A 144179-nucleotide genomic window follows, 5' to 3' on the forward strand; every position below is an offset into this window, starting at 1 on the left:
TTCTGTCACATTAAATTAGAAAATTGGAAAAAAAATAATATTGATTATTTTTTAACACACATATTTTGCTTACCTTCAACATCATGTTTTAAGTTGTCATCTTCATGAAAGGACACCCCTGAAATCAGTCCAAGCAAATGTCTCTTATCTGAAAACAAATACATGTATTTGAAATCATAAAAGAATTTGAACCTGCATGAATGTATGACTGACCATCACTCTGACCACTAGGCTACAAATTCTACTATTACTGCTTGTTACTTTAAGCTTATATATTACACCTTTCAACAATGTGTCACTTGGCGTCTGCTTGCTTTTCATCATCTGCTAGACCTTGATACAATGTTCTTATTTTAACATTATATTTAATGTAGCCTAATATATCCTAGAAAGGTACATTATTTTTGTTAAAATGTGTATGTTTATACACAGTTACAGCCTGTGGAATGCCAGTGTTATTTGACAGTGACAGGTGACACAGAGGGGTTTGCTAAACAGATGATAGAACAAATATGATAAACTTCTAGCATAATTACAAAGATTCTCACCTTTAGAATGCTGCCTGATCATATTTTGAAAAATCTTCTGATGTCTTCTTACTTTTCCAGCAGTGATCAACAGGGTCTCCAAAAACTACCCTTGTTTACCTCAAAGTAATCAGCCTTGAGAGTCTCTTACGATACTGAAATTTTTTAATAAATATGTTTGATAAGTTCATTTTAGTGCTCTAAAACATTCAAAATAAAATATGAATCTGGTATAGTTGTATAAATGTGACGGATAGTTTTCAGAGGTATTACTTTACGCCAATATTTGTTTTTGAGATGTTGTAAGGGCAATTTCATATAACAGAAATAAATGTACTTTTTAAAACATTTTGATATGAGCAAAAGCGTGACCCACCACAATTATTTAGAAGTGCATTCTAATTTACTCTCCTCATGTGTGGTGAAAAAATTGGGATGGGTTAGCTCTTGCTCACACTTTTTTATCTCTCTGAAAATATGAAAATGTAGATTTTTCGGAGATGTTGTAAAATAGGTTAACTTTGAGGTCTTCAAAGAGGAAAAACAGCACTAAACCATAAAAAGCATGTGGAGGTAATTTCAACAATTTATTTAGCATTTTATATGCTAAAATTATCATGTTGTAGAACTTTGAATATCATGAAATTTTGTTGGCCAATAAGGGCCTTTATCATACCTTGTCCTTTAGAAACAGTGTGTGCTAGTTAATGAAGTAAGAAGCGAATTTGAAGAAACTAGCGGAGAGTCAGAAGCTGACTCGAAAAGTGATATAGCTCGATTATGATATGTCGGTATGACGATGAACCCTGATCAAGGCTTGTGTATATGAGGGGTTCTAACAAATAAAGGAATGCATGAAATTGAAAGTGATTGTAAAGGGGCAACACAATGTCACGGTGGTACCAAACACATGTAGAGCTACACATATATGATGTACACACATATACATATATACACTGGATGATACATGTAGTAATGAGAAACATAATGCTTAATATTCAACATGGATTCCCAAGGGTGTAGTGTTCAGATGCAATGCAATGGTAACAAAACACATATTTGCTACATGAAAATATAAAAACAGAAATATGACAACTCTTAGAACAAAAGGTGAGCCTAGACCGACTAAAGGTTTTGCATAAGCTATACTTAAAAACTTAAGTACTACCATAACTCTACAGATATTTGGCTTAAAGAGACCGAATGCGAGAGCCCGAGACTGGTGCAATGTACACGATCTGGTGTTCTGGTATTCTCACGGTTTTAAGATATTTCCACATAGCCATTAAAGATATTTACGGAAACGCACGAGAAGGCGACATTGGTTAAGTGCCCTTATTACATCACATTTGTTTACAGGAAATAAATAAAGTTAATAATAAATAAAGTTAATATTTGTATGGCGCCTGTTTTCAGTTGTCGTTTAAACTGGTCTGATAGATAATGTAGGCCATGTCACATTTGTTTACAGGAAATGTAGGCTATGTGACATCTGTTTACAGGAAATGTAGGTCATGTCACATCTGTTTGCAGGAAATGTAGGTCATGTCACATCTGTTTGCAGGAAATGTAGGTCATGTCACATCTGTTTACAGGAAATGAAGGTCATGTCACATCTGTTTATAGGAAATGTAGGTTATGTCACATCTGTTACAGGAAATGTAGGTCATTTCACATCTGTTTACAGGAAATGTAGGCCATGTAACATCTGTTTACAGGGAATGTAGGCCATGTCACATGATCTGTCTGTCTGTCTATCCTTTAGTAATTGTTCCATGAGTGCAGCCAGAATGTACGGCCCCCGACGGAAGCATGACCCTCTCTGTCTGTTCTGTTGATGTTGATTTCCTTATGCACTGACAAATGCTGTAAGCTGCTTGTGTTCCATTGTAGATCGTGATGAGATCGATTTGAGAGCGTACATGTAGACGTAAGTACGAGAATAACGTCCTTACCGAGAAAGTCAAATTCAAAATATACCGGGCATCACAACCGACCACTTTATCAATGTGTGAGCTGTGTTGTTATATATGATAAGCTCCGGTATAGTTTATTTTGTCCGTCAGTGCTTCAAACGTGTCACATATAACTTTGACCGAGTCTCAAGAATCCAATCAGTTGATATTCAGTGTACGGTTAGAGTGTCCATGTCCTGTTGAGTGTGACGTCAAAACAGACACTTTGAAACACTTGAACTTAGTTTACACTGAGCAGAAGACAAGATGGCGTCAGCATGGCTGATCGCTGTTTCAATGTTGTGCACTGCAAATTTGCAACGGTTCCTTGTCCAAGGTAAGACCAGTATAGTGTTAGTTCGCGATCTGTTTGAAGGATCCAACATGTCATTAAATGCAGTAACTACTGTTTACATGGCCCTTGCATATTTGTGATGCTCTACTGTGGTGTGGTGAGTCTGGGTTTAATGTTGATCCGCAGGAGTAAGTGGAATAACATTACATGACTGGGAATATATACAATAATACCACATACAAGAACAGACAGGTGGGATTCTTGTACAGGGATCAATCACATAATGACTTTATATAACAGGACCTAGATTTTTCGAAGCTCTCTTAGAGCTAAGGTAGTCGTAAGTTAACACTAGGAGAGCTTCGAATATCTAGGTCCTGGGGCCCTGTCCACAAAGCGTTCGAAGCACTACGTCTATGATGAACTATACCTACGATCGCTCGTAACGCTACGCATGTTTTATAATCGGGACCCTGATTAGGAAAAAGGGAAAGATAATCCTTCATTTTGATCGGTCATGTTGGGAATCGCGATGGACTGATAAAAGTACGCTTTCTATCGCAATGATTTAACACGGACGAAAGGTTGTTAGTTATTTAGTTATATCGTAAAGTTCACATATAGGTATGTTAAAATGCGCTTTTCTGCAGATCATCTGAAGTTTGATGCATGTATAAATTGTAATATGTGTTATATTTTGGGATTACAGATGATATTACTTTACTGCCATAGTGTAATCCCACACACAACGTCTTACATTTGTCCACTGTCCACGTGTCATCGTGTATTCATGTGTTGGGTGTGTTATATGGGTATGTGTGACACGGGATACACGGACTGGACATTGACAGGTCACGAAGATCACATTTAAATGGGAACTACACTTACTGTCATAAACACATTCTGGAACTCATATATTATGTTTGATCCGTGAAGGTCCGGGTTAGAATGAACCTTCAGTAACCCATGCTTGTCGTATGAGGCGACTAACCGGATCGGGTGGTCAGGCTCGCTGACTTGGTTTACACATGTCATTGGTTCCCAATTGCGCAGATCGATGCTCATGCCGTTGATCACTGGATCGTCTGGTCCAGACTCGATTATTTACAGACCGCCGCCATATAGCTGGAATATTGCTGAGTGTGGCGTAAAACTAAAACTCACTCACTCACTCACTCACTATATCATATTTGGTGTACATGCTTGATGGAAATGATCGTGAAATACTTACAACATATATGGACCCTACTGCCAATTTGTCAAAGGTCGAACTGTATTACGTACACGCATCAGGAAAGACACGGTTACAAAGGTGGGTGAAATATCTCACATATCATCCTCAGGGACCGTAATTTCAAAGGGTGAAAATCTGAAAACGTTTGTGCTGTTTTTCTGGAGCAAATCTTCATTCATAATCAGTACCTAATGCTAACAGAACTGGCCATAGATAGCCAGACACTGTCTTGCCTGTGAGCAGGATAGTAATTCAGACAGCAGTACAAGGTTAATCACAGGATATCTTTTTACAAGTACACGAATACTATCATATTTATGGCCGCTGTGTCAACAATTAACAGAGAGAAATAATATTCCTTCTGTTGTAGGCGAGACCCCGACGCCAAAGTTCCTGACGACAGCCACAAATGTGACTGTCAACAAAGGTTCAGTAGCCGTGCTGCCCTGCGCTGTTCAAAACATCGGCACTCAACAGGTTAGAATCACATCCTAGGAAGGATCACTACTAAACTGCTCAGAGAGGTCAAGTTGCAATCTCACTAAGTATCGCATTTGAACAGAAGCATTCTACATGGAAGTCAATAATACTTAGTTTCCTCGTGTTTTCCGGACCTGTGAAGGTCCGGGTTAGAATTGGTCTTCAGCAACCTATGCTTGTCGTAAGAGGCGACTACCGGGATCGGGACTTGTTAATTACATTCGATCAATGTAAAACCAATAACACCAGTATTGTGCACTTGTGACAGACTCTTTTGGTCCCTTTGTCTATTGTGGTCAAAGAAAAGGGAGGAAATGCGGTTAAGTTTAATCATAACTGTTCACATGTACATGGATATACCAGAGGTGACTGAAATTTCGGAACAAAGTTACGAAGGATTTTTAGTGCATCTTTAACGGGGTTAAGTGCAATGCCTCCCATGCTAGTATATTTGGGCTATTATGAACGTCAGGTAGTTCTTTCGCTAGCCCCAGAGAATAGGTTAGCAGCAGAGTTCGAGGGGGAAAGACGTTTTGTTAAGATGTTTCAATACCAGGAAGACCTTCAACTGACAATAGCATGGAGGATGTTGATAGACACGTGATATGAATATCTGTAGTCGACTATTCAACACATGTCATAGCTACTGGCATCAGGAACATGTCATCATGCAGGGTTTCAAGGCTTCTGATTACAACACTCCAGGTTTACCGCATTTATGCGAACATATGTCATTTCGAATCAGCGACTTCTGATTTTGTTGAGCGATTTGTAAACATGGACGGGTCTTGGGTTCTCAATTACATTGAGAAAATATACAGCAGTCGAAGCTGCGGACACATAAAGATAAGATAAGATATTTACTGCGCAAACGTTCCATGCAGAAACAGTGACAACATTCTATAAACGGCATAAACAAGATATATAATGAATCAGAGTAACAAAACTTATGCTAATACCAAGATGTTCTATATTTGTTTAAAGTTGTTCATGTGGTAGCAAATTATCTCTATACTATTTGGTTCATTACTTCTAAACAGGAGGTTAAAGTTTTCTGTGGTAGTGAGGCTTAGGAAGTTATTAATTTGAGAGGAAAGGGAATTAAATAAGGAGTTCCTTGCATCTGAATATTTAGTACAACACATGAAATAGTGTTCTTCATCTTCAAGGACAGAGCATTGATCACAGAGACGGTCCTCCAAAGATGTAGGTGGTCTTGTTCGTCTACCCAGTTCAATTTATAGCCTGTGGTCACTCAGTCTTAGCTTTGTGGATACGGGGTTTTATTATATTGCAGTGTTCTAGGTATGGCTCAAATTTAATTTCTGATTTAGATTTTCTAAATGTTCTCAGTTTGTTCCTTGAATTTAATGTGTTTGGATTATCTTGAACAGATGAGTGGAACATGTCTGTAAATTTCAATTGGAGGACCTTCAGTACAGAGGAGGAAGGTAGTTTACTTTCCTTGGTGTTAAACTTATCTAAGAGGCAACTAGAGTATATAAAACCATCCAATTTTGTATTTGGCAATCTTTATTGATTCATTTAAAGCGTGTTTTAAAATGGTATTTGGAGATTGTAAAATATGACTGTAGAATTGAACAACGGATTTAATTACTCTGAATAATAGGGGAAACAAACCATGTCCAGTTATACTCCCCACAGTTTGTATCACCTATTTCAGCACGGCTCCCTTGGGAGCTGCATAAATCACCTTACACGCGCATGCAGAGTTCGTTTGCAGAATTTCGTTTGTAATTATTCCGGAGGGAAAGAATCTATATGTCGCAGCAGAACAAAGTCAATTCCCCATACTTCACTGTTATACAGACAGAAGGTTTATTTATGCCATGGGCCAAAACCAACAGTTACAAACTTCATAATGGCACAGTCGTGGGTGTTTGTGGATATACATAGTTTGATATACAATAATTTAACAGAGCAATGAGGGATGGTACCCCAAGAGTAAATAATTACAACGTGTCCATTGTACTTTCCAGTTTAAAGATATGATAAACACATTTAGCAATACTAATAGGTAGCTGTTCATTAGTAGTTTGTAACATGTCCACAAACTTTATCATACCTGGTCTGGCAATGACATGCTTTGGTAGATAACGATTTCTTATACTTAAATAGTTTGGACAAATGAGCAAGATTCATCTTCAACATCGTTCACACAAAAGGGACACAGTCGCTCGTGTAATGGTGTTTTAGGTGTGGTTCATCTGTCCTTTTCAACCACCAGTGTATGTAAACTCAATCTGAACCGTGTAAGAGCAATTTTATATTTCCTTATATCAATATGTACTAGATACTTTTCTAAATTTAAACTATCTTTAATTTGCAAATATAATCTAGTTTCACTCAAGGAATTTAAATCATATACAGAACAACAGGTTCAACAATTGCTGTTAAAAAAATGCAGCAGACCGTTGGATCTAAATCATCTCCAAACAAGTTAAAAGAGAGAACATTGTATGCTCTTTGACCCTTTTTCACAAGGGATTCCACACAGTGTTTAAATTTAGAATTTGAATGAAACGTAATGCGGAAATAATTGTATTTGTCTAAGACATAAATATTCAGCCCTGCCCCTGACCATTTGAATATTGGATAGTTGTTTTTTGTGCCAAATATAACTACATTAGTTTTTTCAATGTTGTTTATATAACGTCTTCACTGAAGGAGGCAAAATGTGTATCATTTATTGACGAGGCAGTGGACTCGTTTTCAGAGATTTCGAAAGAAAGACTCCATCTGTTAGTCTACCTCCTGAACGACCTGACCATTACGTGCCAACTATATTACAGCTGTTTAGGCAGCTGCGTGAGAAGAGCAAGGCTAATTGTTTAGGAAATTCACAAGGACAGGCCTACTGTTGACAAGTCAGTTTTCGCCATTCCTGTTTTAAATGAATGTGAATGGATGGATTTCAGCTCTTGGGAAAAACAAAATATATAGGATAATAACATAAATACAGGAATTAAATACTTGACATTCTGCCGTTTGCTGGAGGCCGCCTATGTCAAATACTGTAACACGTTAGACATTTGTTCTTGACATTCGAGAAGCAAGATGTTTTTAAAGAAAAATGGTTAGACTCGCAGTTTTAATTAAAGATCACATATACTCTAGGGGGTACAAATACATAAATCACTAACTGGCATCGCTATAAATGAAACCCCGTCATTAAAACTACTCATTTCGATCTTTAATCAACTTAAATCGACCTTTTTGACAACAGTGCACAATTCTCACCCGCGAACGAAATTTCAACCAATCAGAGCGGGGCGTCTCTGTGACGTCATATGAGGACTAGATATGAGGGCCGATGCAGAATTCATCTACATTCCAGGGGGTAAATTATCTTGTTTACAGGCTTGTATAAACCTGAAATCATGACAACTAATGTGGAAAATGAAAGCTATATGTTCTCACAATCTACTGTCATATAATTTTGTCTCCTGCTTTGCCTTGTTTCCGACTTACAACTTGTTTTCATAGACGATTCTGTCAAAATCGCTTGGTGTCGTTAGGTCTTATTTGTATAATGACTGATCCGAATTGATCCCATTTCTGTGTTTTTTTACCTCGATATTTAATCATGTCATGTAAAAATATGATGTCTATTACGTATGATATTAAAAATTGACATTTGATTTATTTGAATCAGTAAACTAAACAACCCTATTTTGCCATTGGTAGAAGAATCTGAAATTTTACTTAGGTAAATAGGTACATACAGTTTTAGCACACAGCAAATGCTTATATGTATTTCTTATGCACCAATGAAGTTCTGTTTGTATTCTCAAAACAGTGTCGGCCCATACGTTTTCACATGCAATACAGCAATTAATACTCCCTCGTTGTAACCCGTGTTAGGTGGTATAAACCTACACATGTTATTTGTCATCATTCACTTGATGGTCAGTTAATGAATTTATAACAGGTATATTTAGTTGTAACACCACTTAGATTACCCGACAAAGGTTCATATTTGGCATTTCTTGTGTCTGGGGTAAATATTCAACATTATAAACATCGATCAAAGGATTAACCGATAACACGCTGATTGCTTAATTACTTACACAAGGTAGTGTTTTTTGTATGTAGATTTACCATCTACTACTATCTCTAGTACTAGTATACTGTATACACTCTGTCGTGTCTGTGTCTGCGTAAAAACATCGTCCTTCCTTCAAAGGATTAGCCGCCAATACAGTGATTGATTGCTCATTATTGGCTAACTAAATTACCGTTTTTAAAGAATGGCGGACATTATGCAATCAGTTGCCAGGTGTGCTATCTTGGGTGACCAATGAGACTATACACCAATGTGACATACCTGAAACGGTATATCATTTTTTTCGTATATTAAACTGTTAAAAGACACATTACTTGGAACAGCTGCAGATGAATGGCATATCACGTGTTTTTGTGGATATTGATGGATACATTCGTCGAACAAGGTAATAGCCTGACATTGTTCCTATAACTTTAATCTGTTTTCATTTTAATATTTGCATTTTGTCTTTATTCAATTGTCGTAGCATTCAACAGAATCATTGTTTTCGCCGTGAAGTGTAATGAGACAGACAACATACACTGGGGCGTGTGTGCGAATTATGATTCACATTGGCAAACTATAAAATGTCTAGATATTACAGTCCTGTTATAAATGCACTATAAGTATCAGCAGATCGTCTGCTTTTTATTTAGTTTCAGAATGCATACAAGTATGATAATAAACTAATTAGGATTATAAGACCAAATATAAAGACGTACATTGACTAGTATCTACATACTGGTGAGTGCACGTTAACCACGTGAATGTAGCAAGAAATTTGTCGCGCAGTATTGTCACTTCGACCCCCCACCTCGCTTCCGTGGAAGAAATCGTTATGTTATAAGTTGTATCATGCAAACAGCTTTTGGTTATGATTCAAATACATATTTAACTACGAGTAGAAAGTAGTTTTGATTTTCTAACTTGATGAAAACAAACCATCATCTCATTAATTCTAACAAACTTTAGCCCATGACTTCACGATTTTGGCGGCGCCCTATCGCGAACATCCGCCAGACTGAGTATAAATGCTATTTAGGTTTGTTTTCACCGAGTTACAAAATCAAAACTACTTTCTACTTGTAGTAAAATATGTATTTGATTGGTGGCCTATAGGATTTTGCATGACATAGCTTATAACATAACAATTTCTCCCGTGGAAGCGAGGTGGGTGTCAATATAATACTACTTACAGAATTATTGTTACTTCGACCACAACCTCGCTTCTGAGGCCGAAATCGTTATGTTACAAGTTGTGTCATGGAAAATCTTTATGGTCATCAATCATATACATATTTCACTACGACTAGTAAGTAGTTTTGATTCCTTAACTTCCGTGAAGCGATCTAAACACAAGTAAGATATCATTTCAGGCTTCCACAACGCTCGCTTCGCACTCACAAACATAACCCATTTAGCACGAACTGCGGGGTCCTGTGGAAATCTGTGCATGGTGACACCATCGCCCATCCTCTAGGAGCAATTGACGACAACGCAACGATTTGGCATGTCGTCGTTGATGTCGAGAAATCATCAAAATGATGAGCTTGCTACACACTTTCTATACAACTAACTGAAAATCCTTCCTCATATGACGTCACTGCAGTGCGCTGGCGACAGAGTTACGTAACCTGTCTGTGGTTTCGTTGGCGGGCGAGAGTGAAGCAGGCGACTTTTTGGCAACTTTTAATCGCTCGGTACTAATTAACCACAAGTTTTTAAGAATAAATTTGGTGTTCCGCATAAGACTGACCACAAATCTTTCATATGTAATAGTTAAAAGAGTACAAAAAAAAAAAGTTTATTTGTTCTTGAAAAGTTTCTGTCATTGCTGCTGTAGCTGACAAAACATCCACCACAAGAGAAGCGACAAAACACGTTCCACATTCATAAGCAGGGCCGATTGTACAATTGTGACTCTATCATGAGCAGATATTTGTTTCAGGAGTATTACAATAGCTGTATGGTGTTGTTGGTAAACAAATCAGACAATCCAGTGAGTTTTACCATGCGACACGATGACAGAATATGTTTATGAATGACTAGGAAACAGTAATACCAGGTATTCGCGTAAAGGTGAGCGTATCCTGCCCAGCTGTCATAGATACAGGCTAACTTAGTCATCTGTTCATCGGAGATATATCGGTAACGTATGGTATAAGTCAAAATAGTGAATTGCATCCGACATCATGTCACTGATGCATCAAATTTGGCAATGTCCTCCACCTGTCTACCATAAAACTTGTTGAAAGCTTTACTGAGGCCTTGAATGTTATAATCCCCATTCCCTACCCCCACACTATCAAAAGGTCGGACCCTTCTATGATGTTCTTCAATGTATCATTGCTTTTTCGTATTTCCCGCATTACAGGTAGTGTGGCGTCGCGACTCGTCCCCCAATCCCTTGACTATTGGTTCACTGACGTTCACCAGCGACAGCCGTATAAGTGTACATCATCGGCCGCAGTCCTCGGGCTGGAACCTCCACATCAAGCAAGTGTCGCCCGAGGACGCCGATGTTTATATGTGTACTTTGCCCGGAAGAGAACGTGTCTTGAGTCGCGCAGTGTCACTGACGGTGCAAGACACTGCCGCTGGGGGAAATGCCGCCTCAAAATCAGGTAATATGATATCCCAAGCCTTATCCCCCATATTTCATATCTTGACCATGTTAAACACCAGTGCTTGTCACCGTACATTAGACCATGTTGAACACCAGTGCTTGTCACCGTCAATTAGACCATGTTGAACACCAGTGCTTGTCACCGTCCATTTGACCATGTTGAACACCCGTGCTTGTCACCGTCCATTAGACCATGTTGAACACCAGTGCTTGTCACCGTCCATTAGACCATGTTGAACACCAGTGCTTGTCACCGTCCATTAGATTGGAGTTTGGTTAATTCTCATACAGTTGGTCTATGAACATGGGGACACTCTTTCAACAGTGGGGTAAACCTTGCTTGTTTTAAGTAACCTGATATATTCTGTGGTTAGTTCCATATTTCTGTAGGGTTGGATGAGTCATACTAATTCCTGGACACAACTTGTACTACTGCGGGGAGATCCTAAAAGATAGGGACATTTCTAGCATTTGGCCTAGAACTAGTAGGCTTTATTTCTAGCAACAGTAGACAGAACTGACATTCAAAGAAAGTATACCTTTCAAAATTACATTTGACCCAAACATTACAAACATCACCTAAATGTTACTCTGATAAAATTGCTCGTCGTAACTCAGAAAACTTAAGGTCAAACCATAACTATAATCCCTATCTTCATCTACTAACCATTTTATGTTTGTTTCATGTCAGCTTATATCAAACATAGGCGTATAGTTTATTTTCAACCCATGAGTACTTCCTGGGTCTTCTCGTCGCACGTTCGAACCACTGATTCACAGTGATCCTGAACCATGGTGTGTCGTTATGTGGAACATTGTCAAATTGTGCTGCTCCATCAATTTGAATTTTTCCCCTCCTTACGCTGAACTGAACTCATTCAGAAGAACCTCCAACAGTCTTATATACTGTTTATTCAATTCATACACTGGAACTTTTATGGTATAAAAAAGCTATTTACATATATTTCTGTGATACATCATATGACAGATGTACGTTTTATTAAATCCAGGGGCGGTAGGGTAGCCTCAGGATTAAAGCGTCCGTTCATCACGCTAAAGACCCAGGTTCGATTCCCCACATGGGTACAACGTGTCTTGTGTCCCCTGCCGTGATATTGCTGGAATATTGTTAAAAGCAAAGTAAAATCTTACCTTAAAGACCTTACACGTGAGAGTAAAACAGTAATAGAATAGATATGATGTATTCAAGATTACGGTATATTTAAGGGAACTATGTATTTTACGAAATGGGTCCGAGAAATACCGGATTTGCGCATCTTCAAGAAAATAAAGGTTCTGCAAACTGTTCCATGAAACCGTATCTTCTAAAAAAGTGTATATTGAATTCTCTGATCGTGTTTGGAGAACAGTTTAAGAAGCAAGCTATATCCCAGGAGACGTGCTACTCTAAAAGAGTTTGGTAATCAATTCCAGGAGATTGTGATCCCGATCGTGCTGGAACATGTTTGGTAATCAGTTCCAGGAGATTGTGATCCCGATCTTGCTGGAACGTGTTTGGTAATGAGTTCTAGGAGATTGTGATCCCGATCGTGCTGTAACGTGTTTGGTAATGAGTTCCAAGAGATTGTGATCCCGATCGTGCTGGAACGTGTTTGGTAATGAGTTCCAGGAGATTGTGATCCCTATCGTGCTGGAACGTGTTTGGTAATCAGTTGCAGGAGATTGTGATCCCGATCGTGCTGGAACGTGTTTGGTAAGCAGTCCCAGGAGATTGTGATCCCGATCGTGCTGGAACGTGTTTGGTAAGCAGTCCCAGGAGATTGTGATCCCGATCGTGCTGGAACGTGTTTGGTAAGCAGTTCCAGGAGATTGTGATCCCGATCGTGCTGGAACGTGTTTGGTAAGCAGTCCCAGGAGATTGTGATCCCGATCGTGCTGGAACGTGTTTGGTAAGCAGTTCCAGGAGATTGTGATCCCGATCGTGCTGGAACGTGTTTGGTAGGCAGTCCCAGGAGATTGTGAACCCGATCGTGCTGGAACGTGTTTGGTAGTGAGTTCCAGGAGATTGTGATCCCGATCGTGCTGGAACATGTTTGCTAATCAGTTCCAGGAGACTGTGATCCCGATCGTGCTGGAACGTGTTGGGTAATCCCTTCCAAGAGATTGTGATCCTGATCCAGAACACAATGGTATTTAGTTCCAGGTATAAGAATATCCGGCCCCCAATTCGTGGAAGAGGGACATGCATTGCGCCTTGTTTGTAACGCCACCGGAGCTGTTTCTCCCCCAAATGACATTGACTGGTTCAAGGATGGCGTAAAAGTCACACGGGAAGTCCGACTTCTGATCGCAAAAACAGTGTCTATGGCAAGGAGAACCTTAAACAGTGTCCTGTACATCGACACAGCCGAGATGACCGATGCTGGGACGTACGTTTGCAGAACATCGGATCTCCAGATTACAAGCACCAAAGTATTTATCATCAAAGGAAGTAAGGAAGAAGGTGATGCTGTTAAATGTTTTCCTCTTCCGTTTTGGATAGCTGTATTCTGATGGCTAGTGTACGATCACCTGCCTTTCAAAGTCATGATTTTGTACATTTTAATGAACAATGATGACCTGGTGTTGAGTTCGCAAATATTTAATTTCATTGCATTGTTTTTACTTACTTTCATTGAATCCACATTTTCATTGTTTCACTTCATTTCAACATCTTCATCTCATTCTAAATTTATTACACGTGTGACGTTTTCATTGCACTTTCTCTAACATGTGAATAACCCGGTATGACATGATACGCGATGTCCGATTTTACTCCAGTCCTGCTGGAGACTGAGCCATGCATACACCACTGAACGTATTCCAGAGGGACAGACCTTAGTAAACACAACACGGAGTTGTGAGGTGATAGCTTGATAAAGAAACATCAGGCTGTCATCTTGGTGTGTATTACTACAAATAAGATCAGAGTTATGTTACAAGATGGCATAGTCTCAATATAACCGGGTTTTGATGGTATAACAGAAAACATATATGCACAGTTATCCTCGTTCACAACATTTACATCACCCCCTTCACCCGCCACCGTCCATCCTTGACTCTTCTACCACATCCTTACCACCACCCTCTGTCCTCACCACGCCACTCGTCCACCTCAACACCACCCCACAACCACTTCGCTGTCCTCACACATCCCTCTGACACGCCACCATCCTTTTCACATCCTCCACACCCACCTTCGCTGTCCATCCTCCACACCACCGCCACACGCCTTCTGTGTCCATCCCCTCATCATCCTCCACACCACCGCCACTGTCCAACTTCTGTGTCCTCACACATCCCCTCTGACACGCCACCATCCTCGATCACATCCTCCACACCACCGCCACTGTCCAACTTCTGTGTCCTCACACATCCCCTCTGACACGCCACCATCCTCGATCACATCCTCCACACCACCGCCACAACCACCTTCTCTGTCCTCACACAACCGTTCTGACCGGCCACCGTCCACGATCACATCTCCCGCACCAACAACTTTAGCTCACCGTTCTAGATCACATCTTCTGTGATTCACCTTCTCTGTTCTCCTCACTGACACCCACTACCCACAACATTCTCCCCCTTGCCCTACCTCTTCCCTCGATCACATCGTCCATTCCACGCCCTTGACCCACGACCGTCCTCGATCACATCCCCCACACCACCCTCTTGACCTGTCACCGTCCTTGATCACATCCTCCTCTCCACGCCCTTGATCCGTCATCGTCCTCGATCACATCCTCCACTCCATGCCCTTGAACCGTCACCGTCCTCGATCACATCCTCCCCTCCATGCCCTTGAACCGTCACAGTCCTCGATCACATCCTCCACTCCACGCCCTTGACCCACGACCGTCCTCGATCACATCCTCCGCTCCATGCCCTTGAACCGTCATCGTCCTCGATCACATCCTCCACTCCATGCCCTTAACCCACGACCGTCCTCGATAACATCCTCCACTCCATGCCCTTGAACCGTCACCGTCCTCGATCACATCCTCCACTCCACGCCCTTGATCCGTCATCGTCCTCGATCACATCCTCCACTCCATGCCCTTGAACTGTCACCGTCTTCGATCACATCCTCCACTCCATGCCCTTGAACCGTCATCGTCCTCGATCACATCCTCTACTCCACGTCCTTGACCCACGACCGTCCTCGATCACATCCTCCACTCCATGCCCTTGAACCGTCACCGTCCTCGATCACATCCTCCACTCCATGCCCTTAACCCACGACCGTCCTCGATCACATCCTCCACTCCACGCCCTTGATCCGTCACCGTCCTCGATCACATCCTCCACTCCACGCCCTTGCCCCACGACCGTCCTCGATCACATCCTCCACTCCACGCCCTTGATCCGTCATCGTCCTCGATCACATCCTCCACACCAGTCCTTGACCCACGACCGTCCTCGATTACATCCTCCACACCAGCCTTGACCCACGACCGTGCTCGATCACATCCTCCTTTCCACGCCCTTGATCCGTCACCGTCCTCGATCACATCCTCCACACTAGCCCTTGCCCCACGACCGTCTTCGATCACATCCTCCACTCCACGCCCTTGATCCGTCACCGTCCTCGATCACATCCCCTTGACCTGTCACCGTCCTTGATCACATCCTCCACTCCATCCCCTTGACCAACAACTACAACAATCTTCATCTCCCTCGATATCATTCCTTGATGCGCCACCGCCCACCGCCTTCTTACAATATCCGAAATTCGCTACGCCTTTTTAATACTTGGCATGTAAAATGCATCTTTGTTCGATCCAATTTCCTGCCCACAAGTCCTATTTCAGACCCTGGGGACTACTGGACATGGACGAAGCCGGGGGTAGCCAACAGGAGTGAAACAGTCCTATACACACTATCCCCACTGATCACCGGTTTCATGTTCCTGCTACCAGAAGACCGGTTCTCATTCTTCCCATATACATACAGGTATGATTTTGCAAAGTTCAGTCTGAATTACCAGACCACAAGATGGACCGTGAGAGCAGGGATGTTAATGGCATGATACTGTTACTTAGCAAATACCAGCAATGTTCCCCTTCTGGAATCCATGCTTTGAGGACGTTTCACGGGCAAAAGTCGTCGAATCTAGACACTATCAAAGTAAGTGCCAACCAGAATTATAAGATAACAAGGCTGGTTCCGGTTTAGTCGTTTTGTCTTCGAAGTTCCTTTATAAGAAGATCCTATGACTTTACCTTCGACCTGTAGGAAGAACGTTATGTGTACCTGTGTGTTTATGTATGTGAATAAACAGAATCATATATCAGCCAGAAGGTAAAGTCAAATAGAATACTGTAACGCTATTCTTAAACATTGAAAACATCTCTTTTTGTACCAATGTCCCTAATTCAGATTCTTGTTTCTTTTTTTTCAAGTCAGGGATGTGAAATTACAAGTAAATAGGGACCATCGTACGACATACATGCACTATTACTCTTAATGGTGCGGTCCCAGTGGCGACCTCAGGAGCTCGACCGACTCGACCTCGCAAACTACTCGACCGGTCTAGACCTGGGGGGTATCTCGACCTCACAACGACCTCAAAACGACCTCATAACGACCTCGTAAGGACCTTAACGACCTTAGTTCGATGTTAGTTCGACTTCAGTCGACCTATTTCGCCTTAGGTCGGCTAAGTTGAGAAGACCTATACTCGACCAGCTAGACCTGTATATCGACCTAATTTCGAATTAATTTCGTCCTAAGTCGACCGGCCCGACCTCACCGCGACCTGTGTTCAACCGGAGCGACTGATTATCGACGGAAATTCCATTCTCCTGCCGAGTAGAACCTTGGTTTCCAAATTGTATAAATTACAGGGTGCATTTTCACCAGGTAACCATGCAATTAGAGGCCTGCAAAGTAGTCACATCACCATCAGGAACCTTGACGTAAACCTGGTGAGCCCCGAGACGCGAAGACTGCTTACCATTTGGGTGCAGATAGCCTGGCACCTGCTTGAACTGGTGGATGACCTGGTGAATGTCAACCGTCCTCCAAAGCCAAAGCCAAAAAGCTCAGCCGTAAGCACATCAATCCCATCCTTGACGCCTTCAAAGCTGAATATCGGTCAGATGAGTGGGATCAGAGTAGATGGAATACTGTAGCCCGTGCTTTCAAGAAAAGGTGGCAATTTCCATATTGCACCGGTGCGTTTGATGGCGAGCACATGCGCATCAAGGAGTCTCCCAAAAGCGGGTCCCTCTTCTACCACAAGAACTTCTTCTCTATCGTCTTGCTGGCACTCGCGGATGCCGACTACAAGTTCCCGTGGGTCAACGTCGGGGCCAAGGGATCAGCATCAGACGCTGATGGTCTTCAACCATTCACGAGATCGGATGGAGGGCGATGACCTTGTATTCCCCGTATGGTGTGCCATACTTCATGATCGGAGACGATGCCTTTCCACTCCGCCCCTGGATGATGAAGTCCTTTTCCATGCGTCAGATGAACCCCGATCAGCAATTCTTCAACTGCAGGTAATTATTCTTTTCCATAAATACCTAAATCAAATTATAACTTAGTATATTTGGGTGTATGCAATATTATATCAAAGGTTTTGACTGTCTCGGGCCAGACGAGTGGTGGAGAATACCTTCGGGATACTGGCTATGAGGTTCCAGATCTTCCTCGGCTCCCTAAATAGCACTGCAGAGCTGAGCTGAGACAGAGCTGAACAGATAACCCAGGCCTGCGTCACTGTACACAACATGCTGAGAACGAGGAACCGGAACAGTCAGATGAACCTCATAGACCGGGGAATGGGGACTATTCACTCACCCCAGGCGAGTGGCGCTCCTGCACACAGCTGCTTGATGAGGATAACCGGGGTGCGAGGAACGTTACCCCACTAGATGGCGCCAACCAAAGAAATTATTTGAAGGACTATTTCATGGGCCCAGGAGCTGTTCATTGGCAAGACACTACTTACTTTTGGTAAATGCGAAAAAAAAAACCCATGAAAACTAACTATATACATGATGAAAAACTTTATTACAATCGTATAAGATGTATTTACATTTACACTTAGCAAAGGATGGAAAGTACAAAAAAAATATTCAAATCAGTATAAAGTGCCCATGACATATATGAGTATCAAGTTCTACTTCTCAGTTTCACTGTCGTTGCTGAGAGTCCTGAACATGTGACTGATCCTCTGAGGTGTGAGTAGGGTCCAAGAGACCGCTTGGCAGGTGCAGAGATATATATAAATGTATGCGTGTTTTCCAACACGGTCAAATTTCGTTGGTCAGTTTGTACATTATAAGTTGTTCACTGGTCCCTCGGGGCCCATGGGTTGATGTACCCTCGCTGTTTGTTGAACATAAACAAACATCGAGCGTACATCAACCCATGGGACCCGACGGACCAGTGAACAACGTATTTATCTTACCGAACACCTTAATCTTAATTTTGAAATGTTTGAAGCACGGGTACAAATCTTCTTGTAGCCATCACTTGATTTTGCTGACAAGAAAAACAGATTTAGAGTTATTCCCCTTCAATCGATTTGCATTCGCAAAACATCGGTAATTTCCGTACATCATGCGTGATTCAATGTAATTCGAGATAAAGAATTACTACCACGAAGTACCAAATGAGTTGACATTGACAGCGGGGTACATTGAAATGTTACTCGTTTGTAAGCGGGTAGATTGAACATAATAGAAGAGCGCTCAGCCAATCAGAAAGCGATATTTATGTGTGAGGTAAGATAAAAGCTGTTATATAGGCTCATAGCTATATATATAGTCATGTAAGGTGCAAATGTAATTAGACGAACACTTCTCCAGGTCATATGTATGTATGTATGTATGTATGTATGTATGTATGTATGTATGTATGTATGTATGTATGTGTATGTATGTATGTATGTATGTATGTATGTATGTATGTATGAGGCTGTAACCACGTTTGGTGCAACATCAGGCTGTAACCACCAGGGGGCAACATCAAGCTGTAGAAACTAGTGGTGCAACATCAGGATGTAACCACGTTTAGTGCAACATATCTACCAGGGGGCAACATCAGAGAGTAACTACAGGGGTGCAACATCAGGGTGTGACCATGTTGGGGGCAACATCAGGGTGTAACTACAGGGGGGAAACATCAGGATGTAACTACAGGGGTGCAACATTAGGAAGTAATCATGTTGGGGGTCAACATCATGATGTAACTGCATGGGGGCAAAATCAGGGTGTAACTACAGAGGTGCAACGTTAGGAAATAACCATGTTGGGGCCAACATCAGAATGTAACTATGTTGAGGGCAACATCAGGAAGTAACCATGTTGGGGGCAACATCAGGATATAACTACAGGGGACCAACATCTGGATGTAACTACAGGGGGCAACAACAGGGTAACATTAGGAAGTAACCATGTTGGGTGCAACATCAGGATGTAACCATGTTGGGTGCAGCATCAGGGTGTAACCATGTTGGGTGCAACATCAGGGTGAACCATGTTGGGGGCAACATCAGGGTGTAACCATGTTGGGGGCAACATCAGGGTGTAACCATGTTGGGGGCAACATCAGGGTGTAACCATGTTGGGGGCAACATCAGGATGTGACCATGTTGGGGGCAACATCAGGATGTGACCATGTTGGGGCAAGATCAGGGTGTAACCATTTTCGGGGCAACGTCAGGGTGTAACCATTTTCGGGGCAACGTCAGGGTGTAACCATGTTGAGGGCAACATCAGGATGTGACCATGTTGGGAGGCAACATCAGGATGTGTCCATGTTGGGGGCAACATCAGGATGTGACTATGTTGGGGGCAACGTCAGGGTGTAACCATGTTGAGGGCAACATCAGGATGTAGAGACGGCTGTGTGTGCAACATCTTGATGTCTTGATGTAACGATGGCGGTGCAATATTTGCATGTAACTACAGGTGTTCAACATCGGGATGTAATCATACTGGGGCAACATCAGTATGTTCATCAGGAGTCATTTATAACCATTTCATGTATTGAAAGTGAGGGATTGTATCAATAAATGTCCTCTTCTCCAAATTTCATCAGAAATATGTTTTGTACATCTATATAAATAACACCATTTAACGCATGTTTGTAATTATGATATATCACGAGAAATTGCAACAATCCTTTATTACATCAGATATCCATTCCTGTGTCATCGATGGGCTCACAGCAATGTTGAATTAACACACAGTAATTGTTTACGCAGGGGATGAACATCAAATTGGTCATCTATCAGTTTATCTGTACAACACTACTGTTGGTGAACACAGTCAATTAGTGGCATTTACATAAACCCAACATGCTCACCAACATCTGACTCTGGAGATACCTTGAAGCATGTTGGAGAACGATTAGCAGCGCGTGCATGCGTGCGTGTGTGTTATTTTATTGCACTAGTCTGAAAATGCAATCCTCCATGCACAATGTGGCTAATGTAAAATGATCATCAATACAATGATAAACATAATTCAAAAGTTACAAGTTGATACGAGGCACTAGCAACTATTACAAGATAATGAAGGATATTTGCATGCTAATAAGAATGCATCAAGTTTAGTGTTTGCACACTTTCCAGTATCAGGTTTGCCATGGCGCCATCTGGAATTGGAAGAGTCTCAGAGAAAGCCCAGGCATTCCTCGCGCCGCTGTCGCAGTAGTGCGTCCTTCTGGTACAGAAGATGTGTCTCCTGCTGCATCAGAGACAGCTGAAATATAGCGATAAACACAAGTACTCAATAAGACGTCATATCTAAACAAGATGTATATATTGAAGCATGAAGCAAGAAATAGGACTGATGCCTAAGTAGATAACAGATAGCTACAACCGGATGCAGTAAACATTGATTAGTAATTGATATACAAACATGTGTTGTAGCCATACGCACCTGCTGTGGATGGAGGCGGTTTCTTGGAATGTGTTTCAGCCGCTGGATCTGCTTCAATTTCTCGTTGATAGCTATGAGATGACCCACGTCCGTATGAAGGGCTGGTGGTACACATCTGACGGTCGGCATCAGGTGCTGTAGGGGAGCCAGGCTATGTGCAGGAGTGACAGCTCCAAGATTGGTTGACTCAGTTTGTATGTCGCATGCCATTGGACCTGACCAACCAAACCCAATCACGAAACTAACCGGCTTGTTTCGTAGAGACGGGCGTGATTCTCTTGTGTGGAGAGGTATGGTGAAAGCTGGTAGTTTGTTGCCGCTTTGCGTTTCCCATCGTATGTTGACCTCCCATCCGTTTCCTGCCAGCAGGCCTTTAAACCTGTGGAACAGATTCTGGTTTTCTCTGATACTTAAAAGACTCTGAAGTTTGTAATTCCCAAATGCTTTGTTGTAATTCCTCAACTGATGATAATGTACAACACTTTCAATACCTTCTCGTTTCGTGAGAAAGAAAAATGGCCTCTCAGTTCCATGTGGATTTCTTTGTTGTCTGGGATATTTTCTTCTATATGCATCCTTCCATTTGGTCAGTGCTTCAGCAAGTTTAACTGTCTTGGCAAGTTGATGGTGTTTCCTGTTTGGTGTTGGCCAATGAAGCAGCAGCAGGTAAAGGTAGGGTTCAAGGTCAATGTACTTGTCTTCATGGTTCATGTCATACAGACAAGAGCTAGCCTCCAACAAAACAGCAAATGAAGGCAGATCTGAGGCTGATGGAGCGACCTGAAGCAGGGCCAGTGCTGATCCAATTGCAATGCGACAATCAAATGGCAAAGGTTTTGACGCAAGGTTCATTTGACTCAAGCCATAAATGGTCAACAATATGTCTCTTGAATTTTTTTCTTTCAGCAGCTGAAGTACGTTTTGCAAAGAGTAAACCCCAAAATTTCGAACTTGGCGGCGGCGTTTATCTGGTGTTAATTTTGCAGCTCCAGACAAAGTGGGAGCATCCTCATCACCAAAGTACCTGCTGATTGTTTGCCTCAACTTGTCAATATTTCTTCTCTGAAAGAAGTGATAATTCCGTGATTGAGGACCAGTACATTCCACTCTGTACTTGTCAGCCTCGTCGTCCAGTTTTCTCAGTGTCATGAAGACATGTTTTTGAAGGGATTGTAACCATAAACGTTGTTCATCTGTCACTAGATCTAGTTCTGTTGGCTTTGATGATGATTCCCCTTGTAGAAACATCCTGAGATTGGCTTTGTTCTTGAAATCCGGAATGAGGGACAATGTGTCCAGGAGAGAACTGCAAATGTCAACTTGTCCAAAATACCCGGCTGTGTTTCGATCGATGATGTCTTCCAAGCTGCTGAGCTGTTGAACCTTGATGAATCTTTCAGTGCCTTCATAAGCACATTCTACTGCTTCTTTCATTAGCTTCTTAGTGTCTTCAGGATCTGTTGCTAACCCTGTCTCGAACAATTTCGAAAGTCTGACTTTGAAGATCTGTCCATGTGTGTCCCACAAATACGAGTTGTTTGGCTGTTTATCTGTCGCTTCAGATGCATATCTGATTGCCTGATCCCAGTTCTCACATACGATGAACAGACGTGCCAACTGCTGAGCAATGTAGATATCTGAAGTTTTGTCAAAAGTTGTTTCTAGGATCTCTGCAGCTGCATCAACATCCTTTGAGTCATAAAGCTCCTGAATCAGACGTGAAAAGGTTGATGGTTTTCCAGATGCAGTAGGTTCTCTCAGTTTCATAATTTCCTTCAAGATTTTGAAAAGGTCTCTGCTTGCCACATCTACCCGCCATTTGCAAAATTCTGAATTTAGGAATTCTAGCATTACATCGCTGAGTGTCTGGCCATCCACTTTCATGAGAATTGTCAGAATCCACTTACAAAGTAATGGATTTATGACACGTATAGATTTTGTTTGATCTTTTGTAGTGGTTATAAGCATCTTCAATGGGGTGCTTAAACATTTCTCCCATCGCTGTCCTGTTATGCGCTTTCTCTCTGACATGAGAAGGTCAAAGCAAGGAACTGGCACACCACGGAAACGGAGGTCATAGGCATTTAGGAGTGATACATATTTCAGCAGAGATTTCTCCTGGTGAGATTTTATACTCAGTATGATCTCGTTTACGGTATTTTCAATGTAAATTTCGCTGAAATTTTCCTTCATAATGTTCAGTGACAAAAGATTTTTTGGATTGGGTCCTTTTTGTCTTTTGAAGCTTTGCGTTAGTTCAAAGTATTTTGATTGAAACCAGTTCTTTTCTTCAGGGTTTAATTCTTGAGTCAACATAAACATCATTCCTTCTCTGTTTGTAGGAAGACATGTTTGTCGATGACATATGAGTAAAACACACAAAACACCAGGAAATCCTTGGAAGTGAGTGCTTGCTTCAACTTTTAACAATTCCATCAGAGTTTGGAGTTTATCTTCTTCAAGATTATCTACCATCACAAGTACTGGACTGCGTTTCTCTTCCTTGTACTGCCACAGGGATACAATTTGTTTGTGAGATTCCTTGGAATATTTGTGAAGAATGCAACACCTGTACCTTTCCTTCAGGTCCCACAGAAGCCCCTTTGCTGTTGTTGTGCCACCCGATCCTGGTTGGTGGTATAATGTTACTCGGCCGATATTGTGGTTATCTGAAACATTTCCTTTGAGCGTATCTTTCACATTCTCCAGAATACTGCCATGAATCTTTCGTGTTTGAACATGAGCAGAATAAAAATTCACCCATGATGGAGAATGACCTTCGTAGAAGTGTTTTTCTGCCTCCGTTTGGATTTTGAATTTTTCTTCTTCCCCCATTGTTTCCAGCTCACTACAAGCTGTGGCACTTAATATCTCAAGATCACACATTTCATTCTGCGTGTTCTTTGGAAGTACCGTATATACACCCGTTGTTGTAGTCAAATGACATTCAGCTTTTGTCAGTGGGTCATCTGGACCTGTTATCTCCTTCAAGCATGCGTTGATTTCTTCCCACTTACACTGAGTTAGACATCGGGTATTCAGAGAAGTTTGGTCATCAACTTGTCTGTTAAATAGCTGTTCCTTCCATTGTGCAGCTACAGCGTTCGATTCTGCCAACATCATCCACTGATTCTGGAATCTTTGGATTAGCTCCTCTGCTGCTTCGAGCATAACATCATATTCTTTGGAAACCAGAAGGTAAACTAGCATGGCCCTGTCATTTGGTACCAGATGAGAAAAGTACCTTACTGCTTCTTTAAATCCTTCACTTCTCTTTTTCTTCCATTCCAAAACTCCCAAACCTGGTTTTCCAAAGGTTCAAAGCCATTGCAGAAAATCCACGGTTTAAGATGTGATGATTCCATGTCTTCATTTAGTTTGTCATCTCTGGATTTTGCTTCATGGTGTTCACATCCTCTCTGGTCAAAATCGTCTGTAAGCATCAGTTTGAAAGCCATCTTCTGTTCTTCTGTAAGGTATTCATAGATACCCGTTTTGTGCCCTTCAGGATCAAAGTCAAAGATACACACCCACTCGAAGTCCGCAATGAAAGAAAAGCGAGCATGGATTTCCTGTGATGACATGCTTTTGTCAAGTGGGCTGATTACAAGAATTGGATATATATCTCCCATTTGTGTATCCCCGTCACAAAGGAACATGCGGAGTTGTTGAAGCATATTCATGCCTTGTGCTGTTTTTGCCACATATATTTTCTCAGCGTCTTTCCTTTTTTCATCAAGTGTTGACTTTGTACTCATGTACTGATAAACCCCATCTGCACTCTCATCATCAGGGGCACCCGATTTCAACCTGAACAGTTTTTGACCTGATCCTTTCTGACGTGGTTTCATATACTGATCTTTTATAAAAAATGCTTGATCCTTAACAAGGCGTTCTTGGGGTTCAACATCTATCTCTAGAATATAGCCACAGACCTCCTTGTTGTCAATAACGTCTACATATTTGGCAGGATGAATGCATTCAGAGGCAACGTCTTGTTGATCAGAAGGAAAACAGTTCTGAATTGATTTGACAATAGTGTCTTCACAATCCTTCCGTTCCAGTGTTATACCCAATACTTCGCCATGTGAGTGATCGGTATCCGAGCCATCATAGACGCCAAAGTGTACCGTCCCATTAGTGCGGTCATTCATACAGGCTGAGGCAAATTTCATAGTTTCCCATCCAATTGCCTCAAGAGCAGAGTCTTTATCTAAACCATCAAACGTGATACAGTAGTGGGTTGGGTCGATCATGTTGCCAGGACGTGTCTGGAGGTTTTCAAGAATCTTCCCTTTCTTGTACTTTTCTGTGCAGCCTGTTTTGGTGTCAAACTTTCTTGCATATTCCCTTTCTTGCAGACGACGCTCTACAGACATGACATCCCCCTGTAATCCAGTTTGTAGCTTACCACTCTCGATGAATTCATCCCTTTCCATTAAGATCTTAGTTCTTTCTCCAAATTTCAAATCAGGGAATACCTCTTTCATTGAGCTTCTGTCCATGGTCAGAAATACACTGCCATCAATTTTCTCCTGTTTCATTGTTTTCAGAACATCCTCATCAATATTGTTCTTCTTGAGCAATGGGGCTAGAAACTCACAAAGTTGATCTGTGTCCAGGTTCCTGATATTATATGACTCTGTTGCTGGTGGAAAGAGAACAACATGTAAAATAGATTACCAGCAGTTTAGTTACAAAACAAAACAGAAAATGATGAATCATTTCATCTCAGTTGGACTTAAAATATTACTAAGGGCTGAGTAATGATGATAAACATTTCAGTTTTTAGTATGTTCGGGTTGCACAGGAATAATAGGTGTCGGACATGGCCAAAAGTCGGGACACCTCTGTTAAGCCCTGCTACTAGCTTATCATCCACATTTCATCACATATGTTGCGCAAATGACGGAGTAAAGGCCATAACAATGTTTTTCAATGTAGCCAGACTCCCTTCAGGATGGGTCAGAGCCATTTCGGTAAGCAAAACTTCATGTAAAGTGCTAAACGTATAACACATTATCATTCTGATCACTGCTTAATGACGACAACACTATACGACGAACCAGCGTACATAATTACTGGCTACCAAACACACAATAATAATCATCTTTATTTGCACTGAGAAGGCCACAGGCCTATAGTACATAAAGTTATGTTACATTTGAGAGGAATTTAGATCGGGTAATCATAGCATAGTAAATGAACATTGAAATATTTTGTAGAAGAACTGGATTTTTACTACTTAACAATGAGGAGAATTTTATCACATTGGGATGGACATAGTAATATCTTTTGATATATTTTGTTCGCAACCGGTTATAAAATGGACATATTAGGAGAAAATGTAATTCAACTTCTAGTTCGTTAAAATCACAAAGTGTACATATTCTATTTTCTCTTTTTACATTCATATATCTGCCTCTTTCAATCAACAAATCATGAGAAGAGCATCTGAATCGTGCCAGCGCTATTCTAAACTTTTTAACATTAACACAGGATAGATATGACTCAAGAACTATGGCACTTTTAAACAATGGTGTACATGCATTTATTTGATAAGGATATCCTTTCACTCCATGTTTGAATATACAGATCTTTTAGTCTTGTCGTTAAGGATTGTATGAATAACGTAGGTGATTCGACATATTGTCTATTCCATGTAATTCCAACACCAATAGAATATAAAAAGGTTTTTACATTGGTTGACCAATTTTTTTGTCCGCCTTTATCATATAACAACATCATATTATAACACTTCTTGGGTAAGCGATTTGAAGGCATAATCAACAGTTTTAGCCAGTACTTAATAACTTTAATGCTTGTAAGAATGTGCATTGGGTACCTACCGCATTCATCATAAATCACTGCGTTAATAGTGTTAATTTTAACTCCCAGGAACTTTTTGCATGCGTATAAATGGATTTTTCAATTTCGTCAAATTTTGTTATTCCCCACATTTCGGCCCCATATGATAAAATTGGACTGACTTTGGCATCAAATATTTTAAAGAATGAAGAGTAGTAAATATTACTAAGTACACTCAACTGTTTCATAATTCCAATTAATGCTTTTTGTCCCTGTAACGCTGCATATTTCACATGCCTCGTCCATGACAGGCCACTGGTGAAATATAGTCCCAAATATTTATAAAAGCCAATACACTCCAGCTGCATACCTTTATATAACCAGTTTTCCTTTTTTTGACAATTTGCCTCCATTTTGAATACAACAATTTTCGTTTTTTCTCTATTTACAGTTAATTTCCATTTATCGCAGTAACTTTCAAGTTCATTAATTTGATTCTGTAAGCCATTAATCGTGCTTGAGAACAAAACAATGTCATCTGCAAATAGCAATAGGAAAATATGAACTATATCAGGGTGGAGTTGAATCCAGTGTACACAATTAGTTTCGATTTGTCGTGCTAACTCATTTATAAAAAAGGAAAATAGAAATGGGCTTAGTATACAGCCTTGTCTCACACCAAGTTGCGAGTCGAATGTTTCTGAATAATTATGATTACTTTTAATGCAAGACTTGACATTTTCATACATATTGGATAAAGGTTTACTCATTTTACCACTGAGACCGTGGGTATTAAATAGAAGCCAAAGTTTTTTTCGTTGTATTGAATCGAAAGCTTTTGCAGTATAAACATATTATCTACTGTCCTATATCCCTGTCTGAAGCCAGCTTGCGCTTCGCTGATCTTATCCATTGAGTCTCCCCAGTTTACAAGTCTTTTATTTATTATAGAGGTGAAAGTTTTACTAAATATGCTCAGTAGTGTTATGCCTCTGTAATTATTTGGATTATATATATTACCTTGTTTATGGATAGGAACTATTATGCCAATTGCCCAACATCTGGGGAACGTACCAGTTTCTAATATCAAATTAAAGAGCAATTCTAAGTACGGGACGATAAGATCTGCTGAGTATTTAAAAAATTCAGATATTGTTTTATCAATTCCTGGTGATTTATTACATTTCAATTGGTTAATGCTATCTAAGATTTCATCTCTAGTAATTGGGGAATCAAGTATTACCTTGGTAAGCTCTGAATTCGGATCTGATGGGTTTTCATTCTCGGAATTATCACATGTTACATCGTCATTTTCATTATGTAAAGAGTTAAACAGTGTCCGAAAGTGTTCTAGCCAGTCGTCCATTTCGATGTTGTTTTTGAGCTTCATGTCTAGTATTCAGGTGTTTGAGTTCATACCAAAATATTTTTGAATCAGATATACTGTTTTCTATTACTCTCTGCTTCTCTTTATAATAATTAAGGCGTTTTTCCTTACAAATTGAGTTATATTTATTTCTTTTTGCGCAATATTGATCGTATGATTCTTTATCTTTAGATTTCCTAAACTTATTCAGAGCTCTACATCGGTCTGATTTTAATCTTTCACATTCAGAGTCAAACCATTTATTAGTTGTTGTTGGGGGAGGGCTAACTGTTTTCTTCATGCAAGAGGCGGCCAGACAGAGTGCCTCGGTCATATAGCTTATACTATCATCAATATTAACGAAAGCACAGTCAATCGATTTATCTAGTAATTCTTGTACGTTATCTGACAAAATATTTTCTCTAAACTGTTCTAATTTATCGTTATCCCAAATGAACTTAAACGACTTATTCCTACATTTGGTAGAAGTGTTGGATTGCTCAAGTTGTACTGTTTTTAGTTTTAATGTATTTATTATCCAAATGAATGTTACACAGTGAGGAATCTACATCTCAGAGGCTTCGCAATACCACATGTGCGTCTGTTGAAGGCATTCGACCTTCAGAAGTCCACATCACAAATAACGTAAACACATATCATGTTAACACTGCACCTCAGCAACAAGGTGAAACATACACGGCTAATTGAATAATGTGAGCAGCAGCTAAACATTACTACCATAAACCACCGAAAAATAGCATAGTGTTATCTTAAATGTTCTCTACCTCTAGCACAACGACCTTCCTCTATACCCTACTCAAGACATTCGTCACCACTCCCCATTTCCATAACCTTCATGAAGACTCTCCCCCTATGTTATGTGCGAAGAGACGACAAACCAAACAGAATCCGCGTAAGGATTTTGGTACTTAGATAAAAATAATTCCGAGTACTTAAATCAGTTAGGGCGATATGCTATTGTTTTAAATGACGTGAAAAATATGTATCGTCAGTTTAACATTAGCTAACAGAGTTGTGTTGCCTGATTTGAAGGGTTTTTTTAGGGCAACGAACTGTTAGAGATTCAAATCAACACACGTGCGTTCGTTCACACAACGGCACCCTTGTTTCACATTGATTGTTTGCATTGATGATCGTGCGTGTTTACTTTTATTTGACGTGCGCTTTCCGACGTGATGTGCACATATCGTACCCCATCTGAAGATTCATTGGTTTTCCAAGTTTGTTTCATTTTAATACCCATTTTGATTTCTATTAAGAGGTGACAAATAGTTTTGAGCAATGCAATTATGAAATGTTACGAGTTTTAAAACAATATGTGTATGTATATGTAATCTGCTGTGCTTACATTTCACAACACTGGGGATATTTTAGTATGATGTAATACATTTTTCAGTGGATTTCATTAACCTAAGGATATGGTGGAAGGTCACGCGAATTTTTCATTTTGAAATCTATTTGAAGTCATTTTTGTGTATCTGTAGTGGGACTTACAGGAATATCTACTAACCTATTCAATGGAAAAATGAACCATATTAAGAAATATGCATTTGGAAATATAAAGTGAACAGCTGGTAATACCTAAACGTTAGGATATGTTTCCAGCAAATATCTTATTTTGTTTTAGTTGCAACAAAGATGTTTACTTCTTCTGAATACAACAATATTCGAGTGATTCGGTTTATTAGAAACAGGAACTGAGTTATCGTTCTTGTTTGAAGTAGTTCTCATGTCCATGCGCCAATATACGCCTATCAGAGGGGCACGAGTCACTGTTTGGCTTGTAATGAAATAGCACGAGTTGCTCACGACTAGGCTGGAGACAGATAAGGTCACATGTTATATGGAAAATCGACATTGCAGGGAATTCCCTCAACTCGAAAGTGGTAAGAAGGAGTCGACCCTATACACGTATACGAACGGGATCAGTCTCATTTCCCTCACAAGGGATCAGCACATTATCGACTGTCGGAGGAGCACATACAAACCCGTTATGCATTTCTCTTACATAAAACTAGACTTACTCGAGTCCCGAATATGACATCATGGTCTGATATTGTTCAGTATGGTTAAATAACTGATACCCTACCCTTACACTGATTTCTTCACTTGGCTTAGAGAAAAGGAGACCTGTGGGACCACCTCCTATATGTCATATTTTGATCAGTGTATACAGATTCATAGTGACAAAAACTCTCTACAAGATTGTTTGACCGCAAGGTCCCATGGTCAGCCGTTTGAACACACGGTCCCAGGGTCAGCTGGATGTTTGACCAAAGGGGCAAGGTCAGCTGGCTGTTTGACCACAAGGTCCAATGGTCAGCTGGCTGTTTGACCACAAGGTCCCATGGTCAGCTGTTTGACCACAAGGTCCCATGGTCATGGTCACAAGGTCCCTGGTCAGCTGTTTTTGACCACAAGGTCCCATGGTCAAGCTGCTTTGACCACAAGGTCCCATGGTCAGCTGGCTGTTTGACCACAAGGTCCCATGGTCAGCTGGCTGTTTGACCACAAGGTCCCATGGTCAGCTGGCTGTTTGACCACAAGGTCCCATGGTCAGCTGCTGTTTGACCACAAGGTCCAATGGTCAGCTGGCTGTTTGACCACAAGGTCCCATGGTCAGCTGGCTGTTTGACCACAAGGTCCCATGGTCAGCTGGCTGTTTGACCACAAGGTCCCATGGTCAGCTGGCTGTTTGACCACAAGGTCCCATGGTCAGCTGGCTGTTTGACCAGGTCCCATGGTCAGGTTTGACCACAAGGTGGTCAGCTGGCTGTTTGACCACAAGGTCCCATGGTCAGCTGGCTGTTTGACCGCAAGGTCCCATGGTCAGCTGGACTGTTTGACCACAAGGTCCCATGGTCAGCTGTTTGACCACAAGGTCCCATGGTCAGCTGTTTGACCACAAGGTCCCAGGGTCAGCTGGCTGTTTGACCACAAGGTCCCATGGTCAGCTGGCTGTTTGACCACAAGGTCCAATGGTCAGCTGGCTGTTTGACCACAAGGTCCAATGGTCAGCTGGCTGTTTGACCACAAGGTCCCATGGTCAGCTGGCTGTTTGACCGCAAGGTCCCATGGTCAGCTGGCTGTTTGACCACAAGGTCCCATGGTCAGCTGGCTGTTTGACCGCAAGGTCCAATGGTCAGCTGGCTGTTTGACCACAAGGTCCCATGGTCAGCTGTTTGACCACAAGGTCCCATGGTCAGCTGGCTGTTTGACCACAAGGTCCCATGGTCAGCTGCTTGTTTGACCACAACATGGTCAGCTCAGGCTGTTTGACCACAAGGTCCATGGTCAGCTGTTTGACCACAAGGTCCCATGGTCAGCTGGCTGTTTGACCACAAGGTCCCATGGTCAGCTGGCTGTTTGACCACAAAGGTCCCATGGTCAGCTGGCTGTTTGACCACAAGGTCTGGTCAGCGGTCAGCTGTTTGACCCAAGGTCCCAGGGTCAGCTGTTTGACCACACGGTCCCAGGGTCAGCTGTTTGACCACAAGGTCCCATGGTCAGCTGGCTGTTTGACCACAAGGTCCCATGGTCAGCTGGCTGTTTGACCACAAGGTCCCATGGTCAGCTGGCTGTTTGACCACAAGGTCCCATGGTCAGCTGTTTGACCACAAGGTCCCATGGTCAGCTGGCTGTTTGACCACAAGGTCCAATGGTCAGCTGGCTGTTTGACCACAAGGTCCCAATGGTCAGCTGGCTGTTTGACCACAAGGTCCAATGGTCAGCTGTTTGACCACAAGGTCCCATGGTCAGCTGGCTGTTTGACCACAAGGTCCCATGGTCAGCTGGCTGTTTGACCACAAGGTCCCATGGCATGCTGGCTGTTTGACCACAAGGTCCCATGGTCAGCTGTTTGCAAGGTCCATGGTCAGCTGTTTGACCACAAGGTCCAATGGTCAGCTGTTTGACCACAAGGTCCCATGGTCAGCTGGCTGTTTGACCACAAGGTCCCATGGTCAGCTGGCTGTTTGACCACAAGGTCCGATGGTCAGCTGGGTGTTTGACCGCAAGGTCCAATGGTCAGCTGTTTGACCACAAGGTCCCATGGTCAGCTGGCTGTTTGACCGCAAGGTCCCATGGTCAGCTGTCTGACCACAAGGTCCCATGGTCAGCTGTTTGTCCACAAGGTCCCATGGTAAGCTGTTTGACCACAAGGTTCCCAAGGTCAGCTGGCTGTTTGACCACAAGGTCCCATGGTCAGCTGGCTTTTTGACCACAAGGTCCCATGGTCAGCCTGTGCTGTTTTGTTTGGTCAAGGTCCAATGGTCAGCTGGCTGTTTGACCACAAGGTCCCATGGTCAGCTGGCTGTTTGACCACAAGGTCCCATGGTCAGCTGGCTGTTTGACCACAAGGTCCCATGGTCAGCTGGCTGTTTGACCACAAGGTCCCATGGTCAGCTGTTTGACCACAAGGTCCCATGGTCAGCTGTTTGACCACAAGATCCCATGGTCATCTGACTGTTTGATCACAAGGTCCCATGGTCAGCTGTCTGACCGCAAGATCCCACGGTCAGCTGACTATTTGACCACAAGGTTCCATGGTCATCTTTTTGACCACAAGGTCCCATGGTCAGCTGTTTGATCACAGGGTCCTATGGTCAGCTGGTTGTTTGACAACAAGGTCCCATGGTCAGCTGTTTGATCACAAGGTCCCATGGTCAGCTGACTGTTTGACCACAAGGTCCCATGGTCAGCTGACTGTTTGCCCAGAAGGTCCCGTGGTCAGCTGTTTGACCACAAGGTCCCAGGGTCAGCTGTTTGACCACAAGATCCCATGGTCATCTGACTGTTTGAGCACGAGGTCCCATGGTCAGCTGTTTGACCACAAGGTCCCATGGTCAGCTGTTTGACCACAAGGTCCCATGGTCAGCTGTTTGACCACAAGGTCCCATGGTCAGCTGTTTGACTACAGGTCCTATGGTGAGCTTTCCCTTTTGTGTCCAACGATATTCCATCATCCACAGCCTTTGTTGTCTACATTTCAGTTTGTGAGCATCTGTTTCCAAATTTAAACAGCGTCATGCCACTCTTGCTCAAAACGTTATTTCAGGCCATAGTAATTAAAACTTTCAAAAGGTTTTAATGGTAGACATGTGGAGGCCATTTAATTACTAGCTAAATTGATCTGTTGGTTTTATCTATGTTTTTGCGAATGTGGGAAAATATACCAATCGCTATCCACTTACCCGCTGCTCTTTGTCTTCTAGCTCTCCCAGGTGGTTTCAGCATATCCGCCAAGTGAGGCTGTGTGCGTCTCAGCTGGACCAGAAAGACTTCATAAACATCGCCATCTTGCAGCTCCTTGGTCCGGAGTATGTCCAGGAGTCTCTTTGCTTTATCTTTGCGAGTTGTCTCGAGCAGGATTCTTTCCTTGTCATCGTCACTGAAAACATCCTTCTCGTACAGGTGCTCGACCAGGTCTTTCGCCTCCAGCTCATCGTGAAGCTCACTCAGTTTTTCCTTGATCTTATTCCAGTCGGACCTCCGCATTGTCCTGTATAGAAACGTGTACCCAATAAGTCCCTGCTAAACATTAGGCTCCCCGCTCCCGCAGGTTGGTTAAACCTATTTTAGAAATACTACTGTGATATTGGAATCTAGTTCTGTTTGAGTTTATACACCGAGAAAAGGGGACATCAATGGTCAAGTAATGTAAGGCTCTGTCTGTGGTACAACAGAATCCCCTAGACAGAATCTGCTGGTCGAATCGCAGATTATTCTCCAAGGCTTTTTATGTGTTTCACCTAGGTTTTCTTCACTTTCCGCATACATTAAAATATTATCTAAATGAAAGACTGGACACCTGTGATGACAAAAGAAATAATCGAACAGAACCGGGGATTCCTTCTTCTGCCCTTGCGAAGAGAAGTTTTTTCTTTGTCCAAGTAATAAGAATATAACAATATATAAGCATTTCCATGCTTTACAAAACTGCTATTTCAACTTTAATTATAATCAAGAAATGTCCTGCAATCCTGTAAATTTGTAAATCTGTTGTAAGTATAATCAGTATGGTGTGGCACCTGTCTAATTAAAATTGTATTTACTTCACGATTACAACTGAGAGACATGCATTGCGTTAATGCTGAAAATAGGGTCATTGATATACATTTCCTCGTTTTACGTTTCAACTTCCTTGTTGGTAGGACCGGAGGTTTTTCCTGTCTCAAACAAATATAGAAATATAATACCATTTGTGTCATATTTCTTCATGTTTCACAACTGGTGTATTAAAAACACCATCTTTTCCTTAGAAAAGATATTTTTCTCAGAAAGATATTTGATTCTATAAATTTGATTCTATCTAATGGTGATCGATCACCACAAATGTGAGTGAGAGGGTGAGGTTTGTAGCCGCCTTCTGGTTGCTTACTCGGGGAACCAGCTCATATACACAACAAACAATAGCGTCACTGTCTGCTATAATCCGACGCGCTCGTTACCAACAACATGTTTACTGGACCAGCAAAATATTTCCTTCACCGAACCTGTCAAACCAGCTACGACTATTGTGCGTGGATTCAAGTCACACCCACCTACCTCCAGAAAATAACATTCTGGACCTGATAGACTTCGACATTCTGGACCTGATTTAGACTTCGACATTCTAGACTGATGTCTGTGTATATATTTAACATGTCAAGTTCTCTAGAAATGTTCTGACGGGAGTATGTCCTCGAACGCGGAAGTCGAAATTGGGATTGAGACTCACTCAATACAGGTTATCAGAGAGAACAGTCCTGACACACCCAAAACACCAGTCTACACTATTATTGTTCTGAATACATGATTACGCAGGGCACAATAACTGTTTCTTGCATATTATAACAGCCTACAGTCGGTGCCCCGGACCTGTCGGGGTGGTATCTGATCAGTGACACCCCTTGTGATCAGCGCCACCATGTACAGCTAGTTGAGCAAATTGTAAATGTAATAGTTTTAAGACATTTTCATAAATGTTTGCATACTTACGATTCCCAACGGTCTATCCTGTAAGAGATATTATCTAGTTACGTAACTGTCTTGCGCAATTGTGATCCGGCACCCGCCATCTTGTCTGCGGAGTTCAATCGAACATTCGACACGGGATAAATATAGCGACAGTTCACTTCTTAGAAATGAACAGGGGAATTCCCGGAATTATAACTTAACTAACCAACCGCTGATTACTAACTGACTTAAAGGGACATCGATCCAGAGCAATTCCCGAGACGAGCCCGACTTTACAGTTCGGGTGTTTGTTTTTTCCACATATAGAGTGCACTGCATATCCTGTGAACATCATGCAGTGGGGTTATCTCAGCCTCATGTCTAAAGGGTCATTCAGTTGTTGTTAATTGTTATGACGAACAGAGTGGGGCTCAGCTTTGACTAGTTCTCATTAGGGTAAAATTACACTAGTAAAACGTTAATCTCTACATTAAGGGCAGCGTGGAGCGACGAGATAGAAGCCTTGTTCAGTTTAATATGCCTTTTCTCCTTTGTATTCCCCATAATATATTTGTAATGGCTCGGTAAACAAATCCATGGTAGTTGATGGTTACCTGTATATGATATTCATGCACATGTCTACAATTGTCTGTGACAACTGAGTTTTGTTATGAATGTTTAACATATTACTATTCTGTTGTTTTCTTTTGTATATTTGTTATTATATCACTTATTTCTTTTTGATGGGTACATAATTGTTGCATTTGTGGTACATATAAATATACAAAGTAGGGACACAAGTGGTAGATAATCCGTAGGCTAGAAGAATACATTGTGATTATAACTTATGTGAAGAGGTTATGACCAAAAGGTGAAGAATTTACCATAGTTGTATACAGTGAAAAAAGGCAGTACATTTGTCAATTTCGTACAGGGTGTGTAGGTAATTTCTTAATCCAACAAACTGAGGATGCGAATTAGAACATCTCTTTGCATATTCAAAGTACATATATATAGTATTTTGTTGCGATGATAATCAAGTATAATACATCATTTCGTTTTTCTTTATATCCACAGATGATATGTTTTGCATCCAGAATTAATCTTGTGCCTGTATCTTGTTCAATCCAGGCTTTCAGTTGTTGCTACAGCGTTTTCACATGTACACACTCACAAAATATGTGGATCATTGATTCGATTGTAGCATTACAAAATGTACAAGAAGAAGATTGTGTCAATTTATAGTTAAATAAATCTTTGTTTGTTGTAATGATTCTTTGGACAATTATATATTGAAGCCATCTGAATTGTGTATTACAAGTTGTTCTGAAAGGTACATAGTTAAAAACTTTCCAGAGTTGTTCTGATATATCTACGTTGATATCCCTTTCCCATTTATGTTGGCTATTTAGCTTTTCTTTTAATGTATGTTTCCTTAGCAAGACAGAGTAGGAAATCTTGCATCCTTTACGTTCTTTGTTGAGAATATCTATATTATGAGGAATAAATGGCTCCTCTACTTTACACAGAGTTAGGTTTTTTTTAAAGTAAGTATGATTTTACGGAGTTGATGATACCTTAATATCGTATAGGGAAATAAACACCTCATAGGTAAGAAAATTACAATCTTTTTTCATTAGATCATTAATGAATTTAACATTTCCCTTCAAGTAATGTTTATAAAGTATAGGTTTTTAACCTACGGTGAAGGTCGTTGGCCCATGTATATTGTTTTGAAGTTTCAGTATCAATGTCATCATTTACTTGTAAAGATTGCATATTTGCCCACGCTTCGTAAACATCTCTCCCAAAAACGTTTCTAATATTTGGGATAATAGTGTGTTTTAAATAGTTTACTCCCATCTCTGTTGGATGAAGATTTCTTTGTTGGAATAGCAAGATCTGTAAGATTTGATATGTTAGAATGTTTAACAAATGTTCTTCGCAGCCATGAGAGTTTTTGAGCCTGTATTGTTTCAAGAATTAAAGGTACATTTAAAACCCATCTTTGTACGATTGAATAATCGTACTTCGCTTGATCGTATCAGGTTTTCCTTTCCAAACAAATTTAAACCATATTTTCTGTAGATTTTGAATGGTATCACCTCTTGGATTTGCAACATGGTAAAAAGGTGGTTAAGGGAAGGTAATATAGGGCTTTTTAGGACATTAATTCGACCAAAAGGAGTAAGGTCTCTTCTAAACCACATCATCATTTTCTTGTCAACTTGTTTTAGTTTGTCTTTATAATGTCTTTCGACAATTTCAGCCTGGTTGTGTTGAAAGTGAATACCGAGTAGAGTAAAGGGTCTTTGGGACCAATTTGGTTTGAATGTCTTACAGTATTGAATGCTTGATTATTGCATAGAACTAATACATATTATTTTAGTTTTTTTCTATGTTTATTTTAAGGCCAGAAAATTCGGCATATTTATTAAGTATACCATAGGTTGCTTGAAAGCAATTTTCCGTTCCATCAAGAATAAGTGTTGTGTCGTCTGCAAATTGCGTTAATAAATATTCAGTCTCAAGAAGTTTAATACCCTTTACATATTTATTTCCCTCAACATGTGTGCCAAAGTTTCTGTACAGATAAGGAAAAGATATCGTGACTGTGGATCGCCTTGTCTACATCCTTTCGAAATATTAAAACATTCACTGGAAAAAAAACATTTTCTAGAACACTTGACTTTTTATCATTGTAAAAAGTCTTAATCCAATGTGTAATAGAGGGTCCAAAATAAAAAAGTCTAGACAATTTTCAATAAATTTCCATTCAACAGAGTCAAAAGCTTTTTCAAAGTCGATTAGTAAACCTGGTTTATGCATTTGTTCGGTGTATTCCATTACGTCTGCTACCAGTCTAGTGCAATCACCAATATATCTTCCTTTCATAAATCCTTTTTTGATCCTCACTAATTATAGTTGGCAGTATTATTTTTATACGAGCTGCAATCTTTGCTGATGCTATTTTGTAGGGATATGGGTCTATAGTTTTTTATATATTCTTTAGGCTTTTCCTTTTTTGGTAAACATGTAATAAGGCCTTGTGTTGGCTGACCGATAGATCCCCATTTAGATACGCATAATTTAACGAGTTTTTCAAAAATGTATGAAGATCCTTCCAAAACAATTTAAAGAATTCGGATATGTAACCAGAAGGTCCGGGAAATGTGTTATTTTTCATATTTGTCAGGGCGTTAAGAGCTTCATCATATTGGAGTTCTCCTTCAAGTGATAGAGAATGTTCATTTGTATTCTTAGCGAAGCCATAAAACGCCACAACAGTGAAAGGGAGAACCCAGATAATCTACTGCTCTTACTCCTCGGGATTCAGACAGTATAAATTAACACTGTAGGGGAGGTAACCGCATATGAGGCAAATTAAGAGGTCTGCCTCAAAATTGAGACGTGCAACAGTCTGTTCGCACACAATGCTGCCTGTACCTCTTAGACCGCTGACCTCAGCCAGCTAAACGGCTTTTCTGTTGTATGTGTCGGTATTGATGGGATATTCTGAATAACATTCATTGTCACGTTTTTAAATTTCTATTTGCAAAATAACGATGGAATTTTCTTGTCAGTTTGTAATAGTGTTCTGTAAAAGGCAGTGTGACTTGAGTAACAGAATAAAAAGTTTATTATCCATATGACACGCTTGTGCAATAATCTCTGTATATGCATTTATGTTGTTTGTTAGTTTGCATCAAGTCATATTGGGTCTACTTTATCCTAAGATTACGGACAACATGTTCTCGGGTTTAGCCTCTTATAATACTGAAATGCGTGTTTCTTGTTTGAAAGTTGACTGTAAGTGTTTACGTGCGAGTGCGTTACAAGAGTTATCGTTCGACCACAAGGGCGGAATAGGTTAGTACGCTCATTTACTGTGGAGAGAGCTCCTTTATCAAAGTCGAGGTAACCGCGTTGTAGTCAGAAACAGTGTGTAGTAGGAAATTAACTGAAACCAGTATTGTTCCAGTTTATGAATACACAATGTCACTGAGAAAGTGGTCAAATGTAACATATGTTATATTTGAGGTTACATTTTCTCAGTAAAGTATAGATTCTAGTACATTATTAGCTTGTGTCCAATCCGGGACTCATATCCATGCTCTCAGTCAGACAGTTAATCGCCAGCACACAAAGTCAGCGATCTGACCCACACAGCCAGCGCTTTTATCATACAAAATGTCAGTCAGACAACTAGTAGTCAAGACAACATACCTTGAGGACCCTCTGACAAGTGTAATTGTCTCCTACTGCCGACCGCGTCATACCAAAAGAGGTTAAAATATGGTACTTGTTGGTCCCTGTCTGGCGCTCGGCATTAATGGGTACAAGGACTGGTCGGCTCGGAGTCAGTATAATGTGTCTCAGTGGGTTATTCATGCTTCATTGCGGCATGGTATCTCAGTGGGCTAGCACTATAAAAAAACAGCTTCAGTCTGGGCTAGTACAAGCAGCCGCACATACACATTCACACGCATGCACGTTGTCATATGAGCGAAATATTCTCAAGCACGACGTTAAACCCAATTTCACCTCACCTCACCTCCTACGTCCGAGCTATATCATTACACAATTTTGTTTCGAAAGTGGTCAGATGTAACATATGCTATATTTGGAATGTCCTTCCTCAGTTCAGACTGTAGTACTTTTTTAGCTTGAGTCCCATCCGGGATTAGAACACACACTTTACTGAGGAAATGTAATCCTAAATGCAAGTGATGTCACATTGTTCATACTGTTGTAAATTGCTGAAATGGAAACAAAACCGGCCAAAGTACATTTCCTTAGTAGGCGTATGTTAATGGTTTTAAGAGTGATCATCTCACATTACAGGGGTTGTGTTACAATCAAACATTCGCCATAGGTATCCGTGCTAGGCCAATATTTCAAGCTTGTCCATTGTTGCTAAAATACTTTCGCAAAACGTCTTGGATTTGTACACTTCTTTATTCTGATACACCATGTTAACAGTAGGACATTTATTTGTCGTTGGCTGGTTGCACACCAATTTCTTTTGCGCATCAATTTCTTGGTTAACGTATTGTTTTAATTTGGCAATCGACATGTAACACAAATAGGTGTCAAACAGGAGAACATGTGCATGGGGTTGAATGTGATGGGTGAAATTGTCTGCCAAACGTGTGAATGTGTGTCATTGGTGTTGAATGTGATGGGTAACGGTGCAGCGTATGTGAAGGGTGAATCTCATCCCACGAGCTTAGCCCCGGAGTAACACTTCTCAATATGTGCACACTGGAACTCATATGAGAACAGATCTAAGTCCATGCCCTGTCGTCTGCACGACCCGTAGATCTGGTGTGTCCCGGCTTGCGTCAGAACCTGGACCTCCCGCCATCGCCCCAGCCAACTGAGAGAACAAGAACAAATCAGCTTGTTTTCTTGGAGGTTGAGTGCTGTCAGACGTCCAAGGTGGCAGACGACGGAGAAGTTCAGGCTCTTGAGGGAGTTGAAGCCGAGGTCAATAAATCCAATATTACTTGAGTTTACGAATGTTTGGGTTTCGATTTGAGTTAAATTGTTATCACGCAGGAAAAGTAAATCCAGTTTCGGGAGATTGACAAACGTTCCATTCCGGAGAGTGGACATCTGGTTGTGGGAGAGACTCAACATTGTCAGAGATTGGAGATCGGAGAATGCCCCTGGCGCCATGGCATCGATGTTGTTGTAGTCAAGACGGAGCTCGTGAAGGTGCAGCAGGCCCCGGAATGCAAACTGGTGGACGTACGTGAGAGACGGGTTGTGTTGGATCTCTATTGTTATAGCATTGACCTTGGAAAAAGCATCAGCAGGAACGTCAGTAATGTTGTTGTACGACAGCGTGAGCTCCCGATACAGTTTAGGAGAAGAAGCGAAGGAGGGTATCTGAAATAGTTGCATTTCGAGATGTGACTTCAAGCTGGATATTTTACCAACACAACAGATAGGTTAGTAACATTTCACTAAGGTTGCCAACTAAGAAAGTTAAAATGTGTATCAATCACTTGCCCACCATGGACGTGTATTCACTGATAATAAGGTAAGGGACTACTGGAGCTGATTACACCCGCCAAACAGGATACACTGGTGACAAGACGGTCCTTAGTTTTATAACGTCAACGCAAGAGAATAACCCGACTCGACTGTCCGACAAAACAGGTTCGCAAGGCAAAATAGCGGTGAAAGGTATAGAAATGGATCACTGTCAATCAGTGATGGTTTCAGGTGTACGCATGTCTTGCTGATACTGGTACCACCCGCCGCTCACACAGTTGGAACGAGTGCTCGTCACAACAGGACAATCAAGTGATTGGATCAATCCAATGACACGACAGCGCACTGATCAGATCATAGCCAAAGGGTTATGTCATAGTCCTAGCTGTCCGCATTCTTATGATAAAGGTTTATTTAATATTTTAAATAATATGTCTATAAGCATACCCATTTAAAATACTGGCTATGTTGAAACGCTTAATACGACGTGCGTGTTAAATAAATGATATATCTTTAATTCGTATACGTTAACACAATTGGGAAAATGATTTACATAACGTCTAATCATAAACACATATAACGTAAAAGTTTAAAACGTGAAACTGCACAGCCGGCACACTGACAACACCCGATAACGGTATTACCAGATAATTAACCGTCACAGCTTGACCTGTCCACCATGTCATTGGTGATTGCAATCCCAGCTTCATTATAGATGGGGTTGACATAAATGTCCATCAAGTCAAAGGGAATATGTTCATGTCCATTCAAATGAAACTGTCGTGTATTCATTGCATGTACTGCCTCTACGTCAACCACTACCTCTGCAAGGATACATTATCATCAAATATTAAACAGTATGTTGTGCTTGCATTAAAGGGACGGCTGAGTGGTCTTGGTCGATGCCAACCATTGTCCGTGAATTAAAGGCAGTACCTACATTACTTTTTAAGACGTATGTCTTGTGTTGGATCCCGTATGGTCAGTCTGTGATCGTGTTAAGTCAGTACGGACTGAACAATACGTCGTCTAAGTAACGTTGTGGTCAGTCTGTGACCGTGTTATTGCAGTACGGACTGAACCAAACGTCGGCTAAGTAACGTTGTGGTCAGTCTGTGACCGTGTTATTGCAGTACGGACTGAACCATACGTCCCCTAAGTAACGTCGTGGTCAGTCTGTGACCGTGTTATTGCAGTACGGACTGAAACATACGTCCCCTTACTAATGTTGTGGTCAGTCTGTGACCGTGTTATTGCAGTACGGACTGAACCATACGTCCCCTTAAGTAACGTTTTGGTCAGTCTGTGACCGTGGTACGGCAGTACGGACTGAACCATACGTCCCCCAAGTAACGTTGTGGTCAGTCTGTGACCGTGTTATGGCAGTGCGGACTGAACCATACGTCGTCTAAGTAACGTTGTGGTCAGTCTGTGACCGTGTTATGCCAGTACGGACTGAACCATACGTCGGCTAAGTAACATTGTGCTCTGCCCGGACCGTGTTATGACAGTACGGACTGAACCATACGTCCCCTAAGTAACATTGTGGTCAGCCAGTGACCGTGGTATGGCAGTACGGACTGAACCATACGTCGCCTAAGTAACATTGTGGTCAGTCTGTGACCGTGTTATGGCAGTACGGACTGAACCATACGTCCCCTAAGTAACATTGTGGTCAGTCTGTGACCGTCTTATGCCAGTACGGACCGAACCATACGTCGCCTAAGTAACATTGTGGTCAGTCTGTGACCGTGTTATGCCAGTACGGACTGAACCATGCGTCCCCTATGTAACATTGTGGTCAGTCTGTAACCGTGTTATGGCAGTAGGGACTGAAACATACGTCGCGTAAGTAACGTTGTGGTCGGTCTGTGACCGTGTTATGGCATTATGGACTGAACCATACGTCGCCTAAGTAACGTTGTGGTCAGTCTGTGACCGTGTTGTGCCAGTACTGACTGAACCATACGTCGCCTTACTAACGTTGTGGTCAGCATGTGACCGTTTTATGGCAATACTGACTGAACCATATGTCGTCTAAGTAACGTTGTGGTCAGTCTGTGACCGTGTTATTGCAGTACGGACTGAACCACCCGTCCCCTAAGTAACGTCGTGGTCAGTCTGTGACCGTGTTATTGCAGTACGGACTGAAACATACGTCCCCTTAAGTAACGTTGTGGTCAGTCTGTGACCGTGGTACGGCAGTACGGACTGAACCATACGTCCCCCAAGTAACGTTGTGGTCAGTCTGTGACCGTGTTATGCCAGTGCGGACTGAAACATACGTCCCCTAAGTAACGTTGTGGTCAGTCTGTGACCGTGTTATTGCAGTACGGACTGAACCATACGTCCCCTTACTAATGTTGTGGTCAGTCTGTGACCGTGTTATTGCAGTACGGACTGAACCATCCGTCCCCTAAGTAACGTCGTGGTCAGTCTGTGACCGTGTTATTGCAGTACGGACTGAAACATACGTCCCCTTAAGTAACGTTGTGGTCAGTCTGTGACCGTGGTACGGCAGTACGGACTGAACCAGTTATTGCAGTACGGACTGAAACATACGTCCCCTTAAGTAACGTTGTGGTCAGTCTGTGACCGTGGTACGGCAGTACGGACTGAACCATACGTCCCCCAAGTAACATTGTGGTCAGTCTGTAACCGTGTTATGGCAGTACGGACTGAACCATACGTCGGCTAAGTAACATTGTGCTCAGCCCGGACCGTGTGATATGGCAGTACGGACTGAACCATACGTTCCCTAAGTAACATTGTGGTCAGCCAGTGACCGTGGTATGGCAGTACGGACTGAACCATACGTCGCGTAAGTAACGTTGTGGTCAGTCTGTGACCGTGTTATGCCAGTACGGACTGAACCATACGTCCCCTAAGTAACATTGTGGTCAGTCTGTGACCGTGTTATGGCAGTAGGGACTGAACCATACGTCCCCTAAGTAACGTTGTGGTCAGTCTGTGACCGTGTTATGCCAGTACGGACTGAAACATACGTCGCGTAAGTAACGTTGTGGTCGGTCTGTGACCGTGTTATGGCATTATGGACTGAACCATACGTCGCCTAAGTAACGTTGTGGTCAGTCTGTGACCGTGTTGTGCCAGTACTGACTGAACCATACGTCGCCTAACTAACGTTGTGGTCAGCATGTGACCGTTTTATGGAAATACTGACTGAACCATATGTCGTCCGAGTAACGTTGTGATTAGTCTGTGACCGTGTTATTCAGTACTGGCTGAACCATACGTCGCCTAAGTAACGTTGTGGTCAGTCTGTGACCGTGTTATGTCAGTACTGACTGAAACATACGTCGCCTAACTAACGTTGTGATCGGTCTGTGACCGTGTTATGTCGTTACTGACTGAAACATACGTCGCCTAAGTAACGTTGTGGTCAGTCTGTGACCGTGTTATGCCAGTACGGACTGAACCATACGTCGGCTAAGTAACATTGTGCTCAGCCCGGACCGTGTTATTGCAGTACGGACTGAACCATACGTCGGCTAAGTAACGTTGTGGTCAGTCTGTGACCGTGTTATGCCAGTACGGACTGAACCATACGTCGCCTAAGTAACGTTGTGGTCAGTCTGTGACCGTGTTATGCCAGTACGGACTGAAACATACGTCGCCTTAGTAACGTTGTGGTCAGTCGTCATTTATTTATACCAGGGATACTGAACCTGGAATCCTTAATCTCACGTGTGTGCTAGACTAGTGAGGAAATCCTGTCGTGTTCAGCTTACATTTCATGCAGTTATCCAACTGTGAGTACGTGAGTGAGTTTATTTTTACGCCGCACTCAGCAGTATTCCAGCCATATGGCGGCGGTCTGTAAATAATCGAGTCTGGACCAGACAATCCAGTGATGAACAGCATAAGCATTGATCTACGAAATTGGGATACGATGGCATGCGTCAACGGACTGCCCGGTCCGTTAGTCGCCTGTTACAAGCATGGATTACTGAATATCAATTCTAATCCGGATCTTCACGAGTATATCCAACAGACTTACCTTGGTGAGGTTTTTCCTGTCACACCTGATTACCGCGTCGTCACACGTGCATGGTGGTGGTGCTGGGCACAGGGCAGATGCAGATACCAGAAACCATGGAAACAAAACAAAGCCCCAAACATTCATGACTGTTCGCTACTCCAGGTTCCAGAAGTATGTTCTCGTGCAGGTTATCGGTTGTGTCGACCTTCGTATGAAAGAGACAGCTGACAGTGCAATCTTGATTGGAAACGTCACATGACCGACCATGTGATATCATGGCGTGTCTGCAGTTGGTTGCCTGGAGTTCTATAATGCCAAAGCGTCAGGCAGCTCACACTACCAGGTATATCAGCAGCTTACTAGCACAAACCTTCAAAAACTGTTATGAAGTTAGATCTACAGTGTGAAAATGATGTAGACTGGTTGCTGGGCACATGAGAGTGAGAGATCCTGCGCTAACAACTGGTCATTTGACGAGAGATGGAACGAGTTCCAAAACGAAGCCTCGACAACAAATAATTCAACCGTGTTTATAAAACTAGAATGGAGACAAACGCCACTGCGGGAAGCGGATAGAGCAGCTCACTTACGATAGGATAGTTAAACGATGATGATGATGATGTGCCAAACAAGTTATTTTGAATAAAACTGATAATTCCCCAATAATTGAACAACTCCATTTATTGTTGCTTAACGTCCACAAAATTATATACCCTTTAGTGTAAGAAGCACTTAGTTTAAAACACCAAACCGGTGTTGGGTAGTAACATGGCAATTACAAATCTGTGGAAAACATTGACTTGCTGACGACTGTGAGGTAAAGATGGCGAACAGAGTAAGAGCAATATTCGCTTTAAAAGGTTGCTTCAACATCGACATTGGCGTCTGGATTAGCAACCCCTTGATCAACCTCAGGTGACACCATCCCCTTTCACTGATCCAGTGGTTTCTCATTTGTTGAATATGATGACTTAAACTCTTTAGAGAAAACAAAATATATAACGTTAAAACCCCACTATGTTTAAGGACACATTACCAACTAATATACATAACAAAATTAAATTCATTTTTGACTTAAAATGACTCTGTAAACTCTGTCACTGAACTCATCAGTTGGTCCGTTATGCTTCGATAGAGAACAGTCACACTGCCGGTGGCTGTCTCCAGTTGGCTGGTTTGTTGTTTATTGCCCTACTCAACAATATTCCGGCTACATGACGGTGGACCAGACAATCCAGTGATCAGCATCATGAATATCGATCTACGCAATTGGCATGTTTTAACCAAGCCAGCGAGCATTACCACCCGATCCCGTTAGTCGCCTCTTACAAGCATGGGTTACTGGAGAGCAATGTCGACCCCGATCTTCAAGGGTCGGCTCGGCTCTCTCTGACGGTGCGAAATGTGTGTGTGTGTGTGTGTGTGTGTGTGTGTGTGTGTGCGTGCGTGCGAGACAAGCAGACCATGACATTGTACTGATCACCCGCCAAGGCCCGCTTCAGAAGTGGTCATTCGCAGTCCATGCTTGTCCGATGAGGGATCATTCTCCTTTACTTGGTTGATGCAAGTATCCCAGAAGGCCTTTCAACGTCAATCATCACAGACTGAACAGTTAAGTTTGTGTTCAGTGAATGTCCTTGTGGGAGAAACACAAGCGAATATTCATAAAGTGCGGGTGACACATCCTCACAGCAGAACTACCTATCATACAAGGTAGTCTTCAAGTTGGAAAATGACTTACTTACTTACTAGTCATTTCTCAACGACAACACACCGACACTGTCATTTGAGAGTGGAGGTGTTGCCCAAGTATTGTCGGCGACATCAGCGTCCTCAAACATAGTCAATAGGACATTGCCCTGATTCTTATATTGCGATATATTTAAGAGATATTGCAATATATATTGTGATATATTGACTGGAACGTTTCTGCCCAAGTGGTACATGATAAATTCATAATAGCTCTCCGTGTATGATATCATCTTCTCAGTTGCTGTTACACCATACTTCAAGGCTCCCCATCCCATTGTGTATGGCTGTATGCCAATCGTTTACAGATAAATGAAATAATATAGAGCCTCAACGTGGAATGTTTGAAGTATTGCAACAAAGTTTTGCGAACATAATGATAAAGGTAATAGTATAACGTGATTTTCAGGGTCAGTGTTGTTTGCTTCAACAGAATGCACTTCAATGAAGAATGTAATTATTGTTACTGTATGTCAGTGATTCATTCAGATTCAACTCCAGATAATACATGAACTATTGCAAAATGAAACAAAAACATTATTTAGTTGAACTACTTGAGCTTAAAATCCAATAAATAAGACCTTCACAAGAATACAGACCTACAAAATGTGTAAGACTTAGACCTTTATGATGAATTGATAGCATATGTACCATTATGAAACAAACAAAAAACCAAAAATACTTTGAATTGTGAAATGGTCACTCAGAGCCAGAGGCTCTACTAATAAGCCCAAATAAACAAATGGTCCATTGGAGGCCACTTAATTACTCAAAATGAAACCATTCAAACCCACAAAACGTAAAGCATTTGGTAGAATATATGGCCTTTATGGAGCCACTTATAATGTCACTTGCACTTGTAAAATGTTACATGAAACCAACTGAAATAAATATGTTTTTATAGCACATTTTTTTGGGCATGGAAATCAAGGGCAGATACTTCAAAAAGAGTTAACTCTGGATGACCCAATATATTGCAGAATCTTAACCATACCGCGATAATCGTATTGCGAGAGACTGTACAATGGGGCCTTCGTTTAACGCCTAACAAAGCAATATAACTTCTTAGCCAGGTCTGTCTGTAACTGATATGGGTTGACAGAAGCTGATATGATCAAGTTTCCCTGCTGTGAATAAGCGAGCAGCACAGTTCACATCAGTAACTTAAATAATAAGGGCCTACACTAAACCAAGAACATGTCATGGTGTCATACTACCAGCTGAAAACTTTGACAATTTATTGCTGTGATTTCTGAGTCAAATTGTCATGATCAGGGATTCCAAAAATTTAACTGTGGTCCTAACCAATGTAAAAGTTTTAAAGCGGGACTGAAGTTTAATAGCCGGTGTCATAACAGTCTATCTTGTCCCAACAAATTAATTTTATCAGCTCTGCATTATAGATTTGGTGTTCTCTATTTCAATAAAGGCTGGCAGGGGTTTCATGAAATCCCTGGGCCAATATTTCAGTATTTCATGCAAACCCTGGGGGTCACAGCATGATTCTTTAAAGGTCACAGGCAACCAAAAAATCAAACATAATTAAAACACAATTATCACTTATTCATGACATATAATATACATTGTTGATTATGAAAAAACATATAAACAAAATTATAAGCGTATAATCGCAAATCAAAAGTGCAATATTTTGTACTTGGGTTTACTTCCCAAGAAACGAAGCAGCCGGGATACCGAACCCAGTCAGAGTGGGTGGGTGTGCACTCATGTGTAACGGCTGGTTCATTTGCAGATGCCCTCACGGCTCATTGTGTGTGTATATATAGAGATGTTGGGTTTTGTAAATACATGCTCATTTTTTGTGTATAACATTTTGCAATCAACAGACATCGTAACATGTCATGTGTACAAGTATCACACCTGCCTGTCTGTGTAATTACATAATGTGACAGACCGAACATAAATCAATGCGTTTTGTTTATGGTGTATAGCCTGATCAACCCAAGTTCAGTGATCGCAGTTGTGTATTGAATATGGTCAATAGCAGACAGGCAGGCAGACACATAGGTGTCAATAAAACAGACATTGAGTTTTGTCTGTGACAACGACATATCTATATCACAGTTAGAAATTCTGTCAACGCTAATTAATGACATTGCTTTTAAGTATCGAACTGAGAAAGTGACTCGGTAAGAAGAACGTGTGATGAAATAGACAAATGAAATTATATATTCAGCTAAATCGGTAATCTACTGTCATAACATATAAAAAGCTCGCGCCTGTGAAACATCAACAAAACATTAGAAAAATAGCTCACACTAAAGCCTTCACCGAGTATTCACAGGACAACCCACTTACAAGCTGCGCGAACCTATTTCACTGCGCATGTGCTATGAGCGCAGCCCAGCCCAGCTGTTGAAACCACTTAGTGAATCGTTTGAACTCCGTTTTCGCGCTGGTTTTTACATCGCGTTATTTTTATGGTTTTAAATCTCTTAAACAACTGTTTTGTAATATTTTGATTGAATATGCAGATAAGGTTGCAGCTTCAATGGTCCAATGGTTTAAGAGATATTAGCAACAGATAGCACACATTTCAGAACACAGTCCATGCCAGTCTCTGGACAAACAAGCCATCACGTCAGCACAATAGACTTTCAGTCAGGTTTGCTAAGAAAACTCTCAAATGTATTTTCTTTGTGTTTTATTAAAAATATTAGCTGACAGCTTTCAGCTCCACTTCAAAGACCAAGGTGCTGTTTGGTGGAATAGGTCCCTGCCGCTGCTTCCCGTATCTGAAACATAGATTTTGCCATGGTAATACCCAGCTTATAATACCCAGCGACCATGTTCAAAAGAATCGGATCAGAATTCTGCGAGGCTGTCTTTCTGATTCAGCTTATTGGGCTGGACACTTTCAGTGACACTAGAAACACATGGGTATATGAATGTCCAATGGGGGAACCTTGGTTGTGTGTTGTTCTGAACAAATCTTTGAAGGGCATTTAGAAGACTCTAAACAGCGCCACTCACCCCATTGTTGGAGGTATTACTAGTTTCCTCTTGCCTCCAACCTTCATACCTGAAACACAATTGTGCAATTCATCAATTCAAATAATTTTCAATTAGTTTTTGAATTAAATTAAATGGATTTAGTCCATCAATTACATTGGATCTTCAATGAAATGGCTCTTCTCACAATTATGCACAATGTATTCATGTACTGTGTATCCCTGGATCCAGAAGGCGCCACCAGACTACTCACCACTGACTCCAACATCCCAGCCGTGTATCACTTCACCCTTGCCTAGTTTGAACTTGAACGGCTTTCCACCTTTACACGAGTCGAACTGTTTGCCGTCTTGTAGCGTTCCAACATAATACATCTGGGCCTGAACAGGAAACAAACTCACAATGAACCATAATATAAGGACGATGTTTCATTTGAATAAATGTTGCAATGACTTTTCCGTGATACAAATCCGAGACATTAACATGGACATAACGAACCTACAAACCTACTGAGGGTGAACCTGGGACTAGTGGCATGACAACATGACTTTGGCACCTGTATGATTATTCCTTAAGAGAGAGTTGGTTTGATTCCTTAAAGTCCTCAAAAACCTGACTCAAACTTTCCTGACTCAAACTTTAACATGTTCAACAACCACGCAGTCAGTGATTACTACACAGTGTCGGGACATGTAGAGGCAATGTTTACCTGACAACTGGATCAGGACATGTGACTGCTGTTGCCTTACCTGTTTCCCGGACTTGGCTTCTGGACCATGTCCCACCTTGATATCTTCAACAATCACACCACCAGAAACCACTCGCTTCTTCGGTGTCTGTTTAGGGGTCTGACTGGCTGAGGGCTTTGGAGTGTCTTTTTTGGGTTGATTTGGTGTTGACTTGGGTGTGTCTTTTGTGAGCTTAGTGGCTGATGATTTCTGAAAAGAGTGAGTGAGTGAGTTTGGTTTTACGCCCTTTTTAAGCAAATTTCCCACTTCACACATTCTACCCATGTGGGGGAATCGAACCCCGGTCTTCCGCATGAAGAGCGAACTCTTTAACCACTAAGCTAACCCACCGCCCCTATTTCTGAGAGAACTATGAGGGCGGAAAGAATCAGATGGTGTCAGTTGTAGGCTTCAAATGATCCACTTGAAATAGGGAAGGAAACACTCACATGTTAACTCTCCCAGTGTTAACTCTCCCAGTGTTAACTCTCTTCAAGGCAGTATTAAAGTCTGATTCTTCCTGGGAACACAGAGTAAGGAGCACAGATGCCCTCATGAACATGGGGTACCAAGGACAGATTCTTCCTGGGAACATGGGGTACTGTGGACAGATTCATCCTGGGAACACAGGGCACCTAGGGCAGATTGATCCTGGGAAAACAGGGTACAAAGGACAGATTCATCCTGGGAACACAGGGCCCCTAGGGCAGATTCATCCTGGGAACACAGGGCACCAAGGACAGATTCATCCTGGGAACACAGGGCACCAAGGACAGATTCATCCTGGGAACACAGGGGCCCAAGGACAGATTCATCCTGGGAACACAGGGCACCAAGGACAGATTCATCCTGGGAACACAGGGCACCAAGGACAGATTCATCCTGGAAACACAGGGCACCAAGGACAGATTCATCCTGGGAACACAGGGCACCTAGGGCAAATTCATCCAGGAAACACAGCATACAAAGGACAGATTCATCCTGGAAACACAGGGTACCTAGGGCAGATTTATCCTGGGAACACAGGGCACCAAGGAGATTCATCCTGGAAACACAGGGCACCAAGGACAGATTAATCCTGGAAACACAGGGCCCCTAGGGCAGATTCATCCTGGGAACACAGGCGCCAAGGACAGCTTCATCCTGGGAACACAGGGCACTAAGGTCAGATTCATCCTGGGAACACAGGGCATCAAGGACAGATTCATCCTGGAAACAGAGGGTACCTAGGGCAGATTCATCCTGGGAACACAGGGCACCAAGGACAGATTTATCCTGGGAACACAGGGCACCTAGGGCACATTCATCCTGGGAACACGGGCACCAAGGACAGATTCTTCCCGGGAATATGGGGAACCAAGGACAGATTCTTCCCGGGAATATGGGGAACCAAGGACATATTCTTCCTGGGAATATTGGGTACCAGATTCATCCTGGAAACACAGGGTACCAAGGACAGATTCATCCTGGAAACACAGGGTACCTAGGGCAGATTCATCCTGGGAACACAGGGCACCAAGGACAGATTCATCCTGGGAACACAGGGCACCAAGGACAGATTCATCCTGGAAACACAGGGTACCTAGGGCAGATTCATCCTGGGAACACAGGGCACCAAGGACAGATTTATCCTGGGAACACAGGGCACCTAGGGCACATTCATCCTGGGAACACGGGGCACCAAGGACAGATTCTTCCCGGGAATATGGGGAACCAAGGACAGATTCTTCCCGGGAATATGGGGAACCAAGGACATATTCTTCCTGGGAATATTGGGTACCAGATTCATCCTGGAAACACAGGGTACCAAGGACAGATTCTTCCCGGGAATATGGGGAACCAAGGACAGATTCTTCCTGGGAATATTGGGTACCAAGGACAGATTTAGCCTGGGAACACAGGGCACATAGGGCACATTCATCCTGGAAACACAGGGTACCAAGGACAGATTCTTCCCGGGAATATGGGGAACCAAGGACATATTCTTCCTGGGAATATTGGGTACCAGATTCATCCTGGAAACACAGGGTACCAAGGACAGATTCTTCCCGGGAATATGGGGAACCAAGGACACATTCTTCCTGGGAATATTGGGTACCAGATTCTTCCAGAAAACATGGGGTACCTAGGACAGATTCTTCCTGGGAACATGGGTACCAAGGACAGATTCTTCCTGGAAACACAGGACACCTAGGACAGATTCATCCTGGAAACACAGGGTACCAAGGACAGATTCTTCCCGGGAATATGGGGAACCAAGGACAGATTCTTCCTGGGAATATTGGGTACCAAGGACAGATTCTTCCTTGAAACGCAGGGTACCAAGGACAGATTCTTCCTGGGAATATGGGGAACAAAGGACAGATTCTTCAAGAAAACATGGGGTACCATGTACAGATTCTTCCTGGGAACATGATGCTGTCAACGTGGCTGGAATTAATAAACGAATTTAAAAGGTGAGTTTTCGCTGTCTTGGCTGATCCATGATTTTGGCTTGGAATTGCAAAGGTAGCTGTTTTTGGGGAGTCGTGGCGTATAACTTTTGAAATAATGATCCGATTGTGACCATTTATAGCTCATTTTGTACGGAAATCATCTAGCTTTCGATCCGTAGGCCTCGACGGGACCTTAAAAATAGTTTATGTGGTGAAATCTAACTTTGATTGAGGAGTGGGTGGTTCCGTCTTTACATCCCTTTCCTCTTATATGGTACTAGGGTAGGGTCTATACAGCTATATGTCTTTCTAACGCTGTTTCTAAGTGTGACACGCCCCTGTGGTGTTAAAGACATATTGTAAACCAAAAGTCACTGTGTTCTTTACTCTGATTGGTTGAAAAACGTGATCAAATGGTATTTGATTCCCGGAAATTCTCTGCGTATTAATACATACAAACATCACTCACACCACTGTATTGTTACGTCGTCAGCTGTGATGACGTCATTAAAATCATATTGTGACGTAAAGTCCGAATGACGTCACAAATGAGCAGTTCCAGATGCTACCATGGGAGACAGCCGAAACGGCCGGCTGATGACATTTCACTGCTGTACCCGTACTCGATGTCAATGAGAGCAGACACAAAAAACGTGTGTGGACCTTTCGGTTTACTTTTGTGTTTACAATGTCGATAAACATCATGTGTTGGCGAATGACGCCGTCAGTTCCAAATGAATTCCCGTGCTTCAAATACTCAATAACACCCGAAAATTCGCCAACACATGATGTTTATCTCCTCATTCCTCCCTGGAACATTGGGTTCCAAATACATGTTTTTCCTTGGAATCAAATGAGTGACAGGGCAGACTTGCTCACCTCAGGAGTATTCTGTTGTGATTCTGCTCCCTCCTTGTTTTTGTTTTTCTTCTTCTTCTTTTTCTTCTTTTTCTTCTCTTCGGTGCCTGGAGTATTTGCTACACCATTTTGTCCAGCACTCTGGAACAACACAAACCTACTGTTGTCATGCTGTAAATCATTGTACGAAAACTATAAACAGAACTAGTGTATGGATCTTCTTTTGAAAGTCAATATTAGAACAAGTCTTACAAGGACAATTGCGTATATCGATGCTCATGCTTTTGATCACTGAATTGTCTGGTCCAGACATGATTATTTACAGATCGCTGCCATGTAGCTGGAATATGAGTGGCGTAAAACTAAACTCACACACTTACAAGGAATTTAGACATACATTTGTTCGAAGAAAAAATAACATTGGAATATCATACAAACCTTCTTAGGATTATTTTTCAATTTGACTGACTGGCTGAGTATGGTTTTATGCCGTTTTTAGCAATATTCCAGCAATATCACAGCGGGGGACACCAGAAATGGGCTTCAAAAATTGAACCCATGTGGGGAATCGAACCCGGGCCTTCGACGTCACGAGCAAACGCTTTAACCACTAGGCTACCCCACCGCCCCTTTTTCAATTTAAAGAAGTAACAGTAATTGAAAATAGGTGCAAAAAACCATTACTAAAGACAAAGACTGTCACCTTTTGTTTTGAGGCACTGTCTGCAGATGTCTGCTTGGTAGGTTGCTTCTCTTTCTCTTGTTTCTTGGCTTTGGGTGATTTAGCTGGCACTTGTTGGTCCTCCTCCGCTTCCTCTGATTCATCATCTGTAAGGGGTACACAATCAGATGATACACAATCAGATGATACACAATCACTTGACTCCCAAGGAATACACAATCAGTTGACTCACACAAGGGGAACACAATCAGATGATACACAATCAGATGATACACAATCACTTGACTCCCAAGGAATACACAATCAGTTGAATCACACAAGGAATACACAATCAGTTAACTCACACAAGGGATACACAATCAGATGATACACAATCAGATGATACACAATCACTTGACTCCCAAGGAATACACAATCAGTTGACTCACACAAGGGGTACACAATCAGATAATACACAATCAGTTGACTCACACAAGGGATACACAATCAGTTAACTCACACAAGGGATACACAATCAGTTAACACACAAGGGGTACACAATCAGTTGACTCACATAAAGGGTACACAATCAGTTGACTCACACAGGGGGTACACAATCAGTTGAATCACATGGGGGATACACAATCAGTTAACTCACACAAGGGATACACAATCAGTTAACTCACACAAGGGGTACACAATCAGTTGACTCACACAAGGGATACACAATCAGTTGACTCACACAAGGGGTACACAATCAGTTGACTCACACAAGGGATACACAATCAGTTAACTCGCACAAGGGATACACAATCACTTGACTCACACAGGGGGTACACAATCACTTGACTCACACAGGGGTACACAATCAGTTGACTCACACAAGGGATACACAATCAGTTAACTCACACAAGGGGTACAAAATCAGTTGACTCACACAAGGGGTACACAATCAGTTGACTCACACAAGGGGTACACAATCAGTTGACTCACACAAGGGGTACACAATCAGTTAAGTCACACAAGGGGTACACAATTACTTGACTCACACAAGGGGTACACAATCAGTTGACTCACACAGGGGGTACACAATCAGTTGACTCACACAGGGGTACACAATCAGTTGACTCACACAAGGGGTACACAATCACTTGACTCACACAAGGGGTACACAATCAGTTGACTCACACAAGGGGTACACAATCAGTTAAGTCACACAAGGGGTACACAATTACTTGACTCACACAAGGGGTACACAATCAGTTGACTCACACAGGGGGTACACAATCAGTTGACTCACACAGGGGGTACACAATCAGTTGACTCACACAGGGGATACACAATCAGTTGACTCACACAGGGGGTACACAATCAGTTAACTCACACAAGGGGTACACAATTACTTGACTCACACAAGGGGTACACAATCAGTTGACTACAGTTCTTACTATAGTGGAGGACAGTTGAGGTGTACTCATGGTAACAATGGAACAGGTTCAGTACACTATAGTGAGGGACAGTAGAGGTGTACTCATGGTAACAATGGAACAGGTCCAGTACACTATAGTGAGGACAGTAGAGGTGTCCTCATGGTAACAATGGAACAGGTTCAGTACACTATAGTGAGGGACAGTAGAGGTGTACTCATGGTAACAATGGAACAGGTCCAGTACACTATAGTGAGGGACAGTAGAGGTGTACTCGTGGCAACAATGGAACAGGTTCAGTACACTATAGTGAGGGACAGTAGAGGTGTACTCTTGGCAACAATGGAACAGGTTCAGTACACTATAGTGAGGGACAGTAGAGGTGTACTCTTGGTAACAATGGAACAGGTTCAGTACACTATAGTGAGGGACAGTAGAGGTGTACTCATTGGCAACAATGGAACAGGTTCAGTACACTATAGTGAGGGACAGTAGAGGTGTACTCATTGGCAACAATGGAACAGGTTCAGTACACTATAGTGAGGGACAGTACAGGTGTACTCATTGTAACAATGGAACAGGTTCAGTACACTATAGTGAGGGACAGTAGAGGTGTACTCGTGGCAACAATGGAACAGGTTCAGTACACTATAGTGAGGGACAGTACAGGTGTACTCATTGGTGGCAACAATGGAACAGGTTCAGTACACTATAGTGAGGGACAGTACAGGTGTACACTCATTGGGGCAACAATGGAACAGGTTCAGTACACTATAGTGAGGGACAGTAGAGGTGTACTCATTTTTAACAATGGAACAGGTTCAGTACACTATAGTGAGGGACAGTAGAGGTGTACTCGTGGCAACAATGGAACAGATTCAGTACACTATAGTGAGGGACAGTAGAGGTGTACTCGTGGCAACAATGGAACAGGTTCAGTACACTATAGTGAGGGACAGTAGAGGTGTACTCGTGGCAACAATGGAACAGGTTCAGTACACTATAGTGAGGGACAGTAGAGGTGTACTCATTGTAACAATGGAACAGGTTCAGCACACTATAGTGAGGGACAGTAGAGGTGTACTTCGTGGCAACAATGGAACAGATTCAGTACACTATAGTGAGGGACAGTAGAGGTGTACTCTTGGTAACAATGGAACAGGTTCAGTACACTATAGTGGGGACAGTAGAGGTGTACTCTTGGTAACAATGGAACAGGTTCAGTACACTATAGTGGGGACAGTAGAGGTGTACTCTTGGCAACAATGGAACAGGTTCAGTACACTATAGTGAGGGACAGTAGAGGTGTACTCTTGGTAACAATGGAACAGGTTCAGTACACTATAGTGGGGACAGTAGAGGTGTACTCTTGGCAACAATGGAACAGGTTCAGTACACTATAGTGAGGGACAGTAGAGGTGTACTCATGGTAACAATGGAACAGGTTCAGTACACTATAGTGAGGGACAGTAGAGGTGTACTCGTGGCAACAATGGAACAGGTTCAGTACACTATAGTGAGGGACAGTAGAGGTGTACTCGTGGCAACAATGGAACAGGTTCAGTACACTATAGTGAGGGACAGTACAGGTGTACTCGTGGCAACAATGGAACAGGTTCAGTACACTATAGTGAGGGACAGTAGAGGTGTACTCATTTTAACAATGGAACAGGTTCAGTACACTATAGTGAGGGACAGTAGAGGTGTACTCGTGGCAACAATGGAACAGGTTCAGTACACTATAGTGAGGGACAGTAGAGGTGTACTCGTGGCAACAATGGAACAGGTTCAGTACACTATAGTGAGGGACAGTAGAGGTGTACTCGTGGCAACAATGGAACAGGTTCAGTACACTATAGTGAGGGACAGTAGAGGTGTACTCATTGTAACAATGGAACAGGTTCAGTACACTATAGTGAGGGACAGTAGAGGTGTACTCTTGGCAACAATGGAACAGGTTCAGTACACTATAGTGAGGGACAGTACAGGTGTACTCTTGGTAACAATGGAACAGGTTCAGTACACTATAGTGGGGGACAGTACAGGTGTACTCTTGGTAACAATGGAACAGGTTCAGTACACTATAGTGGGGACAGTACAGGTGTACTCTTGGTAACAATGGAACAGGTTCAGTACACTATAGTGAGGGACAGTAGAGGTGTACTCTTGGTAACAATGGAACAGGTTCAGTACACTATAGTGAGGGACAGTAGAGGTGTACTTGTGGCAACAATGGAACAGGTTCAGTACACTATAGTGAGGGACAGTACAGGTGTACTCGTGGTAACAATGGAACAGGTTCAGTACACTATAGTGAGGGACAGTAGAGGTGTACTCTTGGTAACAATGGAACAGGTTCAGTACACTATAGTGAGGGACAGTACAGGTGTACTCGTGGTAACAATGGAACAGGTTCAGTACACTATAGTGAGGGACAGTACAGGTGTACTCGTGGTAACAATGGAACAGGTTCAGTACACTATAGTGAGGGACAGTAGAGGTGTACTCATTTGGTAACAATGGAACAGGTTCAGTACACTATAGTGAGGGACAGTAGAGGTGTACTCATTGGTAACAATGGAACAGGTTCAGTACACTATAGTGAGGGACAGTAGAGGTGTACTCATTGGTAACAATGGAACAGGTTCAGTACACTATAGTGAGGGACAGTACAGGTGTACTCATGGCAACAATGGAACAGGTTCAGTACACTATAGTGAGGGACAGTACAGTTGTACTCGTGGTAACAATGGAACAGGTTCAGTACACTATAGTGAGGGACAGTAGAGGTGTACTCATGGTAACAATGGAACAGGTTCAGTACACTATAGTGAGGGACAGTACAGGTGTACTCGTGGTAACAATGGAACAGGTTCAGTACACTATAGTGAGGGGACAGTAGAGGTGTACTCTTGGTAACAATGGAACAGGTTCAGTACACTATAGTGGGGGACAGTAGAGGTGTACTCTTGGTAACAATGGAACAGGTTCAGTACACTATAGTGAGGGACAGTACAGGTGTACTCTTGGTAACAATGGAACAGGTTCAGTACACTATAGTGAGGGACAGTACAGGTGTACTCTTGGTAACAATGGAACAGGTTCAGTACACTATAGTGAGGGACAGTAGAGGTGTACTCGTGGTAACAATGGAACAGGTTCAGTACACTATAGTGAGGGACAGTACAGGTGTACTTGTGGCAACAATGGAACAGGTTCAGTACACTATAGTGAGGGACAGTAGAGGTGTACTCTTGGCAACAATGGAACAGGTTCAGTACACTATAGTGAGGGACAGTAGAGGTGTACTCTTGGTAACAATGGAACAGGTTCAGTACACTATAGTGAGGGACAGTAGAGGTGTACTTGTGGCAACAATGGAACAGGTTCAGTACACTATAGTGAGGGACAGTAGAGGTGTACTCATTGTAACAATGGAACAGGTTCAGTACACTATAGTGAGGGACAGTAGAGGTGTACTCGTGGCAACAATGGAACAGGTTCAGTACACTATAGTGAGGGACAGTAGAGGTGTACTCGTGGCAACAATGGAACAGGTTCAGTACACTATAGTGAGGGACAGTACAGGTGTACTCGTGGCAACAATGGAACAGGTTCAGTACACTATAGTGAGGGACAGTAGAGGTGTACTCATGGTAACAATGGAACAGGTTCAGTACACTATAGTGAGGGACAGTAGAGGTGTACTCTTGGCAACAATGGAACAGGTTCAGTACACTATAGTGAGGGACAGTAGAGGTGTACTCGTGGCAACAATGGAACAGGTTCAGTACACTATAGTGAGGGACAGTAGAGGTGTACTCTTGGCAACAATGGAACAGGTTCAGTACACTATAGTGAGGGACAGTAGAGGTGTACTCATTGGTAACAATGGAACAGGTTCAGTACACTATAGTGAGGGACAGTAGAGGTGTACTCGTGGTAACAATGGAACAGGTTCAGTACACTATAGTGAGGGACAGTAGAGGTGTACTCTTGGTAACAATGGAACAGGTTCAGTACACTATAGTGGGGACAGTAGAGGTGTACTCTTGGTAACAATGGAACAGGTTCAGTACACTATAGTGGGGGACAGTAGAGGTGTACTCTTGGTAACAATGGAACAGGTTCAGTACACTATAGTGAGGGACAGTAGAGGTGTACTCTTGGTAACAATGGAACAGGTTCAGTACACTATAGTGGGGGACAGTAGAGGTGTACTTGTGGCAACAATGGAACAGGTTCAGTACACTATAGTGAGGGACAGTACAGGTGTACTCGTGGTAACAATGGAACAGATTCAGTACACTATAGTGAGGGACAGTAGAGGTGTACTCATGGTAACAATGGAACAGATTCAGTACACTATAGTGAGGGACAGTACAGGTGTACTCGTGGTAACAATGGAACAGGTTCAGTACACTATTGTGAGGGACAGTACAGGTGTACTCGTGGTAACAATGGAACAGATTCAGTACACTATAGTGAGGGACAGTAGAGGTGTACTCATGGTAACAATGGAACAGGTTCAGTACACTATAGTGAGGGACTGTAGAGGTGTACTCATGTTAACAATGGAACAGGTTCAGTACACCACAGCGAGGTCATTGACTTTCAGGCACATGCATATCATTTTGTGACTAGTTGCCCTGTGGAATGATTTTCATTCAACCAACCTTCTTCCTCGTCATCTTCTTCTTCCATACTGTCATCTTCCATGTCTGCTCCCATCATCAACTAACAAAGACACATAAACATTCACATTTCATAATGCTCATGAATTACATAACAATATCCCATAAGGTTTCATAAACGTTGATACAACATAATTTGCAAGAACAAAGTGTCTGTTCAGTCATTTCTGTGATATATCAACCTGTTGACTGTACTGTAGTGAGCATTTCTTAGGACAGTGCATTCCTTTTGCACATTTTGACAAAGAAGAAAGTATCAGCTTCGAGATCGAAAGCTGAAATCTTTGATCAAAAACACACCTGGCACAACAAGTCTCATGATGCTCTTGTTCTGTTTGAGGCTGATCCAGAAACTTTCTTGCAGTGATATGTGACTATCAAAGAACAAACATACTGAGTGTAAATCTAAGATCTGCTGACACACCAACTGTCATCCACACCAACTGTCATACAGAGTCATACTGTCACCTCAATTGGGCAAGCTGTGGATCAGCAAACACCAAGTGTCACACCAAAGCATTCGTAGTCCTGCTAATGACCTGCATTTGATATCCCACATGGGTACACAATGTGTGATGTCCATTTCTGGTGTCCCCCAACCCCACAGTTGATAGTTTTTTAATGTTAATAGAACTGGTGTAAAATTATACTCACTCATTCAAATCATTCCAATCATCATCAGTATCATAATTCTAACAGCACTGATGAGACAGAAAACAAACATTTACCTCTTCATCATCATCACTGTCATCAGAATCAAGATCTTCACTGTCATCATTCATGCTTAGCAATTTAGATTTCTTCTTTTGGACAACTCCAGTGTCTTTGGCTTTTCTTTTCTTTGCATCTACAACATCAAGATCTCCGTGACTTACACATGAATTATTCCAGCTACATGATGGCTGCCAGTACAAATTGAAGATCAGGAAAGACACCCCAATGATTGACATGATGAGCAACAATTCACAAAGTCAGGGGTTGAATATAATCAACCACCAAGTCTCCACATGTGAAACATGAAGTTGCCTCTTCTTCACCAGTATCACCAGGCTAGGTGCCAGAATCCCTAAGGGGCATAATGAATCAAATCAATCTGCAGCAAACTTAAAAACACTGAGCATGCTACAGTACAACTGTTGATTACTTGATCTCATTGTACGACATGTTACATATCTGTAACTATGGCTCAAGGTACTGCAGCAATATTCCAGTGAATCTGTACAGAACTATTGGGTCTTACACCTGTACTGTATGGACCAGAGTCCTTGATACCCGTCACGATTGCTCCCAACTGCACACATATCCCACCTTTCTTCAAGGCCATCTCTATAGCAAAATCTTCATCATCACTGTCATCACTGTCGTCATCACTGTCTTCTTCCGCCATACCCAGCAGCTCAGGTGCCTCGTCTGTAAACATAGCAACACATACATGTGACTACAAGACAGGCATGTAATGCCACTTCCAGATGGCAGCACCAAGCTGCTTACAATACTTCAGCACTAGCGACAGCAGCAGCAGCACTGACACAAGTTAACCCACTTGCATAAAATTACCTTCATTTCCAAAGGGCTTAAACTTTATTACACTCACACCATATCTAACATTTCCCGGGGATGGTTGGATAGCCTAGTGGTTAAAGCGTTCACTCGTCACGCCGAAGACCCAGGTTCGATTCCCCGCGTGGGTACAATGTGTTAAGCCCATTTCTGGTGTCCCCCGCCGTGATATTGTTGGAATATTGCTTCAACTTACACGCTGATTCTCAAGCCAGTGGTGACAACTAAAAGCGGCGTAAAACTAAACTCACTCACTCTAACATTTCCCATGTCCTTCTTCAACATTTCACAGCCTCTGTGAGACTAGGGTGTCATGGCTGCATCACAGCAGCGTGTGGAAACACTCACCAGCACCAGTGGTAACACTGAACCCCTTGTGTAACACGACTCACTTACACATGACACTCACCAGTACCAGTGGTAACACTGAACCCCTTGTGTAACACATGACACTCACCAGACTCACACCACACATGACACTCACCAGTACCAGTTGTAACACTGAACCCCTTGTGTAACCGACTCACTCACACACGTGACACTCACCAGCACCAGTTGTAACACTGAACCCCTTGTGTAACACGACTCACTTACACATGACACTCACCAGCACCAGTGGTAACACTGAACCCCTTGTGTAACACGACTCACTCACACATGACACTCACCAGCACCAGTGGTAACACTGAACCCCTTGTGTAACACGACTCACTTACACGTGACGCTCACCAGCACCAGTGGTAACACAGAACCCCTTGTGTAACACGACTCACTCACACATGACACGCACCAGCACCAGTTGTAACACAGAACCCCTTGTGTAACACGACTCACTTACACGTGACACGAACACATATCTTCCCATGGGGTAATATTCTCTTCATAGCTGTAAACAAGTCTTGACTGATTCTCAGTTTTTTTGTACAAGATATTTTGTGCATGTTCAGTTAGAAATATGCAGCGCACAACATAGGTACCCAACCACCCAGAGTCCCCATCATCATCTAACTCACCATCCGACTCCGAGGAATCTCCGCTGAACCCCATCTCGTCGTTGTACTGCCCCTCATCCAGCAAGTAGCCAGTGAGATGCACAATACCTACAACAAACATCAAGATAGTCCTTAATTGTACATTAGTTCCATTTGAATAAACATTATATGTGTCACTTTCTGAGAAGAGTGCAGTTTGGTGTATACAGCAAGTTGGGTAAGGGAGCTAACTCTGGACAATTTACTAAATGATTCACGTGTAAAAGAATACAAGGTAGCATTTCCCAGATTTTTCCTTTGAAAACATGTCACTGTCAGCAAACACTGTCCATCATGCTTAGTTGACAGAACCATTTTGAAACAACTTACGACAAATTTCACTGTGTTAACCAGATCACAAGCATATCTTCCATTATGTAGTCAAAACTTGTGCGACACTGCGTGACTGAGCAGCGTGTAATCTCTACCATAGTGAGACACCTTCCTCACACTACCACAGCCATGGATAGAAATACTTTTTTTTCTAAGTGTGCCTTAGGGCACCAGGAAATATTTTAGGTGTGCCTTTCAGAAATCAAGTGTGTCATGGCACGCTAATACATAGGGTATTTCGAACCCTGACAGCACAAGGAACAAGACATCACTGTCAGAAGCTTTGTGGATCTGACACCACAGTTTTTCTGAATTACCTAACAATGTTATTGTTTGTGTCAACTAGAATGAGCACTGAAATCAGTACGGCTGTGCATCGTCCAATAAAGGAATCTGTATTGTGGTAAACAGAGAGCTATACTGCTGGCTGTGCATGCAGTTCTTATTTCCTACATACTGGAATGCTAACAGATTCATCCCCCCTACAAGAGAAAATAGCTGTCATGTTTTCATGGTATGTTGCAATCAATTTGAAAATTCATTTGTGAATGAATTTCGTAGCTCAGCAACATAAATGATAATGAAATTGTTGAAAGAATTTCACCCACTACACTGGAACACAGACCGCAGTCTACCATTGATTCTGTGCAGTCCTATATCCGTCACACCTACCTGTACCATTGAGGAAGAATGTCACCTCCTCGCCCTCAGTGAAGTTCAGGTCCAGCGGTTGTTGGTAGAGGCGGCCAAACTCCAATGTGCACATAACAAACTCTGCCTTCTCATGCTGGATCATCACAGCTACATGTTTCTCCTTTGTTTTGGGGGTATCTGTCAATAACAGATATATACCTTACCACCGATGGTAAAACATAACATTTCCTTAAGAGTCAGGTATTAACATAACTCAGTGAAATACCCCTGACCAACTAATAGACCCACCTGTAAATACTTTATAAGCATGATAAACACTGAGTACTATCAACACCAAGTTTAAACATGTACAGAGGCCCAGATAAGCTGCGTATCCGGGTAAAATACCCATAGAAAATTTCCAATTACGCATTGAAAAATAATTGTTGCGTACCAATTACGCATTTAAACTGTTAGATACGCAAAGAGTTTAAAACAAATGCGTACGGAATATATTTATAAAAATCGCTTGCGTAATGAAAAAGACATCGATTGCTATCAATTTGTACTGTTAGTATAGGACAAGTGTTGTACTGTCAGTATAGGATGACTGATTTTTTATGAAATCATTTCCCTTATATTTAAGTTGGTTTTGAGTAGGTATCACATAAGGCAGAACATACCTGCTTAGTAAACTTACTCAATGACACAATACTTATGTGTGTAAAAATGACTGAAATGAAATACTCACTACATTATTTCCCAAAAGCAGTGGGTACGGTAAATGAAATACTCACTCAACATGTACATAATAATACCCCACTTTATAAAAGTACAGTGGGTACAGTTTACCCTGACCAACATAGACCCAGCTAAATACTTATATCTGGAGCTCTGCATGTACATAACAGTTTACCCCTGACCAACTAATAGACCCACCTGTAAATACTTTATAAGCATGATAAACACTGAGTACTATCAACACCAAGTTTAAACATGTACATAACAGTTTACCCCTGACCAACTAATAGACCCACCTGTAAATACTTTATAAGCATGATAAACACTGAGTACTATCAATACCAAGTTTAAACATGTACATAACAGTTTACCCCTGACCAACTAATAGACCCACCTTTAAATACTTTATAAGCATGATAAACACTGAGTACTATCAACACCAAGTTTAAACATGTACATAACAGTTTACCCTGACCAACTAATAGACCCACCTGTAAAATGAGTACTTTATAAGCATGATAAACACTGAGTACTATCAATACCAAGTTTAAACATGTACATAACAGTTTACCCCTGACCAACTAATAAACCCACCTGTAAATACTTTATAAGCATGATAAACACTGAGTACTATCAACACCAAGTTTAAACATGTACATAACAGTTTACCCCTGACCAACTAATAGACCCACCTGTAAATACTTTATAAGCATGATAAACACTGAGTACTATCAATACCAAGTTTAAACATGTACATAACAGTTTACCCCTGACCAACTAATAGACCCACCTGTAAATACTTTATAAGCATGATAAACACTGAGTACTATCAATACCAAGTTTAAACATGTACATAACAGTTTACCCCTGACCAACTAATAGACCCACCTGTAAATACTTTATAAGCATGATAAACACTGAGTACTATCAACACCAAGTTTAAACATGTACATAACAGTTTACCCCTGACCAACTAATAGACCCACCTGTAAATACTTTATAAGTATGATAAACACTGAGTACTATCAACACCAAGTTTAAACATGTACATAACAGTTTACCCCTGACCAACTATTAGACCCACCTGTAAATACTTTATAAGCATGATAAACACTGAGTACTATCAACACCAAGTTTAAACATGTACATAACAGTTTTACCCCTGACCAACTAATAGACCCACCTGTAAATACTTTATAAGCATGATAAACACTGAGTACTATCAACACCAAGTTTAAACATGTACATAACAGTTTACCCCTGACCAACTAATAGACCCACCTGTAAATACTTTATAAGCATGATAAACACTGAGTACTATCAACACCAAGTTTAAACATGTACATAACAGTTTACCCCTGACCAACTAATAGACCCACCTGTAAATACTTAATAAGCATGATAAACACTGACTACTATCAATACCAAGTTTAAACATGTACATAACAGTTACCCCTGACCAACTAATAGACCCACCTGTAAATACTTTATAAGCATGATAAACACTGAGTACTATCAACACCAAGTTTAAACATGTACATAACAGTTTACCCCTGACCAACTAATAGACCCACCTGTAAATACTTTATAAGCATGATAAACACTGAGTACTATCAATACCAAGTTTAAACATGTACATAACAGTTTACCCCTGACCAACTAATAGACCCACCTGTAAATACTTTATAAGCATGATAAACACTGAGTACTATCAATACCAAGTTTAAACATGTACATAACAGTCTGTAATGTCTTGTGCATACTATAGATTTCTGGCGGCATAGAGGTGCAATTATTCTTTCAGTTGTATTGACGATAGAACTGAGCCTGTTCTCCACTGTAAAATACATGTAAACAGGGAAATGATAAGCAGCTTCACATTGACAGATTACAAACCTGTACCAGACTCCAAGGCTGCCATTGAAATGTGGAAGGAGCGCTCCACAGTCTGTGTGTAGCGTTTACCGCCATCTAGAGTCACACCTGAAATAACAAATGTACTATGAAGCTACCCATACTGTACTACTGAGGTAAAGTCTGTAAACAAAACTCTGGGAATAAAAACATGTCACAATGAACCTTCAACTGTCTCAAGATAATGTCTATGTTACCACCAGCTGCTCAGCCAAAACAAATCAACTACGTTTGTCATTTCATTACCATGACTATCGGTTTAATGTTTCTGAATCCTGATATTGGTTTTAGCATTATTCTGCATATAGTAAGAAAACTTGATCACTGCCACTGTTGTATTGAGGTTGCATGTCTCTTCACCATTCTGATAGAGATATACTGACAAAGGAAAGTTAGCATGGTTAGTAGGAAGGACACATGGATCAACATATTATCAAGGGCAGCCTGTGTTTAACCGTTGATAGGGGATAGTAGTGTGAAATGAGAGTTCATGTATTAGCCATGACATAATCACTGAAGGTTTGTTGTCAACACATGGTCTATAGATGTGTACCCCAGGTACCTATTGCTACAAAGGAATGTAGCATAACCAATATAAAAATTCAGAACAGTTGCCTAGTCCTGTATTCCTCAAACCCAAACTTGTTCATGTTGGTCAGTTTGATATGCTGTGCATCAAAGGAGATGAAGACATTTTCCCCTTTTAGAGGAAGAAATGAGGAATGCATACTAACGTGTTGGCTTTTGCAATTTTGGCACACACAGAGAGTTCAGCCACTTTAGTACCTGTTTAGATTAGACCAATCCCAGGGTACTGATTGGTGACCTCATTTTCATTAGCGTATATTTCTGTCTACCAAAAACTACCCGACTTACATATCTGTGGTATATGTACTAGTAATGACCGGAGTTGTTCTGATTCTATTTCAACATTGAACCACTGAAACAATCTTCATGTTTCACATCAATTTGGGCAAGGCTTCAACTTTGCCTGATGTACTTCTTCACTTCGTCTGATCAAAGGATATTTCACAGGCAGATAACAACAACAAACAGTTCATGATTTACAAGGCCAAAGGTGATATTTCAACTGGTCATAAGGGTCTCCAAGCCACATCATGTTAAAATGAACATGGCTAAAATATAATTTGGGTTGGTAGAAATTAAATAATTCTTTTAGATAGTTTTCCCACACATTACTGTTTATAATGAGGAGTGATGGACAGCAAATGGAGCAAATTTCGACGACTTAATATTTTCTAATTTCGTTTACATTTACATTTTAAATCACATGTGTGTATATTCGTCATATATTTGAACCAACGTTTCTTCCAATGACCCAAGAAAAGCCTTCACATTTCTACATATCACAATAGGTGTTACGTGAACCAGTCCACGTGTTAGACACCCTTCTACCTATCCGATATTGTACATCTACAGTAGATCTACCAAACACTTTCGGGTTAAACTGAAAACATATCAACTGAGATGTGGTTACTGAATCTAAATGCAAAGTGAGAATGATGTTTCACAATAAGAGCAAAACCACGCGGCAAATCAGCATTTCTACGAGCCAGAGCTGATGTGTATTGACTCGGAAACCCACGTGGTGTTCCTGATCATAAACATAGACACTCCTCAACACACTATAAACATTGACATGCATATGTCTCGCATGGAAAACGACAGTTCCTGAGAACTTGACAGAAACATAAATAAACCATTCGATATTTATCACGATCTTACCCCAAAACATGTTCTGAACGTCTCTTAACTTCACCATTAGATTTAAACTTGTGTCTTCCCCTGACCGCAAACTGGTCTGTATGCACATCCGGTTAATGTCGTAAATGTGGACGCCGAAGTTTGGGAAGTATCAGCCCGGCGCAGTGATAACTTATAGCCTGTTTGCAGTGAAAACGTATATGAGGATTCGCAATCTTAATTTCACTTTATTCATTTTACTTTTTTGTTTAGAGTGAAATTCATCGGTACGTTTTTTACTGCAAACAGACTATAAACCAATAGTGCTAGGGAGCAGGGCAGCAGTTAGCCTTGCTCCAAGGCTGTACTGGCAAGTCTAGATAAGCGGACAGCACCAGTCTGTTAGAGATTATATTTTTAGAAATTATCATTTACACTATAAATTATTAACGCAGACACTTGTGCAAGTTTAGAGACCATTGTAAAAAGTGTAACTGGTTATGTTAGTTTTAAACCCGATTCATTAAAAAAAATAACAATAATATTGTTTTCCTTTCCTTACTTTCTGGTAAAACAATGTTTCAACTATGTTTTAAAACTAAAGAAAAATGGCTATCACTGTTGATATTCAGATACGTTTTACCATTTCAGTCTCTATTCGCCTACATCTCAATTCGCCTACAAAAACAAAGAGGATTAGTGCATCCACTGAGAAGTTAAAACAGGGTTAAAATAAAATGACAGGGATTAATGCATGCGATGATGAGATGTAGTTAATTTCTCACTGTGAAATACTAAGTTGTTATAAGGATATGTAGTTGAGTAAAGAGGATGCATTTAGAAGTTCAAACACGGTTATAATATAATGAACAAGCTAAATTGTAAAAGCAACGATGACATGTAGTTAATTTCTCACTGTAAATTACTCAGTTCTCTGCTACTAATAGGCTTTAAAACTTAACCCTTTAAAATGGAGCGTTCGCCAAGCACTGATAGTCACAATGGCTCACCTGCAGAGGGCAGAGTTCATCTTGTCTCAGAGAGGAGGAAGACAGGTACTACATGATGGCCACAAGTATCGACTGAATGTTGTGAGACAGGTTGCCACACACTGGAAGTGCGTCATAAATAAGCCGACGTCTTACATCTTGAATATTGCCGCGCGACGCGTCAAACAACCAACCAATCAACATAAGCATTTGGAATGTGTATAGTACTACCCTATACGGTAATTTAAGTTTGATGAGAAGGCCGATATTGAACAGCTACTCGGTAGAGTATTTTATAAGTTCAAACATATTTATTTTCTTAAGTCAACCGTGAGAGCAGGACAATATATATGATGATAGATGACTATATATGTCGAATTTTTCATATGCAGATATATTTTTATCAAGTGGTGAATAATTTCAAATTTAAAGGTCACATGCAACCAAAAAAATCAAACATAATTAAAACACAATTATCACTTATTCATGACATATAATATACATTGCTGGTTATGAAAAAACATATAAACAAAATTATAAGCGTACAATCGCAAATCAAAAGTGCAATATTGTGTACTTCGGTTGACTTCCCAAGAAACGAAGCAGCCAGGATACCGAACCCAGTCAGAGCGGGTGGGTGTGCACTCAAGTGTAACGGCTGGTTCATTAGCAGATGCCGCCTTCACGGCTCAATGTGTGTGTATATATAGAGATGTTGGGTTTTGTAAATACATGCTCATTTTTTGTGTATAACATTTTGCAATCAACAGACATCATAACATGTCATGTGTTCAAGTGTCACACCTGCCTGTCTGTGTAATTACATAATGTGACAGAGACCGAACTCGGGCCATAAATCAATGCATTTTGTTTATGGTGTATAGCCTGATTGGTGTTAAGTTTAAATTGCATGTGGTCAGTGACAGCAGCTGTGTATTGAATATTGTCATTAGCAGACAGGCAGGCAGACACACAAGTGTCAATAAAACAAGACATTGAGTTTTGTCTGTGACAACGACATATCTATATCACAGTTAGAAATTCTGTCAACGCTAAATAATGACAATGCTTTTTAAGTATCGAACTGAGAAAGTGACTCGGTAAGAAGAACGTGTGGTGAAATTATATAAACAGTTAATTTACTGTCATAACATATAAAAAGCTCGCGCCTGTGAGATATCAACAAAACATTAGAAAAATAGCTCACACCAAAGCCTTCACCGAGTATTCACCGGACAACCCACTTCCAAGCTGCGCGAACCTATTTCACTGCGCACATGCTATGAGCGCAGCCCAGCTGTTGAAACCCGTTTTCCCCAGAAAAGTCTGGGGAAAATGAGTGAAACGTTTGAACTCCGATTTCGCGCGTTTTTTTTCATCGCGTTATTTTTCAACTTTATAAGTTGAATTTGCATTTTTGACGATTTGTTTCGGTAAGTCCATACCGAAAGGTATCAGAATCTGCAAAGTTGTGTTTTACGTTGCATGTGACCTTTAAACAGTGCGCATATTAAGCAACGGTTCCCTTGGGCCGACGCTTGTGTCCAGAAGTGTCTGCTTGTGGATGAATTTGTGCTGGAGATGGGCAGACACACTAGTACAAAATATTAGCGAAAACCCCATATCTCAATATTCATAACAACGTTTTTCGTAAAGCAGAATCCATATTGTATCATACCGACTATATGTTACGATCATTTGTTTGTGAATCGCTGTAGAATAGTGACGGTAGCAAGTGTTTGCGAACAGGCCGCCTCAAGAGTCGCTCCCGTCCAGTAAGTCATAAGCTTGTGAGTTGTTCCTTGGAAAACAAACACGGAACATACGGTGCAGTTAACTCAAAATAGTATACTGCACGTGGCACCACCATAACACACATTCAGGGCACAGTAACCTCGCAAGTGATGACCATAATACACATTCAGGGCACAGTAACTTCGCAAGTGATGACCATAACACACATTCAGGGCACAGTAACCTCGCAAGTGATGCAGCACAAAACCAATAGTTTCGGAACTGGCTTCATTATTCGGATGTCTGTCTTGACCAACAACAGACCCGCAAACGAGCAGTCCTGGGAGGGTCCCGTAAAATCATTCCAAATACACAATTTTTGTGTGATAGTTGAAGTTTGTTACGCGTATCGCTGTTAAAGTAAATTATTACCAGATGAACACAAACGCACACAGACCATTTTCACGTGACAATAATTACTGCGTCAGTCGGGATGGAACCCCTTCTACACTGTGCAGGAAAACAGAAGGTCCGAGGGTGATTTTTAAACCAAAACGCTGAAGTGAGGCGGCGGTAAAATATATCCCCATGGCGAAACGTACATAATCCGCTCGTGGTTATTCATCTGGCAAGATAACGTGTACAGGCTACTGCGTATTCGGGGAGGTATACTTCACTTGAAGTCGAAAATACCGCACATAACGCATACAACGCTACAACATATACACAAGTAATACTGTAGATACCTGCATCAAACAAACTACTTCGTCTCTGGCCTCGCACGTCAATCGAATACTGTGAGAGTTGCGTCCCCTTGACCATATGTCATCGGCTGTCCCAATAAGGGCTGCAGGGTATCCGATAAAACCTTAAGTGGTCAGTGTGGCAACATTTGTTCTTGTTATATAGAAACAGGCCCAGGCCTCCCAATTCTACGAAAGTAGAATCATGACATGTACACACATCTGTACGAAGATACTGGACCTGTACTGCAGCAAACGTACTGAATTCAAATAAAATACGATCTATTTTCAATACCATTTCTCTTGCCAGATACCGTAAGAGGCGACTAACGGTATCGGCAAGTCAGGCTCGTTGACTTGGGTGACACGTGTCCCAATTGCGTAGATCGATGTTCATGCTGTTGATCACTGGGTTGTCTGGTCTGGACTCGATTACGTACAGACCGCCGATATAGCTGGAATATTGCTGAGCACGACGAAAAGCCACAAACACACTCTAGTCAGATACGGGTACCAGATGGTGAGGGAATGAAGGTCTTCATCAGTGTGTACAGCAGCAAATGTATTGTCCTAAACTCCAGTACGACCTATCGCCAAGACGGTTTCAACAGTGCGTGTAAACTATTCAGATAAGGGTACCAGATGGTGAGGGAATGAAGGTCTTCATCAGTGTGTATAGGAGCAAGTGTATTGTCCTAAACTCCAGTACGACCTATCGCCAAGACGGTTTCAACAGTGCCTGTGAACTAGTCAGATACGGGTACCAGATGGTGAGGGAAGGTAGGTCTTCATCAGTGTGTATAGGAGCAAGTGTATTGTCCTAAACTTCAGTACGACCTATCGTTAAGCGTTGGCTTGTCACGCCGAAGATTTAAACAGTGCGCATATTAAGCAACGGTTCCCTTGGGCCGACGCTTGTGTCCAGAAGTGTCTGCTTGTGGATGAATTTGTGCTGGAGATGGGCAGACACACTAGTACAAAATATTAGCGAAAACCCCATATCTCAATATTCATAACAACGTTTTTCGTAAAGCAGAATCCATATTGTATCATACCGACTATATGTTACGATCATTTGTTTGTGAATCGCTGTAGAATAGTGACGGTAGCAAGTGTTTGCGAACAGGCCACCTCAAGAGTCGCTCCCGTCCAGTAAGTCATAAGCTTGTGAGTTGTTCTTGGAAAACAAACACGGAACATACGGTGCACTTGGAAAACAAACACGGAACATACACAGTGCAAGTGATGACCATAAATTCAAAATCGCAAGTATACACATTCAGGGCACGTGGCTCCACCATAATACACATTCAGGGCACAGTAACCTCGCAAGTGATGACCATAATACACATTCAGGGCACAGTAACCTCGCAAGTGATGACCATAATACACATTCAGGGCACAGTAACCTCGCAAGTGATGCAGCACAAAACCATTAGGGCACAGAACTGGCTTCACTGGCTTCATTATTCGGATGTCGGTCTTGACCAACAACAGACCCGCAAACGAGCAGTCCTGGGAGGGTCCCGTAAAATCATTCCAAATACACAATTTTTGTGTGATAGTTGAAGTTTGTTACGCGTATCGCTGTTAGAGTAAATTATTACCAGATGAACACAAACGCACACAGACCATTTTCACGTGACAATAATTACTGCGTCAGTCGGGATGGAACCCCTTCTACACTGTGCAGGAAAACAGAAGGTCCGAGGGTGATTTTTAAACCAAAACGCTGAAGTGAGGCGGCGGTAAAATATATCCCCATGGCGAAACGTACATAATCTGCTCGTGGTTATTCATCTGGCAAGATAACGTGTACAGACTACTGCGTATTCGGGGAGGTATACTTCACTTGAAGTCGAAAATACCGCACATAACGCATACAACGCTACAACATATACACAAGTAATACTGTAGATACCTGCATCAAACAAACTACTTCGTCTCTGGCCTCGCACGTCAATCGAATACTGTGAGAGTTGCGTCCCCTTGACCATATGTCATCGGCTGTCCCAATAAGGGCTGCAGGGTATCGGATAAAACGTTAAGTGGTCAGTGTGGCAACATTTGTTCTTGTTATATAGAAACAGGCCCAGGCCTCCCAATTCTACGAAAGTAGAATCCTGACATGTACACACATCTGTACGAAGATACTTGACCTGTACTGCAGCAAACGTACTGAATTCAAATAAAATACGATCTATTTTCAATACCATTTCTCTTGCCAGATACCGTAGGAGGCGACTAACGGTATCGGCAAGTCAGGCTCGTTGACTTGGGTGACACGTGTCCCAATTGCGTAGATCGATGTTCATGCTGTTGATCACTGGGTTGTCTGGTCTGGACTCGATTACGTACAGGCCGCCGCCATATAGCTGGAATATTGCTGAGCACGACGTAAAGCCACAACACACTCGATTACGTACAGGCCGCCGCCATATAGCTGGAATATTGCTGAGCACGACGTTAAGCCACAAACACACTCTAGTCAGATACGGGTACCAGATGGTGAGGGAATGAAGGTCTTCATCAGTGTGTACAGTAGCAAATGTATTGTCCTAAACTCCAGTACGACCTATCGTCAAGACGGTTTCAACAGTGCGTGTAAACTATTAAGATACGGGTACCAGATGGTGAGGGAATGAAGGTCTTCTTCAGTATGTATAGGAGCAAGTGTATTGTCCTAAACTCCAGTACGACCTATCGTTAAGCGTTGGCTTGTCACGCCGAAGACCCGGGTTCGAATCCCCACATGAGTACAATGTGTGAAGCCCATTTCTGGTGTCCACCGCCGTGATGTTGCTGGAATATTGCTTAAAGCGACGTAAAACCAAAATCAGTCAGTCAGTCAGCCTATCGTCAAGACGGTTTCAACAGTGCATGTGAACTAGTCAGATAAGGGTACCAGATGGTGAGGGAAGGTAGGTCTTCTTCAGTATGTATAGGAGCAAGTGTATTGTCCTAAACTCCAGTACGACCTATCGTTAAGCGTTGGCTTGTCACGCCGAAGACCCGGGTTCGAATCCCCACATGAGTACAATGTGTGAAGCCCATTTCTGGTGTCCACCGCCGTGATGTTGCTGGAATATTGCTTAAAGCGACGTAAAACCAAAATCAGTCAGTCAGTCAGCCTATCGTCAAGACGGTTTCAACAGTACATGTGAACTAGTCAGATAAGGGTACCAGATGGTGAGGGAAGGTAGGTCTTCTTCAGTATGTATAGGAGAAAGTGTATTGTCCTAAACTCCAGTACGACCTATCGTCAAGACGGTTTCAACAGTGCGTGTAAACTATTCAGATAAGGGTACCAGATGGTGAGGGAATGAAGGTCTTCATCAGTGTGTATAGGAGCAAGTGTATTGTCCTAAACTCCAGTACGACCTATCGTTAAGCGTTGGCTTGTCACGCCGAAGACCCGTGTTCGAATCTCCACATGAGTACAATGTGTGAAGCCCATTTCTGGTGTCCACCGCCGTGATGTTGCTGGAATATTGCTTAAAGCGACGTAAAACCAAAATCAGTCAGTCAGTCAGCCTATCGTCAAGACGGTTTCAACAGTGCATGTGAACTAGTCAGATAAGGGTACCAGATGGTGAGGGAATGCAGGACTTCTTCAGCATGACTCCAAGGCATCAGGGATTGTAATCTGCTTGTTAAGCACGTTCTCCCTCAATTTACTTGGGTAAACCAGAACGACATTTGTACGCTTCGCCGTTTCTTTTCGTTAGTTACTACTTCTGTATCACCACGTCGGTTTGCAAGGCATTGAAACACCCGAACCTGAGAGAAATGAGTTATCTCCCTTTTGTCTGGCCCTGCATTCATCGTCAACTGACAATTAGTCACAAGCTCGGTACTCGTACACATGGACAACTCCTATGTTCTAGTGACATGTTATCTGTAATAATGTTATGTTTTGTTCATGAGTCGAATACCTCAGAAAACCGATCTCGGTCGTTCCTACTGTCACTGTGTTGACTTGTAAACTCCGGAAAACCTCGCAATATCAGCCCCCGGATCTGTAACGGGTGTATTTAGAAACGTGGTAAGGAACGTAGGGCACTTTTTTCCACGTCATGTCTGCAAACAGTTAGATGAGGTTATTTGATGTAATTATTAAGCTATTTTATAAATATATGACAGAATGGCGGATACAACAACGTCCATATGCAGTTGTTGCTTGTTAAGCTCTCCAATGATTTCTCCTATTTCGGTGCAAAGTCTGATGCACGAGCCTTGCTCTTCCACTCCAATAAGCCAGTCTTACTATTTTCTTCGATGTCCTGGTGTAACTCTTCTACCCCTATCTCCCAGTTCCAGTCATCCTGTCAATGCAAAGTCTTGCTTTTTTCGTCCATGATAGCCGAGCCCCACTCTTTTTCTCAGATGTCCGAGTCGCATTCTTCCTCTCAGGTGCCAACCTTGATTTCGTCTACGATGCCTGAATCTCGCTCTGTTTGTTTTGGGGTTGGGTTGTTTTTCAGATACCCGAGTCTGCATAACATGGAATGTCCATTAATACACCTTGCAGCCATGGTTTCTCACGACCAAACTTTTTGCTCTTCAGAGCCCGTCTGTCAGAAAGTTGGGCAGTGTTAACTCGTTATGTACACCATGTTCCGGTACACCGAGCATACTCCTGTGTTCTTCTTCTCAAGTCAACGAAGAGGTGACATAGTCAAGTATTGTATAAACACCTTTCTCCTATCTCAATGTAATCAGATCCCGTTGTACTCAATCCGCGATGACTTCAAATCATTCACTTATACCTACCATTTATATAATTCAGTGAATAAACTATGTTTAAAAACACTGTACTCGAATTAGAACAGGAGCCGATATTTCAATTAAATTATTTATTCCTTTGTTCTCGAGCTGGCGGTACTTATGATTCTTTGACTGAAATGGACGAAATTATGTCCATTCTGGTTGGCCTTGGCCGTTGTAAAGCCCCTAACATGTATTCGGTAACAGATCGTCGCACATATTCCTCTTGTAAACGGTGTTCCCTAAATATTTCTTTATGATCCTCCTCGCCACCGCGAATATCCAGCGTTTTCATCCCCAGGTTCGCGTGACCAAGTTTGTTTTTGCAGGCTTGTCTACCGCGCTGATCGTCTTAGTTAACTGTCGTATCATTCTATAAATACCATTATTCCTGCTTGTCGTTGATATTGATCCCGATAAGTGTCACTAATTAATGTAAACAAAAACCTGCCGACGAAGACAGGGAGATAACTCGATATAAAAACGATCAAAAACAACATGGTCGCATGCTCAATCCGCAAGCAAATAGTGAGAAAAAACAAAATGGCGTCGTAATCGTCGGCTGTCAAGATCAAGATTCAAACGTAGGCTACGACAAGTCACGTGAGCGTTAAACAAACAAATCTGTGCCCACATAAGCCGTTAATTATGCAGAAATGATGCAGCACAGCGGAGTGAGAAAATGTTTTATTTCATTTGTGAGGCAATCAGCGTTCCTCATTGACGTCTATTAACTTAACTATGAAGAATAAACAGATAAAGATGAAACGCAGAGTTTGCCAGACATGCTCACGGCCCCATGGGAGTTAAAAGGCCAGCAAAAGAGGGCAGAGAGGCAGAGCAGTTTTCATTTTACATTTTTCTATTCTTACGCAAATACCACGGGAGGGGAGGTTGAATCAATTTGAGACTAGTCTGTCCCCTGTGAGGGGACCAGGCAATGTCAGGCTGTTGTTGGACCCCGCGTGTGGAGTCCCAGGGGAATCTCGGCTTTAATCAATTCTCGTCCCCAGCATCTGCCCTGGGACCGTATGGACGCAAGAAGCACATGTTCCCAATGACGTGTTATATCTAATAGCCCCAGAAATAACAGTCCTGCTAGTTTGTGTCGTTTGAATTATACTTGTGAATTATGTCATGAAATCTGGAAAATATTATTAAATCTGTGAAAATGTTTGTTGCAATGTATGTACCTATCAGCAAGCGATGAGTATTTGTGATGTATGTACCGTTGAGTGGCAATGACATCAAGGTAAGGAGTTTGTGTATCAAGAACATTGTGTTCACAGTGTTAGGTAAAGGTTATTTTGCGGTTGTTTGTTGATTTGTTTCCAGATATAAATTTATTTCACAACATGGAATTATTACTGTGTTATTGTTAGTCTAGAACAGGACAAAGTCTATCCATCAACGAAAAGATATAATAAAAAGTGCACACAATGCCTCGTATCCTTATGAAATGTTGAGTAGTTGTTTATTGAGGAATTTCTACAAATACCGTGGTGTTTACATCCACCACTTTGTCTGATTACTGTGTGTGATTGCACAGAGAGAATCTCGTCCAAGAAGCATAATATATATTGTAAACCAAAAGTCACCCTGTTCTTTAATCTGATTGGCTAACGCCGTCGGTTCCAAATGAATTCCCGTGCTTCAAATACTCAATAACACCCGGAAATTGGCTAACTAATGATGCTTATCTCCTAAATATATCAGTTAAACCTGCCGGGGCTTTGAGTAATTTATTTCATAGATGACTCATTGTTATGTCAAGAGTGAAAATGAAAAAAGCAAACAATGAAATGTCAACCCGAAAGCTTTGTGTTAAAGTGACGTAATATTTGTAGTTAATTTGTGACGTCAACAAAGTATTTCTTCTCAACAATGAAGTAGTGTGACGTCATCAACATAACCCCATCAACATTTTTGGATTGGGTGGTCATGCGAGACGTGTCATATTGCGCCGAGATTGTTCATGCTTTCGATCACAGGATTGTGCGGTCCAGACCCGGTTACGGTGATGAACCTGATAGCAACATGCTCTCATCCTCACTGTACCGCTGCGATAAACATCGGATTTATTCTCATCAACAGACAGCGATATTAACACTTTTTAAGAAACCTTTTTTTTCGAAACCTAACGTGAAATTTAAATAAATCTAAATAATTCTGATTAGTTGTAACTGTAAATATGTACAATTACTAAACTACCAAACAAAAAGGCATACACCCATTTTTGACTGTGGCTAAGAATTTAACAAACAAGGAATGAAAGACAATGCCATTTTAGAAAGTGGTCAAATGTATCATATGTTATATTTGGGATTACACTTTCTCATTAAAGTACAGATTCTAGTATTTTTGGGGGTGGGGGTTGAGTCCCATCCGGAATTCGAACCCACACGCTCAGAGTCAGGCACCTAATCGCCAACACACAAAGTCAGACGCCTAGACCGCTCAGCCACCGCGGCTTCCACGAAAATGGAAGTCGGACAACTGGTAGTCTAGACAGTGGACTTTGTGTACCCCTCTGATAAGTGTTAATTGGCACGGCTCCCACGGCCGAAAGCTATGAAAGACACAATGCCATTTTAAAAAGTGGTCAAATGTAACATATGTTATATTTGGGATTACACTTTCTCAGTAAAGTACAGATTCTAGTACTTTTTTTGGGTACACAAAGTCCGCAGTCTAGACTACCAGTTGTCCGACTTCCATTTTTGTGGAAGCCGCGGTGGCTGAGCGGTCTAGGCGTCTGACTTTGTGTGCCGGCGATTAGGTGCCTGACTCTGAGGGTGTGGGTTCGAATCCCGGATGGGACTCAACCCCCAAAAGTACTAGAATCTGTACTTTATGAGAAAGTGTAATCCCAAATATAACATATGTTAAACAAGAAATGGTCAATCGATGGTGATGTGTTTGTTGGGGTAGTACTGTTATGTTTGGGAACTTACGTTCTTATGTGTTTCAGCATAGTGACGTTTTGATAACACGTGCAACTGATTTTGGAAAACTGAAGTTTTTAGAGAATTCTTTCTTCAGCTTGACATTTAAGAAGCAGATTAGGTACACTCTATAGCTGCTGGCCGGCCTCGGGGACAGGAACAGAGAGTGAGTGAGTGAGTTACAACTTTACGAGGTGTCAGTCTCATCTCACTCAACCAAGTACAGCGGTTCAGACAGTTGAAGTAGTGCTGGTCATATCTTTCCGAGTCACTGAACGAAAATCCCAAAGGTTCAGACAGTGGCAATGAACCAGGCTTACAACGGTTCAGACAGTGATAATGTGGCATCTGTCATATTTCTCTGAGCTTTGTCATGACGAATGAGAAAGCATATGCCCATGTTCTGCACATCACACTGTCTTCAGATGAACATGTCTAATATTTTGTTGTCATCCGAAGTCTATTCTGCTAATAACCTGAGAATTAATATAAGTTATCGCAGAAGGAATCTTTACTCAAACTGAATCTACCACAAGTAACATCTGCCATTTAATGGTTCCAGCAAAGTATCTCCTTTCTGAATATGAAAATGTAAAAATTAGTTTTTGTCACACGCCATAATTACAGTATTTTACAAAGCGGGTCACGTTGATCGGTTTTCACTCCTCAAGATTAATCTTTAATTACCACAAGGGATAGGCGTTTCAGGACGTATCCGGTGATTACCAAGGGACATAACTCCGTCGATGATTGAATGTGAAACCGGTGGACCATATATCAAGCAATGTAAATCAATGGCGATGTCTCACCGAGACTATCATGTTACATAGACAATTGTCGGAGTCAAAACTAACCACCGTGGAAGCGATGACCCCCAAGGATTGAGCCAGACAACGTGTGACTCTTAGCTGCTTGGAACACCGTTCTGACGCCGGCATGGAGAGATTTGAAACAATTTAACAGCTCCCCTGAAAAGTAAAACCGATGATTTCATTAACCATTTGTCCTGCTAATTTTGTTTTTTTCATGATATGTGTTTTTCAATCTTTGTCGTTAATGCGTCTCCCCAGGGGGTTATGTGTATCGTTTCGTGCATTTATCGAAAGCAAAGAGTATAACATGGTTGGTCTATATGGCATTTCAGTAGAAACACATGGATCTTTCTATGAAATGTGGCAAATCTGCCGACGCTGCTTGGGGCATACGCTGCTGTCTCATTTATAATATCTGTCAGTGGCTCCCTGGGCACCTTCAAGGCTGATGCATCGACGCCTTCTGCTGCTCAGTTGGAACATCACGCTTCTCTTCAACGACATTGTTAATTAGACATAGCCCTGTCACAAAACAACATCATATTATCGTCCCAAAACACCAGAGTTGAAACATGGAAGCCTAACCCGGTAGTTCTACCAAGAGAAACACAGGGGGAAATAACAAACGCCGCGAGTATCGTGAATCTGTGTTAAACCTACATTAAATCAGTTGCTGTAGTTGACGCACTAAGAAGGGTTCGAAGGTCTGCCGAGACGCACAGTGGTCAGTGAGCTGACCTTTAACCTTTAACTCAGCACTTATAGTTCAACTGAAAGTGTAAAAAAGTACGTTTCTACCAAGGATTTTCCGAAAATGTGTCCGTTTCTTTCCTGCAAATAGACACAAAACTCCTTTACTTGTCTTGTTACTTATATTTTATTAACATTACATAAATATGAATCAAATATATGAATCATCTGGGGATGGGAGAAACGACGCTAGCAATTTGAACGTCTGTCTGGAGTGGTTCTGGAACGGATGGGATTTGGTCTCTAGAAGGTCGTACGGAGGTCGCCTCTGTGGTCTAGTGGTTAGAACGTCTGTACGGAGGTCGCCCTTGGTCTAGTGGTTAGAACGTCTGTACGGAGGTCGCCTAGTGGTTGAACGTCTGTACGGAGGTCGCCTCTTTGGTCTAGAACGTCTAGTGGTTGTACGGAGGTCGCCTCTTTGGTCTAGTGGTTAGAAGGTCTTTACGGAGGTCGCCTCTTTGGTCTAGTGGTTAGAACGTCTGTACGGAGGTCGCCTCTTTGGTCTAGTGGTTAGAACGTCTGTACGGAGGTCGCCTCTTTGGTCTAGTGGAAAGAAACGGAGACTCTGTCCGGAAGCCGCCTATTTTGTCTAGTGGATAGAGAGTCTCTCCATAGGTCGTGTCATTCGTCTAGTGGATAGAACATCTGTCCGGAGACCGCCTCCGTGGTGTAGTGGATAAAACATAATTATGTTCAGATACCGCCTTCATGTTCAAGCGACCCGTGAAGATCTTCAGTAACCCATGCTTGTCGAAAGAGGCGACTAACTGGATCGGGTGGTCAGGCTCGCTGACTTGGTTGATACATGTCATCGTATCCCAATTGCGTAGATCGATGCTCATGATGTTGATCACTGGATTGTCTAGTCCAGACTCGATTATTTACAGACCGCTGCCATATAGCTGGAATATTGCTGGGTGCTGCGTAAAACTAAACTCACTCACTCACTCACTTCATGTTCAAGCGTATAGAACGTCTGTCCGAAAACTGAGAACTATGAACCACAATGAGGCTATATGTCCACATCTCTCTCACACTGAGAACAATGTTATACCTTGTATCACACTGAGAACAATGTTGTACCTTGTATCACACTGAGAACAATGTTGTACCTTGTATTACACTGTTTTGATTCAAATTCGGTAGAGCGTCATAAAATTGTGTTGTAACAAATTTTAGTTGTCGGGGATGTGTTACTATCTATAGTTAGCACCAATGAGGAAGTTTCTACATTTTGTATGTACGTTTGGAGTCAAGCTTAAACTGTCATTATCTAGAGCAGCACAGACAAAACAAGCGTATTATAGAACTTTCTGGAAAGTATTTATACTACTTTGAGTGGCAAGAGCATGCGTGTGTCACATTACTTCAAGACCAGCTGTTGTGTTAAGATAAGTTTTAGGTGTCACTTGAATATTATTATCATTGAATTTGTATTGATTAGTAAACCCAGTTCATTAATATATTACAATCATTAACAGTGTTACAATTCTTTGTTTTTTGTTGGTTTCATAGTAAATTCATTTACGTGCAGACTTCTGTATTAACATAGTGTTGCATATAATATCAAAACAGACTTTTTGACCTATGAGGGAGTCAAGAAATCAGTGTCATCTTTTCAATGCAGCATCAACTTCATTTTAGGCCCATTCTGCCTTATATCATATCAAAAGTATACAATCAACAAGGTTGTTCTACGTTTTAAATGAATTTACTAGAACCCAAATTTACTCTTTTGAAATGGGAAGATCATATACAAATAGAGTATACTGATACTGAGTGGAAGAACATTAATCTTAAGGTGAAAAGATGCGCTTAAAGTAGTGAACTAAGATGGTTTCAATTTAAAATCCTTCATAATATACTGAGTACCAATAATTTATTATTTATTATGGGGTATATAGAATCCCCAGCATGTTCTTTATTTAATGATCCATGTAATGATCTACCTGAAACCATTATATATGCCTGTCAGTATGCTAAAATCATATCGAGACAACGTTCAGAATGGCTTGCAAAATACACTTGAAGGAAACATTGAAGAGAATATATTATTAGGATTTAACGGTGTAAACAATAACCCTTTGAATGCAATTATTCTTATAATAAAACCTATGCTTTACAGATGTAATATTAAGAATGTCAAACCAAATTTTAAACCTTTACAAGAAGAAATATATAGATACTATAAACAACAACAATTACTGCAAGCTTTCATGCCTTCTGGCCTTTTCTCAATATGCTTTTCGGAAATCCTGCATAAATGTTATAAATATGACATCTAAATGACAGTTCTATGTTTATGTACATCCACATGCACATATATGTATTAATATATTTTGATATGAATGGAAATGTAAACAAAATGGAAATAAAAACACAAACCAAAAACAGTGTTGCAGTTTGGAAAATGACACCTAACATTCTGCCACTGAAGAGTAACATTTTATGTGACTGTAACTTCTTGTTCTTCGATTCAAATATTGAAACTTCTTTACAAATATACTCTACAGTACAAATGTATTTACTGACATCTTGACAGTCATCAAGAAAACATGCATTTGGACATTACTCGTTTCCAGAGTAGAGCTTATTTTGACGTATTGGCTTTTGTTTATCCAGATACATGGCACGACTACCTATTGTTCTGAGATACACCATCGACTGACTGTCGACTATTTCCAGCTGTACACCCTGCACCCTGCACCCTGCACTATCACCACCATTAATATTAACTCACCCTCAAAGCTTCATGGTTGACGTGACCGAAGAAGGTTTGGATCTCTTACCATAGACCAATACTTATAACATATCCTTCCTGGATTTGTTTCTAATTACTGAAATGAAGATAGTGTGGAGTCGCCTGCATATAGGATAACTCCCGGACAACTTTTCTCTTTTAAGGAACGGGGTCAGTAACCTGCCCACAATCTTTATGGATTTCCACGATAAAACGCCAATATATATAAACATCTTTCGCCTTGTGAATCACTACGCTTTGTTACATATCCATGTCAGTTCAGCAGAGCAGTTGTCTGAATAGAAATAGAAGCGACAACATTTCCACATTCAAAAGAAATCTCGATTGTACAATTGTGACTATATCATAAGCAGATATTTGTTTCAGGAGTATTACAGCTGTATGATGTTGTTTGTAAACAAATCGGGTCTGCACCAGACAATCGAGTGATTAACTTGTTTGAGTCAGAAGTTGAGACAATCGAGTGATTGTCCCCATGCCATACGATGACCGAGCATGTGTTTAAGAATCACTCGGAAATAGTGATGATACCAGGTGTTCGCGAAAAGGTGAGCGTAGCCTGCCCCACCGGTGACACACGTCATAAACATAAGCAAAGTCTAGTCAGTTGTTGACCTGAAATAATTCAGGAACGTATGATACAAGTCAAAATACGGAATTGATGCATCAAATTTCGAAATGACCTCCACATGTCTACCACAACATTTCTGAAAGCTTTCCTGAGGCCTTGAATGTTGTAACCTTGATCGAACAACTTCAGAGCAAGAATGGTATGACGCTCTTTGAAATCTTGGTAAAAGAGCATGCTCGAATGTACTTCAAAAGGTATGATTGTACCTCATACCGATTGTACCTCATACCGATTGTACCTCATACCGATTGTACCTCATACCGATTGTACCTCATACCGTTTCCAAATTGAGCATTTCTAGCATTTTGGAGTCAGAAGACCAAGAGTACATCATACAGGACTAGGCTCAGACATCGTTTTAGGGAAAACATCATTTTTTCAAACTTGACATTTGCATATTTGTGTCAGCGTGGTACGCATATCATCAATGTGTGTATCACGGATAAAGAAATGTACCGTTAATGTCATAGTGATGTCAACATAGAGCGGGTTGTATTGTTGGTAGGTAGTGTACACAGTGCGCAATGCCCTATCTGCCCTATCTGATGTTCGTGGAATGGTTCCTTTTACGGAAACTGTTACCTGTATGGAACTTCAGAAATACACAACGTACCGTTCATTTGAATTGTGTATTGCCAAATATAATGGCTTGCAATATATGGTGCTACTGATTGTACATACACATCCTTTTACATACTATTACCCTACAACTCTGTTATGGTTCTGATAACAAGAATGTCAAAATTAGGTTGAATAGTTTGAATAGATTCCTTCTTTCATTTTGTCTGCAATTGAGAGTATGTCAAGTTTGCCGTTCTGTCAATAAATTACGGAGGGAAACACCAGTTGAGAATGAACGTCTGTGTAGAATTTACTATGTAGAGAGATTATACAATAATTGTTGGATTTTTCTTATCCAAATTTACAATATGTATCGTCCGAAAAGGGCATTGCGGTATACCCGTATACCGGTAATACCGAGCAGTCCTATCTTTCATGTATACTATCCCCAAAAAGAAACGCATAGGGGTTTTGTATTTTTTAAAATGTATTAATTACCTATTGTGTTCAAGCAATCGTCAAAATATGTAACAAAAGTGTTGATAACATGATTTTACACAATTGCACAAGTGAAAAGTCGACTTTACCTGAAAATGTTGATTTTGATGAGATGTCTTACAAGAATTAAAAAGGCATCGCCACAACGCAACAGAAATCACCTTCCAGTTGAAATTGTGCAGCAAAGAGCATGCACTGTCTGGCTATAAAAATCCAGATTACTTTCGGAACTCGGCATCCGTTTTGAAGGAGTTTCAAGGTCATATCACTACGCCAAGTCTTGACGCTGCGACACGGGACATCGCCATTGAAAGAATGCACGCTGGAGATTACCAATTTTCTGTTGCCAGGCGTCTGAATGTTAGTCTGAGCACGATATCACTGCTTGCAGCTGGTTACAACCAAAGAGGTATAACAAATGACCGTCCCCTGTATAGGCAGACCTCGAGTCACCACTGCAGCCCAAGATCGGTACAGCCGGGTACTACATTTGCGTGATCGTACTGCCACGTGTGAGAGCACAGCAGCCAGGGTGCCTGGACTTCGGAGGGTATCCGGTCAAACTGTACGGAACAGGTTGAGTGAGATTGGACTGATAGCCAGGAGACCCGACGTCGGGACCATGCTACGTGGTCACCATCGCTCTCAGAGTCTCCGTTATCTAACATTATCCACTTGGTTGTATAGACATTACCTTTTTCTAAACTGATGTAAAAATTCATTTTTTAAAGTCCATTTGTGGACGAGTTATACATATTTGAAAATGCAACATTTTCGCATCAGATTTCTGGGCTATGCGTTTCTTTTTTGGAATAGTACATATCAATAAATGAGAGCAACAAAACCCCTTCTATATACATAAAACAAATCCGTGCCAGAAGCAAAGTCAACTGTACAATTCCGAATATAACATGAGCAAATGTTAATGAATTACAGTCAATGCTGATGATGACAATAGTGACGACACCAGGTGTCAGGGACAGGTGCGCGTATCCTGCCCCACTAATGGCATCCGTCATAAACAGATGCCAGGGCTGGTCAATCGTTCACCTTAAAACACACGGAAACATAGGTTACATGTCAATGTCCTACACATATCTCATATATAACTTTTTGGAAGTTATGCCAAAGCATTGAATGTTGTAATCTTGATCAAACAACTTCTGAGCAAGAGTCGCGTGCAGCTGTTTGAAATCTTGGCGATCTCCTCGATTGTACCACAAAAGTTGTTAAATGTCAACACCAATCCCTATTGCCATACGGCAGATAGTGTTGCGTCACTCTCAATCTTTATGCATAGATCGAAATATGAAGCAGATAAGGCAATCTCACTGGTTTTCTGTATTTCTGGTTGGGGTGGTAAATCAGCGGAAGGGAATTGGCTATTTGATAGCTGTTGCACGATATCAGATCATCGATATGCCGGAAGCTTAAAGGTCACATGCAACCAAAAAATCAAACGTAATTAAAACACAATTATCACTTATTCATGACATATAATATACATTGCTGATTATGAAAAAACAAATAAACAATATTATAAGCGTAGAATCGCAAATCAAAAGTGCAATATTTTGTACCTGGGTTTACTTCCCTCGAAACGAAGCACCAGGCATACCGAACCCAGTCAGAGCGGGTGGGCGTGCACTTAAGTGTAACGAAGTCTTTCATTGGCTGGTTCATTTGCCGCTACACTCTTTGTGTGTGTATAGAGATGTTGGGTTTTGTAAATACATGCTCATTTTTTTGTGTATAACATTTGCAATCAACAGACACCATAACATGTCATGTGTACAAGTATCACACATGCCTGTCTGTGTAATTACATAATGTGACAGAGACAGAACCCGGGTGCACGATCCATAAATCAATGTGTTTTGTTTATGGTGTATAGCCTGATAGGTGTTAAGTTCAAATTGCATGTGGTCATTGATCGAAGTTGTGTATTGCATATTGTCATTAGCAGACAGGCACACATAGGTGTCAATAAAACAGACATTGAGTTTTGTCTGTGACAAAGGCATATCTATATCACAGTTAGAAATTCTGACAATGCTAAATAATGACGTTGATGTTAAGTATCGATCTGAGAAAGTGACTCGGTAAGAAGAACGTGTGGTGAAATAGTCAAATGAAATTATATAAACAGTTAAATCGGTAATCTCCTGTCATATAAAAGGCTCGTGACTGTGAAATATCAACAAAACATTAGAAAAATAGTACTCACCGCCAGCGAAGGTTTTCCGTCTTGAAATGTCGAACGCCTCACTGGTTGACACGTAGCTGAGTAGATCTAGATCTTTTATGTAACGATTAGCTTATTCACAATTAATCCGGACATCCCTCTCCCAAGCTGCGCTATTCACTGTGCATGCGCCATGAGCGCAGTGCAGCGCAGTGCAGCACAGCTGTTGAAACCACTTTTCACCCCAGCTGGGATGAATTTAGTGAGTCGTTTGAACTCCGATTTCGCGGGGTTTTTTTCATCGTGTTAATTTTAAACTTTATAAGTTGAATTTGCATTTTTTATCATTTGTTACCGAAAGGTATCAGAATATGCAAAGTTGTGTTTTACGTTGCATGTGACCTTTAAGTTAAACATCTTAAAACCATGTTTTACTTTATGCATTCTGATTCATATGCTTAAAGAAACAGCTCCACAAGAAGGCGAGCACTACCGTGGCCACCATTGAAATGAATGACATGTTTCACGGCACTTAATCAAGATACATGAACAGTTTGTTTCCTGGGTAAGGAACACATGTATCTGTACACATAAGGTATTGCCAGATTACAGCATCGTTGATCAACGTCGTACTAAAATGGGAAAGTTAAAACTGAAAATGATAAATAGCTAAAATCAAAAATAAAATTAAAATTAAAACTTAGTGAAGCTCATCCCACTAAATGAGGTTAATTTTTCCGATATACAAAAGTGTGGATCTATACAAATGGAATGTGGGTGCAAAGTAAGTGATACTCGTGCAGTCCGCGGATTGTTATGTTATTTCCTACTGAGGTAACACACTAGTTGATATTATGTATTCGTTTCCACTGGCGGACAAAAGTCTACCACAAAGTTTTGATTTTTCTTTTCTTTTTTTTCAATTTGTACTGACACGGCTTGAATATTTTCAGTCCGGATACTTTCAGCATTGGTCAATGCAGTATTAATGATCACTTGTGCAGAAAACATGCTCTAAAGTTTCAGTGTCCTCCTCGCAGGAGTCACTAAAACATCATCACTGTTTCCATTTGTATATGAAAAAGACTCTGTAGTTATTATTCGGTTTAGAAGTTTAAACTGAAAATTACGAGTATTGTTGTCGACTGTCGATATTTGGTTGATTTCAAAACACTGTGATATGTACTCGCTACCTATACGTTTCTCTAGTTCAGTTACTTGCCCAACACATACTGCATCAAGGCTTATGCTATCCTTTCTGCGTAAGAGCTTGTAGACAGTCTACAGCCGTCGTTACGACGTAGACGTCACATGGAGTGGTTATTATATTGTCGTTATTCTCAACTTCTTGTTCTCTCAGGGTCGCAATCCCTGGGCCTGGGATATTCTGGATTAGTCGGAAGTATTGCGGAAAGGTTCTACGTAAACTAAGTTCAGTTTTTACTTCCGCGAAAATATCTATATAGTAAAGCCGTAGATTGTACATTCAGAGTACAGTTTTCATTGATAAAGATGAAATGTAGTATAACGTCCCTCCAAAAGTGTGTTGCAATGCGTTTTGAAAAACAAAAACGTTTGGAATCATGGTGTTTCATTAAAAAATTGAGTACACCTGCAAACTCCCGAATTGTCAGTCCGTGAGTTGAATGAGCATAAACTCTGCAGAATAAGTCCTCGTATCCTAGCTCTTGGTATACCCATCGTAGTTTCACACACTTATTTACCAAACCAACCAGTTTACATGCCTAACCCACGCATCCCTACCAGTTGCATGGAACAGTAACATCATGTAACACCGGGTGTCATCACTACTTGATGTGATTACTGGACACAAGCTGGTCATATAGTCCGAATCCTGCAATCGATTTCTGATGGATGTAAAAAGTGTTTTGTCGTTTGTATTTATTCACATTCCAAGGAAATATTGGACATAACAATCCAGTGTGGATGCTCAAAAACTCACCATCCCACTATCCCTACATCTCTCCATGTAGCTAACCCTGGGCAAGGATTATGAATTATAAAAATACCAGCGCCTTGATCATTGCATGGATATGTGCGCTATATAAATATCCTATAATAAATAAAATAATAATAAAACCAATCTTCTTCTTCTGAACAGTCAGACAGGCAGGACAACACAAAATGGCTACTAATAGTGTTCAGTAACAATCAGCGCGTAAGCAGTAGCTGTACAGTGGAAACTTGGTCTTTACCGAGGAGAATATCAGGAACACTCTCAATATCTTAATGGCAGGCTAGCAGATCATGTAAATTATTCATACTGCTAAAACAATGTATTACACTGTAAGTAAGGAAAGAGTTTTCTTCACAGTAAACGGTGTCAGGCATCTTATTTATTCTAAGAGACCATAGTTCTGTTGTATGTTTTAGTCAGGGAATGACGGTTGATTGGTCTCTAACACTTGTTTGTGCAAGTGGGCCATGTATACGAGGTCAAACACTACTAGGGGACATGCTAAAATGAAAAGCTGATAGTACTTTGAACGACTGACCATCTGGTTAGTATCATTCGATGCTGTACCATTAACAGAAGTAGGAATAAGTTACAGGAAGTTACAGTTCTACACACACAAAAATTTGTAACTTGAGAACTAAAAAGTTTGTTTGTTGTGTTGAAGTGTCTACAAGCTGTTAATTACTGTTGGTTATATCCTCCCGTGATTGGTCCAGGGTTTCAATCAGGGGAGAAATCTGCTAATAACTTTACCCCCTTTTCATATTGGTTCTTCCTACAGGAGAACTGTTTCAATCACAAATCTAATGTCAAATTACTTTTTCAGTAAACGAATAAAAGCCACGAAAATCCATGCATTGATATTTCTCAAGAGTCAACTTTTATAAACAGCAATGCCCTCCAAGTCTCCCAGCGTTTGCTTTGAGGGAATCACTTCTCCATTCCCCCGAGTATAATCGTTGAAGCAATTCACAGTTTCCAAATCACACCGTCGTAACTGTGTTTAGTCAGATATCCTTGGCGGGGAAATCGGAAAAGCAAACCTAGAATTAATTAGTCGAGTTTCTTCTTTTTCCTGAAAGTACACATCCCATGCGTTTAAGCGACGAAATACCCGGGGTGACAAACAGTTTGAAAAATCTTTATCATCTTGAAGCTATTTGCCGCTATCTCTGACCTACACAGAGAACAGCTTTCCCCTCAGTTCAAATACCTCTTCAAAACCGACACAGCTTATTAAATACATTGTGTCACAATCTTCTCCCGCGCCGCCATCTTGGAAAATCAAATAAAAGGAAAGGGGAAAGATACGGATTTCGATCCTACGTTATTTGGTTCCTTCAATGAAAACGGAAGAAAACTAGCGATATTCTTGAAGCTAAGCAAACAGATATTTCCAGATATTTAACAATCAATATAATCTCCTACAAGAGTTGGGAATGTGGACCACATTCTCGGACACTGGCGCAGTTTGAAGAGTCAGAGGAACTGTGTTTGCATAGGAGGTTCAGATGACCCAACACAATCGCTGTTTACTGACAGGTCATAGGTTCCGCACGAATCTCTTAATGTTGAAAAACTACGAACATGTGTTTTGTGGTAGTTCATCATGATACATATCAAAATAATTCGTATACACCAATGCGAATATAAGATCGCCTTCCACACTGTAAACTATAGGTATCTGGTTGGTCGATCGTGTTATGAATATATACACTTATTTGCGTAGGAATATAATGTCTACACACCTTAAGTTAACTTGTGATGGTAACCTCAATGCTATGGATATATGTTAAGATAATGATGAGGGTATAGATATACCAAAAGTGGAATACTCTTTTCCCTAGTGACGTCAAGAACTGAACAAAAATACATGTCCAGGAGACGACAGCATGGAGACTTGAGTTCACTGACTCCCACGAGACCAGCTGATCAGTGACAGGTCTGTGTGTCTTATGTATTGTACATTTGTTTCAGGAAAATGGTTCCATATGTCGCATGAGACTTGCATATACTCATCTGCAATAAGTTGCTGTCGTGAGACAAATAGCCTCATACTCAACAAACAGTTTATCAACATACTGGAAAACATCAGTTCATAAACAAACACTCGTTGTATTTAACCAGAATCATAGACTTATAGAAAGCAACCATGTCTGTTCTAAACGAATGAGGATATAAAGGACTAGTATTTGGATTTCACAATGTATTCAAGCGCTACACTTGTTCAACAAATCTTACAATTAATTGCAACCGGAATTACGGGATGATCCATGTAACTGCCATACACAGATCGGAGGGCACATGATTACAAACAATATTTTCCATCAAGTATATGTCAACATCAGTGTGAAGCAGCCCCTGTCAACACCAGCTTCAGGACCTACTCCAATATGACACCTGGATAGAGAGAAGGTCTGTAGCAAACATCATCACAACGTTTACTCTCCTGTAGTCTACACACAGCTCCAGTTGCCAAGTGTTTTATTCAGTGTGTAACAACAAGAAGCAAACACCGGCAATTGTGCTATTAACACGGTCCTGACATGTCGGACAACCCTCGAGAACTCACTGAGGAACACTTCTGGCTCTGGATTATGGTAATGTGGCTATACTGGGTGGTTGTATCTGGATTGCAACACTCCGGAGCCAATCAGTGTAAATATACACCGTGAGCATATCTGAGCAGTGCAGAGAAGAGTTACATCTTTGGTCTTGCTGTCAATTAAACTTTACTGATTCTTGGGGAATGTATTGAGCGCACACTGCACCTGACAGACAGCCTGTGATGCACAGACCCTTCAACTTAATCTGAATTTATAGTAGTAGACCTTGTAGTAACAGTAGTAGTTGTTATAGGAGTGGTAGTGGTAGTAGTTGTTGTTACTGTCGTCGCAGTAGTAGTAGTAGTGGTTGTAGTTGTTGTTGTTGTAGTATACTACAACTAGTAGTTACCTTTCATTACTCCAATTCTAAGCCCTGTTATGTCTTTGTCTTTTCGTGCTGGCACTGCCTCTGATGATTTTGCAAATAAGATACAATTCGCAGACACCTGGCTTTACATTGACCTTTACTGGATTGTTTTCATTTCACTCGTAACAGATAATTTTCTTACGCAGATTCCTCGTGTGAAAATATAGAATCTTGATATGTTATAGAGCCTACCATTAATATAGACTGAATCGCAGAATGTTCACTGCCCTGATCAATGTAACATGTTTATTGACCACTCTTCCTGACCATTGATCCTATTCCATACTGGTCATCTACCTGGAGGACAGCAGCGCCAAGCAGCAATCACGTGATGCAGGTGGACGCCGGCTACTGTATCAGTACTGAAGCATAGGCCAGCCAGCTGTATGTGTAGGTTCTAACATGGCGTTGTGAAGTTCTGTCGAAGTTGAGACATTGGGAAAACCTTGAAGTCATTATATTTTGGTGACCCACCGATAACAGTATTGATGTCAGCCGCCTCGACCACATTAGTCATCTCTCCGTGAAATATGTTTTTCAACGCGAAGTGTACGTTTTCAGGTAATTTTGAGAGGTACAAGATAATAGAAGAACGCCTTTGAGAACACTTCCCCAGCCCCTGGGACGACATGTCTGCTAGATTTTTCCACATTGTTCAGTTTGTCACAGCCAAACACAAGTCACAACACTATTTCCATTATCATAAGCACTATATATAAATGCATAGTCAATCCTACAAGTCCGACTTTATCATGAGCATAAGATTACATATGCAGCTGCACGTCTATCTCAAAGTGTAGACATTCCCATGTGTACCATTTGAGTTTCTTTCTTGCGGATCTGGTTCGTTATGCATATGAAACAGAACTTCTGCTCGAGATGGTAAAGACAAAACAGGGTAATATGACCTTAAGTTCATTATGTTTGCGTTAAGCTAATTACGTTTGCCTTAAGCTTCAGGTATATTGATGATTTCATATAGTTCGATAGCCACCATGTAGCTAATTCCCTTCCAGTGACTTAGTTATCCTCAACTAGAAGTACAGGTTACAGTGAGGCAGCCGTAATACATCCAGATCTATGCTTGAAGAGTGAGAGTGACCAAAACTCCCCACAAGACTGAATGACCAAAGGGATGATATCAACTTTGATATCAAGCTTCGTTGTCTACATTTCGCACCTTTTGAGATACAATCGAGCATGCTGTTTTGTGAAGATTTCAAAGAGCGTACACCGTGAAGGTCCGGGTTAGAATTGACTTCAGCAACCCATGCTTGTCGTAAGAGGCGACTAACGAGATCGGGTGGTCAGGCCCGCTGACCTGGTTGACACATGTCATCAAATCCCAGTAGCGTAGATCGATTATCATGATGTTGATCACTTGATTTTTACAGGCCGACGCCACATAGCTGGAATATTTCTGAGTGCGGCGTTAAACAACAAACAAACAAATCCAAGCGTCATACGACTCTTGCACAGACGTTGTTGGATCAAGGTTACAACATCAAACTTCTCAGTGAAAGGTTGTATGACAGACATATGAAGGACATTTTCAATATTTGATGCAGCAGTGACAAAATGATTTCCGGTGAAATCCATAATTAAAATTGTACAATACGTTCGTTGTATTATCAGTTAAACAATTGACTAGGTTACCTCTACATGTGTTTATAACGGGTGCCACCCATCGGTGGGGCAGGAGTGGCTCACATTTCGCGAACATGTGGTATCGTGACTATCGACAGTGATAATTTAAAAATACATGTTCATTGTGTAGTCGGAATTGTACAACTGACAACTGATATTTCTTATGGCTGTGGAAAGGCTTTTAGTCGCTCAATGATACATATTTTGTAACAGACTGACGCTATAATGCCTGATACTAAAGAATACATTGAGAATGGGAGATCTCATCTGAAAGCATTCCCAATTACTACATGGCATCCAGTCAAGTGTGTCAAGTCTCCCATTGTCTATACAGACCGGGGAGATGTTAATATACCTTTGACAACAGCAGATACTTCATATTTTGCTCTTCCATTTTCGCGTCTTTGTTCAATGTCAAAAAAGGCATTCTGAAATAATTTCAAAGAACAATACCATTAATCTCTATGCTGATGTATTGATGAAGATGTTCAGGCAGTGATAAGATCGGCTTAGCATTTCTACATGCCACAATTTGCTCTATCGCATGTCCGAATCTCGGTGCCCACTTGACCAGCAATGTCGTGTTTTGTGACCACTTTGTCCTCTGGGATGTTCTCATTAAAGCAACATGAGGGATGACAATGTGTTAGTTATGCTTAATCTAAAGAATATAATGAAAATTTGACGTGAGCTTCATGTTCCGTTTACAGGCCCATTACTATATAGCTAAATTGATTCACTTTAGGAAGGTGTTCTTATTCTATGTTAATTACAGGATTGAGTGAATCAACGTTGATTGAGGGGACATTGTCCAGACAGCTTGAAGCAGGTGTTCCTACCAAACCCTTTTATCCTGCCCCACGGTAGCCCTGCCCCACCTTGCGATAGCTTTGTCTCTACCCCCGGGTCTAGTAGCCTCTCCCTCCAACTTGCAATGCTCCCTATGTCCAGTTCTGTGGGAGTGCGAGCTTGGCAGGCATCATCTGTCAGGGCAACTGTAACAGAACGCCCCCCTACCGGTGCTCCGCATGGGGCGCCATCTTGCAAATCACCTCAAGTCAGTGTTGATTAGAGATACGACCATAGAATGAAAGACGTGCACATCGTTGTTTACATTATTTGACAATAGTAGACAGAGAAGCTCACTGGACGTCTTTGTAATAATCTGACAACCTAGTCGTGTCCCATTAGCTACCATTATCACATTTGCCAAAACATAGCCCATTTACCCCCTCTGCCTCGCCACCAACCAGGACCTTACCCCAGTCGGCCAATTTTCTTCTGTATTCACAATTATTTACTCACAGTTTCACCAAGCGTATATTTTTGGAAATATTTGTCACAAAGCCTATTATTCTAGCTCATAATGAGCATGGCTGGATCAGCAAATTGCATTTCTCATGCCCCCCTACTTTGCTCTTATCTAATGAAAGAAACGGCTGGTGTCCTCAAGCCCAGCTATTGGCTCGAAGCCCGAGTAAACAGTATGCTGCTAACGAACGTTTGGCCAAACAACGGCTAAATGGATGCGCGCGATATTCACGGGAAATAATTGTTGATAAATCATGATTATTCATAGTCAAGTGTCGGATAAATACTCCGCCGATATGAATTTTTTCACCAACCAATCAGAACGAGTTTTCGATTCATCTCGAGTCCTGCACTGGGAGCGGGTGGTTGGAAACAGAAAGTGGGAGAATTGTCTCTCAGATTGGTTTTATACAGTTTTTGTAGAGCGAAGAGATAATAGTTCTAGTATTGACTCCATCGATCTCTCTGAGAGGATCGTCCCAGCACTTCTGACACCAATGTTCGTTACATTAATAATCAATACAATCCTCTTCACAGTATTTTTCTCTGGAAAATGTAAGATTACTTCTTTGGGGAAATTGATATGCATATTTGCATAACAATGAATGGGTTTATACAGATGCGTATGTACCTAAATTATGCATAATTGACCATTTATGTCTCTTCAAACATTAGAGGTCAGTAACCATTACAACTCTCAATGCAGTTTGTTTCCTACAAAAATGATTTGCAAATTGCAAGAAATTACTGTTCTGCTTCAAAACAAGCAGAAATAGATTGGGATCCTGTTCCATTGAATCTCAATTTGTGGAAATGAGCATGGTGTTTTAATAGATCAAACCCACATAAATGTTTTGTTTCTAGGCCCGTCTATTTTCTTTGTTTATTGAAGTGTATTGAAGTGTAATTCATATGGAGTATTTCCACATGTCAGCAATAACTATACAGGGAATGCCGGACGAACTGTAACGCCTTTCTCAAGCTGGACTATGTATATGCACTTAAAATGGTATTCAAAGTGACACGTCTTTATTAACTTAATGCAGTTTTACGGTTATAAAATTCAGCTAATTCATGTCATCGCTTGTTTTTACGTACAGGGGCAACATTAGAGTATCGAGTACTGGTGTGACAGGAAAATTAGAAGCAAATAAAGTATTAAATGCACATAAGCACTGTACGCAGCACTGCCATACTGACATGGGCGTGTCTGCCTTCACGGCGTTTTCAACAATAGAAAGAAACCAGGGAGCAGACAATAACACATTAATAAAGCCACTTTTATCTGTCGAAAATATGAATATATGCAGACATTTCAGTATTAAATCAGAGCCATAGTCTATGTGTGCTTTTTAGTTGATTTTTTAAAGTTAATACAAGATCTGTTACAAATTGAAGTAGATAATGGTGTTTATATGGGTTCAGTCTGAGTAAGTAGATCGATACTACCTTTAACGGCAAAGGTAGGTTCTACTCATAAATGGAAAGGACATTTACAGAGTTTCGTAAAATGAAAAACGAATTAAATTGATCTTGCCACTTGCTGAAAATAAACCCACAATTACCTGAAAATGTTTCAGTCTATGATACCAAGACACAGTAGTCATGACATATAACATTATATATTGACTAAACCAATTATTTCCGTAAATTCAAGATAACTGCACGACACATCATGATTAGGGCATCATGTCGTCCCCATTCAAATAAAACTTCTTCTTTTTTACAATATCATCAGTATGAATTGAATGTGACATGAAAATGCAAAAAATAATATTTGTAAAGATACTGTTTCCCTATCAGTTTCTTCTTCAATGTAACAACTTTGTTTTTTATTACTTCTGTGTGAATTGAACATTTTGTTTCAATGCCATTAAAAATCTGACTTAATGTTCAGAAAATTTGGAAAATTCATAGCGCTACTTCAGTGAACATGAATTGAACGAGTAATTCGCATATTATTATTGACGTGCTAACTGCATATTCAATGAAATTATCCTGTCCTCGTTTTGTTCTTTACAGAGCGTTATATATGATGAGAATATTTTCACTCCGTAAACGAGAACGATAACAAGAGAAAAATCTGATAACATGTGTTGTTGCAGTCTTCTCTAAACATAAATATTGAAGTTAAAATATTTTTATGTCGCTTCATTAGAATTATTATTAGTATACGTTCCCGATGATTTCAGGTGAACAAATGACTACACTTATCATATATTATGACGGGTGCCACCGGTGGGGCAGAATACGCTCACCTTTTCGCGAACACCTGGTATCATCACTATTTCACAGTGATTCATAAATACATGCTCTGTCACCGTATCGCATGGTGACAATCACTGGATTGTCTGGTTCAGACCCGATTTGTTTACAAACAACATCATACAGCTGTAATAATGCTGAAACAAATATCTGCTATAGTCACAATTGTACAATCGACACTGCTTTTGGCAGAGATTTCTTATGAATATGGAAAGGGTTTTGCCGCTTCCATTCTATCACTATGCAGTGTGTATATCCCAACATTTTTGGAAACAAATATCCACGTCCTACATGAAATGTTTGTTATTTCCATTTGTTAATAAACATAATTCTTCTATCATCCTCGTTAATTCGTTTCAGTTACTATTTTCTGAATTGCTATCTCATGTTATATCAGTTAACTAAACACTTAACGTTATGGATCAAAACCGCGATATAATATTTAAAACCTGAAAACTTTGTTTGTATTTTCCATTTACAAAGTAGTACATCTAAATGCATAAAAATTCGTGAGAGTTCCAAATTTCCAAAACCTACTTTCGTGAACAATAGTTGACAGCCTACAGCTTGACTCATTTCATCCATCATCAGGCCATATCGTGACCAGATGAGCGGGAATTTCGTCTCAGTAAAAAATAATTTCTTGAAATATTAAAGAACAATCGTTAACGATAATGGGTTTCTTCCTTAATCCGTCTTTTAATTTCCAGTTTGGAAGTTTCAATTGTTCTGTGAACTTTGCGATTATTGGGAGTGTGACGCGACAAGGCCCGTTCTATGAAGACGTTGGTGACATACAATCATAGAGGGGTGGAGAAACAAGGGAGGTTTGATTTAGTTCTCACAGTGAGGGAGTAATTCCCATGTAACAGCGATTGTGAAGAATTGAAAGTCGTCAAGTGTTTGCTAGGGGGTGAAATCATCCCCCGATCTCATTTGCAGTATCGCTTGGAAACGTTGACACGGGACACTGATAAACGAAAAGCAATAAAGCTTAGAAAATTGCTTCAATTTCATTGGTCATCGAAGTTTCCTCCTATAAATGGACACAGTGGATTGGCTGGAATGCCGAGTTTCTCTTCATTTACTGGGATGATTCATGTTTTGGATTATCAACAGTAACTTTGGAGAGGCGGCCGACCAAATCTTTGTGGAATCAGGAAATACAGTTTTTGGTGGTTGTTTGTGCTAGGAGCAATCAGAGAAATAGAGGGATAGAAGCGGCCAAATCAGCGGGGAGCGTCAGTTGGACAATACGTGATTTCTCAAGAAATTCTAAATCGAAAAATTCTAAAATAGCTCTAAGGAGTTTCATGCGATGGCCAAAGTGTTATTGCTTGAACTATAATTATAATGTTTAAATTTTCAAATATTGACACTTTGTACTTGCAGCCAAGTCTTTGTGATTGTCAAAAAGTTCCAAAAGTTGAGTTTCCCTTCAACGTTTCAAACTATGACAAAGAACGAAAAAATTTTAACATAAAATATTAGATAAAATAAAATGTGGCTTCGTGTAACAGACATAATAAACTATTAATAGGCACTTTATTATCGAATAGAAGCTTACATTTAACATACGCACGCGCTCTTTGAACATACATGTATTTGACTTTTCTTCCTTCACATTTGAATACTTTGAATATACATGCACGAAACGAGAAAAATAGTTTCACATTAACGCTCGGGTTTGAATAGGAACTATTATCGTGAAAAATGTCACATAAACATGTCAAAATATGTATTAGGCATTTATGTAGTTGTATCATGTTGTTCAGTAGCCGTGGTTGTTCAATAACCAGAACACACAAAAATTAAAATATGTATGTGTGCAAATACGACTAGAATAAAGCTATCAACATTTGTAAAGACTATTGTCAGGTTACAAACGCTTAACAGATATGTCATAAACAGGTCAAAATTAATTGATAGGCAAATCTTTTTCCTGTTTCTCGCGTCAGTTATTCAACATGGATTTGATATAATTAACTGATGTAATATTCTTCAGTGTATCGTAGCTTAAATTCTACAACATTTTTCGCTGTTTTCTTCGGGGTATAACTGCAACCACTTTTCAGTGTTTCAACATGAAACAGTATATACGTTTAGGTTAAACTAACAAATAAAAATATCTTCACTAAAATATTTCTTTATGTCATATTATTCTTAAAGGTTTTTTTTGTAAATAATATACAAGGCTGACATTCATCGTAACATCATTAGATGGGAAATATCCTCCAGTGACAAGAATAGCGTGTCATGGAAACGTATTTTGTGAAACTTTTGGGAGATCATGTATACATAAGATAACTCTGAAATCACGTTACCTAATTAACACTGTTTCAACATTTCATTTGTATGCTATGAAAGAGGACCATGAATTGATTCATATATCTACAAATCATATGTTGCATAACTATAGCAAACTATAGGAGGAACGTTATGAATGTCCACTTCTGTATGGTGAGCAACGCGACGTTTGGGAGTATTCTTATTCTCTCATTACACCTAATGCCTTTCAAAGATGACCACCGCTAAACAAATTACTGTGGAAAACTGCAGTGACAGCATAAGTAATCAGTAAGTTATGAAATTGATAAAATTGTAAAATTTGAAAAAGGGTTCTGAATTACTAAAAAACTAAATATAGTATAAACATGAAGACTGAGAGACACCATTTATAGATATACCCTATACATGTATATCACTGATACTTGAAATAACATGATGAACCATATTACACCAGATGAAATGCACACACATCTGAAGGTAAGTATAGTCACCACCCCATCACTGACTTACCGCGGCAGAAGTGTTAGACAATGTATACATCAGTTTGTTTCCAAATACTCTATGCTGTGTGATACAGCTAAACAACACATTTATGTAAATGTTTTCAATGTGAAACACGATCTCTTCTTTGCGGCTTTAATGACTTAATGTTTGATGTGTCTACACTGTAACCAAGCTACATGCATGCAGCCAACTGACTCTCCTCTCATCTGTTATCTGTTAATAAGGACAACAATAAAGATTAATGACTTTATACATATATATATGTACATGTATATATTATATGTATACGTATGTGCGTGCGTGTATGTGTGAACTGTGTAGATTTTGAATACACTACAGGTGCATGTGCTAGTTCTAGTATCAAGCAAGTGATACAAGAAGATGTATACAATTGTACCGAACTGTTGCAGTAAACCAGCAGAGTTGAGATCTATATAACCTTGCAGCTTGTACATGCCGCGTGGTGATATCCCTATTCCTCACATCATTAACATGATATCATCTCACCCGTACAGCATTCACAGCCACTTGTCTTCTACACTCAGTGGAATCCGTTTGTTGGGAAAACCGAGGCTTTTTATCTTCTGGGGTTAACAACCTAAAAACAGTTCGACTGTCTTCTTAACAAATAAAACGTAATTCTTAACTTACCTGGCCGATTTCTAACCTTTAAAGGTACTGATTTTGATAATAAAATACTTCTTGCCTACTGTTATTTGTATGTATTCAATTAAACATAGCATAGTATTGTTCGAAGAGCACAATGAATATACATGTGAAATATACGATGTATTACCTTGAGTGTGAGCCGAGACGTACAAACTCTATCCACATCTAGGTGACTTCATCCCTAATGCAACATGAAGCTTTCTGTCTGTTCGCTAAATGTTCTAATTGTAAAACTGACAACACTAAGACTGCTTTTTAATTGTTGTCTTTGTGTAAAGGAGATTTTAATCTGTATTAAGCACCTTTACTTGACGCGTTGGCTCTTAAATTTTCAAAATTCTTTCTGGTTTTAGACTACAAAAAGCTTGTCCTCTGTCATTTTCATGCCAGTGTTATTCACACAGAAAGGAAATTGCATTAACATGAAAATGTCAAAACTGGCATTGAATTTAGTTAAATAGTTTGATTTTTATCGGGACCACTCACGGAAAGTGCCGAGTTTTCACGAAAGGTCCTTGTGGGTGGTCGGGTAGTCCATGTTCCGTCAAGCTGTCACGGCTGAGAATGCTTTCGTCACAGAACAAAACAGCGTTCATAGTCTACTGGGCTTTCTCCTCCCATAAGTGCACTCAATGCCAAACGCTTCCCCCTTTTTATTATACCCCGTCTCCCCACGCGCCGGGGAAAGATGCCAAGACTGTTCCCCATTCCCGCCTGTCTATGTAGACTGTCCTAAGAGGCTGTGTGTGTTTGTATAACCATTGAGAAATCTCTACCCGTTCAATGAGAGTGGTAATAATTCATAATGAAGCAAATTGTGAATAAACAGTTTCACGACTCTCAGAGTATGTGCAAAATGAAAAATGACACCTTTACAATTTTATCAATATGTGGTGAAATTTGTGGGAACGAAATCCGCACCACATACCCGTGAATAAACGTACTTCATTAAAGAGATTTTTTGACAGGCAAATACATGTCATTTTCACACTTTCTTTCAGGCTTCAATGAGAGTATCGCAGGGGGGACCTACAGCTCCCAATGAGATGTTATGCCGAGTTTTTATAGTTTCAGGACACATAATGTCATGTTAGCATTCCTAGATACAGCCATTGTTGGACATTGTAAAGAAATAATTTGACATGTGTTACCAATTCAGTTGGTGAAATCGAAGAGGAAAGATGTGTAAACAGAGTATTCACACCTTAGAATCTACATTCTAAAGGGCATTATTAAAACATTTAATTTTCCTTTTGATAAATACATGAATATGTTTTCTGCAAATATAATAAATAGACAGGTTTAACATTGATGTATTTGTATGTATAGTATATAATACTACAACGGATGACAGTAACTCGTGTTGCTGAACTTACATTGCTCATAAGAAAGCCTTACACATTCAAATTATTAAATATGATATAATAATGATCTCACGTTTTACTGGCAGATAAGGAACGTATATACATATTATTAACACGCAGGCAGAGGTAACCCGCAAGGATGATATCCGATGTATTAGTCGAGGTAAGTAACACAATATTCTCCGTCAGACCCACCACGCGATGAGTCAGATGTGCCATTTTCTTTCTCTTTCAATAAGGCAGTTCCCGATACAAAATACAGACTTTATGCGATTGACTTATTCTCAGTGGATTTTCACTTAGATTTAAAAAAATGTGAAATTCAGTAGCATGATTGTGAAAAATTTTATCTATTCTGATAATTTACAGTGATACCAGACATGATAGCGACAACATAAGGTATATATATATACAAGTAAAGTTATTATATCAATTCATGATTGGTTGAATTTATCATTGATGCATGTCTTAATACAATTATATACTGATATATTCGTAATATAATTAAACAGTATTATATAGTTTGATATTATTACATACGCAATAAATTTGAACATGTTAACATATTTTAGTTTCATTCATCATTTACACATATTTTTAAAATATCATTGAGGTCAGTAAGCCCGCTTTTTACATGAGTTTAATTATGTGACAGGGCAAATGCAATCAATAGTACAGTGTATTACTCTGGAGCTCATTATATTGCGTCTTGATCTGTGTAATGCATATTTGATCTCTGTCGACATATCACTGTTTGTGTACAAATATCGTGTTAGAGAGATTGTTTGCATTATTGATGTGTAAAAAACACAAGGAATTCACTTGAAATTACTTTGGATTCAACTCACAGAACTTTCTGGCAGAATCAACTTTCAACGCGCTTGCGTTAAACCGACTTTTGAATAGTATATCCTTACAGTCCATTGAAACATTGAGTGGTTTAATACTAGCAATAATTGTAAATAATTATAGTCATAATGTAGTATGATACAAAATTCTCGTCTGCTATAATAACATTATATATACTCACTCGTGTGCGTGCGTGTGTGTGTGTGTGTGTGTGTGTGTGTGTTCGTGTGTAGGGGTTGTCGGCCTCATGATAAGTTCACCTGTTCGCGAGCACCTGTTATCATTAGTATGTGATAGTGATTTAAAATCACGCACTAATGTTGCAGACGGAAGCGTACAAAGGACAATGCCGTTTGTGATTTTGTTAGTTCCAAATGTGTGGGGTTGTTTCAAGTTTCATTGTACGTCATATATACAAATAAAAGAAGCAACATAGATGTGGTGTTTGGGGGACATCACACGATATTACAAACATGTAAGCAGGGTTGACATGACGATAAACGTTTCAAAACTTTCGATGAGAGCTCTTATTGTCGAAAAATATAGAAAACACTTCTCTGGTTAATTTTACAATCATAACGTTGACATACATAATGTTGATGATCGACTGTTGGGTTAAGTTGGTCGTGATTATATTAGTTATACATACCGGCTAGAAATGCAATTGAATGTTTCGTATTTAATCTTATCTTGGTTTGGGATTTCAAGGAAACACACTGTTGTATTCGTTTTCTCAAAGGATATCCATTCAAAGGTTACATGCTGCTGGGACGTTCGCTGTCAAATTAGGATTTATTTTTCCAGGAGCTAAAGGACTGGTTGCAGAAACATGACAAATATACATCCTTACCCGGTACTATTCAACAACATTGATGTTCAACAGAATTCTCACATTGGTGTAATTTTCAGAAAATCAGAAAGACAAGAGGCAATAAATGTCCTCGCTCAGAAGTGATAATCTTGTCATTACATGTAGGCACAATTCACAGTAGAAATGCTGCACAAACAGGGTGCTTCCTATCCAGCAAGCTTACTTTCTGAAGGTGTATATGTTGTCATTTAACGAAAAAATTGCGAATGTATTCAAACTTTCGAGCTATTATTTCAAGGCAAATCTACAGATTGACCTGAACATGAGTACTTATCAGTTAGATGTTAAAAGCCAAACCTGAGCAAAGAAACATATAAGAGAAACCTAAAGAATACACACAACTATAATGAGATGTACGTTCTCCAATAACATACACCAATTACCATAACGACTAAACTAAAGAATACACACAACTACAATGAGAAGTACGTGCTCCAATAACATACATCAATTACCATAACGACTATATTAAAGTGCTCACAACTTTCTGAATTCGCAGTCCTACTGTTTTATAAAATTACAACAATTACCAGCGCGAATGCATCATTGGAGATTAGATAAGCATATCTTTGTATTACAAACGCAATTTAGGTTATTTGAAAACTAACCCATATGGATATTTTATCGGGCAATCCACTTCAACATTTTTCAAGTAAATTCCACAGAGACATGATACCGGGGACTGGAGCCGCTGTAGAAATATTCAATATTACATATGCTTTGGGCGTTATACCACTGTAAGCCTGGAGGCATGTGGCCCTGTTTACACATTGGCGAGAAATATAGGACTGGGTGGGATGAGTGGTGTTAAGTGCCTTTATACACTTTGTCCAATAGCACTGTATAACAAGTACATTTGATATCAATTTTCGAGCCTGTCATCCAATGATAACGATATTCTGACAAGCCGTTCTCGGACTGGGTGATTTTTATCGAAAGAAACTTATTTAATAATTTCGTCCTGTGCGGTCTGCCTATGGCAGTACTATAGCTAATTCTGACATAAACCACATAACATAATTATTTGTAGTAAACACTAGTTTACAGGTTTTGCTTCTCACGTTGCAGACATTGTAATAATGTCTTTAGATGTTTATGGACAATTGTGTATCATCATCTGTTATTTATCTTATAAGGAACTATGATATGATACTATGTGTTTGCTTCTCTTGGTACTATACATTGTGATATTGGTAATATACGTTCTAACGTGTTATAACACGTAACATATGTTTCACATTCCGCACATAGCGACAGAAGTTGAGTCAAGAATTGTGTTGAAGAATACCCACTTTATTGAAAAGCATCATCGTCCTGACTCCTGTGTGTATTCTCCCTGATTAACACGCTATTTCCATGATACAGACATGCCACACAATGAAATCAGTCAGTTTGTGTTTGTGTCATTTGTTAGAAAGCCATAATACACTTTCCAGATAAACAAGGAACACTATGTGTGCTCTAATTTTAACACTTTCCAGATAAACAAAGAAAAATATGTGCAGCTCTAATTTCAATACTTTCCAGATAAACAACGAACAACTTGTGCAGCTCTAATACACGTTCCAGATAAACAAGGAACACTATGTGAGCTCTAATTTTAACACTTTCCAGATAACCAAAGAAAACTATGTGCAGCTCTTATTTTAATACTTTCCAGATAAACAACGAACAATTTGTGCAGCTCTGCTACACTTTCAAAATAAACAAGGAACAATATGTGTAGCTCTGATACACTTTCCAAATAAGCAAGGAACAATATTTGCAGCTCTAATACACTTTCCAGATAAACAAGGAACAATATGTGCAGCTCTAATTGTAATACTTTCCAGATAAACAAGGAACAATTTGTGCAGCTCTGATACACCTTCAAAATAAACAAGGAACAATATGTGCACCTCTGATACACTTTCCAGATAAACAAGGAACAATATGTGCAGCTCTAATACACTTTCCAGATAAATAAGGAACAATTTGTGCAGCTCTAATTTTAATACTTTCCAGACAAACAAGGAACACCATGTCAGCTCTACTTTTAATAAATTTCAGATAAACAAGAAACAAAACATGTGCAGCTCTAATACACTTTAAAGATAAACAAGGAACAATGTGTGCAGCTCTAATTTTAATAAATTTCAGATAAACGAGGAACAATTTGTGCTGCTCTAATACACTTTCCAGATAAGCAAGGAACAATATTTGCAGCTCTAATACACTTTCCAGATAAACAAAGAACAATATGTGCAGCTCTAATTGTAATACTTTCCAGATAAACAAGGAACAATTTGTGCAGCTCTGATACACCTTCAAAATAAACAAGGAACAATATGTGCACCTCTGATACACTTTCCAGATAAACAAGGAACAATATGTGCAGCTCTAATACACTTTCCAGATAAATAAGGAACAATTTGTGCAGCTCTAATTTTAATACTTTCCAGACAAACAAGGAACACCATGTCAGCTCTACTTTTAATAAATTTCAGATAAACAAGAAACAAAACATGTGCAGCTCTAATACACTTTAAAGAGATAAACAAGAAACAAAACATGTGCAGCTCTAATTTTAATAAATTTCAGATAAACAAGGAACAATTTGTGCTGCTGTAATACACTTTAAAGATAAACAAGGAACAATGTGTGCAGCTCTAATGCACTTTCCAGATAAGCAAGGAACATTATGCGAGCTCTAATTTTAATACTTTCCAGATAAACAAGGAAAAATATGTGCAGCTCTAATGCACTTTCCAGATAAACAAGGAACAATATGTGTAGCTCTAATACACTTTCCAGATAAACAAGGAAAAATATGTGCATTTCTAATTTTAATACTTTCCAGATAAACAAGGAACACCATGTCAGCTCTACTTTTAATACTTTCCAGATAAACAAGAAAAAATATGTGCAGCTCTAATACACTTTCCAGGTAAACAAGGAAAAATATGTCAGCTCTACTTTTAATACTTTCCAGATAAACAAGGAACAATTTGTGCAGCTCTAATACACTTTCCAGATAAACAAGGAACAATATGTCAGCTCTACTTTTAATACTTTCCAGATAAACAAGGAACAATTTGTGCAGCTCTACTTTTAATACTTTCCAGATAAATAAGAAACAATTTGTGCAGCTCTAATACACTTTCCAGATAAATAAGGAACAATATGTCAGCTCTACTTTTAATACTTTCCAGATAAACAACGAACAATCTGTGCAGCTCTAATGCACTTTCCAGATAAACAAGGAACAATATGTCAGCTCTACTTTTAATTCTTTCCAGATAAACAAGGAACAATTTGTGCAGCTCTACTTTTAATACTTTCCAGATAAATAAGAAACAATTTGTGCACAATACATGTCAGATAAATCTACTTTTAATACTTTCCAGATAAACAACGAACAATCTGTGCAGCTCTAATGCACTTTCCAGATAAACAGGGAACAATATGTCAGCTCTACTTTTAATTCTTTCCAGATAAACAAGGAACAATTTGTGCAGCTCTACTTTTAATACTTTCCAGATAAACAAGAAACACAATTTGTGCAACTCTAATACACTTTCCAGATAAACAAGGAACAATCTGTGCAGCTCTAATGCACTTTCCAGATAAACAGGGAACAATATGTGAGCTCTTATTTTAATATTTTCCAGAAAAAAAGAGGGAACAATTTGTGCAGCTCTAATACACTCTCCAGATAAACAGGGAACAATATGTTAGCTCTAATTCTAAAATTTTCCAGATAAACAAGGAACAGTATGTGCAGCTCTAATACACTTTCCAGATAAACAAGGAACAATATGTGCAGCTCTTTCACCAAACGGTTCAAAGCGAAAATATCAAATAATTTCCATGTCATTCCGCTGTTCATGTGTCGTGAGATGTGTTCATCATTTGTTCTCTTCACGGTCTGATTCATACAGGCATGTGCCGAAATATTCAATAAATGCAAGAAAAATAACAAAAACATTGTGGTTCTGTTTCGAAGTATCCTCTAAAGCACCAGACCGGTTCTCGGCAGTAATTAACTAGTTTTAATCAAAGGCTTTCTTGTCTCCTACATGATTTGTTAATAACATATGTTCGTATATTCTTACTTCGTTCTTAGATTCCTTTCATGTTTAATCAAACGATGCCTCAGTGCCGAGGAAATGATGTATCATAAGAAACAATCTTAAGTCTTTGAATGACATTTAGAAGTGATACATTTGTGAAGGTGAAAAAGATATGGATGTCACATTCGTTATCATGAGGAACACCGTAAAGAAATTGACATCAATAAGCGTTCACCTTTTAGAAACGATCTTGTTGACATACGCGTACGTATTATGTGACATTGATAGAGTTGTACATGCACGTGTGTGACATTGATAGTCTTGTACATAGACGCGTGTGACATTGATAGTGTTGTACATGTACGTGTGTGACATTGATACTGTTGTACATGCACGTGTGTGACATTGATAGTGTTGTACATGCACGTGTGTGACATTGATACTGTTGTACATGCACGTGTGTGACATTGATAGTCTTGTACATAGACGTGTGACATTGATAGTGTTGTACATGCACGTGTGTGACATTGATAGTGTTGTACATGTACGTGTGTGACATTGATAGTGTTGTACATGCACGTGTGTGACATTGATAGTGTTGTACATGCACGTGTGTGACAGTGATAGTGTTGTACATGCACGTGTGTGACATTGATAGTGTTGTACATGCACGTGTGTGACATTGATAGTGTTGTACATGTACGTGTGTGACATTGATAGTGTTGTACATGCACGTGTGTGACATTGATAGTGTTGTACATGCACGTGTGTGACATTGATAGTGTTGTACATGCACGTGTGTGACAGTGATAGTGTTGTACATGCACGTGTGTGACACTGATAGTCTTGTACATGCACGTGTGTGACAGTGATAGTCTTGTACATGCACGTGTGTGACATTGATAGTGTTGTACATAGACGCGTGTGACATTGATAGTGTTGTACATGCACGTGTGTGACATTGATAGTGTTGTACATGCACGTGTGTGACATTGATAGTGTTGTACATGCACGTGTGTGTGACATTGATAGTGTTGTACATGTACGTGTGTGACATTGATAGTGTTGTACATGCACGTGTGTGACATTGATAGTGTTGTACATGTACGTGTGTGACATTGATAGTGTTGTACATGCACGTGTGTGACATTGATAGTGTTATACTATACGTGTGTGACATTGATACTGCTGTTGTACATGCACGTGTGTGACATTGATAGTGTTGTACATGCACGTGTGTGACATTGATACTGTTGTACATGCACGTGTGTGACATTGATAGTGTTGTACATGCACGTGTGTGACATTGATACTGTTGTACATGCACGTGTGTGACATTGATAGTGTTGTACATGCACGTGTGTGACATTGATAGTGTTGTACATGTACGTGTGTGACATTGATAGTGTTGTACATGCACGTGTGTGACATTGATAGTGTTGTACATGTACGTGTGTGACATTGATAGTGTTGTACATGCACGTGTGTGACATTGATAGTGTTGTACATGCACGTGTGTGACATTGATAGTGTTGTACATGCACGTGTGTGACAGTGATAGTGTTGTACATGCACGTGTGTGACATTGATTGTGTTATACTATACGTGTGTGACATTGATAGTGTTGTACATGCACGTGTGTGACATTGATAGTGTTATACTATACGTGTGTGACATTGATAGTGTTGTACATGCACGTGTGTGACATTGATAGTGTTGTACATGCACGTGTGTGACATTGATAGTGTTATACTATACGTGTGTGACAGTGATAGTGTTGTACATGCACGTGTGTGACATTGATAGTGTTATACTATACGTGTGTGTGACATTGATAGTGATGTACATGCACGTATGTGACATTGATACTGTTGTACATGCACGTGTGTGACAGTGATAGTGTTGTACATGCACGTGTGTGACATTGATTGTGTTATACTATACGTTGTGACATTGATAGTGTTGTACATGCACGTGTGTGACATTGATAGTGTTGTACATGCACGTGTGTGACATTGATAGTGTTGTACATGCACGTATGTGACATTGATAGTGTTGTACATGCACGTGTGTGACATTGATAGTGTTGTACATGCACGTGTGTGACGCTGTTTATAGTAATGCATACTTATGACGTACTTATGACGTACTTATGATGATGTTTGATGAAGGTTACAACTTTCATGTGCAGGAAATTTCCAAATTTGATGCATCAGTGACAAAAATTATGTCCGATGCAATTCCCTATTTTGAATTATACCATACCTTTCCGAATTATTTCAGGTGAACAAAATTCTTAGCATATGTTTATGACGGGTGCCACCGGTGGGGCAGGATAGGCTCACTTTTTCGCGAACACCTGGTATCATCACTATTTCATAGTGATTCATAGACACATGCTCCGTCATGGTATTGCATCGTGACAATCACTGGATCCTCTGGTTCAGACCCGATTTGTTTACAAACAACATTATACAGCTGTTATACTGTTATACTGAAACAAATATCTGCTCATGATAGAGTCATAATTGTACAATCGACTCTGCTTTTGGCAGAGATTTCTTATGAATATGGAAAGGGTTTTGCCGCTTCTATTTACAATCGTGGTCCTGTAAGATAAAATACCTCATTTTAACAAGGATACCTCACTTTGACATTCAATGTCCCGTAAAAACGAAAGCTAGGCAGAGTAACAACAAGCATCTTTTGTCGTCTTTTGGTATAGTGCAGCCAGATGATCGAGCCACCGATCTTTACCTAAACCACAGAAGCACTCTACTATAGGGTGTAACTGTCTACCTACATATACAGACATGTATACTCGCAGGCGATCTTTACATAATACTGGTGGATTAACACGTATAAACCAACATCATGCTAGTAGAGGTGTCTACATGATAATCGTAATTGTCATAATTAACTATCGTATCTCACACGCCTGCTAGCGGCTTGCCCTCATATCGCCTACACCTCATATCGCCTACACCTAATATCGCCTACACCTAATATCGCCTACAATAATTATAATGGCCAGTTTCACCACCCCTATCATAATAATGGGTATTACCCAACTGGCTGTTAACATTAAACAAATAGATCTTGTACATTGTCTGTGTAACATGACTTACTCATCTACTTACGTTAGTATCATTTGATCAACCATACATGTTTTCATCATATAAACGTACTCACCATATTAATTGGGATACTTTGATCAACCATAAATATGTTTCTGTAGCATAAACATGACTTACTCGTCTTCTGCTTTGATCACCTAAGCTTTTTTTGTGTGTTAGCAAGACCTGCTCATCTCATCTTATTCTTTTTTGCAATGTCGTATATAAACCTCTGCAAGTTTCACACTCAGCGTCAAAACGGCAAATCCATTTTATCCACATACAATGGGGGCAAGCAACAGCTATCGACATTCACTAGATTTCTACCAACAATGACTGTGTACATACAAAGTGTATCACTTTTCTCGAGTGGCCTAATTCTAATGTGATTAGAACTCCATTACATGACACCATTGTATCAGCTGTAGGACATACCCCGACAATTCTTATGGTGAAATTGTAATCATTACTATGTCAAATAAGGGTTCAAAATGATTCGTCAACACAGAAATCCATCAAGATTTTTATTTACTACAATTTATACTCGTATACAACTTGTACACTTTACATTTGTTAATTTACAATTTACTATCTCCCATCAGCTGAGGTGTACATCAATAACATCAGCAAAAGTGTAAGTTACTTTGCTAATATATTTGTGTGCTCGTTATTTGTCAATGAACAATATTTACACTATTGTTCGCTGTCTGTGTAAATGTTCAAAGGACGTTGTTAGTTGATCAACTTGTGCCCAAAAGCCTAATTTTATAGTCAATAAAATATGTTTAAAGACAAATCTATTACATACATGTACATACTATGTACATACCCTGGCTATCAACAGCCAATAGCAGTCTACATACACTCACTTTCCACAACCCCTATCAACATACACTCACTTTCCACAACCCCTGTCTATCAACATACACGCACTATCCACAAACCCAGTCTTTCAACATACACTCACTATCCACATACCATGGTTATCTACATACACTACCTCCCTACACACAGTAGCTATCAACATATAATGGCTATCTAGAAATCCTGGCTATCTACATACAGTGGTTTTCTGTATACACTGACAATCTGCTTATTGGCTATACACATACCATGGCTATCCACATACCCTGGCTATCTATATACATTTACTACCTACTCACACCAGCTATCTACATACATTAACTATCTACATACCAAAGCTATCTACATACATTAACTATCTACATACAATTGCTGTCTACATGCAATGGCTATCTAAGTACATTTCACAATGGACATCTACATGCAATGGCTATCTAAGTACATTTCACAATGGCTGTCTACATGCAATGGCTATCTAAGTACATTTCACAATGGACATCTACATACAATCGTTGGGTAAATATATGAACAGGCAATAGTTGGGTAAATATCTACAAGTTACTTCAAGAGATATGTCCAATGTATCTGTGACATGACAGTGTCAACAGATGCAATTAAAACATTGCAACTGGCAAAGATATTACAATCTGCTGGCCATTGGTGTACATGTGCTTCTTTTCTTATCGTGCTATATCAAATGTGGGTACGTTGTTACTGTCATGGACTTTATTAATGGTTGGAATAATTTTAATGTTAATCATCTGAAGAAATGAGTATGATATTTGTGTAATCTGCAATCAGTTGTATTTTTGTATTTTTATGGGGTTTTTTCAATTCAAGTATTGTTGAATAACATTTCACTGAATGTTCCATTTATTTTTTCTTAAATATCAACATCGACGTCATGATTAAGAATTCGTGTTGTGACTACTAATTATCAGACAGATGCGCTATGGGGACACAATGTACACTGTATGAGACATGTCCCTTATGCTGAACGAAATGACATGTCATTCTAGCCTTTTGTTGCTAACTTAATATCACTTTTTATTAGTCTGGCATATATTGTGGACTACCTTATAGGCGCGAGATCTGACAAGTGAATATTGTGTTTGTTAAAATATTTTTGTACACCCCATGGTAAATTCGAAACGTCAACGCCACAGAAAACAATTACAATGTTTCGTTGAAAACGGAGGAGAATACACATTTAACATATGTGCAGATGGCTGAATCGTTAACACATGATATATTCTATATTCTACTAAGTAATTGTTTCAGTCGTTGAAAATTCACTGTAGTTAGCTATTAAACACACATACGATAAAATACCAGTCCACCAAGCAGAGAAACAGATGAAAGTACTGCACAACCTTATCATCAAGATTACATGGTTTAAAGGATGCGTAGTTTATTAAACTGGAGGATATTTTTCTAAATTAATACTGTTTCGAAATCTCCTTGTGCGGAGACTTTAAACTGGCGAGGCACCCTTCACAAGAAGGAGAAATACATGAACTGGATATTGATGTGTTTTGTAGCCCATTACTGCCTCTAGCCATCTGTCCATGCTGCTCGGGGCTAAATATCATTATCCTTGAGTGGCCTACAGTACCAGTTGAATCACCGGTACTCATTGGCCATGGAGCTAAATTATGAGAGCATAATTAGTCTTAATTGGCCGAACATAAAGACGGACTAAAGTGGAACACATGGTTTCTGCTCGTGTCCCTTGGGTCAGGGTCGCGGACGATGGACAGAGCAGACGACAGTGTCACAAGCAGACGACATCGTGTCAGGGCAGCAGTTGACATGGTCAGGCTGTCACGGGGTCGTGGGGAGCAAAAGCGCGTGCAGAACTCCCGATGTGTGCCCATACTGTCCAGAATCCTTGATCCTGTCGTCTTTTGTTCGCCCAATTTCTGGCAGTAAACTCTTCATTAAAGCCCCACTCCTGGAGCTGGCTCCCTGCTGAGCTCGGTCCCACCCGATGTCACCCGCACAAAAGTGTCATTGCGACAACTTGTGTGGCCAGGCAACCCGCCTTTGCTATCTGTACCACTCGGCCGTGAAATGTCTTATGTCAAACCGTCTCATCATATCGTGAGTTGTGGACACGGCCAACTGACGGAGGGCTTATCTCCTCCGGACCAGGAGACAAGTTCCTGTGCCCGCTGTCCGCTCTCACTACCCGGATCACACCCTTCTAACTACACATATCCAGCATTCTTCCACTGATGTTATCCACCGCTGAAAAATAACGCATGTCATGCCCCCGGATCCGGCTAATTGGTCATTAGTAATTACTCCAAATCCGATCTTTAAATCCGCCATCTTGTCTCCTCACTTGAAGCAACCGTCCCTCTTGCCTTCGGTCTCTCAATCAAATTAAGTGCTAACTTTCTGTCGCTCCTCTATAACGGTCTTTTATATGTTTATCAAGCGACAAATGTGTCCACCCAATATTCCCATTGACTATAGAAATATGCTCAAATATTCACGGGGCTCTCAATCACCAAGTTTACATAAGTATGACATGAATTACCTCCCTTCCACTTGGAGAGACAGCAGTGAGCAAACACGCTTCCCACAGGGTGTGCCGGCTTCAGGGAGTTGGGTCCGCGCGGCTGATCCACGGAGTATCTCTGGTCTCTGACACTGTGCTTGTAAGTAGCTGGCGATGATACAGTTCTCCCAACTCAGCAAAGGCATGTCAACAGGCTCTTTACATCACACCTCCAACAGATCTTGGAGATAGCGTGTATATGTTCACAAAAAGCCGTATCTCTGAAACCTTTCTGTTAATTAGAGAGGTTGACACGGCTGACCCAATATCAATAGGAACTAAGCGCGAAAATGGAAAGAGCTTTTGCATTGAAAGTCTTCATGTAAATTAGACATAGGGTGTTTATGTGGCTATTGTGTGGCTGCTCGGATATTTTGCAGTCTTAAATGACGCAGTGTTGATGGTATATGTATAGTGTTCAGAAAATCAAGAAACGGAACAATGCAAGACATATTCTATATGTCATACTGTACACCTGTCCTAAACATCTGGATATTGTTTATTACAGGCGTACAGTATCAAACATATCACATTATTCAGTACAACAACGAGACACTTTGACTGACATTCCAGGGTATATATCTGATTTAATTGTTTATTATAATCTATTTATATTTTTCAGAAAGAGCGTTATTTGTAAGATTATCCTTTTGTTATTTATGATCTCAAGATTTGTGAAATCCACCTTTAACACATTGAAACCATACCGATAATACATTGTACAAAGGCCCTATAGCAATCCTCAATCAAACGATCAAAGATCTGGTATAACTGAACCTATTTAAGGGGATGTGAAATTTGCTCTTTCAGGACACACAGATCCTTCCAGCAGAGCCCCGTTCCTTAAACAGAGACACCAAACTCACCAGGGACGAGGATAGGGAATCCCATGTTTGAATACCGACATTGTTTATATCACAATGGTTTATCATAAATATCACATTCGTCCTTCATTTAGTGGGGTTTTTTTTGTAAAGTAGGAATTTACTATGTATTTCTTGGACAAGCGTACAATCCTAGTAAAATCATGATATGTTGTTCTTTTAAAGTACCTTTCTCCTGTAAAACTAGGAAACTGCTACACTCGTATTACGCTAAACTGTATTTCTGTGTAACTGTTTGACTGCCATTCTTGAAGCTGGCTGGCAGAAATGAAAGCATGTATCGATAACGTCGTGTTTATTGCATCTAGCAAAAACTCCATGTGTATCATTCATCGTTATCAAGCAGGATGCAATAAACCAGAAGCTGTTATCGTTAAACTTGTGTGTTTTCGTACATTTATAAGGGAAACAACCGCATTACCAATATCCAGTTTGAGTCTCATACCCCACACAAGTCTCTAAACTGCTCACAAACAATCATTATATTTGCTATGAATTGAGAAAATACTTTTCGTTATCGCAATACCACACATACACACGCACGCGCACACACACACACACACACATATATATATATATAGATAGATAGATAGATAGATAGATAGAGAGACAGATAGATAGATAGATAGATAGATAGATAGATAGACTATGCGGATTATTATAGCACGGGCCATTATAATTACATAAACCTATAAAATAACTCTGATTCTGTTGTATTACTTGATGTTCGTTTCACCACCGTCCTGTATGGAAATAGTGTGTTAAGTACCAAGCACCAAGATAATTTGTTTTTAATATATACTTTAATAGTAAAATGATTTGCTTTTATTCCTGCAGATTTCCTATATGTTATACTCATAATCATGCAAACAGATTAGATACGTTTTGCTTGAGAAGCTGTGTTGTTGTTTAACGCTACACCTAGCAATAATCCACTTATATGATGTCTCTCTGTAATAATAAGCTGGAACACAAAAGCCAGTGATCGGCATTATGAGCGTCTATTCCGACAACTGAGATACGCATCAATCAAGTGATCCAGGCGGTCGCCTCCCACAACAATGGTAGTGTTTTATGGACCTGGACCACGAGAACAAACACAGACAGACAGACAGATAGTATATTTGAATCTCACCCCTCATACAATAACTAAAACACATAAATAGATATAGTTCATTACAAAAATGTATATAGGGCCATTCGGCCACGCAATTACGAGAGATTTAACAAGTTAAACTGTACAACAGATTTAAAATAGAAAACTGTTCGCCTCTTTCTTAAGATAGAATGGCAGGGTTTGGCAGCTAAAGTACATATTGCATTGTTATATAAATTAAACGAATTTCTTTGAGCATCGCATAGTGTGTAGAACTCCGGACATATAACATGGCACATTTGTAAAAGGTTAAAACGCTCAGCATTGTATACAGGACAGTTGATTAATTTACATGTATTTCGTCCTCAATAGAATTTGGATAATTAAAACACTTTCTTTCATTAAGTGGTACACTGTAATATCTACCACATTGATAGGAGCAGTTCCACATCTATATAGGGCATTTCTATACAGGCGTGGCATATGGCGAGTTACATCATTCTCAACATGGTAAACATTTTAAAGGTGCAATAAAGTCTAAGATTGTTGCCCCTTGCTTAGAAACACCACTTGGGTTACAAATAGATTCTTTCCATTCTGTAGCATATATATCAAACGTTTTGAGTGTAACTTCCTGTACAATGAAGGTTGCATTAAAACCATTATCATAGGGTATAACATTAGTCTTTCGTACAGACCCTGAAGCAAATATATCCAAGAAAGCCCACACAAGTCTAGAAAATGTGGCAAGTCTAGATTTCCTCAGCTTCAGAAAATGAAGAAGGTCTCAGGGCTCCTTTTCATTATACGTATTTTATATTTTTTACTATGAACTTTTTCAGTAAAATATGTTCATTTCAGAGACTAGTTGTTAGTCTAGGTATAACATGTTCGAAGACAATATCTATTAATTTTTGTGAATTTTGTAATTAAGGTTTCGCCTTAATATTCAGCGTGTCGTAGAGATCCATATAATTGGGATTCCTTCTTTGTAATACCAGTCTTTTTGTAATACACCAAAACTGCTAATTCTTTTTTCGTTTTTTAAATCGAATTCTGCGAAGCACAAATTTATGGCCAATATTTATCCGAACACGTTAAATGAAAACACATTTGATTATATATATTTAGAATGCTGCTTCAAATGAAGGCAATTATTTCCCCGATTTCACTATTTATATCTAATGTGTACATCTATGTGAGCCAATATTTGACTGTATGTGTCGTTCAAGTATATATAGGATTAGTATGACATATATCGCACATGAAGATAATGCGACTTGAGTCATGTGCGTTGTGTCGTCTTGTTATGAATGACTAACTTTATGAACTACAATTCAAGCTCAAACTGCACATGTGAGTTAATGTTTGTATTAAAAACATCGATATTTACTCAGGAACAATGTGAAACAAATGTACCACTAAGAACAGTGTAGTATTGCATGCTATCCCACAATGCCTTGCACTCCCATGATTCTGTGCGGGTGTAGAAGTGAGCTTCGCGTGTCTGCCATAGCAGATATGTGATGGTAATTGCTTCAGGAGAGCTTTATGCGACACTGATTGGAAAACGACAACCATAAATGGAATCGGACGTCTTAAACTTCACTGCGCATGCGCCAACAACCGCTGACAAACTTGGATAGTAATCGAATTTGGAGAGATGTTATGAAGTGGGAAAACAGGCCCTGGGTTGACCTATTCACTGTACAAATGTGCGGGAAGGCGTGAAAACAGTTGACATACGTTTATTACAGGAATTATCAGCGTTACATTGAAAGGCTTTCTGAGCGGCCGCTGTTCTCTCGATGTTGCTGTATTATAGCAAATAACGAATGCAATTACTGGAGCAGACACACGTCTTACACCATTACCTGGCACAGCCTCTGGAAAAGTCAGTTGCAAAAACACACCACATCTTTGCGAGAGGCGCGTAACATTGAAATGCCTCATAAGTAATTGCAAAATACTTGGATAAGATTTTTAAAACATGACGGATTTACCTGCAAAACGCATTTTAAGATTTCTTCTTTTAAAAGCGTTTAAACACAGTTGCTGGTCTGAGGCTTTGTCAAGAAGAGTTGCTTGGTGACAATTATGAAAATGGGCTCAATAGTTGGGGGTTTTTGTCTTGTAGAAGTGGCACTTTGCGCTCTGCTTGCTGCTCCGTGAACACGTGATTGTATCAAACAGGCACATTTCTCCTTTTGTAGGCGACGTAACCTGATCTCTGCCAGGATGCTGAGTGAATACAAACCTATGTATGGTGGTCATGGAGACAATTATCACAAATCTCCTACAAAATTATGCATTCTATTGTCTATGTATACTGAATGTAAATTTCATGTAGCTATTTGATTTGAGTGTGACAGTGTCTTTGGCATTAAAGTGATATGTTTAGAACTAGTTGATATGGTTGTTGATATGATTTTGATGAGAGTTTTAATACGTTGTAATGTAACAGCAACAATCAGGATAACAAAGGGAATTTTCAGCTGTGTTTCATTTCAGTTTGATATTACGTCAACAAGGAAACGCTGTCAACGAGCATATTCAGTACTCTGAAGCAGGGTTACAAAAACTATCGCCCTTTTTTCTGGCCTCCGAAATTCTTTTCTTCCCTTGACTCTATACATCGAGGTTTTTGTGTGTGTTAAATAGAATTATTGTCACTTTCCCACGCATATCTGAAATCTGAAATGAGAGAAAAGCCAAGTATTAGCTCATGGAGGCGCCAAACAGGCGTCGTCAGAGAGAAATAAGGCTGTAGGGAGCTGCAGCATCAACCCAGGTGGTTTGCCGTTGTGGAAAGTATTGGTGAAAAAGTCAAGGATATTATTCTTGCTGGTGTTATTAAGTTAATTTACAGTCCACTGTGTTCTCACTGTGAACAGGCTGTACATCATATTGCACGTGGAGATCATTACAATTAAATTTAGAAATGACGACACCTTCCTGTGTTACACTTTGATCAAAAGGAAATTACAAATGTAATTTATGCAATAATGCAAGTTTGGTAAGAAAACGATAGTTGCACAGTTGTATAAACAGTTCTCGATTACTTTCCTCTTTCTTCTCTCAGGGTGTCAAGATACTAAAAATACAAAGATATCGTTATTTGAAATATTTTTTATCACAATTGTTTAATTGATAATCTTCACCTCAATACTTGTTACCGCTTCTTACACATCACTAGCGATATATTACTGAATAACGTTAATGTAGATGTCGATTTAGGGTTAGTATAGCTCCTGTGAATTTGAAACAAACAATTAACAATTATTTTCCTGTAACTATATGTTGTGAGAAAAGTATGTTTGAATTGGAAATGTATAAATTCATCGGTTGTGTTGAATATTTCCCAAGTCCTTTAAAAAGTGAATGTCAGCAAGTTGTCCCTACCTGTACCTCAGTGTGGTCACAAAACCCTCATGTTTATAGAATCTACAACATTCCATCATTACACACACCTTTCACCGTGAGTCTTCCAGATACATCTGTAATTAGAACAATAATAAAAACTGCAAACATACCAGTAAAAGAGACACAACTCTTTCAAATTTCACAACAAATCTCTGTCAAAAGCAAGAGTCCATTGTACGATTCCAACTCCATCATGATCATTTGTTTCTGAACCACTGTCACACAGTGATGATAAAGGAGGGCCTGTCCCGCACACCTGTCTAATGTGTCATAAACACATGCAAGGAAAGTGAATTGTTCACCTGGAGAAACAAACATATGGAACAAGTCAAAATTGGAAATTGTATCGCCATCACTTGTACTTAAACACCGCGATGAAATTAACTTTAACGGTTGTTTCTTGACATATCTACTTTCCCGGTTGAGATCATTCTGTTCAGGATTTAAGACGGGAGCCTTTGCTTCAGAAATGTATTGCTTTGACAAATGAATATGGCAAAACGTTTTTATTTTAAAAACAGATGATACATATCAGATACATACATATCCTACACACCTATGAATCCAAACTCGTTTAAAATACGAAAACATACAAATTGTATATATAATGCTGTACACTTGGATTTAAGCATGCATCCTAATAATGTTATAGATGTACCAAAGTTCTTCCAAATTTCGGATTTACTGTTAATATAATACAATATAATAATTTTGTCGTGATTGGTATAAAGAGCTATGTTAATTAACACTCATATGCCAACATGCAAACATTCATGAAACTATTTTCAGAAAGTGAAAGCACTTTACTAATTCTCACATAACTCTTTATCTGGTAAAGACTAGCATATATTTTCTGTAGTTCTCTATGGTGCAATATGGAGCAGGGAGACCATCGTTTGATCCCAGCTGTCGCTGTAGGGCCTCATGTCTTCAGACTGCACCTGTATGTATACCTCTACATCAGGCTGTTTGGGTGGCCGGCCTAGTTGTTAACGAGTTTACTCCTCACAGCCAAGGCAGAAGTTCGAGTCCGCCAATGGGTACAATGTGTGAATCCCTTTTCTGGTGTTCACCACCCTTACTATTGTTGGAATACCATGCTGCTAAAACCATGCCCACTCACTTCAACATACACTTCAACATTATGGCATGGATATTAGAACAACTAACATTCCCCAATACCTCTGTGTAACATAATGCCTATTGCATCATAAAGGTTCCATTATTTATTTATTTATTTATTTATTTATTTATTTATTTATTTATTTATTTATTTATTTATTTATTTATTTATTTATTTATTTATTTATTTATTTATTTATTTATTTATTTATTTATTTATTTTATTTATTTATTTATTTTTACAATCTTGTTTTTGAATACATACTATGGATATTCTCTCAAAACAATGGAAGCAAACTGCCTCCTGAAAATCACAGACTAATCTATGAAATTTCTTTAAAACATGAGGCAAGTTTCACAAAAATAGTATTTGACATTTGAAGGGTGTATGAGATGAGGTTTCCCCGACAACTCCTGACGCTTCGCGGTCAAAAGGATCAGTTAGGACCGATTAAAGATCAAATAACCATGAAGGTTCTTTTATGCGCTAAATTATTTCTAATCACCATTGAACGAGCCCCTATGTGCATTTGAAGAGGGAGGGAGTTAATTATATGCCCTTAGTTGCCCTTTCATGGGAATTCCTAAGAGGATTATTTAAGACACATTAAATTTAGGTGAGATTTGTCATTTAGACAATTCTGTAGCTTGCAGCAGTTCACTTGCGTCTTCTGTAAGCCTCTTGTAGTTTTGTGATGATAAAAGATCGCCGTGTGTTGTTAGGAATATGTTTTCTGTATTTAGCAAATTGTAACGAGAAGAACTATTTTCCGCCACTTTTCTCCAGCATTTCCGAATTAAGGAATACACCTATCCCCGGGGGTTGATATAAGTGACAAAGGAGTACATCTAATTCCTTGGATTTTATATAAGTGACAATGAATACACCTTTCTCCGGGAGTTATATATTCTTGCCAAGGGGATACATCTATCTCCGGAGATTTATATACGTGGCAAAGGAATACACCCATAAGCGGCTGTGAATATACGTGACAAAGGAATACACCTATCTCCGTGGTTATATGTAAGTGACAAATGAATACACCTATCTGCGGGGGTTTATATACGTGACAAAGGAATACACCTATCTCCGGGTTTTTTTTATACGTGACAAAGGAATGCATCTATCTCCGGGGTTTATATACGTGACAAAGGGATGCACCTATCTTAAGGGATTTATGTACCTGACAAAGGAATACATCTATCTGCGGGTTTTTATATACGTGACGAAGGTATACACCTATCTCCGGGGTTATATATACGTGACAAAGGAATGCATGTATCTTTAGCCCTAGTATACGCCAGTTGTCGGTCTTGTCCAAACAGATGTCCTGTAGGAAGATCTAGGATTTCAGGTTGCAACAAATCAATATACTGCGTCACGTGACAGGTACAGTGAATGTGAAAATCGTACTCTTTGTTTTGCGGAACAATGTCTAATAACAGATCCTTTTCCTTTTCTTCACAACTTAATAATTTTGTGAGTTTTTTATGCTTTGCATTATTTTATGTGGAAAGACTAAAGTGTAATTTCTGGAAATGTAGAGTGTTTCGTGAATGCAACATTTCTATTTAAAAAAGCGCCCTTCTTTATGTAGTTCAGGTTAAATTACAAATATTCCGAATAATTTTTAATAAAAAATTGTTTTTTATGTATTTATCTATTTGCCGAATAAAACAATTTTTTAAAAAGAGCAAAATTCTGAAATGCTGAGAAAATGTCGAAATGGACGAATTTCATTGTTCAGTAGCTTCTAACTAACTGATTTAGTAAGCTGATCAACAAACCATAATATTTTCAACAACTGAAGTACATCCTTTATATAAAATACATTTTGTAACATTCCTTTGTCTCATTCTAACAAACATTTCCCACATATGAGAGTTTTACAAATCTTATTCTTACAAAGGATGTTTCACGACATATTTAAATGTGCATGGTGTTTCACGTCTGAGGCGAGAGGCCATCGTTTTTGTTGAAATTAACATACGTGGCCATAACTTCTAATTAACTCACGTCTTGGAAAGGTGTTTAGCCCACCACCCTTTGTGTGGCGTTGTCCCGTGTAGCGAACACAATCAGAAGTAACCCTATCTTTACCACCTTGCATATTGGCGAGTCCGGAGACATATGGGAGGCCGGTGTTGAGGCTGGCCCATCAGACCCTGATGTGTGGGAGAATGAGGTATGCTCCCGACCATCCCGCTCTGGCTCGTGTGCTCCGCTCCCGACACCCTCTGTCCTCGGGGACGTCATTTAGGTCTCCGCCACTCAAGAGGGAGTCTCCACACGCTGTATTTGCAAATATTTTCTTGAGGAAGCGCATATCGTGTCGTGAAGAACCCGAGTTCATTAATCAACGATTATAGTTTCACACATGGCCGGCAAAGCCGTGAAAATGACGTGCTCCCTCGGGATCGCGTCATCAATTGTGCGCATGATACGTGAATTCGGAACGTCAGCAGATCACCATGTCCTGGCCATGCAGTTGACATCACTTCTTCTTTTCAGCCTGATTTCTTCTCATTGATTAATACATCTCTTATTTGCGACATGGTTATGAGGTAATGTTAGTCATCACAGCAAACACTTTGTCCGGGCATACAGCTTCTGCTGTGACGTTGCTCCAACGACGTGGTCGGCAGTTGACGTCAGGGAGAGCGGCCTTACAACGTGTTCTCATACGAGGCGTTAATTAAGGACGCTGGCGAGCCTAGTACAAGCACATCGTAGACAGGCCGAATCCTTGATGTAGGGTCGGGTTACAGCAAGAAAACGCCCTCTTGAAGAAAATAACTATCTTTAGATAGAATCAACATAATCACTCTTTATAAACATAATTAAATCTCTCACTAGCCGGTTGTGACAATCACATGATACCGTTATAAGGGTTTATCTCGTCTCCGGTTTGAAAGGTTTAATTATTTGTTGTTTACACAAATAGCCATCTGACCCTCTTTTACTTCTCACATAGACCCGTTATGTTCATGGGGCGATTTAAGCAGAAACTCTCTCTTTTTTAAATAAATACATGTATAATAATCACATTTGGTTATCTGTTACAGTTTATGGTTTCATTATACATACACACTGTTCATTTTGATACCCATACATATGTCTATGAAACACTCATCGTGATGATGCCAGCTGTACGGAGGAGGGTGAGTCAACCCTGCTCCAACGGTGGCACTCGGATCGGAAATGTCGTTGATGTGTCGTTAGTAAAAGTCCTACTCATACATATGTTTATGAAACACTAATCCTGATGATGCCAGCTGTACGGAGGAGGGTGAGTCAACCCTGCCCCAACGGTGGCACCCGGAAATGTCGTTGATGTGTCATTAAATTAGTAAAAGTCCTACTTATGTCGACCATCAGCTGTATTTTGTATTCTCCGAAGAAGTGCCTGCTTGGTTGTACCTCTTAAGCTGTAAACTAGAGAATCTGGAGCTGCCTGGATTGTGCACGACACACAAGGGAAGTTGACTTCTGGGAAGTTGAAGTTATCCCTCTTGTCACACTGTCTTGTGGAGAGTATCTGCATAGATCAGAATATGACAATGATGAGGCGGTCTTTATGGTCGTAATGCAGATAAGTCAGTTTAAGGCAACTGTCCATTTGTTCTGTTGAACCACATCGATATACCTGAAGCTCAAGTTAAATGTCTTGGCCACATTCCCTTGTTCCGGCATTCCAAATCCAGCAGAACTTCCAGTTCTTGTACACAAAGAAACCGACCAGCCAGAAGGGGTAACACAATTGGTGCCCCTTGGGGTGCCGACTTCTTGCCGAAATGTTTCACTGCAAACTTTTACATGGAAGAAGTCAAGTATTTCACAAATTGTTTTCTCAGTACACTTCAGATAGCATTTGTTTTCAATTTGACAAAAAGTCCAGAAAATGTGAAGAAAGAAAGGTAATCGTATCTATTACCAGCAGGTTTAGATACAAATGTCCAATTAATGGAATGTCACAAACATATATCTAAACGATATAAACAAGTTAAAATATATGCTGAAATAGTTGTGGCTTTGTTAATGGTTCCGATATGCGGGTTTTTTTCACACATAATGGAAGATGGAATGTACACACTAAAATATACTTCCCCAAAACCCGGTGCAAATACTTCAAAGATACTCGGTGACGTTGGGCACTCGGGTATATTTACAGCTTATTCGTCTTCTCCTTGAAAACTTCCAGAACCGTTTGTCTGTCATATCATGTTGCAGTGTTATTGATGTTCCAAATCCAAGGACTATAAACCTAGAAGGTCATACTAGTCGCTATTTGAAGGTTATTACAAAATGCAATTTAGTCTTGTATTTCATGTACAGCCAACAATCTACTATGAGGGATATGGCTGTGTCGCTGTAAGCCTGGTTTCATCGACCAACCGGCCTCGCTGGAGCGTTACGTCGGGGAGTCCCGGCATCCCTTATAGAAGAGTAATTATAACAAGGACCTATCTACCATGGTTGTGAAGTCGGATATCCTCAACAGATACAAAGGATGAAAGCCTACAGTTTTGTCAGTTTCAAGATAAAATGCTTTTATATATATGTAAATATTATTCCATTACCATTTAAGTCCTAGGATGTTGTCCTGTAACCCAAATGGCAATCTGAATGCTGTATCTTACTACGTTAGGCCACAAAAGTAGTCAGCGTGGCTACTTTGTAATTAACTTATCAGGAGCTTGCTGTTGATATTTACGATCTGATCTGGACAAAATATCCCTTGTGTCACCTCTTGCTAAACATATATTCTGCCATTTCACAGACTGTCAGTTAGTAAGTGAACATTGTTTAACGCTGAGTCAGCAATATCGTCGATATTATCCAATGGTGGTTGAAACAAGAGCCTGTGAATCTGTTGTCAAGAATCATGAAACAGTCAAAAATGTTTTGGAACGCCAACAATGAGTGTGCTACTGATGTTATATTTGGGAGTTTGTTTAACCGATTGTGACAGCGTGTTATACAACGGTAGATGCAGATGCAACTGGTGGGGTCCCTGTGCATACGAGGTTTGATTTGTTTGGAACGTTTTTCTTTTATATGGCGGTGCCCTTACTTCAAAGAGAAAGTTGTCGGTTTCATAACGAGACCGTTTCATATTTTCCATCACCACAGCAATTTTATTAATCAGGCACAAACACATACTGCTCAACCCTCGTCTAACCTAAACACGATTCTTGTGTTTCAGTGGGGAATTTTACAGTATTTACACTCGTGCTGCAAGCTGTCGTTCCCAAATCAAATTCCAGGACTCAAGCTGAAAAGCGTTTGCTCTTTTGTGGGAAAATGTACAAATAAAATTGAAGTACATCGTGAGATATCTTGTCAACGTTACAATATATCAATGTTGACAGGTAATTATGAACAAGTAATAAATATTTCCATTTGACTGTGACATGAACATATTATTTAGGTTTGTAGTCATATAACGTCATAATATTTTTTTAAAATTTTAAAAACGAATAAATATGTTGTCAACGAATTAGTAGTAAACGCCATAGATGTGAAAAATAAGACCATTCGTGACAAAACTTTGATATAATTCACCAGCGTTATGCAATACAGCAAGATAATGCATGCAGATCATTAGCCAGTGTGTGGGCTGGCTTCACACTTGCCGTTTGCGCTGTTGTTGTTGTTGCTGTTCTCTGATGACGTGAATGACGCACATATCAACACCTAATTAACACATCATCTGCTAATTTGGCTGTGTGTTCCCAAACCAGCCGTGGATCACAATGCAGTGTTTGGTTGCAGGAATCATTAGTGTGAGTAAACAGTATACATATAATGGTAACGTCTTGGTGGAGGTAGGTGGCAACACGCCTTTAATAAGGTAATGTGTGAAAACTGCCTTGTTACAGAATTGGATTAAAGTGCCGCAGTAATGCCCGGACGTGTTATCTTCACCCCGTTAGCCCACCCATGGATAATGACCCCTGACACCCCGAAACAAGGTATTTAGGACTGACACCAGTATGTTATTCAAGTATTGGTCAATGCGTAAATACATGCTGGATCCACCACACGACATGCAGAATTCAATACACAACATGCTGAATTCAACACACGACATGCAGAATTCAACACACAACATGCTGAATTCAACACACAACATGCTGAATTCAACACACGACATGCAGAATTCAACACACAACATGCTGAATTCACCTCCAACATTCATGGTACAACAGTCAGAATTTATTGCACGACATACTGAATTTATCACACAAAATACTGCATTGTTTACACAATCTGCTAATCCATTACATGGCATTCCGAATTCATCACTCATCATGCTTCAGTCACCACATGACATCATTCCTCACACAGCATTCCAAATATATCACACAACACCACACAACGAACCATATCATGCGACATGATTTATTCATCACATGACACGATTCATTCACCACACGACATGATACATTCATCACATGACACGATTCATTCACCACACGACATGATGCATTCACCACATGACACGATTCATTCACCACACGACATGATACATTCACCACATGACACGATTCATTCACCACACGACATGATACATTCATCACATGACACGATTCATTCACCACACGACATGATACATTCATCACATGACACGATTCATTCACCACACGACATGATTCATTCATCACATGACACGATTCATTCATTCACCACACGACACGATACATTCACCACATGACACGATTCATTCACCACACGACATGATACATTCATCACATGACACGATTCATTCACCACACGACATGATACATTCATGACATGATGATGATTCATTCACGACATGATTCATTCCACGACATGATTCACCATACATCATCACACGATTCATTCACCACACGACATGATACATTCATCACATGACACGATTCATTCACCACACGACATGATACATTCATCACATGACACGATTCATTCACCACACGACATGATACATTCATCACATGACACGATTCATTCACCACACGACATGATACATTCATCACATGACACGATTCATTCACCACACGACATGATACATTCATCACATGACACGATTCATTCACCACACGACATGATACATTCATCACATGACACGATTCATTCACCACACGACATGATACATTCATCACATGACACGATTCATTCACCACACGACATGATACATTCATCACATGACACGATTCATTCACCACACGACATGATTCATTCATCACATGACACGATTCATCACACGACATGATACATTGACACGATTCATTCACCACGACATGATTCATTCATCACATGACACGATTCATTCACCACACGACATGATACATTCATCACATGACACGATTCATTCACATGACACGACATGATACATTCATCACATGACACGATTCATTCACGATTCACACGACATGATACATTCACCACATGACACGATTCATTCACCACACGACATGATTCATTCATCACATGACACGATTCATTCACCACACGACATGATTCATTCACCACACGACACGATTCATTCATCACATGACACGATTCATTCACCACACGACATGATACATTCACCACATGACACGATTCATTCACCACACGACATGATACATTCACCACATGACACGATTCATTCACCACACGACATGATGCATTCACCACATGACACGATGCATTCCTAAAATGACCGCCAAGTGTGCACCCCAAATACCCTATGCTGGTTGTGTTTGCAGCATCAATAAGTGAATCGGGTAGATGATTACTTGTCCTGCTTTATATTGTTTCCCTCCCAATATCAACCACTTGAATAGCCCGAACTGATGGCTGAAACAGTGTGTGTCCCATAAACAAATACAATCACATGACGCGCCACGCCATATGTGTCGAGTCTGGGATTGCCATGTGTGACTGGTTATTCCGTGTACCAACACACAGGTCTCGACGTGTGGGGTGAGTTCATGCACCCAGTACCGCCAGTACTGTCATCCTACTATGCATGACCATATGCATGTACATTCTCAAATCTCATTCGATTTACTGGTTTACTGGTGTGGGAAATAGTATTTTGTATTTCCCCCCCTTGCTGGTCTGTCTCTACGTACCAGTAGCTGAATTTCAAACCAAAATCACTTCGTTTATTGTTTTTTTGTTTGTTTTGTTTTATTTCTTGTGTGTATATTTTCAAATGTTTATTGGGAAATATTTTGAAAATATTTAAAATTGAAAACAGAATTAGAAACACCAAAAAGTGACCAGTTTGCTATTTTGACCTGTACCCGATACTTTGTTTAAGGTGAGCAATTGCTTACATTTTCAATGGTTTGTGACGAACACCATGGTTGAGGCTGGATATCTTTACCTTCCCTCGCATATTCTGTTTTATCACTTTTAGATAGTATTTCATAAACATAATGTCGTTTGTCCAGAGAGTGGGAGGACGATGGTTCGATACCCGGCCGCGTCATGAAGAGATACATTTTATTACCTGCCTGGAGATCAAACAAGGACTATCGGCTTGGAGTCAGTATACAGTGCCTGAGGGGATATCACTTTTAACTGGGCTGACATTATAACATCTTACCTCAACTTATGATATATTTGGAATTATATCATGGAGAAAAAGTTTGGTCCCTTTTATTGATTTTTATGTAAGGAGAGAGTGGTCATATTGATAGTATCATAAAAGTGATACATTAATAAAATATTGATAGGTTAAACTATCGGTTATCATAAAAGTTGATTGTGTGCAATTATATGACAAGATAACTTTTTGTAACATTGTAAAAAGTTAAATATGTAATTAGGATATCAAAAGAGATAAGCGTTTATACGCCAGTGTTTGGTTGTTCCTTTACAGGTAAAGACGTGCCAGGTATAACAATTCAATATCTGCATTGTAATATCTGTATTGTGATATCTGCATTGTAATATCTGTATTGTAATATCTGTATTGTAATATCTGCATTGTAATATCTGCATTGTAATATCTGTATTGTAATATCTGTATTGTAATATCTGTATTGTAATATCTGCATTGTAATATCTGTGTTGTAATATCTGTGTTGTAATATCTGTATTGTAATATCTGTATTGTAATATCTGTATTGTAATATCTGTGTTGTAATATCTGCATTGTAATATCTGTGTTGTAATATCTGTATTGTAATATCTGTGTTGTAATATCTGCATTGTAATATCTGTGTTGTAATATCTGTATTGTAATATCTGTGTTGTAATATCTGTGTTGTAATATCTGTGTTGTAATATCTGTATTGTAATATCTGTGTTGTAATATCTGTATTGTAATATTTGTATTCCCCAATGTAGACATGGTGGTTCTGTCCAGTCAAGGGATGACAGTTGGTCAACTACAGCCACCTGAAGGAAACAGGAACAGAAGACACGGGTGTAAACAGTGTCCAGGTAATTGGGGTTTAAAGTCCACCTCTAATCTATTTACATTGATATTCTATGTATCCTTCACATTATTGTACATATACTGATACTCTGTGTTATTCTCATCATTGTATAATAATCATATAATTAGCCTCCACCTTTCATATATGTTGTGTGATCTTACGTGTGTCTTACAGGCCATGGTGCCGGGTGTTTCATTTTGTTTATTGTTTTGTTGTGTACATATATAGATGTATATAACATACAACTATTATGTACTAGTATTTTCATCTTAATCATACAAGTTGCGTTATCTGACTAAATCAGGGTGTAACAAGAACAAGCTGCCACTGTCACTTGCTTGAACTGTGTCCTCATATAGAATGTTGCGTGTACGTCTGTGTTCTCTGTGTCTGCCGTTTAATGCCCTCAGCTACATTCCAGCTGTTGGACGGCGGCCTAATAATGATTGAGTCTGGATCGGACAATCCAGTGATCGACATTGTGAACACGTGATCAACCAGGTGGTCAATACTCCATCTGGCCGCATCCTACTACAAGGTTTCTGGGGGTCAGAACCCCATGGTGTCCCACCTATGGTACTCCACGTGTACCACCTATGGTACTCCCTAGTGGGTCCGGGAAGAGTAGCTCCCTCATAGGATGCTAATAGTAACAGCATTAGGAACAAACCAGAGACGAGAAACAAAACGTGTTCCTGTATTTGACGCCTAGTTATTGATATATCCAGCAAGTAGGACTATAGAGGACCTATTGATGGCAGTGTGAGACTGATTGTCTGACCCGGAACTGTGGATGTTGTTCGTGTTATCAACCAATGGTTGGTCAGATTGAGAGTCGTGAATCTGAGGGGCCGTGACAGAGTGACGTTAAACATATTTGTATAGTTGTCAACAGAATAAGAACACCTGAGAAATACGTCATCACAAATGTCTTCAAACTACTCCAGTTACAATTCTCAATTGACCAGATAAATATCACAAAGAAATTATATCACCATTACAGTCACACGTCAAACATTATGCGTTTGTAAATTTGAAAACCGATTAATGCTTGTACATTTAATGACATAATTAAATAGCCGTCATATAGAGTTTTAATTATACAATTGTGTTTTAACATTTTCAATAATACCATGAATTATTAAGAATATTAATCATGAGCGAACAAATATCCTCAGACATTTGACAAAACGTGTACATTGTGTTTGGGGAAATCTCAGCGTCTGGAACATGTCGTCTGCTGCTTGTACTTGTCGTCTGCATCTGTTTTCTGACAGTTGGAAGTGGGTGATCAAATTCTGCAGTCGCCGCGAACTGTTGTCGGCTTCTATGGCAAGGATGTTGGACTATGGTAACAATGATATAACTGCCATTCAAGAGGGTTTGAATCTGGTCGGTGACGCTTCGCTACTGCCTGCTTGACGTTGAACGAATGCGACACTACCCTTATCCTGCTCTGAAATAATAACATACAGAATAAATACCTACAAAAATGTTGATGAAATGCAATTAAGCACTCTCCTTACTAACAAACTCGGATAATGACACACTTGAATCAACGGTCTGCCACTTGTCTTGTCGCCACTTTGTCCCGGCCGCGCGAGATATCGTTTACCCACGAGATGTCCCTCTTTGCTTCAGAAACTCACTAAAGTGTAAATACAAACAGACATAAATATCAACAGAAATATAAAGCGGCGGCGACAAGTACCCGGTGATCAGCCACCCGCTTCAAGCATCTGTCAGTCGCCATTGTCGCCCCACAGAGCAGGCCGCCTCCCCCGCCCACCTTGGTTCCCAGCCCTCCCTCATTGTAAGGGTACGGCAAGGGGAGGGGTAGCCACAAAGCTCAGAAGAAGGTCTCCCCGGGCTTAACATGATTCTCTTTGTAACTGTCCTGAGTAGGCAAGGAAGATGGTAATATCGGCCCGTGTCTTACAATCTGTGATGGCGGGAAGGTCACCTAAATTGAGTCGTCTGCCAGCGGACATCAGACGACACCACGACCATGTCGTCTGCTCTGTTTTCAAAGGTTCCAGATCAGGGCAATTTAGCTACATTATGAGAGGACCTTATCAGAACGCCTGGTATATATCAAGTAACAGGTGGGGATTAGTGTTCTAGAAGATGGGGATTAGGCTAATGTTAGCTATCAACTGTCGTTATCCAATAAGGAATAGTTGCTAGCTTACCACACACAAATAACACATTTGTCAGAGTAATCACACAACCCACACCCATCAAGCTCCACCTGGGGCTGCTCCCTACACTCTCAATCTCCGATGAAGATAACACTGTATATCTTAAGTATTTTCTGAAACCAGAGAAGTTGCAGGGATGGAGAGTCTGAAATTTGAAATGTATACACCAATGTCCGGTTAAATAGATTATATCTCGTCAGTAAATATCCATTAAATTAAGTAGAAGCATAAAAGATCGCTTTTCTTCATGGTTAATGACGTGACAATCGCAATGTCACTATAAACTATTTAATTACTGGAACACGGTCACACGGGTTGAGATAATTTCTCGAAATGCCACTACAGGTGTCTCACCCTAATTCGCGTCGCCACAACTGACATACATTCACTATCCCCAGTGGGAAAGTAAACTCATGAACACTTTTTTATGGCTGACAATTTGTCTCTTGCTGACGATTAGAAAATACAGTATGTTTTGGGCTGTCGCTGACGTGTCGTTATGTTCTATATTCAGCGGCGAAGATGATGTTAACCGGATGATGTGTAGGACCGATGTGCAGGTACTCCGATGTGAGAGCACTTCACTATGAAGGATTCAGCTTGATTTTTTTTTTAAACTCACGAGAATATCATATCTCTAGTACTTACAGCATATTATCATATAATCCACTAAAGAAACTGAGGATTCTTTCTTATTACTATATGCAGTCTGTCAATGAATGACATATTAACTGAAGTAGGTATAAAACGGGAAGACATTCTTTCGAGTAGTACATGTATTTAAACATAAAATCCTCTTTAAAAATCAAATCAGTTTGTCGTGATGCATAATATAACGTAATATAAATTAAAGCAGGGGCCAGGTGCTTCTTTACTTGTACCGAGTTGAATATGTATGAAACATTTAATATATTTCAGAGCAGACTGGCGTAAAAAATGACGATGTGTATTTTACGAGAATTGCTGATGACGTAATTCTAGCTGTTGACGTAGTTACGCGTGATGGTGGCCAGGTGTTTCTGGGGCTTGCCGATGTGCCTCTTTAAGCCGATAATTGTGATTGTTAAATGGTATCACCTTCCAGATCTTGTAACACATCTCTGCATGCAATGTGTTTACTTTAAAGTAATTTGAACAATTTTATTTTCAAAAATAAAGATTGTTTTACCATAAAAGTTAATTTATACAATCCTGTTGGTATTCTTGGTAGGTAAAATATAAAATGTGCTTCACGTTCCATTTCAATAACACAAAAGGTTAAAGTCACATCAGCCACCCCACCCATGCTCTCGTCGCTTTTCACAAAAACATTATTATTTTCACGCAGCCTTTGGAAACAATACACACACTTTAGACTAGTTCGGCACCTTGCACATCAGTTATGTTAATTTCTATGTCAAGATCTTTATCGAATTTATCGCCTCCTTCCCACATTAAGTTCAATTTTTCATATCCTGATAAATCATATTTTTAACACGTCGTTTCTTAAATAAAGAACACGTTTGACACTTACAGACGCTTGACAGAAATGTAGGAATAAAATAATTTGGCCGATGATGTTGTATAAATGTATTTCAAAAATAGCATTAAGGACTACGAAAGTAAAATGGTCTATAACATTCGTCGAACTATTACTAGCGTGGGTGGGGCGCGTGTAAGTATCATATTGCAAGGATCGATCTATAAACAAATGCAGTAATCCTGTATAAGTTCATCTGATCTGAGCGACAGTGTATGTGCAATGTCTACGGCCTAACTCCCAGGGCATTGCGGTGACGTCCAGCGACTTCCACGTGCTTCTTTCAATCGAGAAAGGATGCAACTATGGCAAAAGAATAAAAGCTATATCAGAGAATAACGCATTGATGTATTTCAAACGAGCCGGCTCAGTTTGATGGTTATTTAATTTAATCTGTGACTGAAGCGGCAGAGGAGCGGTATTTATAATTTTAAAATAATATATATATATATATATATCTATCAGCACATTCAGACGAATACGCAGGTAGTCTTAAATATATATATTATAAGTATGACCAAACAAACTTCAGTACAACTTTCAGCAAAACTCTATGCCACTCCTTCAACACAAGTGTTTTTGTTATAGAAAATACCCTGCATTATCAGATAAAATCTCACTTGATGTTTCCCACATTAAAAGCACTCAATGAGTAATTCCTGTTCACTGTGTAACATATCATGATCTTTGTATCTATATCAAAGAACGTTAGCAGAAGGGGAAAACTTAAATGAATGGCTTTTAAATGCAAATGTTAATGAATATTTCGTGACTTAATAAATTAATACACTTTTTAGTTATGACTTTATATCTAGCTTATATGTAAGTTTCGTATCAACGCCAGAAACTGGCACTCATTACAAGACACCAACACAAGTAATTTTAGGGGGAAATTATGGCCATTATTCTTTTTTATATACCATGACTAAGGACTTACACGATTTATCGCTGCAGCAACCCACCTGCCCTTTGTTGGAAACGTGGTGATTCCTATCGTGTGGTTTACGAATGTTTGTCCTCGTTAATCACAAGTCATTGTCGTGGATGGGAAGTGGTCGGTGTGTAGGTCAGTATATGGCTATTGTTTGTAACACATATATATAACTTCTATAATATGTAGTCCTAGTTAGTGGTGAATGGCTGCTGCTGATTCCACAATCCACAATTAGCGTGACATATATTATAACAATGTTTTCTACAATTTTATAAGACATTGCTTTTTATTTAAAATAAATTCGTTCGAACGCCAGTTAATAATGTGCTGTAGGGATAAGATGACACAACAAAAGTATCTTTGGTTTAATCAACACGCATCATCTTGTTTGTTGTCCCTGACAGAAGTTCTGCCAGTGAAGCCATGGCTTCATATATGACTGACTGAATACTTGTTTGGAAGTAAATACAAGTTTCAAAGATTCATGTAGCTGTCTAATAGCAATAAAACAATCCCATGGCCTTGTTGTTATTGCCATTGAGTCTGAACCATCGACTCTGCCAGAACATATTTCTTTCTGCCACCGGACTTGCCATTAATAAACATAACCTTGTCTGTAATAAATGTAAACACTCAGACGTTGAGTAGAGTTGCATACACCTCATTAGAAACGTCCGATATTTTATCAAAACATAATTGTTTAAACGTTTTAATTGGCGGGCAATTTCCTGGGATATGAAAACGATTTGGTTTGTGTTTTAGAAGGCATCTGGCATTTCTTCCGAAAAGAAATTGATTTTTTCGTCTGACTGTTTCATAAGTTTTCATCACGGAGATACCTTTGGATGAAGCAGTATTCTCAACCTCACCGACTGAATTTTTGTCCGTGTAAGTGAGCATCCCTTCCATAGTCGGACCATGCCCCTGGGGCTTTAGCACTTAGCCCATCACCGCAGACCGGTTAATGAAATTATCTGTAACAAAGAACACCCATAATCTCCACCAGAGGATAATGCGAGTTTGACCCTGCCATTCAACACTAACTCGTCCAGTATATTTCACTAATTTTCTCAATTAGTGCACAATTTTGCTTTTTCAGTGTTTGAAATATCTTCCAATTCTTCGCCCAATTTTATGACATTTGCAGAATGGGTTTCTGAGTGGTTGGGGGATTGCCCCCGATTCACTGCTAATGTTGATGATAAGTGTGACGGGCGGCAACACTTGCTCATTTGGCTACAAATAGAATGCCCCAGGGGAAATCTGCCCCTGCATTTGCGACCAAGATGCTGTATTCCTGACGACAAGTTAAGACAAAGGCCCGAGCTCAGAGACCTGGGTCGGAGCAGTTTGGGCGGGACGGGGAGGGGATAGATTCTCGTGTTTCCAAATGAAACGACACGAGAAAAGCGTTTGTTGTAAATTTCACCATCAATTTCTCTCCCGACCTGTTCCCTTGATAGGACCACTAAATACTTGGCACTCTCGAACGCGCGGCCATTTATTTCTTTGTGCTATGGGAGCTTTGACTGACAGCCATAATGTGTCAATTTCGCCAATTTCTTTCCCTTCCTTTCATGTTGCGAGTGAGCACAGATGCCTAATTTTCATTTTGGGCCGTGTAGAGAAATTCTGATTTTCGAATTAACACACACAGTGCTGACGATAACAGGATTGCAACTGAATCTTGTGATGAAACATTCACCCTTGATATAGAAATACTAGGAGGTCGTTCCCTTATAATTGATGTGATTGCGTTGTTCAACACTAAAACATTAACAAAACACATCCGTACTGACGTCTCAAAAACAAATTCACATATATGTATCACATTTAAGGGTCAACAGAAAACAAACAAACCCGTGTCTTCCACGTCCTGATATAACTCCATATTTGTCATATTTGTAAAGAAACGTGTGACTTTAGTAAACAGTCAATTAATTCATACAATTGATACTTTGTAAAACTACAATAATTACACACAGTGGCAAGACAGTTGTGTTGTCAGGCCCTGAAAAGTTGCCTTCAAGCTCTAAAGTATTCTTTCAACGTCATGAGGTCGACAGTTTGTTACGTCAGAACTGATGTCTGGCGCACGCGCAAGAACATCCGGCACGTTTCGCTCCGGAAGTAGTTAGTATTCTGGGAAGTATTAGCACAAAACTTTGATAATGAACACGCGTTTCTAATATCGTTAAGGATCTTCAAACGGAAATATTTACTTTTTATCTGCCCTTAAAGAACAATTTTGTATTTTATTTGGTGTAAAGCATCGCGTATGTTGCTGTCTGATTCCCCCATCACACCCCGCTCTTGATTATCGTCTGCCCGAGGCATCAACACCTCGCAGCACGAGATGGAGCGCCATCTATGGGGCAGATTCTTGTCGTCTGCGTCTCAAGCTGTTGGCGGGCTAATGGACCGAGCTGATCACATCACAGCCAATCAACCCTGAAATTAAGCTAACACTACAAGACGAATGTGTCGCAATACGTTCAAACAAAAAAGATTGGACAAGCAGCGACTTCAACAACAAAACAGTATTTACTAACAAAGTTCCCCACGCTTCAGCGATATGGGCAAAGGCAGGACTGTGTGCCTAATTTAACACTAAGAACATCTTGTAGTAATCGCTGCATGTGTTCTCGTTACTTCCGCCAGAGCACATCGACACAATTTTGACTATTTAGTGAGAACCCTTCCCCAGTTGATTGCTTGAAGACCAAAGAGAATACTAGTTGCGAAAGGTATATTACTTTAATTTCTTGAGAAGGCTTAATAGGTACGTTGGTTAAGGACATTTATGTGTCGAATACAGTCCCGGGTTACGGAGATGTTGACATGGAACTGTTTAGACATGCGGCCAATACACTTCTACCTGGGCAGTGTATAAATGTCTGAAATATTGAAGCTGACATGGAGAATCCTGATCACGTTATTCGTCCATTGATGCTATCGAGATTCGTTATCAAGTCATGTTCTGACTCTTGAGTTCTGTTAAGTGATGTTGCCAAGTGCTCTGCAGAATAATGTGGCTGATATATATTAATTATGTCTTTTTCAAGTGATGTAACCAAGAACTCTGGGAAGAGATGCCCGCAGGTGTACGTGATGTTACCAAAAATCTGTGAATGGATGTACGCAGATGTACGTGATGTAACCAAGAACTCTGTGAAGAGATGCCCGCAGATGTACGTGATGTTAGCAAGAACTCTGTGAAGAGATGCGCGCAGGTGTACGTGATGGTAGCAAGAACTCTGTGAAGAGATGCCCGCAGGTGTACGTGATGTTAGCAAGAACTATGTGAAGAGATGCCCGCAGGTGTACGTGATGTTAGCAAGAACTCTGTGAAGAGATGCCCGCAGGTGTACGTGATGTTAGCAAGAACTCTGTGAAGGGATGCCCGCAGGTGTACGTGATGTAACCAAGAACTCTGTGAAAAGATGCCCGCAGGTGTACGTGATGTTACCAAGAACTCTGGGAAGGAATGTACGGAGATGTACGTGATGTAACCAAGAGCTCTGTGAAGGGATGCCCGCAGGTGTACGTGATGTTACCAAGAACTCTGGGAAGGGATGCCCGCAAGTGTACGTGATGTTACCAAGAACTCTGTGAAAAGATGCCCGCAGGTGTACGTGATATTACCAAGAACTCTGGGAAGGAATGTACGGAGATGTACGTGATGTTACCAAGAACTCTGTGAAGGGATGCCCGCAGGTGTACGTGATGTTACCAAGAACTCTGGGAAGGGATGCCCGCAAGTGTACGTGATATTACCAAGAACTCTGTGAAGGGATGCCCGCAGGTGTACGTGATGTAACCAAGAACTCTGTGAAGGGATGCCCGCAGGTGTACGTGATGTTAGCAAGAACTCTGTGAAGGGATGCCCGCAGGTGTACGTGTTGTAACCAGGATCTCATGTACGAAGGTGTATGTGATGTTACCAAGAGCTCTGTGAAGGGATGCCCGCAGGTGTACGTGATGTAATCAAGAACTATGTGAAGGGATACCCGCAGGTGTACGTGATGTTACCAAGAACTCTGTGAAGGGATGCCCGCAGGTGTGGTGCACGTGATGTAACCAAGAACTATGTGAAGGGATGCCCGCAGGTGTACGTGATGTAACCAAGAACTCTGGGAAGGGATACCCGCAGGTGTACGTGATGTTAGCAAGAACTCTGTGAAGGGATACCCGCGTACGTGATGTTACCAAGAACTCTGGGAAGGGATGCCCACAGGTGTACGTGATGTTACCAAGAACTATGTGAAGGGATGCCCCCGTGTGTTCGTGATGTTGCCAAGAACTCTGTGAAGGGATGTACGCAGATGTACGTGATGTTACCAAAAGCTCTGTGAAGGGATGTACGCAGATGTACGTGATGTAACCAAAAACTCTGGGAAGGGATACCCGCAGGTGTACGTGATGTTAGCAAGAACTCTGTGAAGGGATACCCGCGGGTGTACGTGATGTAACCAAGAACTATGTGAAGGGATGCCCGCAGATGTACGTGATGTAACCAAGAGCTCTGGGAAGGGATGCCCCCGTGTGTACGTGATGTTGCCAAGAACTCTGTGAAGGGATGTACGCAGATGTACGTGATGTTACCAAAAGCTCTGTGAAGGGATGTACGCAGATGTACGTGATGTTACCAAGAGCTCTGTGAAGGGATGCCCGCAGGTGCACGTGATGTAATTAAGAACTATGTGAAGGGATACCCGCAGGTGTACGTGATGTAACCAAGAACTATGTGAAGGGATGCCCGCAGATGTACGTGATGTAACCAAGAGCTCTGGGAAGGGATGCCCCCAGGTGTACGTGATGTTACCAAGAACTCTGGGAAGGGATGCCCGCAGATGTACGTGATGTAACCAAGAGCTCTGGGAAGGGATGCCCCCAGGTGTACGTGATGTTACCAAGAACTCTGGGAAGGGATGCCCGCGGGTGTACGTGATGTTACCGAGTGCGGTATGCATCAGTAATACAAAGAGTTTCAACATATTCAACTATGGATTCTGTGTGATGTGACTACCCTCCATTTTGATAAGGACTACCCTCCATTTTGATAACATACCGTTAGTAGACAGGTTCGTCACAAGATTTTGACATGTATTCTGAACTGAAGTTCAGATCATGTATTTTAAGCTTCACAAAGCCGGTTTCTGTCAGGCTGAGATGGCTAGTTTCATTTATATATAAAATATTGCTATAATTGTCGTTTAATATTTCGTTGACAAATTTCGGGTCTTTGTTTGGGGAATTACGGTATCTTATTGTCTGCTTCATAACAGACGTCCGCTGACCTCGTCATTTGTGAATTACACAATCCTTTCTGATGAAATGGACTGAATCGTTGACATATTTCGTAACAATAAATAAACTTTCAGCAAATCGATTCAAATTCACAACTCTATATTCACGACACTGTCAATATTTGCAAAGTTGAAAGTCAAATGTGATATAAATATTCCCTCGATCCGACACAGCAGTCAGAGATGTCGGCGGTGCTGTGATGTCAGTGTTTGTCAATGACAGTATAGGCTTTCTACCTCGCGCCATTGCTCAATATCAATACCCTCGACTCTACAACCCCTCTATTGTATGGAGTCAGGCCTAAGACTCGTGACGAGCCAACCAGCGGTTACTAAACACGTGTAAACGTTTATAACTAATATTTCCTATTTGCTCACATGTCGATTGCTCAGGTAACGAGAGAATGAAGTGATTTTATTGAATGCAAATCGATCATTTTACCCAATCTCATAAAAGGACGCCACTGAAACATAATTTCACTCTTAGAGAATTAATCACATCATTGTAAACTAGCGTCGAGGGAGCAATTATGAACGTGGCAATCCGATTAAAGATGGCGATCTTCTTACGATCTGCTTCCACTGTAACTACTCATAAGCAGGCTATATGGCATGCAGTTATTTGGTAATGGCGTCGGTTGAGATATGTGGATGTTTGCTATCAGAACACGGCTAGCGACTAGTCTTGGACGAGAACTACTCTCATGGGACCGAACATTATATTGCGATTACAGTAATTACTTTAAATCAAATTGTTGAGTTTTTTATCTGGGACATATTTTATCAAATGTTCTTTAAACACTTCTGTTTGACGTAATTGGATTTCATCTGAGTTAACGGTTTTGATTTTACTGAAGAGTACATGCATCATAAAATGTCTTTAAAGGAGATGCATCATGTAATCGAAACAAACAATTATGACCCTAAAGACATTTTACCTTTTCTAATGAATGTTTAAAAACTCAAATAACTTTAAGATTGGTTAGTTCCAACTATTTTAAAAATTGAATCTGGTATAACGTTTCTGCGACGCATGGAGAAACGATGTAAAGAATAGTTATTGTCACGACTACCTGCCTGTTGTCGGTTATAGTCGTGGCACCAATGTAGCTTTTTGGAACGAGAAGTGGCTCTCGCGTGTATTCATTAAACATTGCTGTACGTGAAGGATGTTTAATACTACGTCAGTTATATTCCAGCTATACTAGTATGGACCTTACAGGAAACACCCATGTACAAGCGATGAGAGTCCATAATCATGAGAAGTCTATATATGTATGGTCCCCTACCCATTACCCCGACATGTGTGAACCACCGGACATATGTGATGTCATGTGAGCAAGGCTGACAACACGGTAGATGTTGGATTGTTCCTTGAATTCCGTTTATGATGACAAATTGACTCTACTGACCAGATTCCAGAACGGTTCGAACTTAACCATTTCCTGTTTATGCCACCAGGACAGTATCCAGTATAATAGCAGAGACAAATTCCGTTCAGTAATCATGGTAACCTCTGAAATCTTAAGGTCAAGAGTTGGATCCCGACTATATCATTAGCATGTGGTTATGAAAGTATGTGTCCCAGGAAGGTGAGTAAATGGCCTGTAAATGTGTCCCACATGTCCATTCAAAGAAATACCTACACAATAGGTATCGAGTCTTTCAGCCACTGAATACAGGAGAGTATTTAATGAACGAATGATCGAATGTGTAACTATAATATGTTGTCGCTCTGAACACAAGGTACAGAAGAAATATCGCTGTAGAAGCAAATATTAATGATAAAACAGGAATATCAAAGCTGTATGTGTTTGGGTTAACACAGTGGCATTACGGAAAGAACATACAAAAACAACGTGAGACCTTCTACCCTTATATGGGATACAAAAAGTCTTTTCGTGGAACTTTAACTTTCCTCCAAAGGGAACCTATGTCACATCTGATGTTTGTAGGTTTGTTTGTTTGTTTGTTGTTTAACCCCGCACTCAGCAATATTCGAGCTTTATGGGTTTGTAAATATTCGAGTCTGGACCAGACAATCCAATAATCAACAGCAGGAGCGTCGATCTACGCAATTGGGATACGATGACATGTGTTGACAGCCTGACCACCCGATCCCGTTTGTTGCTTCTTACGAAAAGCATGGGTTCCTGAAGACCAATCCTACCCCGGATCTTCACGGGCGTCACATCTGAAACATTCGAAAAGTATCTAGAGCACGTTGAGCACTTCCTACACCAAACATAGCGACTACGCTATTTGCATAATCATAAGGAACATCTGCTAAAAGAGAGTATACTGTACTATAGCACGACACGCGTTGCTGAATTTCTGTCAAACAATGCTGGAATCACGTGCGAACACATGAATATGTGTTGCTCCATCTGTTGCATGAAAATTCATGTGTTAATATCCAATAATAGTCCCCGCCCAAATATTGGAACATTGTGTGGCAGCTACTAGAGTTACCACCCCCTTGTTCCAACTTACACTACAACCATCCACATTCTAGAAATAGAGAAACGTGGGGGTCCCTATGGTTTCATGCGCCAGGCGTATGGCAAGTCGTTTGATATCGACTCAACAAACAGATGATACCATATGTAATATGGTCGTGTTATCTTCGGAATCAATTCTGTGACATAACTTAGGTTCCTTTGTACAACCTGGTAAAAATTCATCTTCAGCAAATAAAACTCGTATCAAGAGGTGACTTTTGAAGATAAATGCACTCGTGTCAATCACTGGATTGTCTGGTTGAATCGCGATTAATTACAGACATGCGTATATTGCTGATTGCAGCGTTAGACAAACAAACCAAAGGTAGCTGTATGTCGTCGGTCCTAGAATTGTACAGCGAGGATATTGTATGTTCATCCTAATATGCACCATCACTCCCACAATACAATCA

At 40.4% G+C, this 144179-nt stretch overlaps 5 protein-coding genes and 1 long non-coding RNA gene across 8 annotated transcripts; 2 read left to right on the forward strand and 4 right to left on the reverse strand.

Annotated features, from left to right (window-relative positions):
* The first annotated feature begins 2718 nt into the window (after positions 1 to 2718).
* Positions 2719 to 14210, forward strand: LOC124289012 (hemicentin-2-like). Of its 2 annotated transcripts, none has more exons than XM_046725612.1 (4): positions 2719 to 2819; positions 4382 to 4488; positions 10932 to 11181; positions 13348 to 14210. In XM_046725612.1, the coding sequence occupies exons 1-4, from the start codon at positions 2750 to 2752 to the stop codon at positions 13695 to 13697; spliced, it is 777 nt and encodes a 258-aa protein (XP_046581568.1). In that variant the 5' UTR covers positions 2719 to 2749; the 3' UTR covers positions 13698 to 14210. The 2 variants fall into 2 exon arrangements, with proteins under 2 accessions (XP_046581568.1, XP_046581567.1); XM_046725611.1 differs by having other exon boundaries at positions 13342 to 14207.
* A 6227-nt stretch (positions 14211 to 20437) lies between these two features.
* LOC124289010 (sterile alpha motif domain-containing protein 9-like) lies at positions 20438 to 24292 on the reverse strand. The gene is made up of 2 exons (XM_046725608.1): positions 21083 to 24292; positions 20438 to 20902 (listed from the first exon to the last, which is right to left on the reverse strand). The coding sequence occupies exons 1-2, from the start codon at positions 24290 to 24292 to the stop codon at positions 20813 to 20815; spliced, it is 3300 nt and encodes a 1099-aa protein (XP_046581564.1). The 3' UTR covers positions 20438 to 20812.
* Positions 22955 to 35345, reverse strand: LOC124289011 (sterile alpha motif domain-containing protein 9-like). The gene is made up of 3 exons (XM_046725609.1): positions 35256 to 35345; positions 33470 to 33777; positions 22955 to 25730 (listed from the first exon to the last, which is right to left on the reverse strand). The coding sequence occupies exons 2-3, from the start codon at positions 33771 to 33773 to the stop codon at positions 24328 to 24330; spliced, it is 1707 nt and encodes a 568-aa protein (XP_046581565.1). The 5' UTR covers positions 33774 to 33777; positions 35256 to 35345; the 3' UTR covers positions 22955 to 24327.
* LOC124289013 lies at positions 32213 to 33162 on the forward strand. 2 transcript variants are annotated; one of them, XR_006901561.1, is made up of 3 exons: positions 32213 to 32438; positions 32637 to 32696; positions 32997 to 33162. It is a non-coding gene; the product is annotated as an uncharacterized LOC124289013 (long non-coding RNA). The 2 variants fall into 2 exon arrangements; XR_006901560.1 differs by having other exon boundaries at positions 32669 to 32696.
* Positions 35346 to 40153: 4808 nt separating the features above from the next.
* Positions 40154 to 45634, reverse strand: LOC124288914 (leucine-rich repeat-containing protein 24-like). The gene is made up of 2 exons (XM_046725505.1): positions 45238 to 45634; positions 40154 to 41108 (listed from the first exon to the last, which is right to left on the reverse strand). Exons 1-2 carry the CDS (start codon positions 45361 to 45363, stop codon positions 40431 to 40433), a joined length of 804 nt encoding a protein of 267 aa, XP_046581461.1. The 5' UTR covers positions 45364 to 45634; the 3' UTR covers positions 40154 to 40430.
* A 3982-nt stretch (positions 45635 to 49616) lies between these two features.
* On the reverse strand, positions 49617 to 68815 carry LOC124289005 (46 kDa FK506-binding nuclear protein-like). The gene is made up of 13 exons (XM_046725601.1): positions 68703 to 68815; positions 66939 to 67025; positions 64341 to 64499; positions 63318 to 63404; positions 62053 to 62154; positions 61473 to 61591; positions 60727 to 60787; positions 54666 to 54790; positions 53984 to 54103; positions 50691 to 50879; positions 50195 to 50321; positions 49963 to 50011; positions 49617 to 49724 (listed from the first exon to the last, which is right to left on the reverse strand). Exons 1-13 carry the CDS (start codon positions 68788 to 68790, stop codon positions 49646 to 49648), a joined length of 1392 nt encoding a protein of 463 aa, XP_046581557.1. The 5' UTR covers positions 68791 to 68815; the 3' UTR covers positions 49617 to 49645.
* Positions 68816 to 144179: the final 75364 nt, after the last annotated feature.

This window comes from Haliotis rubra, unplaced genomic scaffold, assembly GCF_003918875.1.
Source record: "Haliotis rubra isolate DU_JTF1 unplaced genomic scaffold, ASM391887v1 Scf43, whole genome shotgun sequence".
NCBI classification, from domain to species: Eukaryota; Metazoa; Mollusca; class Gastropoda; order Lepetellida; family Haliotidae; genus Haliotis; species Haliotis rubra.

What these genes read in the sequence shown, in the direction of transcription:
- LOC124289012 (XM_046725611.1), top strand. Translation starts at nt 2,750, where the DNA reads ATGGCGTCAGCATGGCTGATCGCTGTTTCAATGTTGTGCACTGCAAAT. An exon ending in GCAACGGTTCCTTGTCCAAG is followed by an intron (nt 2,820 to 4,381) that starts GTAAGACCAGTA and finishes CTTCTGTTGTAG; the next exon opens with GCGAGACCCCGACGCCAAAG. An exon ending in AAATGCCGCCTCAAAATCAG is followed by an intron (nt 11,182 to 13,341) that starts GTAATATGATAT and finishes AATGGTATTTAG; the next exon opens with TTCCAGGTATAAGAATATCC.
- LOC124289011 (XM_046725609.1), bottom strand. Translation starts at nt 33,773, where the DNA reads ATGCGGAGGTCCGACTGGAATAAGATCAAGGAAAAACTGAGTGAGCTT. An exon ending in TAGAAGACAAAGAGCAGCGG is followed by an intron (nt 25,731 to 33,469) that starts GTAAGTGGATAG and finishes TCTTTCCACCAG; the next exon opens with CAACAGAGTCATATAATATC.
- LOC124289005 (XM_046725601.1), bottom strand. Translation starts at nt 68,790, where the DNA reads ATGTGCATACAGACCAGTTTGCGGTCAGGGGAAGACACAAGTTTAAAT. An exon ending in ACAGTGCCTCAAAACAAAAG is followed by an intron (nt 54,104 to 54,665) that starts GTGACAGTCTTT and finishes GTGTTGTTCCAG; the next exon opens with AGTGCTGGACAAAATGGTGT. An exon ending in CTGGGATGTTGGAGTCAGTG is followed by an intron (nt 50,012 to 50,194) that starts GTGAGTAGTCTG and finishes ATTGTGTTTCAG; the next exon opens with GTATGAAGGTTGGAGGCAAG.
- LOC124288914 (XM_046725505.1), bottom strand. Translation starts at nt 45,363, where the DNA reads ATGAATGTTTGGGGCTTTGTTTTGTTTCCATGGTTTCTGGTATCTGCA. An exon ending in ACAGGAAAAACCTCACCAAG is followed by an intron (nt 41,109 to 45,237) that starts GTAAGTCTGTTG and finishes CAACTATTTCAG; the next exon opens with ATACCCTCCTTCGCTTCTTC.
- LOC124289010 (XM_046725608.1), bottom strand. Translation starts at nt 24,292, where the DNA reads ATGCTAGTTTACCTTCTGGTTTCCAAAGAATATGATGTTATGCTCGAA. An exon ending in ACCGCCTCCATCCACAGCAG is followed by an intron (nt 20,903 to 21,082) that starts GTGCGTATGGCT and finishes GCTATATTTCAG; the next exon opens with CTGTCTCTGATGCAGCAGGA.